This window comes from Serinus canaria, chromosome 12 (genome assembly GCF_022539315.1).
Source record: "Serinus canaria isolate serCan28SL12 chromosome 12, serCan2020, whole genome shotgun sequence".
Lineage (NCBI taxonomy): Eukaryota > Metazoa > Chordata > Aves > Passeriformes > Fringillidae > Serinus > Serinus canaria.
Window position 1 is genome coordinate 14,360,910 of NC_066326.1, and position 140,149 is coordinate 14,501,058.

The 140,149-nt window shown below is 46.8% G+C and overlaps 4 protein-coding genes and 1 long non-coding RNA gene across 8 annotated transcripts; all 5 read left to right on the top strand.

Annotated features, from left to right (window-relative positions):
• Nucleotides 1-2,974: 2,974 nt before the first annotated feature.
• On the top strand, nucleotides 2,975-5,228 carry LOC108963559 (heat shock transcription factor, Y-linked-like). The gene is made up of 3 exons (XM_018924620.3): nucleotides 2,975-3,110; nucleotides 3,927-4,354; nucleotides 4,983-5,228. The coding sequence occupies exons 2-3, from the start codon at nucleotides 3,968-3,970 to the stop codon at nucleotides 5,226-5,228; spliced, it is 633 nt and encodes a 210-aa protein (XP_018780165.2). The 5' UTR covers nucleotides 2,975-3,110; nucleotides 3,927-3,967.
• A 5,003-nt stretch (nucleotides 5,229-10,231) lies between these two features.
• LOC127060073 (heat shock transcription factor, Y-linked-like) lies at nucleotides 10,232-12,416 on the top strand. The gene is made up of 2 exons (XM_050979312.1): nucleotides 10,232-10,945; nucleotides 11,893-12,416. The coding sequence occupies exons 1-2, from the start codon at nucleotides 10,640-10,642 to the stop codon at nucleotides 12,016-12,018; spliced, it is 432 nt and encodes a 143-aa protein (XP_050835269.1). The 5' UTR covers nucleotides 10,232-10,639; the 3' UTR covers nucleotides 12,019-12,416.
• Nucleotides 12,417-12,648: 232 nt separating this feature from the next.
• On the top strand, nucleotides 12,649-57,076 carry POC1A (POC1 centriolar protein A). 3 transcript variants are annotated; one of them, XM_009099520.4, is made up of 11 exons: nucleotides 12,649-12,734; nucleotides 13,900-13,984; nucleotides 14,645-14,816; nucleotides 15,681-15,860; nucleotides 16,970-17,077; nucleotides 18,331-18,446; nucleotides 22,699-22,832; nucleotides 30,634-30,702; nucleotides 31,940-32,035; nucleotides 44,867-45,007; nucleotides 56,798-57,076. In XM_009099520.4, exons 1-11 carry the CDS (start codon nucleotides 12,717-12,719, stop codon nucleotides 56,894-56,896), a joined length of 1,218 nt encoding a protein of 405 aa, XP_009097768.1. In that variant the 5' UTR covers nucleotides 12,649-12,716; the 3' UTR covers nucleotides 56,897-57,076. The 3 variants fall into 3 exon arrangements, with proteins under 3 accessions (XP_009097768.1, XP_018780163.1, XP_050835321.1); XM_018924618.3 differs by having other exon boundaries at nucleotides 44,870-45,007; XM_050979364.1 differs by lacking the exons at nucleotides 44,867-45,007; nucleotides 56,798-57,076 and adding an exon at nucleotides 35,984-36,283.
• Nucleotides 57,077-81,669: 24,593 nt separating this feature from the next.
• LOC108963560 (uncharacterized) lies at nucleotides 81,670-100,278 on the top strand. Of its 2 annotated transcripts, XR_007778660.1 has the most exons (5): nucleotides 81,670-82,149; nucleotides 87,388-87,731; nucleotides 88,658-88,840; nucleotides 89,624-89,794; nucleotides 98,922-100,278. It is a non-coding gene; the product is annotated as an uncharacterized LOC108963560 (long non-coding RNA). The 2 variants fall into 2 exon arrangements; XR_001992272.3 differs by having other exon boundaries at nucleotides 88,658-89,794.
• Nucleotides 100,279-101,350: 1,072 nt separating this feature from the next.
• DUSP7 (dual specificity phosphatase 7) lies at nucleotides 101,351-109,539 on the top strand. The gene is made up of 3 exons (XM_009099521.4): nucleotides 101,351-101,943; nucleotides 104,239-104,667; nucleotides 107,148-109,539. Exons 1-3 carry the CDS (start codon nucleotides 101,532-101,534, stop codon nucleotides 107,453-107,455), a joined length of 1,149 nt encoding a protein of 382 aa, XP_009097769.1. The 5' UTR covers nucleotides 101,351-101,531; the 3' UTR covers nucleotides 107,456-109,539.
• The last annotated feature ends 30,610 nt before the right edge of the window (nucleotides 109,540-140,149 follow it).

The following is a 140,149-nucleotide window of genomic DNA, read 5'->3' on the forward strand; positions in this document are numbered from 1 at the left end:
GGACCATTACGCTAATTGGGAAAACAAAACTGGATGTCCTTAGCATAAAGTTCTCTACCCCCTGAAATTGGACACCCTCTCTCTTCCTAACTGAACATACGTCAGGTTAATACAAACTACTGAAAATAATAAAAATAATAGGAATTAGAAACAACAGGTCTAGCACCTCAGCTCTAATTATAATAGTGTTCAGCCAGTGCCTGCATTTGGCAGAGGTACTGGCTTCTGTGATCAAATCAGCCAGCTTGAACAGGAGCTTGGCCATTCTCCAGCTTTAGTGGCACTTTGCTGGGCAGGCAATGCCTTTCTCATGCTGTTCTCTGGGGAAGTCCCTCACACAGAACAAGTTTCAGTGGATCACTTCCTCATTCTGCTCCTCAGCTTCTGCTTAGCACAGGCTAGAAGTTGCCAGGAGCTTGACAACTGGGCAGTAGCCATACAGCCCTTGAACTGGATCCAGCATGAATGCAGCTGTGGCAGAGGCTGTGGGGTCTGCTCCCAGCAGCTGAGGTCTGGTCCTTCTGTGCAGTTGTGGTTATTCAAGGGACTAAGCAATCCCTGAGGAGCAGCTGAGGGTGACATTCCCCCTGTTCTCCTCCTGGTTGCTTGGAGCATCCTGAAGCCCAGCAGGTGTTTTTTGTTCAGCTGTGGTCGCAGGCTGTACTAGATAAATATCTACATACTCAGCAGGCTCAGGAGGGTTTGTGGGTGTCTCTGTTTAGGCTGGTCTGGACTTTGTCATGTTTTGCTGCCCTTCCCAGATGCTTCCTTCTGCACTTAATAAAGTAGGGTATGGCGTCACTTTTGGTTTTGTCTTTGGAAGAATAAACAAAACAGAGACCAAAAGCCAACTACTTAAAACATATTCCTCTGCTGTAACTGGGGAAAATCTTTCCTTCAGATACAGGCATCCACTGTTTGCATTGCTCATCCTCCTGGCAGGGGTTACAGCTTTGTCTGCCTCACTTGGTTCAAGCCTAACCTTTATGATCTTTCTATTTTTGAAATGCCTGAAATTCTATTGCTTCCTCCCACGGATTCTGGCTCTAGCTGTTTCCTACATCTCCAGGAAATGATGAAAAAAGAACTCATCAGTGGGTCAAGGTATGGTGCTAGCCAAGAATGTGCTTGGTTTTGCCAGGGCTTTGTTTATCTATCAGACACATTGCAGGCCTGGCATTGAGCTGAAAGGCAGGGGCAGAGGAATGAGCCTGGTCTCCAAAAGGGAGTAAGCCTGACCAAGAAATGCAGAGCTGGGTGACTTGCAGTGGGAAATAAATTCTTCTGAGAAAGTCTGAGGTGTTGCAGGAGACTCCTACACCTACAGGCTTTTCCTATACCTCAGGATAATTCAAAGCAGCACATCTCAAACTCACTGCAGCTGTAGCACCTTCCTTTTTTTTTTTTTGACTTGTCCATCTTCCTGTGAGATTCAGCATCTTTCTTCACCTTTCTGCTTTCACAAGAAAAAACACAACTACTTACTTCCTAAGGCTGACTTGGGAGAGGTAGTGCTGTGATCACTGGATGCTGGCTCTTCACCCCAGAGGTTTTGCCCTGCTGCCAACAGCTGCATGTTGCTGTTCCTTGACTTCTGTGAATGCTTGGTGAGCTTTGCCCTTGGAGTAAGCTTAAATTGCTGAGGATTTTCTGGAGGTAAAGCTGAAGCCAAAAGCTGAATATGGATACTTTGTAAGGGTCAGAACCTGTTAAGAACTGGCTTGTTGAATCTGTTTTGAATGGGGGATTCACATTCATTCACAAAAGACTGGAGCTAGACAGTGAAATTTCCTCTGACTCTCCAATTTTCCAGCCCTTAATACAGTATTAAAGCTCTGTAGCAGCAGTTTGAAGGATTCACAGCTAGATATAAACTGTTCTATAGAGGAAATATAATCATATTTATACTTCTCCCTTGTGCTGCTGGTGACTCTCTCTCTGTTGACAAGCTCTTAGTTCATTGGCATGACCATGACAAGCCTGCTTTTAGCACTGTTTCCAAACTTAGCCAATGTTTAGAACAGATTGTCAGAGAACAGCAACCTGGCAGTGCTAACAAGGTGAGCTCAGGGGTTGTTCTGGGCTCTCAGCCGTCTGCTGGGTCTCTGTCACCTCAGAAATAGCCTCCCCTCTTACAGAGATCACAGAATGCTGCAGCCAAACTGCCTCACACTGGGCTGCAAGAGAGAGACAAGCAGCAGCTCAGAACTGGGTACCAAGACAGGTTGTTTGTATTAATCCTGCTATTTGTATTGTTTGTATTTGTATTTGGTTGTTTGTATTAATCTTCCTGGTATGAAGAGTGTTTACTCCACACAAAGACTTGCTGCAATGTTTTTCAACAAGGAAAACCCTTTTCCCTTGCTTGGCAGAATTTTTCCTAGCCAATTAAAAGGCTAGTTTGTTACCAAGGAGCTTTGTAAGGTGTTTCTCCAGTTAATCACAAAAGGTGCAGACTGTCAGGGTGTTTCTGCAGGTGTCAGAGAGGTGCAGCTGGACAGGTTTTCAAACGGGGCACTGGGATGTCCCAGGCTGCAGCTGTCCCTGCTGCTCTTTGGGGAACTACTTCTGGGTGCAGCTGAACATGGCCCAGGCCTCTCCTTGCCCACAGCCCTTCAGGACAGCTCTGTGGACTTGCTCAGGTAAAAACCCAGGGCTGGTTATCACTTAATAGAACCAACCATATTGTAACATCTAAGCCAGCCCAAGCTTGAGGTTTCAAACTCCCCTGTCTTCCTCAATACCCAGGTTTGGATTTTGGCCAAGACTAAAGTCTTAGTTCTTATGTATTTTTGTTTTTCAGGCTTGAACTGGTTACAACTAATTCTCCTTCTCTGCACTTTCTAGCTTCTATGATTCTGTTATAGCCCAGGTTTAAGATGGACCATCCCAAGGTGCTGGAAGGCTACATGCCAAGAGTGAGCCACAAAAAAAGAACCCCAGCTGCATTGTGCCTGGATGAGGAGCTGGAGCAAAGCTGCCCCTCAGGAAGCTGCCAAGATCTTTGGCCTGTCCAGGGAACCACTGCTTGCATGGAGAAGGAGGTGCTCACAGCAGCTCCTGCACAGGACACACATGTGTCTGCTCACAGAAAGCTTGTACTTGCCAAGGTAACACAGCTTATCTCTAAAACATGTCCCTACATATGCAGACCCTGTACACCTTGACAAGCAGCTGTTCCCCCACTTCCCAGCTGTGCTGGAGAGTGCCTGGAATGCCTCATCTCTGTCACCACCACCCAGCAGCAGGCCCTGGCTGGCCTCCACCTTTGTCATCAGGGCTGGGCTTTCCCACATTTCCCCTGTGCAGTCTGGTGCAGTCCCTTGGGCTGGTTCCCTGGGCTGGCCTCTCTCCCTGATATCCACAAGGACACTTCTGCAGGTGTCAGAGGGGCCCAGCCAGAAAGCTCCCCAAACAGAGCCCTGGGATGCCCAAGGCTGCAGCCATCCCAGCTCCTCCCTGGGGCAAGGCTTCTCCTTGCCCACAGCCAGGCTTCTCCTTGCCCACAGCCCCTCAGGACAGCTCTGTGGGCACTGCTGGGCTCTGGACTCCCACCAGACAGTGAAGCAACAAGCTCCCTACAGCAGTTTCTGCTTGGGCTCCTCCCCCTGCCAGGGCACCACTGAGATCAGTGGTGAGATCAGTGGCAACCATCACTGAGATGTCACCTGCAATGTCCCCACAGCCCAGGCACCACAGTGATATGCCAGAACATTCCACTGGAAACCACAGTTAGCCATGGCCAGTTGGCTTTTGCCCACTGACTGGGAGAACGAGGTATGGCTGTGCAGGGCGATGGCCAATGAGGGAAGCTTCAGCCCACCTGTGAGAATAGAAAAGCAAGCTGATTCCCCCAGAAACACCACCCCTTCCTGCTCCAAATGCACTGGGGCAGTGGGCTGACATGGCTGCTCCTGGCCTTCCAGGACAGGGGGAAATTGTGCCCTGTGACACTGCCTTACAAGCGATGGAGGACGAGTGGGACATCTGGAATGGCAGTGACAGACACAAGACCAAACGAGCTCCTGCTGTTTCCAGTGAGAGCACAGGCAAAGACAATCGATTCTTCCCCCTCTGCTTTCCAGAGAAGCTTTGGAAAATGCTGGAAAGTGACCAGTTTCGGTCCATTTGGTGGAGTGAGGGTGGAAAATGTGTGGCCATCAACAAAGATCTCTTTGAAGTGGAGGTGCTGGGCAGGGGAGTTTGCCAGCGGGTTTTTAACACGCAGCACATCAGGAGTGTTATTCGCCAGCTGAACCTCTATGGATTCACCAAAGTGCAGCGGGATTTCCAAAGATCTGCCTCTCTGCCTGAATTCCTGGCAGAGGAAGCAGCAGCTTCTGCTCATAGCCAGGTACAGCAGCTGCTCTGCACAGCTACTAATGCTTGTGATAATCTGGGGTGGGGAGAGGGACCTTCACAGCAAATAAGGCCTTGCCATAGAAGAGGTGGGGATGGGAGTGTGGTCTGGTTTTCACTCCTTTCTCAGCTTGTGCTCAGGCAGATTTGAGTGAGTCTTTCTGACTAGTAGAAATGCAGATAAGATACATTTCAGAGAGAGCTACTGAGTTTGAACCTGTTTAAGGGACAGACCGACTCTGTGTAATCTGATTTCTTTGAATGACTTTGCTCTATGTCTGGCTGTACCAAATCTGAAACCTTCCTGTGGCACCTGCCCAAAGCCAAGCAGATGCATCCAAGGATCATGCGATTACCTGCACTGAAGCTGCTGAGAAATAGTGATATTTAGCTTTTGAAAGTAGTTGTTCTGCTTTGGCCCCCAGGAGGAAAAAAACCTCAGTTGTGATTGCTGAACACCATGGTCACATAATGCTTTAGCCTTAATGCTTTAAGTTCTATATTTAAGTTCAAAGTCCTTTTCCCTAACCATGCTCCTCTTTTGCAATTCAGAGTTCTAGTTCTTGTAGCTTGGGTTTTTCCAGTCTTGGAACAGTAGCAACTAACTCTTCTCCTTGTTTTAGATCCTCTACTACTATAACCCCAGCTTCAACAGAGCGCATCCCTGGCTGTTGGGAACATGCAAAAGGAGAGCTGCCCTCAAACAGAGAGCCCTGTGTGCAGCAGGGTTGGATGAAAGGCCTCTCCAAAAGCCCACATGGTCAGTGTGGAGGGACACGCAGGAGTCAGCTGAAGCCCATCCATCTCCACTGACAGCTGCTCCCATGCTTCTAGAGCCTTCTGGAGCACTGTATGGATATGAAATCTAATGGGCACAGCCTAATAGAGTTCATAATAAACTGTTTGAACAGTAAACCTTACTGGTTGTCCTGTCCTATTTGATCAGTGGAAAACTCTCTTATATAGTTCTGTGTCTTTACTGTCCCACTTGTCCTTTAGTGGCCTCAGCAAAACAGATGTCCCAGCACAAATGTGGCCATATCCTGCTAGAACAAAAAGGTGCAGCAAAGGCTGAGCTCCTGTTGGCACTGGACAGAAAGGAAGCCAGGAGCTTCTTTCTCTCTCTGAGGATAAGATGTTGGAAGGGCAAATGATCTGTGCAAGGAAGCAATTAGTTTGGGTGGTAGGCAGTGGGCCCACCACTATCTAGTTCTGCCTGCTTCAACTGGCTTGGAAATACAAAGAACCACTACCCCCTCACACAGCTCAGTTCACAGCAGGAATGTCTAGCTTTAGTAATTATGGTCTGTTCAGAGGGGAAAGTGCTGCAGGGGAGATGCTCAGGTGGGTGCCATAGAGTTTATGCTCATTGGAACAAGGGCTGCTCTGACACTGCAAACAGGTGCATCCTTCCCTGCAGCATGTAAAGGCAGCAAGTGTAACAGATATTTGGGGTTGTTCTGTGGTCTGCTCTGGTCACACTTACCTGCCATTCCTTTCTGCAGTGTGCAGGAATGATGTGTGGGAAGCAGAGAAGCCAGCTCCGGGTCTTCAGGAGGTACAAGGCTCCTGAGAGCGTTGAGCTTTAGAAGGAGGACTGGGCAGTTCTATGCTGACCAAACTCTCCTGTTAGCAGGAGTTTCTCTGGGAAGGTTTATGTTGCCCTGCCCACTCTGCTCTCAGCATGGCTGAGTCTTAGTTTTTTCCATGTGACACATTCCATGGACACTTGATACTCTTCAGCAGGGTCTGACTGATACCCTCCTCTATCTGCAGAGTGGGGACCAGATTTGTGAAATTCTGGGACAAAGAACTGTTCGATAAGATTAGAGGCTTAAAAGTCAAGGCCAAATGTGATCCAGCCCAGTGATCAGTGCTGTTTGGAAAGCAGCCTCATGGGGAGAGGTAAATTCTGGAACATGCTTCCATGGTGCTGGCAATACCAACCTGCTTTGTAGGTGGGTGGTGCTGGACTGTGCAGCGTTACCTGTCCTGGCCAGGCCAGCCCCAGGGTCTGTGTGGCAATGAACCCTGCTGAGTGTGGGTGCTGGACATGTGCCCCATGAGCGAGGAATTCCATGTCCCAAAGGTTTCAGCTTCACTCCTGTGAACTCAGCTAGCATTTTCCTAGCACCAGTTTTTGTGCACTTTGGGCTCTGCATTGATGCAATTGTGAGTTCAGCGAAGCCTGAACTCTGCTCACCCCTGCAGACACCAGCAGAGAAAGTTCAGGGACAGAAAGCAGCCACCTGCCCTTGGTCAGCAAGATCAGCACAGCTGAGCCACCTGTGCTGGAGACATTTTAAAGCCAGCTTTTATCTACATTCCTGTAATAGATTTTAAGATCTCATAGTGGCTTAAGACACTAGAACCAATGTAAGTGGTCAGAGACAACTTTGTAGATGGCAAGAGTCTGTTGATGGTATTCTTGCTGGATCCAGCTTGAGATTTTCTCAGTCCTGAATCCTTCTCCTCCTTTGGCTAGTTCTGGAAACTGCAGGCATGTACAAGCTCCCTTTACTTGCTCTCTCTCTGACAGCTTAAGAACGGTGTAGCTCCAGAGGGAGTAGCAGTGTATTCCTCTGGTGCTTCTGCATCGGTCCCCTTGCCACCCTTCCCCTCAGCCATTCACAGGAGCAGTGAGTAGTACAAATCCACTGCAAAGACAAGGCAGCAAATAAAACAGGATATTGCAATTAACAGGGTACTTTCTGACTCTCTGCCTAGCAGATGTTTCAAATCTGAAGCAGAAATATTTTCTCTTAAGTGTCCTGAGCAACTGCAGAGTCCAGGCTTTGCAGCCCCTCTGTCTACTGAGGGGAGGGGCTCCCCCAGCCCTGTCAGCTGTTTCCTGCTGTTGCTGTAATCAGCTGCTGTCACTTTCCTCCCTCTTTTCAAGGTGCTGATAACAAGCACCTGGAGCAGCCAGGTGACCTTTGTCTGAGCTTCCTCTTTAAATTCCCTTGGCTTTTGCTTCATTGCCTGATTGTTATGAAGCAGTAAAGATCTGTTCTGATAGCAGTAGAGGCTGCTCCCTTCCCTTTCTCTTCTTATGCAGCATCAAAGCTCTCTGAATTTGCTTGAACAGATTTGCATTTAGGTCAGGACTTACTTGACTAAAAGGCTGGTATTTTTTTTCCTCCTGTCTTTCTCTTAACTCTGTAAGGAAAGGTAATAAGCACAAAGGCAGGGGGAAAAAAGAAATGTGGGCTATAAATAAACAGGTTTGGCACACAGGGGAGGACAAAGTCATTAGTAAAAGAAAACATAACTGATGTGGCAGTAAGCTACATCTTCAGCTGATGTAAAGGCGCCTCTCCCTATGGAAGCAATGGGACATTGCCATTGTCACTGTCATCAGCTGAGCTGTCTTGGTGGGTCTGCTCCCTTCTACAGTCTAATCTGTCTGTAGATGCCCCCTTCCACAGAGCAGCAAAAGAGGTTGGACAACAACTCTCTGTGCTATGAATCTTCATCTACATTCTTTGGCTCCTTGTAGCTGTGTGCTAGGGCTACCTAAGTCCCTCTTGTGCTCTCTGGATGCAAAGTGCCAATACCAAGGTGGCTGTCACACCCCAGATGGCCATTTCAACCTATGCCATTGCATTGTAGGGTTGGTTGCCCAGTGCCACTGCCTCCATCTCCAGGATATATTGGGATGGGACACAAAACAGCAGTGATGGAGCCATGCTGGGATCGTGGAGATCATGGGGACAGGATGACCTTGTTGTGAGATTGCTGCTAGCAACTGGAGACCTGGGTGTAGATGCTGGTTCCATTTTAGTGTGTGTGCATTGCATTCACCAACTCTGTGTCTCTTGGAGCTTCCTTTGTAGATAGCAAAGTACTTCTTCCCGTCACTGGTCTCATTGAGAATTCTTTTTCAGAAAAACTCTCGTGGTGGCTTTCTGAAGCTTTGCATTCTGTCCTTTGGAATATTCTTAGAACTGCAAAGGTACAAGTAGAGACTGGTATGTCCAGCAGTTTAAGTATTAACAGGACACGTGAGAACTGGAGTTTGCTGTATAGTATTGGTAAACATTAAATTTAGTTGCTAAACTTAGACCCACACACTCTAGAGAGAAATCCAGGCTTTTATGAACTGGGCTTGAAGTCAAAGGTTACCTGTAATTTCATGCAAGAAAAACTCACCTGAATTCTGGGTGTGTCTCATGCTCTGCAGTAGCTTTTGCAGCATGCAGAAATCACAGCTTTGGCAGGGTTGCCAGTGCAAGGCTCTGTCGAAGTGACAGAGGGAGCAGATCCTGGGGCTTCTGGTTTCTTTCTGATTTACTGTGACACAAATAAGCCCAGGGAAGGACTTGCTGAGAATTACTAGGTAATGCCTAAAGGTGCCAAGCTGGGAAGTGGCATTTAAAAGAGGCACGCTCAGAGCTTTTATCACCCAGAGTTACGGTATTCTTCCCAAAGAAGCTGCCTAGATGGGCCTGATTTATCTCTAATGAAGCCGTGCTGCATTTCATCCCGTTTTCCAGCTGGCTTTTCCCTCTCTCTCCAGGCGAGGCTGCTGCGGCCCCCGCCTGCCCCCCGGTGGCCACCTGAGGGACGGCAGGAGTCGCTCCGGGGACACCGGGGTGACAGCGCGGGGCCTGAGTCCCCCCGCCCTGGCCGGCTCCAGGGACACCGTGTCTGAGGGACTGCAAAAACCCCATCCGGGGCAGATAATGCCACAAGGATGTCTGAATGGCTGAACTGGGCTATTCAAGACCATCAACTTCACTGCTGGACCCAATGTGTGCTTGTTTCTCCCGAGGGCCCCTGTTTCCCTCTTGAATTTTCTTTAATTCTTAATGAATTAATGAATTTTCTTTAATTCTTTCTCTTTTGACATTTGCTCTGAACTCCCACAGGTGAGAGTGTCACGCCAATGATCTGCTGTCACCTCTGGCTGTTGGTGTACCGTGGCACCCCAGGGCTGAAGTAAGCAAAGTAACCATCCATGGCCACCATGGATGCTGCTTGTGTATTACCTAGAAGGTAACTTGGGATTTTTTTTTTTTTGGGTGGTGGAATCCTTTAATTAAAGCAGATGTTCCCATTTCCTGCTTTTATATAAGTGGGAGTGCAATTACAATGTTTCCGGTTTTTTATTTCTCTAAAATGGATTCTTTCAGACCTCAGACATATTTAGCATCATGTATATCTTCTTTCTTTTTTCAGTACAGAAAAAGAGAAGCTAATACTGAAATGCCAAAGAATTTAATGAGGAACAGGACAGGCCATGCTAGAAACCACTTCAGACTTCCAGATTCAAAATCCATGGCTATGTGGGCAGAAGGGCCATGTCTGAGGGAGGAATGTATCTCTTCAGATGCAGTACCTCAAATGGCAGGCGGAATGCAGAGCTTTTCAGGCACACAAACACCCCTGAACCAGCAGACTGTCTGCTGCAGAAAGGCAGTGCATCAGGGAGAAGGAGGGATGGCTTCCCTGAGAAGACCCATTCATGTAATTGTGTTCATGGATCTGCATTTATGAACAAAGCAGGAGTAATTCAGACAAAGTAAACCAGAACATCTCTTGACCAGATGGCTTGGGCTTTGTTCCCCCAGCCTGATTGCTGGGACATTCATGGATGGAAAGGAAACTACTGCTTTTGGGTCTCATGCCAGATATGAAGCAAGTGTGTCCCCTGGTCCATCTCTCCCAGCTAGTTTTAAACCCACTAGATAAAAAAGTGCAATCCTATTCAAGAAGTCTGCAAGGAGAATGGGTTGACATCAGCTAATCCTTGCTGCTTTGAGGTAGGAGATGTCAAGAAAATTATTCTCCATGCTATCACTGCTGTTTCTGCATTGCAGGGATCCAGGGAGCCCCATTTCTGCAGGTGTCAGAGGGGCCCAGCCAGAAAGCTCCCCAAACAGAGCCCTGGAATGCCCAAGGCTGCAGCCATCCCAGCTCCTCCCTGGTGAGGACCCACTCCTGGTGCAGCCAGACATGGCCCAGGCCTCTCCTTGCCCACAGCCCCTCAGGACAACTCTGTGGGCACTGCTGGCTCTGGACTCTTACCACTTGCTGCTTCTCTATCCCAGAACCACCAAAAGAGATTACCCTTTACAGTTCCCTGCAGCAGTTTCTGCTTGGGCTGCTCCCCCTGCCAGGGCACCACTGTCGCCATCACTGAGATGACACCTGCAAAGTCCCCAGAGCAGAGGCACCACAGTGATATGCCAGAACATTCCATTGGAACCTGCTGTCTGTTGGTGCCAGTTGGTCTTTGCCTGCCAGCTGGTGGGACACAGCCAAGCTGTCCAGGGCGATGGCCATGGAGCGAGAGTTCTTGTCCCTGCGCTTTCCACAGAAGCTTTGGGAAATGCTGGAAAGTAGCAAGTTTCAGTCAATTTGGTGGACTGAAGGAGGAAAATGTGTGGCCATCAACAAAGATCTCTTTGAAGTGGAGGTGCTGGGCAGGGAAGGACAGCAGGTCTTCCACACAAAGAAAATTAAAAGTTTCATGCGACAGCTGAATGCATATGGATTCACCAAAATGCAGCGGAATTTCCAAAGATCTGCCTCCCTGCCCGAATTCCTGGCAGAGGAAGCAGCAGCTTCTGCTCATAGCCAGGTACAGCAGCTGCTCTGCACAGCTACTAATGCTTGTGATAATCTGGGGTGGGGAGAGGGACATTCACATCAAGTAAGGCCTCCTCATAGAAGGCCATTTGCAGGTTGAAAAGAAGCCACTTTTCATAAGGGGGATCATAAAAATGAGGGAGAGGGACTTTTAGTGCAGGCAGAGAGTGACAGGACAAGAAACAGAGGTTGTGTAGTGAAAGAGGCCAGGTTTAGATTAGCTCTTAGGAAGAAATCCTTCCCAGGGTGAGGCCCTGGCACAGGATGCCCAGAGAGCTTGTGGATGCCCCAGCCCTCAAAGTAGTCCAGGCCAGGCTGGATGGGGCTCTGAGAACGTGGGATAGTGAGTGGCATCCCTGCCAAAGGCAGCGGGGTTGGGACCTGATGATCTTTAAGATCCCTTCCAACCCAAGACAGTGTGTGATTCTGTGATGGAGGGGATGGGGATAGGAGCAAGTGGTCTGGTTTTCATTTCCTTCTCAGGCATGTTTGAGTGAGTCTTTCTGACTAGTAGAAATGTGGGTAAGATACATTTTGGTGAAATCTACTGAGTTTGAACCCATTAAAGGCACAGACAGGCTCAGCATAACCTGATTTCTTTGAATGCCTTTGCTCTGTGTCTTGCTGTATTAAATCTGAAACCTTCCTGTGGCACCTGCCGAATACCAAGCAGATGCATCAAAGGACCAACAAGATTACCTGCCTGCTCACATCTGCGCTGAAGCTGCTGAAAAATAGTGGTATTTTCAAAAACAGTTGTTCTGCTTTTGAAAATCCTTCATTGCTCTGCTCTCAGGAGGCAAAACCCCAGGGGTGGTGATGCCTGAACACAACCATCACAAGCTTTAGCCTCTGCCCTCAGGGTACATGATCCTCTGCTGCAGTTTGGAGTAACTGGGGAGATGGTGACAACTAACTCTTCTCCTTTGCCTGTTTTAGATCCTCTACTACTATAACCCCAGCTTCAACAGAGCGCATCCCTGGCTGTCAGAAACATGCAAGAGGAGAGGTGTCCTTAAAGGAAGGGGCCTATATGCAGAAGAGATGGAGGAAAGGCCCCTTTAGAAGCTCACATGGTCAACCCAAGCTTCATGGAGAGGCAGACCTGGCCTCCACACAGGCGCCTGCTAGAGAGCAGTCAGTGTCCAGTCTGTAGTCTCTGATTAACAGCGCTGTTCCTAGATAGAGATGAGTAGAGTTGGAAGAAATAGATTTGAGTTGGTATTAAACCACTGAAAGAATAAGCCTTTCTCGGTTGTCCTGTGCTCTTTGCACAACCCCAGCGTGAGTTCCTATTTGGAACATTCACAGACCAAGCAGAAGCAACTATGTCCCACCAGCTGAACCACTTCTTGGAAGTGAGCAGCCCAGCTTCGTAGCCCTAGAGAGCACGGCTTTGTGTTGCTCCCCTGGCTGCGATCCGGAGACCGCCTCACCAGGCTCGGGAGCCATTCGGCCCCAGGGCAGCAGTGACACAAGGAGTATGGCGGTGAGCACTGACAGGGAGCGGCACCAAGACTGCGAGGATAACGGCTGTAACAGCGCCGGAGGGGGCTTCCCCCAACGCCCGGAGCCCCCCGACGGGGCCGGCCGCGCCCAGAGGAGGCCGCACCCACACACGGCCCTGAGGAGCTCCGGGGCTCTCGCCCTGGGCCCGCCACGGCGCCCTCAGGCCGGGCCCGCCCCTGCCCGCCCCTCGCAGGGCGGGGCCGTTGCTACGGGGCGCGCGCGGCGCGGGAACCGAACGGCGGCCGTGGGGCGTCATGGCCGCCCTGTGCGAGGTGAGGGCCGGAACGGAACGGCCCGTGTGGGGCTGCTGCGGCGGACCGGGGCATCATCGGGGACTGCCGCCGAGCGGGGGGGCGGCGGTGGCAGCCCTTGGGCCGTTGTGTCCGAGCCGGGAGGGATGTGACTGTGCCGGGAAGAGGGAAAGGGGAAGGCAGGGCTGGTGCCGGCCTGGGGCTGTCTGGTGCTGTGGGGGGCTCTGAGGCCGCGGTGGTGGTGGGAGGCAGTGCTGGGCTCGGGGGGGTTTAGCGCTGCTGTGGGGTGGCATCATGCAGGTGAGCCTGGGACAGAGGGGCTCGAGGAGCTTAATGCTGGGGTAGGCCTGGATGTGGGGTGCTTTGCAACCGGGGTTGGTCTGTGTTGGTGGAGAGCGGCACCTCCAGGCTGTTGGAGGGGCTCTGGATCTCCGGGGGGGGCGGTGCTGAGGGGGGGAGCGCTGCCCTGCTCGGGGGCTGGGTGCTGGTCTGGGCTCTGGTCAAACCCTGAGTGGGAAACGGCTGTGGTGGGGATTGCCAGGGAGGCAGTGGCAATGTGTGTGAGACCAAGGACTGAAGGCTGATCAGCCTATCCTGAACAATTTTCAAATATTAAAACTTCTTGCAATAGTTCTCTCAGGTCTTTGTGGTTTATTTGCCTGACCTTTGTTGGCCTTTGCTCCAAGGTGCTGTGGGAAGGGTTAGGTGTCAGTCTGTTTTGCTGCAGTTCTCATTTGTCCTGCCTGTTTCAACAGGTGTGTTAAATCTTGTGAGTTTGCCTCTTCTGTGTAAGTAGTGGCCTCTTGGCTACCTGAGCTGAGCAGCTGTCAAAGCAAAGCTGAGCTTGGCTGCCTGCTCAGGTGATCACGGACATGGCTTATCTGTTCTACAGTCAGCTTTAGAGCCTCTGTGCCAGCAGCATGTTGTAAAAGTGCATGAGGGATTTGTGCAGTCACTCAAGATCTGAGCTAATAACAGCTTGGATAATTTGCTTCTTTTAAATTTTATGGTACATGTGAAATTTGTGTTTTGTGTTGTGCAATTGCCTGCACAACAGTTCTTGCCTCTACCTGTTTTTTGTGGGGTGTGAATATGTGGCTTGGTTCACTTCTTCTAGAAATGAAATGATTTTATTGTACAAAGATGGTTCTTAAATCTGTAGTGTCTGAACATTCTTCTCTTCTAGGAAGATCCATCCCTGGAGAGGCACTTCAAAGGCCACAGAGATGCTGTCACTAGTGTGGACTTCAGTCGTGCTAAGAAACAATTGGGTAAATTGTCTTTGTTTTGATGGCCAGAGGATAAAGAAAGAGCTGTTCTGCTTCAGATGGGCAAGCAATGGATGTAACTGAGCTCTGCAGCAGCAAAAGGTCCTGCTGTTGCTTCCTTCTAGCAGCAAGTTGAGCTCCGCTCCACTCACCTTGTTTGTTTTTAGTATGTTGTGAAGAGCTGCTGAGCTGACTTTGGTCAATATTTTGCCAACAGGGAGAGGTGTTGGAGAGTGGTGTAGCCAGGATGCTTTTAAGTCACCAGCTCCCTGGTCTTCTGTGCTTAATCTGAAGTAACATTTAACCTGCTTTAGCTGATGCCTCTGCCAATAAGAAAGGGAAGAGATAACCTTCATTTTCTGAGTGTGTGGAAGATTTGCAGCCTGTGGCTGTTGCATGACTGGACACTTGGAATTAAATTGTCAGTCCAAAGTAATGCATGGCTGGCCTTGTTTTGTTTGAATTACTAATGAAATGATACATGACATGACTATAATGAAATACACTGCTTGCAATAGACTGGTGAAGCTTCAAGGGCAATGTATTGAGACTGCTGGAAGCTATGATGGGGAGCTGAGTGTGAAATGTAGTTTTAGTGTTATTGGAGGAGAGCTAATGCAAGTTTGGTTTTGTGTGGTTTTGTTTTTCCTTTTTTTATTTCAGTAAGTGGCTCAATGGATTCGTGCCTGATGATCTGGAGTATGAAGCCTCAGATGAGAGCCTATCGCTTCTTGGGCCACAAAGATGCAGTGTTGTGTGTCCAGTTCTCACCTTCTGGTCACCTTGTGGCTTCAGGCTCTAGAGACAAAACAGTTCGTTTGTGGATCCCTAGCGTGTGAGTACCTATTCCCTTCTGCCTCTCTTTGTGTTTAACTATGACCTGGAATTTCTCCTTACTGCTTTGTAGCAGTTCTCTGGCTATGGGACAGGCATATCTTTGAGGGAGAGAAGAACCACTGAGTCTTTGTCTTCTCTTTAGTCTGTGGATATGGAGCTCCTCGTGGTACATGACATGCTGGAGACAGATTTTGGAGTTCCATGAACCTGTTGGATCTCTCAATATGCCTGTGTTTATTTGGCAGAAAAATGCATCTTCCACTTATTTGGAAATGATGTGTGAAGAAAAATGAACCCATGTGAATTGTCTTGCCTGGCTGAGTTAATGGCAGATTGCTCACAGCTGTACCGCATCAGGTGTGCTGAATTCTTGTGTGATGTGGCACTGGAATGGCCAGCTGCAGCATGGGCCATTGTAGGAGCAGTTGTGAGGTCGTTGCCTGCTTGGCTCTTGTTTCAATGAGTTGTGAAAACACCTCTCTCTTTGCCTGCCTTGCAGCAAAGGACCTGGCAAGAGTACAGAACCAAAGTGTCTTCTTTTCCATTGATCTTTTTGTAAGTGTTTAAATGGTTGCACAAATTAGCTGTAGCATTTTTTCCCCTTTATAGGAAACACGGGTTGTTTCCTGTTCGATTGGCATCCAGTATGGAACTGGAACTGGTTTTAGCTGTGTATTCTGTACTGCTCATGAAGCATGAGCGAGTTTGAGGTTGATCAATGTTTTTATCCTAATGTGGTCACATGCAGTTCCCATAGAAGTGGTGGTTACTAGCATACAGCAGCTCTGTGTTTTCAGGTACAGAAAACAAATGCCTTTGCTGCCCTTTGTGCAGTTTTAAAGAGCTCTTCCCTTTTGTGTAGCAAAGGAGACTCGACTGTGTTCAAGGCTCACACAGGAACCGTGAGAAGTGTTCATTTCTCCAGCGATGGCCAGTCCTTAGTTACAGCTTCTGATGACAAAACTATCAAAGTGTGGACAGTTCACAGGCAGAAGTTTCTGTTCTCACTGAGTCAGCACATCAACTGGGTTCGCTGTGCCAGGTGAGTATAGCCCTCTGACAGACAGAGATGGAGATTTATCCCTCAAAGCAGAGGCTCAATGTCATGGTCTGGTGCAACACATTTCTGTGTGGGATGATTCAGGTGTGTCTGGTGGCTGAAATACATTGCTGACCTGCAGAGACATCCTTTGAGTAATAGTCTGCCCCCACTTTGTGTTTCTCCAGTAATCGCTGTCAATCAGAGGCTTTCCTGCTTTATGATTTGTTCTGTTTTGTTTTTACCTGGTAAGGAGAATTGTGTGTCTTGAAGTTGCTAATAGGAAAAAAGGAGAGGTTTCTGCTGTTATTTCAGTTTAGTTTCTTTAGACTTGCCGTGCCCCTTGTTAAAATGATCACCAGTGCTACTTCTAAAATGTTTTAAATGCTGACATGATAAGAACATTATTTCCTGATAATGGTTTCAGATTTGGATTTTAGGAGTTATTTATGCATACATGTATCTAGGCTAAAGCCATGGTTCCTCTGTAGGTGAAAAGTTCATTACAGTTCTGGAATGTGGTGGTGGCAGTGGCTAGTAGCACTGTAGGTGCCCACAGAAGAGCAGAAAGGATGTTTTTCCAGTATGTCTGATGATCTGTAGTTAGGGACTCAAGTCCTGATTCTATAATGTATATTCTTCTGAAGAGAGATCTGGATCTGTCATGTATAGGATATTTTGAGATGGGAACTTAATATATTCTCCTAAGGCACTGAAATGGTGAAGGCTCTGCTGCAGCTGTGTTTTTGTGAGTGGCTGTGTTGCTGCTCTGAACTCTTGTGGCAAAGGCAGGAAATGTTTTGAATCAGGGCAGAGAAACAATTTGAGGTACAGTTAAATTTAAACAAGTAAGACACAAGATCTTAAGTCAGACTCAGGACTTTCCTGAGGGTTATTTTATGTGCTCATGGAGCTAGGGATAGTTTGAGTAATTAGGACTTGCTTTCTTTTCCCTCAAATTAGTGATTGGATTTTCAGACTCACTGATGCCTCTGTGACTTCTTGGAAAGTAGATGTGTTTACCAACATGTCAAAACACCTGGCCAAATTCAGTTGACCCTGTACTCCTTTCATTTGAGGGCTTTTGTTAATTGCTGTCACTCTTGCCTTAGATTCTCTCCTGATGGACGATTGATAGTGTCATCCAGTGATGATAAAACTGTCAAGCTGTGGGACAAAACCAGCAGAGAATGCATCCACTCCTTCTGTGAGCATGGAGGGTAAGTACCTGCTGGTGATGTCTGAAGTGGGATTACCTGGGGACTTTACACCTGGTTTGTGAGGTTCAGAGGTCCCTGTCCCGGCAATTATAAACCTGTTTTAAAAACCATTAGCACCTCTTAGAAAAGTAGCCAGTGTGAGGGCCCAGTCCAGAATTGCCCTGGCCCCTTTGACTGCTCAAGGTTAGAACTGTGAGTGTTATGTTTCAGTAACTGTCCAGAACATCAAGCCTCAGTTTCTTGGTGCTTATTTATTTTTGGAGATGCTTAAATTCCTTATTTCTTCTTTTATTTTGCTCTGAGTTGACATAAATTAAACATGCAAAAGTCTGCTGACAGAATGGCACTTGGATGCTTTGATTCATCTTCAAGTTTTTAAATAAAGAGTTTATTCAAATCCCCCACTTTGCGTTCAGAAAAATAGCTGTTAAATTTGGAATGTAGCAAAAGATAATTTACCCAGAAACATAAAACAAGTCCTCAGAGGACTGAGACTGGAATCTCCCTAATTCATTGCTGCTCTGAATTTCTAGTGCAGTATTTTGCTCTTTCTAGGTAATAATGATAATAAGACAAATTCAGACATTGTTTTTTCAATGCTCTTAAGTATGTGTCTTGTCCAAACAACCTATTGAAATAGATCAATTTTTTTCAGTACTTGCTACAAGAATAGTCAAAAGATAATTAATTTTATCCAATTTGTTTGGTGAGGGGTTATCTCTTCCTGAAGGGTCTGAAGCTTTTATTGTACTTATGCATTCAAACTAAAAATTGATTGGATTCAGGTCCAGAAAGAAATTTGGCCTCAGCCTTGCTACTTTCCAACGGGCAACAGATGATTTCAGGCACAAATTCACTAAGTTCCATCTTAAATTTAATTAACAGAAGAAAAATTTCTGTTCAGTCTTGTACACATCACTCTGGAAATAATGTTAATGTAGTAGAAGACGTATATTATGCAAACACTAAATGAAGACTTGAAAATGTTGTTGTGACAGTTGGATCCATCAGATTTCAGGAGGTTTGTGTCTACAGCTCCTACACCTGTAATGTGACTACTGCTTAGGTAGGAGCCTGCAGTCTGGCTGGGGTTAGAAACCAGGTCTTAGGAGAAATTCAGCAAAATCAATTTTCATGTTATCTCCTCCTTTCCTCAACATTCACTGAGTCATGATGTAGCTTCCCTTGTGGAAAAGGCTTTTGATGTGCAGCGGGAGTTACAGGTAAGCAGTTGGGTTTGGTGCCGTTGGCAGGTTTGTGAACCACGTGGATTTCCATCCCAGCGGTAACTGCATTGCCGCGGGCAGTACGGACAGCACGGTGAAGCTGTGGGATGTCCGGATGAACAGACTGCTTCAACATTACCAAGGCAAGTCAACAGCTTACAAAAGTTGAGCCTTTCCATGTATGGATGCCAATTGCTCTGAGGTCCAAGGATTGTTTCTCCATCAGCTGCTGCTTTTCTAAAAAGGCACTGGGTTAGGACTGCCAGCAGGAGCCTTCTTCACCAGATGTCATGCTTTGCTTTGTGTTTAGCTCCAGAGCTAATCCTGAAGCTGTCTCATGTTGCAGGTGGGCATGGGTCTTACCGGTGATGCCATTTGGCTCATATTCACTGTTACTGAGAAAGTGGTGTGCAGTAAAAAGGGTGTGGCCTTTGCCTCTCAGTAAGCCTATAGGAGGAGTCAGAATTGTATTCCAGCAATTCAGAATGTTAGGCTCTTTTATGAGAAAATTAGGAAAAGTTAACAAAGAAGGAAAATCAAAATCAATCAATTGCAATTCTATACTATGATCCATGTTTATGGTTCCTTTTCCAAACTCTGTTTTTCAGCTTCCATAATTAGCTTTGATGATGCCAAATGGCGTCTCTTCCCATTACATGTTCTTGTCCCACTGATTAGTGCTGCTGTTTGGTAGATATGGATGGGAAAAGGGTGCTTTCCCATCCCTGCCAGCTTCTGTGAGATTGATTGACCTATTCTGTGCATTAGTTTCTTCAGCCAAAATGTGGCTTTTCTTTGATAATAACAGCTTTTAAGGCTGCTGTGATGTTTTAAAATGAATATATTCTCCAGCACTGTTTTCAGTGTTGATAGCTTATTAAACTTAATTTTGCTAATGTTCCTTGAGGAACTGCTTCTGGCGTGCTCGTAAAGCGGATCAAAGACATGGGAATGGAGCTTGGTGTGTTCTTTCTGCCCTCAACATAAACTGTACATTCCTGCTGTGTCAGCCTCCCAGCTTCAGTCATTCTTTTGGATCACAGTCACTCCCAGCTCTCTGATAGTTAACAAAATCTAATAGATATCAAACTTTTTGGTGACTGTTGTTCCAATTTGTCAGTATTGAGCGTGCAGTTTGTGTTATAAGTATTGTTAACTTGTGGCCCATATCAAAACTTGGAAACGCCTTCATGAAGTCTTGTTGCTAAAATCAGTAGTGTTTTTAAATACTTGGGCAGTGTCATGTTGTCCTTTAACCTGCTTTATCAGCTTTTCAATGGTGGCAAGATCTGCAGTGCATGTTTCCAGCCACAGTATAACTTGGCTCAAAAGTTGTCTCTTCCTGCTTTCCACTTACTGCTATTAAATTGTCCAAATCTAACGTGGTTTAGGCTTGGCTGCCAAGTTTATTTTTTGTCTTGAAATTACATATTTCCCTGGTATCCCACCCTTTCTGAATGGCATTTTAGTGTGACACCCTTGCTACTGAAGTGATCTTTTTCCTGGAGGTGAGTGTTATTTTTAACAGCCACTGTGTAAATCCTAACTGTGTATTAAACCTTTAACTAAAAATAGTAATAATAGCTGAAGAAACCTTAAATTGCAATGGTGGTTTTTTGTGGTCACTTCATGCACCTGTGGCCACAAACTGATGTGTTTGTAACATGTTCTAGGGATGTTTATAAGTCCTGCCCTTTTGAGGGTTTATACATACCTCCTTTTGGCTAAATCTGATTTAGTTTTGTGGCTCCCCTGTGAGGCTGAAAGTCCTGTCCCACTAGATGGCATCTGTGCCTTCAGAATGTGCTGATGCTGCCTGATTTCCAGGGAATCCATTTTAAACATGGACTTGCATGGAGGAGTTAATAGATGAGTAGCCCTGCCTCGGGCTCTTGCGTCTTAAGGTTGGGCTGGTTTCCAGCACTGATTAGTCTTTTAGTAGTGTTGCTCTTGTTGCCAGCACTTTTTCCAACTGTGACATTTGTAAATGAAAGTTGGAAGTAGAGAGCAAGCTGCAAAACCTTTTGTATGGTGTGTTTTTCTTTGAGCCAAGCAGAGTATGCTCTGGTCACGTTTACTGTACAGGAGAACACACAGATGCTTTGTTTGGTTCTCTGCTTGGCACTGACTCTTCTGTACAGCAAATTTTGTACAGTGCCTACAAAAATGGCCAGTGTTTATTGCCTGACATTTTTTCCCTGTCCAAAGCTGTGTGTGGGACACCTCTGTAGCAGCTCTATGGAAACAACTCTAACCTGTTTTTTTATTCCTGCTTAAAAAGAATAATTGGTACTTCTGTTCAGTTTGGATGGGACTGGTGGTGGTGACCTGTTCAGTAGAGACTGTGGCTGTTTCAAATTCATCCTAATTTATCTTCTCCCTGGTGATACTAAGGGTTGCATTACATGAAAGTCATCTTGTGGGGCTTGGGACAGTTTTGTGCAGGCTGAGAGGACTCAATTTTAGGTGTTAACTCCCAGTATAAGTCCCCTAAGAGGCTCTTACTTTGCTAGGGCTTGGCTGGCAGGAGGGTGGGCTTGTAGCTACAAGTCACTGGGAGATGCCACCTGCTGCTGTACTGGATTTCTTGTTCACAGCATGAAATCAAGTGAGGTGGCAGGATGTGTTGGCACTTTTTTTGGAGAGGTGTTGTGAATGGTCTTGTGGGAGGTATGAGCTGCTTTGACAGTAGAGATGAACTTTTCTCTGAGTTTACAAGAACCAGTAACTCCTTGGACACAGAAACTGTGACTGCTTATGCAGCTACTGTATGTGTGACTTTTTTCCATTATGGAAAGGATTTTTTTTTGTGAAGCTGGAAATACTTTATTTACCTTCTGGAACTTGGAAATGTGATACATTACTAACCTTGTCTATTTCTGATGTGATTCCTTTCAGGACTTTCCTTAGTTGATAAGATACATTTACAATTATCTGAATATAGAACTAAGGGGGTGAGGAATTTTACAAATCACTCAGAATAAGATTTTCAAGGGAGAAAGATATTTATCACTCATAAGAAAAAAGTCTACACAGACCTTTTTCTCCTTTAATACATAGCATGATACACGGTTGGGGGTAGAGGAAGATCTAGCTGTGTGACAGAGACAGTATTCACCAACAAGAATAACAGTTTAGAAGGTACCTGTGTTAAGATTTTCTTCTGTTTTGTAACAGTCTGGGTCAAGAGGAGTTGTTTTCAGAACTTAGCTGAGGTATTTAGTGTTCCTGAGAATTTCAAAAGTAGAGGCATTCTGTTTTACAGCAAGGTTATTTCAGCTATCTGCCTTAAGTCCACGTATGCAAAAAATAATATTTGCTTCTAATGTACTTAAAATGGCATTTTAAGGGGGTTCTTAACATGCAGTGTGGATTCAAAATGCACAGTAGACTCTCAACAGAATATAAATTTAGTTGGGTGTGATGTATCAGAAGTAGTGGATTTGAGATACCAGAACATTTGGAGGGCATATAGTATAATTAGGAATAATTGGATGGTTAAATCCCTCCTTAGGCATATTAATATTCTGTAATGTCACATACGCTCAGGAAGCTGGGCATATGTGAAGTACTGCGTGTTCTCATAAATAAATATGTTCAATAGCCTGTTCTGTAAAAGTTTGGGGAGGGAAAAAAGTCATATATTAAATGTTTAATGTTACGCTGAACTTCAGTAAAGTTTGACTTTTTTCCTAGAACATTTTCTTTAGCTTTTTTCAGAATAAATCTTGGGCTTCATCTTCATGCAGGGAAAATGGCTTTATTGCAAGTTTGCACTCTTGATAGTTTGTCTTTTTCTTTTAAATTTTTGGCGAAACAAATGGGATGTCTGAGGAAATCATGCTTATACTGGACCATTTTCAAGTTGCTCTTATTTCCTAGTTTCTCTTAACCCCAGTGTTGGCTAGGGTCAGATAGTAAACCAAAAGAAGTTGTGCAGTGTCAACTCTGAGTGTCTTCCATTGTAATTTCAGTCTTCTCAGTGTCCTGAGATGCAGATTTTAATCTAGAATGACTTGAGAGTGAGGCCAGCAGCTCCACAGTAGTAAAGTACATCAATGTCCAGCACTCTCACAGAATCCTGTAGTTCACTTGCACATACAGTACATTTTGGGGCTATACTGGAAGCTTTTGTAGAATTAAGTCTCCCAGAATAATTGGCAAAGCTTCCTTTTTCCTTTCAGTAAATTAGTGCCTATTTTTACAAGAATTGAGTTACTGTTATTGTTCTCCAGCGCTTTGAAGAGCTTTTGTGGAATGTTTCCCCCATGATAATTTTCCTGTTAAATTTTATAACAGAAAATTGCAATGTGCTCGTGCTTTATTTTATTCTTTTGCCTTGGTCTTATGTAACCTGGTCTTGGTGACTACTATGCTTTTTTTCCCCATCCTTAGTGCACAGCTCTGTGGTCAACAGCCTTTCCTTTCATCCCTCTGGAAACTATCTGGTTACTGCTTCCAGTGATTCAACTCTTAAGATTCTGGACTTGTTAGAAGGAAGACTTCTCTATACTCTGCATGGTCACCAGGTGAGGCAAAGCCTTTTTTACAGTAATGTACAGACTCACAATAAACTGAGCAAATGCATGCTTGAGGCTTTCATTCTTCATGACCAGAAATTGTTTGAAATCTTCCTTGTGTAAAATCATGATTATAATGCTAATAATCTTTGAGATCATCACTGTTTTGAAGGGAAGGAGGTAAGGCAGGAATGGAGAGAATGAGAAAGCAAGACTAAAAGTGAGCTCCAATATTGAGGATTCAAGTTTAATGCAGAAGGAACTCAGAGCGGCACCCTTGACTCTGACTGACCCTGTCAGCCTCTAGTGCAGCTCTGTCTCCCTCCCTCTAGAGAGCTGCAAATAACACTTGGCTCCCTGACACAGGTGTTTTGAAGATAAATGCTGTTCACCTGGCAGGAGACTCAAGAACAGTAACAGTAAAATAGAGGTTATCTATTTTGGGATTTGATTTGGGAACATCTTGTTAATGGACTGAATCATACAATTGAAGGTGATAAATGGTGCTGGTTGGTTAAGTTTAACTGATTAGCCTATTAGTATTATGCTGCTGGATGTGTTGCTTGTAAGGTTAATTTTATAAATGCTTGGAGCTCTATTTCTAAATCTTAAATGAAAATAAATAGACTAATTTCATTGTCCATGCAGAGTGGGGTGTGAAAAAGCAGGATTGCCTTAAGGGATCCCTTTCCAAAGGCACAAAGAGAACAGAAATTGTTAACCCACTTGTGTCTCTTTTAAAGTGGGGGCTGAGTTTTAAAGCATAAAAACTGTCAGGGGAGAATCACAGCCTGAAGCTTTTTGGAGATGACGGGGATTGTTGTGGGCAATAATGGTTTCTGTGTAAGCTGTAAATCTGATAATTCTGTCTTCTTGTGGCTTTGTTTAGTGACTGCCTTATTTGATGTCTAAAAAGATCAAGTTTCTTCTGTAACTTCTCTTTTGCTGTATATTAATAAAAATTTCTTCTTTTTTTTTTGTAATATTAATGGAAAAAATAGGAAAACCTTATGCTTAAATCTCTCATGAAGCAGAGCTTTAAAATTGACCAAAGAGTTCAACTGTTAAAAGAATGGGGAGTAGATAACAAATGCTGGTTATCCTAACACGTCAGCCTGTATAAAACTGTTCTTGGAAGACTGGACTAAGTGGATACTCCTATCAGATAGGGGCTGCAAAGCTTCTGTTGCTTTAATCTTGTTTTCATATTTATCTGTTGTGTTAATCTGCCAAGTGAGTTCTTGGGAAGAAGCTTCCTGGAAAATGGTAAATGTTAGAAGCATAGGAAATCTTTACACTTCCCCCCTTCTCTCAGAAAGGGATGTGCCTGGTTATGGTTCAGCAGGAGGCTGAACCTGCTTTCCATTTTTCTCCCATTTCAGCTGCTAGCTGTGCCTCACTGACTGCAGTAGCACAAAAAAAAAAAAAAAACCAAAAAAAAATCCCCAAAAAAACCCAGAGTTTAGCATTGAATGAGAGTCCAAAACTGATTATGGTGATGGAGATCTTCAGAATGAGCAGTAGAATGTCCCTTTAGGCTAATGTTGTACTTAACTCGAGGCTTTAAAAGAACAGTTTGTGGGTCATCTATTCAAAAGTAGAAGTAAAGCTCTCTGTTCTTCCTCCCTGCTACTTCAGATCAGTAAAACAGTGTCTGCCTCTTTCTCCTGGGCATCTGACTGGGATTGGAAAAGCTTTGCCTTTGGCACAGCTGAAGAGTAGCTGCTGTTGTGGCATTTACAGCTTCTTCAGTTTGGAAACAAGTGCAAGTATTGAAGTGGCTGGTAGAGCTTTCTGGTTGCCTGTAAGGGTATTGCACTGAGATATGTGTGGAACCAGTCCTGGCACAGTCCTGCCTGGCATTCCCTGTCTGGCATGTGCTGTATTGTTGTGGGTTGGTTCTTTTACTGCCTGATTGAACTGATACCTTGCTTTTCCACCAAAAGCATATGGCAACCTGTGCTTCATTCCCAGTTAGCCACTGTCAGTGGCTACAGGCTGTGCTGTGACCAGGGGTGGATTTCTGCACTGGCTGCTTCTCCAGCTAGTTCTGCTCATAGATAAAATCCACGTTACTTGAAAATGAGGGACTTTTTTGTCCCCTCTGTTATTACTGTGGTTTGTGCCAGTATCCCCAAGGAGCTAAAAACAAAGTGGTGTGGACTTTTTGGTCATTAAATTGATTTGCCTTTTTAAGTGAGTGCTGCAGGTTAGTCACCAGATGGACAGCCTGTTCTGAAGCTGTTCTGGAGTTGTGACTTTTTGAGGTTGAACGTTCTGGTTGACACTTTGTTCCTGCTTTGACAGCTGGCTGCTGGTACATTGTTCTGGGAAGGCTGCATGCAAGTGGACACTTAAAGGAAAAAAACCCTATGGTCCTTTAGTCATACTTTGACGCAACTGCTGGAGTGCCAGAAATTTGTTAGCAGCTGATTAGCTGTAGTTTGCATGGGGAGGTTGGCCAAGTTTACATTGCTGTCTTTAATTGAAATGGAATTGGCCCCTTGTAGCAGAAGGATCATGAGAGGCAGAAGTTTGCAGCTTGGAGCTGACATCTTGCAGCTGCAAAATATCATTCTGTATTGTGCTGCATATTTTGGTTCTGGAGTGCTTCAAGCTGTGAAGTGCTCTTATCTAATTCCATACAGATGAGACACTGGCTTGGTATGTAAATCCACCTCTAGTACTGAATCATTGTAGAAGAACAGAATGTTTTGAGGCCTCTAAGCCACCCCCAGAGAGTTGCTAGAGGAGAGCAGGTATGTACATGGTACTTGTCTGCCCTTTGGAGTGGTTTAATTAGAGCATTTCCAGACTGACTTCCTCAGTGGAATGGAAGTTCTCAGTAAATATTTAGAAAACATCTCATGGTTATGTTCATAAATAGGAAGACAGAAAATGCAAAGTTACAATTCTTCATGCAACCTTGACTTGAACTGTGAAGTTAGCTACATTTTACCTACTTGGGCAACATCAATGCTCCCTGCCTTGCTCCCTGATGAGTGAGGTCTCCTGAGCAGGTGCACCGGAAACAAATGTGCTTCTTTACTGTCAGCTGCCAGCCCTGCCTAGGTGGCATTAAACATCTGTGCAGGCCTGTCCTCTTTGAAGAGAGTGGGGACATCTCCGCGCTACGCGGAAGTCAAACAAAAAAGAAAGAAATGTGTGTTGCAAACAACAAGCAATTGACTTAGGCTAGCATTTCTGAGTCTTGAAAGGAAATATGAGTTCTCTGTCCCTGCCTTGTGTTTTTATAGACTGAAACTTTCAGGAGATAAAGCTGCTGAAGATTCAGCTATGAGATATCAGTATAAATTTTCCCTATGTTTTTTGTAGCTCTTACTCCCTGGTGAAGGAGGATGAAACATGTCAGTCTTGCTCAGGAATTTTTCAAAGCCCAGTGTACTGAGAATCCCTGGGTCTTGCCAGAGGTATTTCACCTGAAAACATCCTTGTTGTCATTGCCGCCTCTGTTTTCTGTGCTTTTCTCCTTGCTTCCCTTCCCTTCTTCCTTTCCTGTGTGGCTTGCCCTCTCCTCATATGCTGAAAAGCACTGTCAACAGTGATAATGACTGCTCTGTTTCTTCTTAGTTCTTTTATGCCTAGAACTAAGGCATAAAATGCCAATGCCAGGGCTGAGATCCCAGAGTGCTGGTTGTTGTTGGATTTGCTTCTCAGTCCTTGTCTCCTCTCATGTCTCCTCTTTCTCTTTGCACTAGTTAGTCTGTTCCTGGACAGTTTGGCTGAATGTACTGGCTCCCACTTTTACTTCTCCTTTCCTTTTGTGGCAGTGGAAGAGGAAGCTCTCCTTTATTTCAACTATTTGCATCCTCTAGGTATGCCTTATTCCAACTCTTAGCATTTTCATTGCTCTCTTACCTGGCTTTTCTCTGCTATGCGTTGGTTTCTTGCAGAACCAAAACAAAAAAAGTAAAAATCTACTAGCATCCTTGACCCCACTTGTCTCTCTACCTTCCTTCCACACTGCCTCTCCTTTCATAGTGCAGACAGTGCATCATTAAATGACTCTTCTCTGGTTTATTCCTGGACCCTCTCCAACCTGGCTCTTGTTTTCTTCTCTTATGCTGAAGCTGCAATGTTAGCTCTGATCCTAGCTGAAGCCTGAAAGTCTGGCCTCTCTTGACTTGCTTGTTGGTGTTGGCCCTGTTGTTGTTGAAGTGTTGTGCCTTCTGTGCCCAGCAGCTCTGGGAGAAGAAGAGGGTGTTCAAGAGGAATTTCTCTGTGATTGTCCACTCATTTATGGATGGTACACATTCATCTGCTGCCTGTGTGCAGGTGTGACTCTGGGCTCCAGTCATATTTCTCCAGACTAACCTCTTGGCCTTTCTCTTAAGTATTTCTTTCAGAGATATCTATTTTTAGCTCTACCCTTGAAAGCTTTATGTTCAGGGATGCTATTCTTGTTGTCTTATGTCACCCATGTGTCAGTTGTTACTGATGGTATTAGCATCCTGCCAGTCAATTCGTGGTGTAATCTGTGTCCTGGCTTCAGATCCCGCCCCTCTTGGTGATAAATGCATTCAAGTCATTCAGAATAGTCTCACCATCTATTTTGAAGGCCAAACATAATGTTTTATGTAAGCTGATCAACCTGGGAAATGCTGGGGCAATAAAGGCCTTGCAGTCACTAACCTCCTTTGTAGAAAGTGGGAAAATAGGCAGAAGGTGTAATCTCTATCTCTGCCCATAAATTATGTAATTTGCTGGGCCTCACCTTTCTCATCTGTGCAAGCAGCTGGGAATGGGCTGTCACCTGGTGTTTCAGCTGCCATGCCATGCATATCTGACCTTGCCTGAGTTGTGTTCACTGGGAATGCTGCAGCAATGAGGCTTGATGCTGTTATCATTCCTTCTCTATGGCTTCCTTTTTCTTTATGGCTGCTTTGCTCTATCCAGTGTTTGAGCTATTTGTCCTTTTCAAGGCTTTTTGGTACTTGCCTCTACATTACCTGGTACTCTTTCATTAGAGGAGATGAATGTCAGTTAGTGGTCATGTTCTTCTCACTCAGCTATTTCAGTGGGTAACTTGTTGCTTTCTTCTGTATTTTCTTCAAAATTCCTGCAGCTCTCCCAGTATCACTAAAGCTGCTGTTATAATTTCAAACTCTACTGGACATGCAAAAAGCTTGACAGTCCTGACGTTTACCTGCTGAGGATTAAACAGAAATGTTCCTTACCACTGACTTGCTGTATGTCATTGCCCAACCACTTCTTCCTGCAGCTTGCTGTCTAGTCTGAGGCAAGAAGCTGCTGGAGTTTGGGGATTGGTGCTAGCAGCTTGTGTGGAGCACCTTGGGCAATGGGGGTTCAGACTGGAAATTCTGAACCTCCAGAAAATTCTAATAGAGGGCCATTTGATCCTGTTACAGTTGCATATTCTTCTACAACTTCTGTAGAAGAATATGCAACTGCTACTTATTGATACTTTTAATGCAAGCAGTAAGTTAAAAAAGGGGGGGGAAAATGGTTCAAATTCTTCATTCTCCAATCTCATGTCTGTTACCCAGATCTTCATCAGAAATCTGTTGGATTTCTGCTGTGCTTTCCTGGGACAAATGAAGTTAGGCTGTGTCTAATAACTGTCAAATGTAGCTTTTTATTTTTGTTTGGTGCGTCAGTATTAAATTGCAAAGCATTTGGCAAACTGTTGCTATAGCAAACCTGTTGTATCTTGGAAGAGTTCTGGGAGTGTATGGAGCAGGAATACTTTTTCACTTAACTTATGTCAACAAATCTGTAGAGGATGTTGCGTCTGTAGACGTGTTTGTTCCCTTTCTTTCAATTTATAAAGGCACATTCAGTCTTTGATATAATTTTCTATTTTGGGAAGAATATGTTCTGTTGAACTTTTTTTCCCTTCAGAATGCCATGACTTTGGAGTCAGTTCATTGCCTGTTTTGATGTGATTTGTGTTGTACTAGATTTTGTCTAAATACACTGAAATATTTAGACTGATAAAAATATTTTTAGGAAACACTGCTCCTTTCCAGTGTTCCTCGCTTATGCTTGTTCCTGAACACTTTGTCTTAAATTTGTTTCTGCCCTCCTAACTCTGACTGGTTTATTATAGTCCAAGAGCAGCTTCTGTACTCAACTTCTGTTATCTTGCAATATTCACCACTGCAGTTTTCTGGCTGTGGGGTTGGTTCTGCTCTTTCTTACTGCTTGTCTTTCACTTTTACATTTTTTTAGAGCCTCCATTCCTGACACGTGATTAGAGAGCTGAACACTGGGGTAAGTGGGTGGGAATAAAGGCAGAGGCACAGTTTGTCTCAGCTGATTGATGGCAGTGTCTTTGGTCTGAAACATCTACTCTAGTTATTGCTGTGTCAGGTGAGTGAGCTTAGTCACACCAGGGACTGCGCCTGCGCTTTGGAGTTGCTGCTACTGGAGCATTCCTGGCAAGTCCTCTCTAGTGAGGTGTTGCTATGGGAGGCCTCAAAACATTTTGAAATCACTGCATGTTAAATGATAATATGGAAACACCTTTATGTGTTTTAAGGAAGCTAAAACTGTTCACACTGGGATTGAGCACAGCAAGGCTCTGGTTTTGCTGCCATAACCTTGTGCCAGCATGTTTGGAAGCCCACAGGACTGTGGGGCACAGGTTGCAGTGGGAGCTGGGTGCTTATCTCATATGCAATCTTTGGGTATTTGTCTATCTTCAGGATTTATTATATTGAATTCACTTTTACAAAGAAGGCAAAGAAAGGGTGTGAGGTTTTCATGCAATGTCCACTGGAAGGATGTGGACTCAGAATTGTGTTCTTCCAACAGGGAAGGAAGAAGGAGAACCTTCTTAATTGCCTCCTGAGATACATGGTCTTACTTGAAAGGGGGTAACTGCCTCTGTCAGGAGGTGGATGATCACGTGGTGGAAGTTTCTGGTGGTTGTTGTGGCTTTTCTGGTAGTTTTTGTGTTTGTTTTTGGTGTTTTCTCAAACCCTCTCCAGCCAGTCAGCTCCATAGGCAGCCTCTGGAAGTTCTCATTCTGACCTCTGCCCCTGCTGCTGAACAGTCTGCAGAGGAATGTGTTTAGCAGCTGACATAAAACTCCAGGATCTGGGTTCCCAGCTGTTTACTCTGAGCAGAACAGTTTGTCTATTGTGCCTGGGCTCAAACACACGTAGCAATTCCTCAGCTCTGTTTGACTGCAGCTCAGAGCTCCTGCCTCAGCCTGCCATGTGCATCCTCCTGTGTGCTTGCTGGAAGGTGGAAAACACATTGAAATAGGTGTGTGGTGTGGAAGGTGAGCTGTAGCACTCAGCAGCATTTAAAGTCTCTCAGAACTGAGTGTTTTAAGCATGAGGCTTCTTCAAAATGTAAGTCCTGTGCAGAGGTGATCCTGGATACATTAACTCTGGCATCTCTCCTATCAGACTACTAAGAGAAAAGCAGTTTAAGCTATACAAAAACCTAATTGTTTCAACACTTTTAATAAATGAGCAGGAGTTTTAGAAATTTCTAATTCTTAAGTGAAGAGGGAATGTTTGAGGGGAAGAAGAAAAAGCCTGGTGATATAAAAATTGGTTTGTTCCTGTCTCTGCCATGGATATTAAAAAGTGGGTGTCTTAAACTGGGGTCAAAAATGTGGGAAATGGTAAGTGCCAGCAAGCTGAGCATCTTAATTATGGCCCATTTACCTGACAGGTATGAGCTTTTCAAATTTTGCCTTAAGATTGCTGATGTCAAATGATAAATAGCTTTTAAAGCTGTAATGAATGGAACATTGTAACAATTCATTTTCTTTTATCTTTTTTTTAAACCTGTGTTTTAAATGTGTTTGCAGGGACCAGCTACCTGTGTAGCATTTTCAAGAGATGGAGACTTATTTGCCTCTGGAGGTTCTGATGAACAGGTACCTGATTTATTTCTGAGTTATAATCCAGATTCGCATTTCCTTAAAAGCTGCTGCTTTTTGTTGTCTCTTGAACAATGGGGAAAGCAAAAGTGTAACCTTTATCAAGTATGTCTGGAACAGGCTGAAGCAAATTGCTATTTTATGAATAAAAATCTGGAGGTCAAACCCAATTTTTTTGCTGGTAATATAAGACATGTAGTCCAAGAAACCCATACACAATTGCCAAACTGCAAACAGGCTTAGCCTGTGCTGAAAATATGTCCTGGTTTTAGCACAGTGAGTTTCCCGGGTGAAGACACAGACTTCAACCCAAAGTAGTGGTCTGAGTAAGAATCATCAGTCTTCAAAGAGCTGTGTTGCATTGCTGCTAATCCCCAGGCTGGACCAGGTGGCAATGCCCATCTTTAACAGCACCTTTGTGAAGAGACAGATTTGTCTATTCATTAAGAACATCAGGGTTTTTTTCCCTGTTGCACACTGGAATGGCCTTGTTGGTTAACCATGCAACAGTGAAAGAAAATTGCTTTTATTTTATGCAAAGCAGTGATGCAGATTTGTAAATGAAGAATAAGTGCTCTTTCTGATAACCAAATGAGCTGTCTGGATTCTTGGGTGTCTTTCAGACCTCTGAAATTGTTGATTGATTGCTCTTTAACTTTTTTAGACTTGTAAAGTCACTGCTGAGAGGTTTACTCCATGGATTTCCTCTTGATATGTTGAAGTAATTTATGTGTCAGAGGCCTCTTTTCTGAAATCAGTACTGTGTTATGGAAAGCAGAGGCCTATAAGTGGGATTGAAGTTTGGTGTCTAGCTTAAGATCTTTAATGCTGCTGTTGGTACTAACTCTCCTTTTCCTCTGAGTTTCATGATAAATGAGTGACTGAGTTGGAGTGTGGTTGATAAATGTTATAATGCTGAGCATGGTGTTTAAAAATATTTGTGGTTTTAATGCTGTATTCTTCATGTTGCTTTGAAGTTCTCTTGGTCCATCATAGTTTAATGATGTTCTTGACGCAAAGAATGTTGAAAGAGGTCACTTAGCCATTGAGAACTCAGTTAAACTGTCTGTATTTAGTAGTATATTTACAAACAACATCTTTATTTTAATCAGTGACAAAGCTCTTCTAGGGAAGCTTCTTGTAGATTTGCTGATTCTTCTCTGAAGGGTTGAAAAAAATGACCTATAAGCAAACTTAGATGGGAAATTTTAATGGAGTTAATTTTCTTCTGCAGGTGATGGTGTGGAAGACCAACTTTGATGCTGATTATGGTGAGGTAGTGAAGCCCCAGAAATATAGCAGCAGTGTGGAGGGGACCCATGGCACTGGGGTAGGTCAGCAACCAGTAATTGTGGAGAGTTCCTTTCCAGTACACTTGGTGCAGCCTTAGCGTGTGTGACTCAGGTGGTTGAACTGTAGAATCATCTTTCCGTGCTGTTTATTTGAGCTGCAAGACACCTGTTTTTAACTAACCTTGTATTGTTTGTTTTTAACTTTACTTATTTCATAGGGCAATTATATGTAATGATCTTAAAAGGAAGATAAACTTAGTGCATGTATAGATGTGTTTTTTAGTAACAGCCACTGTTTAGGAATGTGTGGTTCATAATGACATGAATGATAATTCACCGAAAAAGCAGATGTAAGCAACAACTGAAGTTGGCTTTGCTAGCTGACATGAATCCTTCAGGCTGGTGTCAGTCCTGAAAATAGAATTCACGATATCTTTTCACTGACAATCAGCAAAGACAAAAAAAGTTGCCTCGCGTAGGTGTCGCACATGACAAATAGGTGACATATTGTACTGGAGCTTCTTTCCTGAATACCTGGAGACATTAGTTCATATCTGTTCCCTGAATCATGTGTTGAGACCTCTGAGTTCTGACTGTACCTGAGGATAAATCCAGCAGCTGAGCAATTCAGTGATGCACTGCTCTGAGTGGAACTTAGATCAGTGCATCAGATGCTGGCTGTTATGAAAGTGACCCTTGAAAGCTGCTGCCCGTAAAAGCTGTGATTTTTGCACATGGTGGTGATTCATTTAAAGGTCTTTATTTTGTCTTGTCAATCTCTGGATATTTTTGATACATTTGGGTATACTTAGAGGATTCTGCTGTATGTTATTACCATGGCTGATTTTTAGTTAATGTTGCTCAGCATGAGCTGTAAGCTGAAAGGCTTTCTGTGAACCAGGGGTCTGTGCATATGTGGCATTGCCCCAGCCGAAGGACAAACTTTAGGCAATGTCTGTTGCTCTCTGGCAGTCTCTTTGACCATATCAATTTAGATCTTTACTGGGGCACCAAAGTTATCTCTCAAGCACATTGGTGTTTTTATTTAATATGGCTTGAGTCCATTGCTGGAGATACTGGAATAGCCACAGTATTTTGGGATGAACAAGATTCTAGTTTGCAGCTCTAAGCCTGATGCCCTACTGTCAGGAGTGCTGTGTGGAGAAAGCAAACAAAACCTGAGGTTGGTTAATGGAGGTTAGTGGGAGAGCATTGGAGGAAGCAGTCACATAAGGAAGGAGGTGAAAGTGTTTATTGATCCTTGGCTGGTTTTGGCTAAATCTGGCTTCTTCCTGTTCCTTCCCTCCTGTTCTAACTCTAAAGTTATGCAGGCTATGAAACTATCAGTCCAATGACCTCTTTGTTTATTAGCCTGTTGAACTGGTCTAGCTTTGAACTCCATCTGCTTTAATTTAAAATATGGCATAGTCTAATATTGGGCTGAAATACAGCATAGATAGATCCTTTCTGGGGAAAAAAATAGCACTTTTGGTTTGTAGCATGCTTAATGGCTTAAAAAAATGCAGACACGGTATCAGCTAATGGAAAAGGTGATAAATTTGCCCTCTCCTGTGCTGCTGTTATTGCCAGAGCATCTTATCCAGTAGTCTTTTAAAGAAAGGAAGAAAATGCCTGAGTTCTTCTAAAACTTAGTTTTTCATTATAAAACCTCTTAAGATGTCCATTGAAGGGAGCTGCTGAACAAATCCCTTGAACAATGCCTAACTACCTTGAACATCTGTCCCTCCAACACAAGTGTTCCCCTGTGGAGGAGAGTTTACCTGGCCAATCATCCAGTAGATGCTGCTGGGACCAGCTGTTTGTGTGCCACTGGCAGGCATCTGTGTCATGTGGTGGTGGCTGACAGGGTTTGCTCTAGTGAAGCTCTGAGCCTGTAGGAAACAAGGCTCTCTGTATTTTAAGAAGCTCTGTGTTGGTTTGGCCTAGGTTCTGTGTATTTGCAGAGGCAGAACTGAATCCATGCTCAATCTTGTAGCATAAAGATATTTTGATTTGGAGTCCTAAATTACTTCAAAGGAGTTTTCTTCAACTGCCATCCAATTGCAAGCTTTGGCTTGGGCATGCAGCATGGGAGGTGCAAAATATAGCTAGTACTATATCCTTGGATTAAGGCAGTTAAAATTGCTAAAGTTAGGAGGGGAAGAATAAATAATGTCCTCTGAGACATTTGAATACCCTAGGTTAAGATTAAATTTAGAATTGATCTGAAATGTTCTTTGCTGTTAAAAAGAAACTGATATATGAAAATGGCTTCATTCTCTATTTTAAGTATAACCTGAGCATGAAGATCTTGGCTCCATAGTAACTTACACACTCATGTCAATCTCCTTTTTTAAGTGAAAGTCATGTCTTGTATCTTTTAGAAATAGATTGTGCTGGGCTCTTTAAGAGTACTAGCTCTCCTACCACTCACTGCAAGACTTAAATTTCACTGTATTTTAATTTATTTCTTATTTTGAGCCAAATGCTTGCTTTTTTAATACTGAATTGCTTATTTTGGTGGGTTTGGGGTAGGTGAAATAGTTATTTTCTGTCAAATTCAGACATGAAGCTGCCACCTGCAGATCTTGATTTCATGCCAAGGTCACCTTTTCCTTCAATGAAAAGTGAACCTACTCCTTCTTTCTCTACTGCTCTGTTAGTGTGCCAGGATTCTGCCTATTGAATAATCCTGACATTTTGCAGACATTTCAGGATGTAATTACATTTAAAATAGGCATATGGGTTATTATTTAGTTTTGATACCCATAAAATACATGAACACTATTCTTGACACATCTTGAATCTGTTTTCACCCTTAAGTCCATGAGAATATTTTTCCAAGGAAAGCTTAATTTTTTTTTTTTTTTTTGTTAGGCATTGTGAAGGCATAGATATTAATGAAAACAGTGACTGTGTAAAACCACTCAGTGCAGTATCTGGTTTCTCATGGAGAGAGGCTGACTAACATGCAAGAAAGAATAACTAAATACAGACAACAAAACTAGTTTGTCATCAAGTTGAATAGGAAGGAAAACCAATCCTAAATAAGCTGTGGGATAAGAGTCATGAAATATTGTTAAGGTTGGTGAGCTTAAAAACAAACTTGCTCCAAACCAATTTTCACTTCCCTAAGCAGAGGGAGACTGGAGCCTTTAGAATATTCTTGTTTCTCAGGCAGTTGATGTAAGTTCAGGATGAATCAGGTTATTGGACATGTTTGTAACAATGGACAGAAACTTCAAAGTTGCTCTGCTCACCTGCTTGTGTTTTCTGTAAATATAGAGGCTTGGGAGATGCAGCTTGCTTTGGAAGTAGAACTGATCTGTGCAAGGACTAATGCAAATGAAAGAGAAGGGGACAGCATGGGCAGAATTGCAGTCATAGCTGGTGTGAAAGCAGAGATGTGAAAGCGTGATAAACAACTGAAGCTGTCAGAAGTGAGTTCTAAGTGTGTTAGCATAGATGTGAGACTGTAAATGTTAGATCAGAAGTAGTAGCTCTGCAATAAATGCTTGCTCTTAAATTACAGGCTAACAATTGTTGCTTTAAAATGTTGCATAATCACCTTGAAACCCAAGGTTCAGGGCAAGCACTCCTGGTGTGTGCAGTGGGAAGCAGATGGGAAGAAAGGAAGTCTTGCAGTCCTGTGCCTTGATCCTGTGAGTGTGCTTGCTTTGATCTAGAATCTAAAGGGTAAATTCATGCTTTATGCTACAATACTGAGTGGTGAGGACCTAAAGTCAGAATGAGAGAATGGATTTTGCAACTGATTTCAAAAATATAAGCTTTTATACTTGTCTGGGGTCAGGAACTAAACATTTAAGTCTGTCCAGGTGAAAGTTGTGTAGGATCTGATCAGAGGAGGTGTTTACTGTTCTGATAAGTTATGAAAACATTGAACATAAATTTATTTTTTTCCAGAGAGGGCAGTTAATATGTTTTATTTTGGGGATTTGGTGGTGGGCTTTTTCGTTTTTTTACAGGCACAAGGAAATCTTTGCATGTGTGGCTGCAGCTGATGTGAGTGTGCAAGAACACTTGTTTCATTATGGGACAGATTTGCTGCTGTTACCAATTCCAGGAAGGCTATGTATGGTAAAGTGTCACAGCAAATGCTGAATGGTTGATGTCACATGGACAGTTAGACATTGCTTGGGTGTTTATCTAAACACTGAAAACGGTGAATAAAAGCATTGTAGTATAAGCTAAGTAGGTAGACAGTTTTTTTATGAAATATTATGGAAAATAGGTAATATGCATTGATACATAGATTTTTTGCTCAGATTTAAACATAAACCTTCTGGCATGTTGTAACTCTGTGCAGTGTTACTTTGCAAAGGAGGAAGTTTATGAGGAGATTTTAGCCTCAGCATCCATATATAACTTTCTAATGAAAAATTCCTTAAAACTTGCTTGTGCTGAGGTACCTCAGACAGACTCAGAAAGAGGTAATCCCTTGGTAGGGCAATTTGGGAGACATGGCCAGAAGTAGGATCTGTCCTCTGACATTCTCTTGCCAAAAAAACCGTCCTCCTGACATTCTCTTCTGAAATTCAGGAACTCAAATGTTTTAAATATCTTAGCTCTTCTGGAGTTAAATAGCACTTAGTTGTGAAAATATGAAATTTCTAGGCATAGCTGACCTTCACAAAAGAAAGCTTGGTAAGAGCAGCATTTCAGCAGAAAGGACTTAGAAACAAGCAGCCTGTGCCTCTTCAAATGTGTCTTCCAGCTAATACAGACATTTAGGCTCTTTTGATGCTGCTGGGTTTAGAGCTTTCTTCAGGCCTTGGACTGTGCTTATTTCTTCAATGGTAAATTATCCCAAATGGTCCTGTTGGATAGGATTGGAGGCAAATTTCAGAAAATGTGATCTGATCGTGAAGTTGTCTGAAGTCCATAACTGAATGTCCAGAGCTGACTCCACCTCTCTCCTTTGCTGGTTGGGTTTGTTTGGTGACCTCGGGTGCCTCCAGTGCTCAGCCCATGGTCTCGTGCTGACTGCAGCAGTTCATCCTGTCAGCTTGTTCTTATGTAAACAAATTCCTTCTGAATTACTCATAGGCCAGATGTGCCTCTTTTTCTGACCTTTTGGCTTCCAAATTGGTAACTGTATCTAATTTTGGCATTTGTTAATGCTTATGAATCCTGTTGTACCTTTTCTTTTTTACTTCCTGTGAAATTCCTTCCTGGGAATCAGTTTCATTGCATAGAGCTGTAGCTCTATGCAATGGGGTGTGAATGTGGGTTTTTGTTTACACCTTCTCTACCCCCTTCTGTTTATGTAATTTTAAGCATTATAAGGGAGGGATCCTGTGTTCCAGAGCAGGGATTCAATCTTCAGTCTGTGGCAAAGATGTGGTCTGCAAAATGATGATTTTTCCCCATCTGCTATCACCTTACTTTTCTGAGGATTCCCACCCCAGGAGGCTTTAGTCTGGTGCACAGTTGCCTTCCTCCTGGAATAGGTAGGTAGATTGCTTACTTAAAAGAAAAACAGTGTGATGAGTACTGGAGGTGTTTCAACTGTTCTCTATCCTACTTGGCTGTGCAAGCAGAAACTCTGTAGGGTTGAGCAGGAACCTTGCTGTCATTGATCACAGGAGCTCTTCCCTACATCCTTCTCAAGCAGGATAGTTGCAGAGGGTTACCCATAACTGCCTCTCCTTTTATTAAAGGAAACACACTTATCTAAGCCTGTTTGGAGATGTGGCCTTGTAATTGGTTTGTGGGGGAAAAGATTTTAAACAGGACCAGAGAAGAAGATATTGAGAGCAGCCCTGAAGAGAAAGACTTGAGTATGTTGGTTGACAAGGAGCTTGACTTGACCCAGCAATGTGCACTTGCAGCCCAGAAAGCCAAATATGTCTCGGGCTGCATGCAAAGCCCCATGGGCAGCAGGCTGAGGGAGCTAATCCTGCCCCTCTGCTGTGCTCAGGTGAGACCCCACCTGCAGTGCTGCCTTCCGTTCTGGGGCCTCAACATGAGAAAAATGTGTTGGGGTGGGTCCAGAGGAGGCCATGGGGATGATCAGAGGGCTGGAGTACCTCTTCTGTGGAGACAGGCTGAGAGAGTTGGGATGATTAGTCTGGAGAAGACTCCAGGGAGACCTTAGAGCCCTTTCTGGTACCTGAGGGGGAACTACAAGAAGAGCTGGAGAGGGTCTTTGGACAAGGGCATGGAGTGACAGGAGGAGTGTCTTGGTGAAAAATGTGGGAGAGAGGAAAAGGCTGCACCCTCAGCTTGGCTTTCCAAGGGGCCTGAATGACTGAATGACTGCAGCAACCTGCAGCCAGCTTTGCCTGGTAGTGGATGGAGCAGCTGTGCTGCTACAACTGTTTTCCCTTGTGCTCTGGTTTGACAAGATTTCTTCCAGAAATAAGAGGATCGGCTTTTAATTTCTGTCATCTTACAGTGAATAGATTTGTTCTTAGACTCTGGAACAATAAGGCAAGTCCTGACAAGTCATTATTGGTCAGAATAAAAATTGCCTTTTAAGTTCAGCATCTCAGGCTAATTAATGTAAATTCTCCCACTTAGGTTGCTGCTGTATGTGGCTTGTTTTAATGCTTGAGTCATAATTCAAAGAAGTGAGATGGAGGCAAGATTTTAAAGTTTTTTTTCAAGCTGCAGTTCTGTGCCAGCTCGGAGATGGATGAAGTTAGCCTAAGCTTTAAAAGTTCCTAAGATCTCAAACTTTTCTGCTAAAATTCATATTTCAAGAAGGAGTAAGAACAAGTGCATGTGTTGTAGTGTGTCTGTGTCTTCATTTACATATACGTGGCATGCATTTTTATACAGGTATATAAGTAACAAAATAGGTTTGTATGTTACACAGTGTGTATATACCTAATTCAGTGGAAGAAGGCAAATTGTTCTGATGAAGGGAATGAGCTGGAAACTGTTGTTCCCACTTCAGGAGATCACTGTGTGTCTTGCCTTGGAGGCTGATGCTTTTGGTGTAAAAAAACCTGTAGCTGGACAACCCGAGGCTGAGAATAAACACTTTTTTTCAATGTTTGGCTGCATTTTCTTGGGAGTTTTTCTTCAAAAATCAGGATCAGAAAGAAGCAGTTCAAATCTTGGTGACATTTCTTAAAAGTGATTTTCATTCTTAGGTTTTTGTTCCTATCATGGCTTGTTTCAACACAAAACTGTTCTGTTGAAATTTTTGCTGTTGTTATTCTCCAGGAGCAGTGTTAGACAGTTTAGCACCACCTATGCAGCAAAGCTTAATTATTCCATACTGAATTCTGGAGGACCTCTTCCTATTTCCTAAAGAAAGTCTAGGACTGATGGGAGGGGAATATTGGTTAAGGGAGATAAAATGCAGGAAACATAAATCTAAAATGTTGAAGTCCATCCTTAGCTTTTCCTTCTCAAGAAATGCAGGCTTGTGTTTTTTTTGGGTTTTTTTTTTTTTTTTTTAGCAGTTGGTAGTCATTAAGTTTTATCTGTCACTGGGGTTCAGTGTCTGGCATTACTATTTCTCATTTCACTTTTCACATGAATACTTTTTGTGCTTTTGGAAATACAATATGTGCCAAACTCTAATTTGTCTTCAGTGTTACCTTGAAGCTGATGGTACTACTGTCTGTCCTGATTAAAAAGTGACACTTACAGACTACAGGGTAAGTAAACTGGACCCATAGACACTGAACCATAGAGCAAGGTCACACTGAAATGTGGAAACAGCTTTTCTCTTCTGGTGAGGACCTGTTCTTGGATGGAGATTGCCAGAGAGGGTCACTTACACAGATAGAATGCTGATATTTCTGCAAGCAAATCCAAATTTCAGTCCAAGTGCAGCCTTCTCTGTATGGACAGGCTGTTTTGTACATTTTTGAGTCCCTTAGCTGGCCACTAGCTCTTCCCCTGTTTCTGTCCTTCCGGGCATTCTGGTCAGCAGAGCTGGATGCTCTGATGCTGTTTCACTTAAAATACATGAGCCTGCTTCATCTGCCTCCTCCTGCCAATGCCTCACTTAGGCTTTGGCACAGGAGTGCCTTGGGATTTAAATGGCTTTGAGATGTCCCTATTAACTCTTATTTCTTCCTGAGTTTATCAAGAACTTAATATTTACTGGCCTATGGTGAAATATGGCTGTTACAGCAGAGGTGCCAAATTTTAGTGGCTTTTTAGTAACACCAGTAGGGAGGAGGGTTTTGCGTAAATAATTGCATCAAACCCAAGGTACCGTTTGTCTGAAGCAAAAATAAAAGGTAGGCAATGTTCTTTTCACCTACATTCTCTTTTCTCTCTCTCACTCCCAAATTCCCTGCATTGTTGCAACTTGAATTCTGACATAAGAGTTGAGCATAAATTGGTCATATAAATTGTTTCACAAAGCTAATTTAACTTGTGTCCTAAACTGAGTTGTTACCCTATGCTGGTCTGGACAGTAGATGGGGAGTAATGCAAATCTTGAAGAATGTGATAGCTTCAGAAATTTCAGTGCTGCCTTGAAAAGGGGATGCCTTTCCAGGCCAGAGAAATGTGCCTGTGCTCAGTCAATGGTACTTTGTTTGCAGCAGGGAGGACTGAGGTACTTCTTGGCTTTTCATGAGCCCTTCTATCTAGCACGGTGTACTCCATCTGACCTTCCTATGGAGCTTACCTTGAAGCTGATGTGCTTCCACTGGATGTCACTGTTGCTCTTTGAGAACACATTTAAAGTATTTTACCTGTAGTGAAAATGACACCTCAAAATAGACTTTTAAAGGTATTTCTCTCTCTTTTGGATTAGTAGAATTGGGGTTCAGATGAACTGCATACAGCACCTTTGAGGGTTTGCTGCTGCTCTCTTTTTAGGGGAATTTTTTCAGCTAAGATAATGAATTTGATTGCATTGGGGAATTACATACATTGAAGGTCTGTGTTGAATTGAACACGTTGGATGTATGTGTTGTTTAAGGGGTGCTCTGTGTTTCTAGATACTTGAAAATTAATTCCAGGCAACATCACACTGTCTTAAAAAAAAACATACCAAAACACAAAACCCTCAAAAGAGTAAATACACTGTGTTAATTAATTACAAAGGACTTAAAGGTAGAGTTGAACCCACCCCCTTCACACCACTCGATTCTTCCCATCCAGTACAGAGAGGTGAGGAAAAGGGAGAAGAAATATTTCTTCTGGGCTGAATTATAAGAATCCTACATTTTATTAGTAGGTGTAAAACTGAGGTGGGTGGTTATTGTATCAATATGTCTTCTGAGGATCACCATTTAAGAAGCAAAATGGCATTTTTTTAGTTGTCTCCTGCAGTTTGCTACAGATGCACATGTGTTGTTTAGTTCATACCTGCCCCCCAACCCCTGATCAGCCCTGTAACTGCTGGCCAGGATGCTGTTTAGCCAGAACAATTTTCATAAGAGGCTCAGTAAGAGACCTCTGGAATGAAGACTGATTAATTTTACCCTTCCCCCAAGTAGTTGCCTTGTGCTGTCTTTAAGTGGTTGCTATAAATAAATCACTTCTGTTTTTCCTTTGTCACTGAGATCTCTACTGTATTCTGAAACTGCTCATCTCTTCTTCCTTTAATGTTCAGCTGCTCCTTGCTCTACTCCCAGGGTGTAATACACAGATGTTGTAATAAGATATTTAATGGCAGAGACATTTGTTTGGTTGTGCCAAATAGATTGTACACTTGAACTCTGACTGAAATGAATTAAACCTCTGCAGCAGTGCCATTGTTTCTGGTGCCTGTCCCCAGCATTCAGCTGGCACTTCACCCACAGGTGAGTCAGATGAGAGCACAGATGTCACTGCCTGTAATCATAATGGTCATTGGTACTGACACAATTTTGTATTTTTGCAATGTTTTTCTTAATCTTTTAGAATTTAAATTCCTGAGGGCTGGCTCAGATGGAATAAATTGTCATTAGAAGGGCTCCTGGAGTCTAAGGCTGTATGTTTCTAAGGGTTTTCTTGTTCATTCTTGGGAACAGCAGCTGATTTAGTCTGCTTTTACAAAATTTGAAAATGTTTCAGTCTGGAGGCAATTTGGTTCTTCCTCAGCTAGGTGCACACTTCCCAGAACTGCATGGTGAAAGACCTTGGTCAGCTGGAAGCCTCCTCTTTGGAAGTGGCTGCTGTGACCCAGTGGTTATTTGCTGGGTGGCTGTGTCCCTGCTTTAGACACAGGCACTAACTCAGAACCTCATTGCTGAAGGCTGCAGCTGTGGGATTTCTTGATGGGCAGTGAGGACCCTTTCAAGCAGCTGTGGTGTTTGAATTGGGACAGTATGCCATGTTGTCATGTTTCTGTTTTTAAATGTAGATATATTTCTGTTCTTGGGGCTGTTGCCTTGAGGAGCCCCCATGGCCTTTCTGGAGGTGCCTTTTCGTGGGAGTGGTATGCAGCTTGTGAGGTGAGCAGCAGAATATGGCATCTGACAGCTCTGGCTTCAACCTGCCATGATGAGGGACCACCTGACCCCTAAAGCATCAGTGTGGGAACATCTCTGCAGTGTTGTCTTTGCCAGACTCTTACACTTTGTGAACTGTAACAAAGAGAATATAGACTCCCAGTTCAACCCTGAAGCTTTTTATGAAAAGCTGTCTGACATATGCTATAAAGATAGATGGAGAAAATCTGTTGCTACAGTCATTTTTCTGCTCTGTGAGTCAGCTTGTTCTAATGGGTTTTGAAGAGGATAGCTCATCATCATTTGGGGTTTTTAAGTGCAGGTTGTATGCAGCGTTAGCTCACTAAAATTTCTGCTGTGCCATGATTGACTGGCCTGAAGTTACATCATCAGCATAAGGTAGTCAGCCTTAAAATAGAAAGAAAATGGGTTCTTTTTATGCTAGTTACCTATTGAAAAGCAGTGGTTTGTGGTTTTTGTTTGTTTTCACTTTTAAATTTAAGCAGCAAATAGCAGGTTTTTAAGACTGGATTGAACTCATCTCTGCAAAAAGATATTTCAGTTGAGTAAATCAATGCATCAGTGAGCAATGTGTGGCTCTTTGGCTTCCTGCAGCACAGGAGTAGCCGGAGTGTGGCTCCCATGCTGTGTGACCTGGAGTGTGGGCTGTGTTGGCCAGGGGCCTGTAGACAATCCCAATTATTCAAGCAGGTGGGAGGAAGGAAATTAGCAGAGGCTGGTGTGGCTGGTACCACCTGATACCCAGCTGCACCCCTGGCCTGTGGTGGAGCACAGTGATCCCTGTGGAGCACCTGTCACTTAAACCTTCCCCTTCTTTCCTGCTCCTTATGCAGAACTGGCCATGTGAGGCTTAGCTGTAGGAGGATGGTTTGGTGGGCAGGGTCTGGAAGAATGGTCAGCTCCTACTGACTAGCAGTTGGTGGCCAGCAGCAAGGCTTACTCCTGTCAAAGCTGCTACTGCTGCACCCTCTTATTTCTTCTTCTCTTGCTCACCCCCTCCAGTCTCCACCTTCCCTAGGTACTCACATTTCTGCTCCTTGTACTATTTATTGCATATTTTGCCTGTGTTGTTGAGCTGGATCTCAGCCTTGGGAGCCTTGATAAGGCCTCAGTCAGTGGCTCCCAGCAGCACAGGGGGTTTTACGTATATTTTTTAAATATATGAAATTTTTTGTATGCATGTAAGTATCTTCATGATGTACTGAACAGTTTGGTGGTTAAAGTTATGTCAGCTGGTCTTGTTGCAGTTTATTTGCACATCTGCACACATCTGGCATCAAAAACAGAAAGGAGCATGTAAATCAGTACTGTGCTGGTGAGAAATGCATGCCTGCTGTTGCATAGGAGAGAAGACACAGAGGCAAATCTTCATTTCAACTTAAAAAAAAGTACATGTGGAAGAACTTTTGGAGACTGTTTTTCAATCTGTTAGAATTCCTTGCTTTGTTGATTTGTAAACTTTGTGAGAGTAATAAGTGTAGGGGATGGAGCTGCACTTGGGATTGGGCTATGGAGAAGTGTTTTGAGAGCTGTGATCTTGGCTTTCAATTCAAATTTTGTCCATTGGTGTAAATTGAGAAACTGAAGTCTGCAGTTGCTTAACCAGTTGGCTGCCTCCTTTAGTTAAACTTCTTTGTACTGCTTCTATGGCAATATTGCAGATAAACAGTGCAAATAGTGTTTGTTCTACAAGAAAGATACCATTTTGAAAGAAAAGGAAAGAAGAATAGGTTCTTTAGTAGAGATCTATTTGTGTTTTTCAAACTTAATTTATTCAGAATGAAATATTCAAGCTTGCATAACTAAAACAGTTGAAACTTCAAAGTAAACTTGTTCTTAATCTCGTTGAGGAGGAAAACCAGTTCAAGATATAAACAAAATTAAAATTACTTAATCAAAACAGTTCCAATGCATATTGGGACATCTTGCTTCTGCTGAACTTAACTATGGTACAATGTCTTTGCCTGCTTTCAACTACCAAACATGGAGAGAGGCTTTAACTTCACTGTTGGAGTGAAACAATCAGACTCCTCTGGGGTAACTTACTTAATTCCTGTCGTTGGGATGCAGTGCTTCCCTGAGCAGCTCCAGTGAGTCTTCACTTACCTGTAGTCTGTGCCTGTGTGCCACAAGAGCACACCAAAATTCTTTGCACATAGAAAACTTGAACCTTGCAGGATTGCTTCAAGATTTTTATCTAAGGTTTGCCTTTCCCGGTGGTAGTTTAAAAAACAAACAAAAGCACACACAAAACCCCCCCAGAAAACAACAAAACCACCCTCCACCTGGAGCAGGCAGACAAGTCAGCAGAAGCTTTTCCTTTTCCAGCTGTGGCAAGAACAATTCCTTTCCTCCTCTGCCTGTTTTTAATAGCCTAGACTGTCCCAGCATAAACTGTCCTTTACTGTTTACCCTCCATGGAACAGAAATCCCTGTGCTATTGCAATAGCAGATCATGTCTGTTTATTTTTCTAGCAGTCAGAAATGGATGGTGGCATTCATCATAAGAAAACAAAAACTCAGGATTCTGTTAGGACCCATGAGCAGCAAGAGGAGGAGACCAGTCTTGCAAATACCCTGGAGCATATTATGGGACAACTGGATGTTCTGACTCAGGTATGGTTTGCTTTTTTGTTATTGACAAAGGTACTTGTGACTGGAAGAATTGGGAATGTTTTGCAATAGGTTCACAGAATAATAATATGGCTGTTTCAAAAACTCTGCTTTTTAGTAGTACTTTGATAAGTGTTTCATCATCTGCTTCTCAGCTTCTCTCTATCAGTTCCCTCACACTGACTTCCACCTTAGGCCCTGCTCTACCCCAGTTTCTTTGTGCTGCAGCGTGGTAGAGGCTGCTGGAGCCACCTCTGATAGACTGTGCTATTAGCCAGGGTTTATCTAAGGTGATGCCTAAAGGAGTGGTTGGCAGAACAACTCTGTTTTGATGAATAATCTGTGTCTCTTTTCCCTCCTCCGTTATACCACAGCCCATAGGTGAACTCTGTTCAGATCCTGCTCCTTTCCCCCACCCAGCATTCACTTACACAGTCCAATCTGCAGAATCCTCCTCCCATCAACAAGTCTGGGCCCTTCTGTGCCTCCTTGCTGGAACATGTTTTTCACCCACAGCTACAAACAACTAATCCCTTGCTAAAACATTAACAAACAGTTCTTTCTTGGAGTCAATAAGCAATGTTTGAAGAAACCAGCCATGAATGGTGATCATCACAGAATGTGTTTACTTAATAAGAATTTGGGGATGGAAGTGTTTTTTGATTCACTAAACTGCTCCTTGCTCATTGTGGAGAAATACGGTTTCTGTTCAGGGCTGCACCTGAATTTCATTGTGTTTTTTTGAGGTATGTGAAAAACAGGGAGGAAAGTATGGAATGGGAAACACTGGAGGTTTCCTGTAGCTGAGACTATGATGGTAAGATGAAAAAATCTGTTGGGAGGTTTTTTCTGTGAGTTTAAGTACTGTTTCTGAGGAAGAGCAAGTAGGTCTTAAACTCTTGGTGTTCAACATATTGATTAGTAGTCTGAGTTAGTTCTCTGCTCTTGAGAGAGTTAACTTGCCAAAGTACTTGTCAAAGAGTGTAAGATGATGGGTTGGAGGGCCCATCAGGAGATGGAAGGCTGTTTTAAGGATTAAAAACATGCCACAACTACAAGCAGTCTAAAATAGTGTAGGATGAAACCCAAAAGGTATTTAAGTTCACTTGGCAGAAATGCAAAAAAGCACTTTTGCTGTGATCTTTAAAACACTGAGCACTGGAGGAGGGGAGGGAAATCTTGTGTGACACTGGGCCCTTATACTTCTGAGTAAAAAGCAAGCCAGTGTATACACAAAATATTTTAATACTGTTTTTACGTCTCCCTAGTAAGCCTGGAATGTGATTGTTATCTTTCATTACATTAATCACATCCACATTTCTGATGATGGATGTGTAATGGCTCCTTTTCAACTTCATAGGTGTTTAGAGGAGGCAAATATTGCAGTAAACAGTACGTGTGGGATTTAACCTAAATATAAGCAACGCAGATATCTCTGTCGAAGATATTGTGTAACTGTAGAAAATTCTAAATGTTGTTTTAAAACTAGCAGAAAGAGAAATTGAGATCAGTGGGGGAGGAATAAATTAGTAAGTTATAGGATAAAATTGGAAGTAGCCCTGAAATAGTAAAAGACCAAAAAGCTGCCTTGAGTAACTGTGTTCTTCAACCTTTTACCTTTTTTGTAGCATTTTTACCATCTTTGAGGTACTTAATTTCCCCTTGGTTCTACACTGTGTATGTTGTATTAACACCATTTTAATGCCTTTGTATAGAGGTAGGTGTTCCTGACACGCTGCTTTCATGCCAAGGTTTTGGTATGTAGCAGTGACACAGACACCAAAGAAACTTTAGCAAATGAGCCTGGAAGAATTCCTCATTCCTGGGCTAAGGCAGAAGGCACCTCAGAGAGGAGGGATGTGGGCAGTAGCAAGGCAGATGTGGAGGGCAATGACTTGCATGTCTGAACTTTGGCTTTTCCAGCTTGGGTTGGTAGGAGAAAGGAATGCAGCTCCAGCAGAGCCACTGTTACCCCTCTTTGATGCTGTTGGATGTACTCTGGTAGGAGCTGTGGTGTGCAGAGATCCAAGTGAACTGGAAGCAGTTCTGGTGGTGTGGGGCTGCTTGTCCTTCCGAGGCATTTCTGCCAAAGCACAAATGGGTGCTGCTCCCTGCAGGCAACAGATTCAAACCAGCATGTGTGTCAGCTTTGGGCCTGCTGACTTCTTTGTGAAAGGAAGACACCACTGCTTCTTCAAGACAACAGAAAGCTTTCATAAACACCACTTAACAGGTGTCACTATTTTCTCTTCTTGGAGAAGGGCTGAAGATGCTCCTAATGCTCTGTTAAAATCATAATTCCTGAGTATTGCATGTTTCAGGAGAACTCTAAGGGCATAAGCAGGGCCATCCACTTGAAGGGAAAGAGCATGTGACATTTCCAGAAACCCCCTATTGATATAGCCATCCATGGGCTTCTCAGGAATTGAATCTCTTAGCTCCATGGGAGCTTGGATTAATTTCTGATGTGATATCTTGAGTTCCTGTGTTCATTGTTCTTGTTGTAGAGGCAAGGCTGTGTTGCCATCGTGTAAAGTACCAGTGGGGGAAGGTTAAAGTTGTGATAAACTACTTGGGGAAATTATGCAGATCTAAGCCCAGTTTATTTTCCTAATATTTTTTTCTGTAGCTGTCATTTCAAGGTTTAAACCTGGTATCACGTGGAAGTGGGAAGGAAAGAAAATGCTTCCAATTTCTGCTGAAAGAGGTGATAGTAAGACATCAGCTGTGGGCTGTCATCTCTTGCCAGCACACAGCTTTGTTCTGAGCTGCATACTTGAAGCTGCATCACCAATTATTAGTACCTTCCTTCTGCTGGCAGTAGATTTCCAGATGAAATGAGGAGTCATGTGCTTTGATTGAGTGAGATTGTTTTTGTTCAATTCAGAGGTCTCTTCCAGCCAGTCGCCAATCACTGAGGGTGTGGAGGTGTTGTGCCCTGCTCAGGAGGATACACTGAAGCAGGGCACTTCAGCTCGTATCAGAGAGAGATTGAAAGAATCCAGTGGCTGTTGTGTATCACAACTAGTAGTAACCATGAGAGTATAGAAGCTTTGCTAAGCTTCATTCTTATGTTGTTGATATGATTCAGTTATTTAAAGTTTTGACAACTTTCTTTCAATTGGTCTTTAATTCAATGAAACCTTTTTTCCTCCCCCCAAAGCTCTGTCAGGATCTCTTTCATTTTACTTGTGAGAAACTGGGCTAATGTGACTTGAAAGGGTCTTCATATTTTTTGCTAACAGCAGTTTATGTTTGGCCTTACATGGCTCTTTTTCAGGAGAGTTGCATATGCTTAATAATTCTGCTGCCTTGAAGAGTGAAGTTGAGACCTGGACATAAGCCAGTTGTTCCCAGTAGTTTTGGATTACTGAGATGCCCTGGTTCCCCTCTGTAGGAAAGCAGGCAATTCACATCTGGCAAAGGAATGAGGAAGATGAGAATAATAAATGTATGATACTGATGCTTTGCTCGTCGCTTTCCTGCAGCTTATTCTCTTGTCGGTGTCTCAGTGTTTAAAAATCCCCTACTGGCATTTCAGAGATGGAAAGGATGAAAATGCAAACTGTTTATCAATTTATTTGTTTTTATTGAGGACTGGATTTCAGTATCTCAGTGCCTATATGAAGAGTTAGGGTGAATATTTAAGATCAAGGGGAAAACAAGGTGATTTTCTCTCTTGGATAGCCTGGCACAGAAACGTGTATTTTGGCTGAAACAAAAATGTAGCAGATATCAAAGATTTGCTTGGTTCAGGTGCATTTCCTGCATTTACAGCTGAGCTGCCCTTCTGAAAAGATCATCTCTGAGTAACTGTCTTGGCTGCATTTGCAGTGATCATCTTCAAACCGTTTAATGTACTCTTGTCCTCACTCCAAACACCTCCAGCTGCTGTGTTCACTCTGTTCATCTGTGGGCAGCAGGCACTGAGGCAAAAGCTGCTGGTTTTATGTGGGAAGGAAGATGTCTTCTCCAAAGAAAGAGTTCAGAACCAGGTTAGCATAAAAATTCATAAATAGCTGCGATAATCCACCCACAGGAAATGGCTTTATATGCTTCCCCAAACTAATCTTGCATTGAAGCTGGGAGAAAACAACACAGTGAAATGGAGAAGACTTGATAAATCTGTAAAATAATCCAAAGCCTGAATTGAAGGACAGTCTAGCTCATGTGAGATTTAAAGGATTATTTCACTCCAGAAAAGATTGCAGGCGGAGAAGGAATTTTTTTAAATTATTTTTTTAGCACAAAAAAAGATTTGGACACAAGTAACTTGCTTTTTCATTAAAGCTGAAAATATTTGTGTCTCCAGTGCTTAGTAATCAAAGTGAGTAAAATCAAATTTTTGCTTCCTTTTTGAGATGTGGTCTCAAGCCTGTGTTGGTGGGGGATGAATGTGGTCTCTCTTTTGAGAGGTGCTGAATGTGAATTAGTAAAATATATGCTTTATGACTTCAGGTAGCTTTAAGTCAAGAAGAAATATTTGGCAGTGGTGGGGGGATCATGTCCCAAGTGCTTCTGCCTTGCTGTGCACAAATATCTTGGTTTCTGTGGTGCTCTCAAGACCTGAAGACCAGTGGACTCAATATACAGGAGAAAACTGCAAGTAATTTTTACTCCAAGAGAAATAGTTTGAAATCTGAAACACTAATAAAAAAGTTCTCATCTGAAAGTCTGTGGTGTGTCAGATGAGCTTGGTTTTTAAATCTGAATTTAAAAGACATAGAGGCTATTTCTTGTGAATCAGACCCATCCCTTAGAGATTCAGTAGCTTTGATCTCTCACTCAAAACAAATTAAGTACCCTGGTTATTGCCTCTGTGTCATTGAGCAGAGCAACTTTTTTTTTGCCCCTGAAATTTACTTCCAAAATACACTTTTTATAAAATCTTGATGCAAATACATTTTTCTCCTTTCTAAGATTGCTTAAATTAAATGCACTCTGAGGGATGTTGCTGTGTTAGCAGGGCACCCTCTGAAGGCTGGCTCTTCAGAAGTGCTGATCCTCTCCCTGGATGTTCACAGGACCTTCACCTTCCATTTTCCTTCAATGGGAAGGAATATTAAACACCTCCCACAATTTGTTTTCATAAGCAGACTTTGAAGATTAATATAAGTTGTTATTCAGCTATTGGATACCAGCAGCTGAGTTCATTTAGGTGAGTGATTTGCATCCTCTCAGAGGCAGGGGACGGATATGGGAAGGCTTTGAAGTCCTTATGGTTGGGGAAGACCTCTGGTCATTCAGGGTTCTAACCTCTGTACTGTGCAGTTGCTGTCGTGGTGCATGTTTGGACATTGTTGTAGCTCATATTGACTAGCTGTGGTTTTTTTTTTTGAAACTGGGAGTCTTTTGACTCCTTTTGCTGTGCTGGCCCAGCCCCAGAGGTCTGGGAGCTCTGCAGCAAGGAAGCTGCACTGAAGCCATCAGCCATTCCCTTGTAGAAATGTGCAGGATTTGATGTAAGTGCCATCAGTTTAGCTTTGGCTGATCAGCTGTCAAGACTAAAGCAACAGCAACGTGTGAGGAAACATTTCTAGTCAGAGGGCTGTAAAGGGAAAGACTCAGTTGCAAGGGGCTTGTGTGCCTTGTGTCTCCACCCTGTGTGGATGAGACTGGCAGAGTCTGTGGCTCATTTTTGTAGCTAGGATTGATGTAATACAAAAGATGATAACCTTTCTGTACTCCAGGGTCCCTTTGGTCACTGTGATAACTGGTACTGGTCGTGCTGCTTGCTCTGGCAAACTGGATGGAACTGGAATTTTTGTGTATGCTTGTGTGGTTTTCCTACTGTTAAAAGCACAGTGAGCATTGCAAGTCATCACTTGTTGCTGTGCTGAGAACCACAGGAGGAGATTTGTACATTACACCAAAGTTGCTCCTATAATTTAGTGAAAGGGTTGATAAACTGTAATTCAGGTAATTCTGCAGAAAGTGAGGTGTGCTGGGAGGGTGGAAGGAGAGATGGCAGCTGAGAATGATAGAATGATTTGTTTGGAAGGGACCTTGAAGTTGATCTAGTTCCATCCCTGCTGCCAGCCCAGGTTGCTCACAGCCCCATCCAGCCTGGCCTTGAACACTGCCAGGGATGGGGCAGCCACAGCTTCCCTGGACAGCCTGGGCCAGGGCCTCACCACCTTCATTTTAATACTAAGGTGAGGGTAGCTGAGCACTGGCTTTGTGTTTTCTCAGTAACCATTTCCTTCTTGTAGTGCTTCAGGCTGCTAAACAGAGAAAATTCTTTACTTTTGAAGTGTCCTCAGTAATGGATGTCTGAATGGTGGATGAAGAGAGCTGGTGGGACTATGAACTCTAATGCCCTGCACTGGAGAACAGACAAGGAGGTTGTTTAGCAACACAACTTAAGCAGATCCTGATGAGGCCAGGCTAGTGCTGGTATTTGTCCTGCAGGCATTGTCATGTGTTCCTAATCCATGTCACTCCACAGTGAACCTTGGATGGATGTGCAAAACCTGCATTGAGGGCTCTGTGGGACTTCCTGACTCAAATCTGTGCAGCAGCACTGACCAAGATGTTCCTGTCCAGCCACATTGGAGCTAAGTGTGTTGTAGGAACAACAATAAAAGTTTGTAGAATTTGAAGCAAGTTACAAAGTGAACCCAGGAAAATTCATGGTGCTGAATTAGAGAATGGGATAATGCTGAGTCTGCACTCACTAACTCAGCCTGGTGTGAAATATTCCATGCAAATAGGCTTTGTGAGAGTTCACATTAGAGTTTGCCTTCAAAGCCATTGAGATGGTGAGGAGCTACAGACCTGATTTTAAGTGTTTGGGGTAGCACATCTTGTTTTAGTCTGAGCACTGAGGAACTATAATTTCTGTTAGAAATAACCCACGTTTTATTTTAAACCAAAACTCACTCTGAGGTTAAGGCTTTGACCACTGGAGTAAGGTTGGTCCTTGCAGGCATTTGTTTGCTACATAAAGTGTTAATTCTGTGAAAGCTTCATGCCTTGTTCTGCTGTGAGATGAGTCTTCGCTCCTCACTCACTCTGAACCGCCAGCCCTTCTGAGAATGCTTCAGAGGTGCAGAAGGTGTGTAGCTGGCTTGGGTGCCATCTCAGAGCTGTTAAATTCTGATTTGCATGTGAGGAGAGCAGCCCAGCTCTCTTTAGGTGTGCTTGGTAAGAGCAGGGATCTGCTCTGGGGGTCTGGGTGCAGCTGCTGAGGTGGAGGGGCACTGGCTGCATGTTGGGGCAAAACCCAGCATGGTATGGAAGGATGAGAAGCTGTTCTTGCCAGACAGGTTCGTGCTTGAACTCTCTGCGTGAGTTCTCCCATGAGCCTTTCAATCTTGCAGCTGCAGTTTGGAGTTGTAAACTGTGATTAGTGGTGGGAGTTAAGGTTTTTTTTCCTGCTGTAAAAGGTAGGTAGGGCTACCCCAGTGTAAAGCCTTCCCATGGCAGTTTGTTTCACTCATTTCATTAGTTTAGAGAAAGGACTCCCAAGCTTAATTTACCTGGCTGCCGCTCGGATGCTAAGGCAGCATTTTTATGATGCAATTCACATCTTGGCCATGTTTGGGAGTAAAGTGGGCTCTGAAATTGCTAATTTTAGGGACAATCACCTGAAGTTACAGCAGGGCATCTTTGAAAACACACCTGCACTGGCCATGCTTGTTACAGAGGGCAGAGCTCTCTAACCTGCAACTCCAGGTAAAACATGACTAGTCCCATTCTGTAAATCTATGGGCAATCTGTAGTCTTCAATGGACCTCTTAAAAACCATCAATCCCTAAATTCTTCCTTGTACCCACACAGTGGGGTGGAGAAAGTGTGGGTGCAGAAACTTACAAACTTCTGCATTTGTTGTGTGCTTATTGTGGGTGATTTTTTTTTTAACAAATTGAAAAGAAAATGCTGTCTTCATAAATTACCATGTCACATAGGGAAGAAAAATCTGAAGAGGCAGAAGTAATGTTTTTTCTTTGAGCTGTTTGATATGTTAGTGCTCTGCAAAATGTTTTAGCAGATGCTTAGAAAAAACAGTGGAGGAAACTTTTGAGGATCTTTTTAAGTAAAGCTAGAAAACTACTTCTGCTTCCTTTGAGATCAATGGAGAGAGGGATTTTCTGCTATGAAGAAACAGGAATAGAAATGCAAGTGTCCTATTTTTCCTGCACAGAGCCAAGAACACGTCTGTGGTGCGGTCACTGTGCAGGATCATATCCCTTGAAGGTTCAGCTAAGCTGTTGTTACTTATCTGAGGAATGCTGTGTCCGTACTTTTTGGGAGGGTTCCCTGATTATTGGTGATCAGTCAGGCAGTTCTCTGTCCCCTGTGCTATTCCATGGCTAACTCAGAGTGCAGCTACTGTGGCTGCATACCGGAAAGGCCCTGTGCTGCACCTTTGGCCTTGCAGAGAGTGTCCCTGAGCAGGGTGAGCATTAGTTATTCCACCCTTCTGTGCCCTTGTCCCCAGCTCCCGGCTAAGTCCTGCTTTAGCCCATAGCAGGCTGGATCTCTCCTGCCAGGGGCTCCACTGCTGATCCAGAGCCTTGTTGGTGACCTCTGCTCCCTGGCTCTGGATTCCTGTTCAGGTTTCTTTCTATGCTGGTGGAACTGGTTTCTTTTGGCATTCAATTAGCACCCGGTTCCCCTTATCTGTCCTCCTCAAAAGCCCCTCCAGGGCTGCTGCAGAAGCTTCAGCCCTAAGGCCTGTGGCTTTTGAGCTGTCTCTGCTGCTTAATCAAACATGTTTAAGAGGGGCTGAGGAAAAGATACCAATGAGAGCATATTGGAACAGCATCCCAAATCACTCTTATTTGGGTTGTAAAAATAACATGGAGAAATGGCATAAGGGGCTTGTCATCAGGTAAGCAAGCATGACTACTGGGTGTCTCAGTTCAGGTGTCCTGGGGGAGGATGGGAGTGAGTATTCCCTAGAATTTTTAAATAAATTGAGGCCACTTTTTATTTCTCCATAATTTCTCATTAATGCTTCCAAAGAGAAGATTGGTTTTTTTTCAATGTTGAGTCTGTGAAAATAAATGAAGACAAATGTTGCCAGAAGTGTTGGTAGAAGTGATTTAAGTTTTCTGTGAAAAATTCCTGTGTTCTGTTCTGGTGCCCATAGTAATGTTCACTATATTACTGCAATGTCAAAAAATACTCCTTAAAAAATAAATAGCTTGTTTTTTTTTTCTTGTTTAAGCCTAAGCTGTTGTCCTTTTGCCAGTTTGAGCCAGGACTTCAATAAATTATCCAGCATTTACTCCCTGGTGCGTAATGGAGACGTGTGCTGAATTCCTGACACACCAGGAAGCCCAGATCCTGCCACAGAGTGCAAACTGGGCTCTGGTGAATCCTCACTGGATCTGGCTAACAGTGTTCTCCTCCTTGGCTTAACTGCTGGTTTGTTATCTTTGAGAAGCCATAGCAAAAGCATGCAGGAGGTTGAATGGGTGCAGTTTCATTTGCCTCCTGAGAATGACTTGCTTTATAAATAGCAGCATGGAAATATTGTAAAACTTTCAGCTGCTAATAAAGGAGCTTTTCTGTGCAAGTTGCAATATAGCACTTATAGCAGCTGGGCAGTATTTGTGCTTTCCCTTACCTTCCTAGGATATTAGATGCCCTGTCTATTTATATTCATCATACATTCAAGTCTAAATGGACTAGAGTCATTGATTCCTACTTTAGCCTTCCTGAATTTAATTTCTGACTGCTAACTTTTCCACTTTTAGTTTCCAAAAAATACTTACTGCAAGTTTCTGCTTATACTTACGTGCAATTTCCATTCCAATAAACATTTTCCTTACAGCTCTCTCACAAATCCAACACTCGGTGAGATCTGCTTTACTTGTGTCTCATGGTGCTGTGTGTAACAGCTCTTAACTCCTATTGACAGGATCATGGTGACAGTAAATCATGGAACAGAGGAACCACGAGTGATCTGGGCATTGCTTCTGGCAGGGCAGTGTGACTGGGCCTTTAATTCAGCTGATTATCTTTCTAAAGGAAATTTGATGCAATGTTTCATTCTCTCTCTTTTTATTGGAGTGTTGAGTTACCAGTTCATTTTTAAGTTGGAAAAGCCAGGATCCCTACTGCTTTTCATTCTCTGTCTGCTTGCTTAAAGGATAAGACCTTTGCTGTAAACCCTTGGTAGACATTTGGCCTGCTGTGTTCTGCCCTTGGTAGCTTTGTCCTGGTCTCCAAGACAGTCACTAGGCAATGGCATGGCTAGATGTGGAAAAGGTTAAGTCTTCTCCCCTTTGAATAGATGGCAGGGCTCCTGCTGGCTCTGGGGCACCTGGATGTTACCTGCTGGCTCCACAATGTTTCTTCTGGTTCTCTGTGTACTTCAGATCCTGTGCCTCTAAGGGATGGAAGTAGAGGAGGAAAAAACTTAAATGCAGCTGGTGCTGTAGCCTGTGGAAATATTTGGGCGATGTAGGGTTTATTCTTTCAGGTGAAGCTTTCTACAGCTGCAGCAGAGCTCTTTCTCCTTGTCACAGGTCAGAAATAAATATATTAGATATAAGCTTTGAACTGTGTTTAGGGAGGAGAAAAAGGCGCATTATGATGTACTGGACAACCTCAAGCCCTTCCTGACTTCCTTGATACAATCTTGCAAGATGGCTTTGCCTTATGCCTGCTGTTGTTTTTACTATGTCTGTTTTCTCTTCTCCCCCACGACTTCTCATTCCCTAAATCATTTTACAGCAGACTTTTCTTAGTCTCAAGTGGCCTTAGCCAAGCTATTTCCTCTCTTTGTGCTTTCGTTTCCCCAGCTGTAAAATGGGGATAATGAGACCTGCTTGCTTTTGTCAGGCACTTAGAGATGTGCTTACGAAATGTGCTATTAAAAGGCTTTCTATGTATAACTGCTATACAAACAGCGGTTGTCCAAGTTTATTTGAATTACTTTATTAAAGTCCAAGGTTCTGAGCATCCTTTGTTTTTAGCAGAGGATGTTATTTATGCAGTAAAAATGCCCCAAATGTGAAGCTATCGATCGTTGCTGATAAGTTTATGGATATTAAAGCATTAAATCATCACCACCCATTATCAGCCATTCTGGTGTCTCTAGAAGCTGAAAGTGGTTGTGCATAGCTGGGGCCCTTGATTATCTTGGAGTGATCAATAAAAGGTTTTCAGCAAAAGCTTTTATTGCCACGTGGTTAAAATGTTCTTCCTGTGCATCCTGTACATGATGACTTCAGCTCCAGGAGAAAGAGAGCAATCCTTTGCAGGGTAAGTGGATTACACAAAGAAATATAGGCATTATGTTGAGCTAGATATTGCCACTTGGAGTTTTTCCCCTCTATCTCCTGCTGCATTGTCTTGGGCTGGGAAGGTTTTCTTGCCTGTCATGTGCTTGTCCAGCAAGTTTTGAGTGTTTTAATTACAGCAGATCCATTGTGTTGAGGGAAGGGAGGAAATGCTCTGAAGCAGAGACATAAAATCAGAGCCATAACTGAGTAAAATTGTTTAAAATTTGTGTCTCGTTAGCAGAAGCGTGTCTGGTGGCTCTCCAGTGTCTGGTGCCTCATGAACCTGTCCAGGAAAGGAAATGCAGAGCCCAGTCTGAAAGTACCAGTACTGAAATGGGTGCTTGCTGTTGTCTGCAGGAGGGCTTTGTGCCCACTGTCTTCTATTGCTCCTCTCTGAAGTCATGCAGGGCTCTGCCCTGCTGGAATGCTGACACTGGAGTTCCAGCCTAGAAATACCTCAAAGTATTCCTGTGAATTTAGCATTTTATTGAGAGTACAGTGTGCAGTGTGTCCTTGTCAGTAGCTCAACAGCAGCTTTCACTTTGTTTTGCAGACAGTTTCCATCCTGGAGCAGAGGCTGACACTCACTGAAGACAAGCTGAAGGAATGTCTTGAGACTCAGCAGAAAATCATTCAGAACAAAACAAACTGATTTCCTGAGATCAGACAGGAGCTGAAGGAATTGGGAGGTTTGAGGTTGTTTGTGTTCCTAACAGACTGTGTGTGACTTGCTTTAACAATTTTGAGCACAATCTATTTTTCAATTGCAATGTATAGTTACTGTATCTGTAAATAGCTTTGTTACTTCACTAAAATAAAAGCAATATTTTATTCATAAGTGTGGGTAACAATTGTGATCTCTTGTGCTTTCCAGAAGTCCAGCAGCCAGCATGTGGACTGAGTACTAACCAGGAAGGTCACATCTCTCCTGTCTCTGGTCCTACTAAGTTAAAGTGTGTAAGCACCTTGGAGTTGCCAGATGCCTGGTCCAGGCTGTATTAGGCTTGTTGCTGAGGTGTGTGCTGCCTGAAGGTGAGAAGCAAAGTGCTCTCAGGATATTTGGGGCAGTGGTATTTCACCTCTGCTCTAGGACCATATTGAGCAGGTGAGGTCCTGTGCAACTGGCACCTGGAAGAGTTTGTCTCAGCCAAGTCTCACACAGTAAATCTGACACAGCAGCTGAGATCCTGGATGATGTTTGTGCAGAGGTGATTAAATCTGACATATTCAACCTGCTCCCATGTGCAACAGAGGAAAAATGATTGAGGCTGGAACAGAGGCCCCAGTGTGTCCGATGCAGGGTGATTTCCAAGGAGATTTTGCTTCATCTTTGCTTCTTAAAGACGGGCCAAAGGGACAGGAAGGGAACTAAACAGTTGAATGTTTTCTCCATCATGGAACTCCCCTCTTCTCATACTGGACTGCCTTTAATTTTTGGTAATTTTGCAGATGTTTTCACAATTAAATAGCTCATCACTGGCACCTTCCTCCCCTCATCGCTCCTCCTGACTGTTTTGGGGCTTGAGCAGCTGTTCAGTATGTAGCTGCACAAGAATTTGGACTTCTGGGAGATCCTGTCTGCAGCATCTCTTTTGCTAACACCTACTGGTGGTCTCCTTTCTTGCAATAAAACCCACGTTCCTGGAGAAACTTGAGCACCTCAGGGTTACCTTCCTCACCACTGTCTGTCTGACCTCTGCAGACAAGGAGGCTGCCTCAGTCCCTACCCTTGGTGGTGCCTCGTGCCACCAGCACCTGCCAGCCTAGCACAGTTTCCAGGGCCTCCATCTCCACGTGTGATGGGGCACTCTGGATGCTTGCCTGAGGACAGGCTGGCATCCTTACTTCACATGCGGTTTAGCTGGTTTTAAGGCCAGGCCGTGTGGTTTTGACTTGGGGTGGTTTCTGGTGTGGCACCTGTTTTTGTTGCAGGCTGTGTAGGCTGGGACAGTATTTTGGTGGTGTTAAAACTCCTCATCCTACCTGGGGGGAGCTGGTTGTGTTTTCCTGCCAGCCACTAGGAAGCTTCTAGTCTCCTTCCCTCCTGGTCCTTTGTACATCTCTAAGAACCCCTTGCTGGCATGATCACAATATTTCACTCCTTCATTTGTGGGAGGCTGAGAGCTTTCTCATTTCCATGCTTGGTTGATGATGAGTTTCTCTCTGCTCTGCCACAGACTTTGTTTTCTGTTTCCAGGCTCTGAGTCTGATAAATCATTACTTTCCCTTAATGGAATCAATTCAGTGGTGATATTCTGTGCTCTTGCTCTAAGCTTTCAGTGGCTTTTTGCTGAGAGACTGACATAATTTTCATTGAAATGAGCTTGTGTGGTGATGCAGATGGGTGGGGAGGAGGGGACTCAAAGATGCTGTGGCCAATTTGCTGCTAGAAAAACAGCTGTTCCTGCCCTGATCTGCTGCCACTGAAACAATGACAAAAATCAGTTGCAAGAGCCTAAGGTTTCAACTTGATCCTCAGTGTTGTGGACTGGCCTTAGGGATTGGCGTGTGGAGGGGAAAATTGAAACATTCTTATATGAGTTTTTAAGGTCAGTTGGAGCGTGGTGCTAATAATGCCAGAGTTGTGGATTTGATCCCTGTATGGGCTGTTCACTTAAAAGTTGGATTTAATGATCCTTGTGGGTTCCTTCAACTCAGAATATTCTGTGATTTACTTTAAAAATAGCCTTTGCATCCTTTTAATGTGTAGTTTCTAATGTCTTAGAGACACAGAAGCAACGGTATATAGTATTTTAGAGAGGATGGCGGTACAATTGACACCTTTCATGTGTGTCCAGATGTGCCCACATTTGGGCACTTTTGATACAGATGCTTTTCCTTTTCAGATGTTCTGAGTGAATCCATTTGAAAGATGTAATTGTACTTCTAAAACAGGTTAAATGCTCAAGTGCTGAGGACAAGTGGGATGTAGGGTGTTGTGTTTTAACCCCAGTTGGCAGCTAATCCCCACCCAGCCCCTCACTCACCCCAGGTGGGATGGGGAAGAGAATCAGAAGACCAAAGAAAACTTGTGGGTTGAGATAAAGACAGTTGATCAGGTGAAGCAAAATGTGGAATTCATTCACCACTTCCAATGGGCAGGCAGGTGTTCAGTCATCCCCAGGACAGCAGGGCTCCATCACATGTAATGATGACTTGGGAGGACAAATGCCGGCACTGTGAATGCCCTCCCTTTCTCCCTCTTTCCCCAGCTTTATATGCTGAGTATGATGCCACATGGTTGGAATATCCCTTGGGTCAGTTGGGTTCAGCTGTCCTGGTTGTCCCCTCCCAACTGTGTTCCTCAGCCTTGTCTCTTGGGGTGGGGTGAGAAGCAGAAAAGACCTTGGCTCTGTGTAAGCACTGCTCAGCAGCAACTAGAGCATCCCTGAATTACCAACTCTATTACCAGCACCAATGTGAAACAGCCCTATAGGAGCTACTGGGTAAAAACATGAACTCCATCCCAATCAAAAGCAGCAGATTGGGAAAATTGCTTTTCTTACCTTCTTGTTGCATGTTGTTGTAGTGGTAACCCTGGGTGGATGGGAGAGAGGAGTCAAGAGGAGAGGGAATCTTACAACCTCCATATGATTTAGGAGGCAAGAAAAGTAATCTGAAAAGATTCTGACAATACTATCTACATTCTTTGTCCTAAATCTCAGCAACTTCATTTTCCCCCTTAAAACCCTCCTACTTGGAATAGGACTTAAAATGTACCCGCACTTCTGAAGGCTGGCTATTGCTTGAGAGGCAGGCAAGGCTTGGAAACTACAAGACTGACATTTTAATCCTTGTGCTTAAAGATTGAACAACCTAAAAAAAAATCTTGAGGGGCTCAAATGCTGTTGCCTGTCTTGTTCTGAGGCTGTGCTTTATCCACTAAGCACCACAGGTTTTGAGTGCTGAGGAGAGAGTAGCCTCTAGAGTGAGTTAAACCCACTTTTACTCTCATGATCTTTTTTGTTTTTAATGTATGCCCATCTGCAGTGTCCCATATGTGAAGCTGTTAACTCGGGGAGCAGTGGAGCAGCCAAGTGAGGAGCAGCTTGTGGCTTGTCCTTGGGCTGACATGGCCTCTGCACTGCTCGAGGACAAATCCTGCCTTGCAAACCTCACGTGGTGAGCTCTGTGCAGGAGGAGTCCACAAAGAGTTAAGGATTTTGTTTTGGATCTCCAAGGCATGGTGGAAGCCAAGTTCTTAAAAAAGTAGTGTAATTTGTTGCCATTAGATTTGCCAGACGTATGACCTCACTAAACTTTCAGCAAGGGTTCTTTGTGCTGAGATTGGCCCCTGGGGAGCCCGGTGCTGCTGCAAATGGCTTTTTGGCTGCTCTGAGTATGGAGCATGTTAAACATAACTGTGATCTGTGAAAAAGTAAGAATCTTCAAGCTCTGCCCACTTTCCTTCCTGTCTGGGAGCTGAAGTTGGACAGATAGAACAGCAGAGCTCATTACTGAATAGGCAGAAACAGCAGAGCACTGTGGTGCTGACTCTCCTGGCTGGGAAAGGCAATGGCCAGGAGCATCCTCTGCCCGCAGGCTCGTCACTGGACATGGATCCTGCCAGCTAACTAGGAAATAAAGTCCAACTATGATCTAAGTAGCTGGGCTAAAACTAGCCAGCCTTGTGGTACAAATCACTTATTATATAACCTCTTTAAAGAGCTGCTTTTGAACTAAATGTTTTTTGAAACATGAGTGAGTAGGAGGGGAGGGAAGTGAATAGTTTTACAAAGGTTTGTCACTCTGACGTGAGAGCAGGGCTGTGTTTCTTCTCTTGCTTTTAGAAATGGTTGGTTTGCAAGTGCTTCTCAAGTGGCAGGACCTGATCACCTCTAGTTTTGGAAAGGAAATAAGCTGGGAAAGGAGATTCTTGTATTGATACTCCTCTGTGGATTTGGCCTGGATTTAGTGTGCTGTTGGAAGTTCTACATGTGTCTCAGGGAAAGCTGGGATTTGTAGCTCTACAACAGAGCTGTCACTGCAGGCAGACATCACTCTTCAGTCCCCCTGTTCTCCTTGTCAGAGGAGATATCTATAAATTACTTCCTCTCTTGAGGTACAGGTTCTGTGAAAGAAGAGCTTGTCAGAGATTTGAGTGTGGGGTGTCAGTGAAAAGAGTGATGGGCTTGCAGGTCACAGGTCTCTGGCATCCCTTCTTTTCTTCCTGTCTCCTGCTGGTAAAGGTGTGCTGAGAGCCTTTGTGCTGCACTGCACTAGTGGTGGCTGTCACCTCAGGTGGAGTTTGAAGTTATCTGGTATCAATTCCGAGCAAAGGTGAGGGTACGTGGTTAAGCCAGCAAGTTGGGAGAGAGTGCTGGTTTCTGGTGGGGGATGAGCATTGTGAACACCTGGACATGTTCTGGCAGAGGGTCATTTTCTGCTTAGCTGCAGCTGAGACAGGCCAGGTGACCACTGCTCGAGGCCAGGAATTTGCCATCTGCAAGGAAGTCTTTCCCCAGTGACCACCTTTAGATTTCTTTATACTCATTCCAGCCCTTCCTCCCTGATAATGCAATACAGCTAGAAACACACCATTCTGTTGTCACAAAAATGCTAGGCTTGAATCAGTGCCGTGACCCAGTGCCAAAAAACTGTCACCCCTGTTCTCCCTCGCTGTTTCTGCTCCCTGCAGGCATCTTCCATGCAGCTAATAACTCACTGCTGCCTTCCAGAGATGAGGCAAGCTGAGGATACAGTGGTGCTCTGTGTGGCACGAGGGTTTTTCTGCAAATTTCCAGTGCGGAATGTTACTGCAGCTGATCCTGCTTTCTGCAAGAGCTTGTGGCTGTGTGGAGGGTGTGCCACTGGTGGTAGCTGTTCTTGCAGCTGGTGACTGAAAGGGTTAAGCTAAGTAGCTGCCTGGATGGAGCTCCTGCATGGCCTTGCTTCCCTCTGGGGTGGCTGCTCCTGGCAGTGATTCTCTCCTCACGTTTTCACAGCCAGAGCTGAGCTTTGGTGTGCAGATCTTCCAACTGCAGGAAGGACTTCTGCCTGTTTCTCTGAAATGAGCAGATGGAGTGTGCTGGGCACCAGGAGATCCTCCTGGCAGCATGGTATGGGCAGGGAATGAGGGGGGCATTGCTGTTCCCCTTGTGTGAGTCCCCTCTGCATCGAGTAGGTGCTGTAACAGCCACAAAGGCTCTGCCTGTCTCCTGTTACACCTGGTCCGTGTGGTGACCAGGGTTAATTGGGATGGTTTTCATCCTATGAAAGCCTAGGAATATCCTTTTCCTTTTGTTCTTCTAGGCTGTGGTTACTTCAGAAGACACTGTTCTTTTCAGGCTGGGAGCAGTAGATGTTGATTTCTGTGTCAGAGTCCTGTGATGCAGGCCTGTAGCTGGAAAAGTTTCTCATTGCATGTTGGGTTCCCTAGGCAGGGAGCTTTTTGCAGGAGTTAGGGATGAAGATCCTGGTTTTTGGCACTTGTCCCCTGTGGACATCAGTCAGTAGGACCAAGACAGAGGTAGCTGTGGTGTTGCAGAAACTGCTGAGTGCTCCTGGAGTGAGAAAAGCAGGCTTCAAGACTCCTGTTTGTGAAGCAAGATTCCCAAGGTGACCTGTTTGACTCTGGCCCTCTCTATGTGCTGTTAAGTTAATTAACAAATAACTCTAATGCCACTTGATCTCCTGCTTAAAGATCAATGCTTGCCTGCTGGGCTATTTTTTCTTCGTAGCTCCTGTTTGTTTCTTAAGGGATAGATTATTTAACCTGTGTATCTGTGTGATGTGTTTCTTTCTTTTACTCTATTATTTATGAAATCAATAGGTCTTAAAAAGGACCACTTACCACAAAGTGTCTGGAGCAAGGTGTGCTGAGGAGAAAGTGAAAACCTGCCTGCTGGCACAGCCTTTCCCCTCAGCCTTTGCTGGAGAGAAGAGCAAAAAGGGGTGGATTGTCCATGAAAACACCTTAACAGCAGCCCAGGTGATGGGGCAGAAGCAGAAATTCTTGCCTGAGTACCTGCAGGTCACACAGTGAAGCAGGGCCAGAAATAAGGGTGGGCCGTGATATTGGTGTTTTAAATTGGGCAGCCTAGGTGGGAGGTGGCGGGTATGGTCCATGCTCTGTGCTGCAGAGGATGCTGAAAATTCTTGGGATACCTTTGAGAGGAGCTGTTGGTGGTATTGAGCAGGCTCAGAGTGCTCTGAACTGCAGTGCAGTTGTGGTGAGGGAAAGAAACAAAGCTGAGCAAGTTTCTGTGTCTGGTCCCTTTTCCCACCCTTTGACAGCAATGAGCCTGATGCTTTCCCTGTTTCCTGTGCTCCCTCCCCAAGGGTCAGCAGTGCATTTTGGAGGTCATGTTCTTTGCTGCAATTCCCCTGCTCTGCCTCTCCTCAGTGTGTGCTGCTTTCATTGCCAGCTCTCACAGGAGAAGTGAAGATGAAAGAGAGCAGAGATAATTATATTTAATAGCAATGAAAACTGGTGTAGTGATTGAGGGGCTGTTTTCCTTCCTGCCCTCCTACCTGTTGAAGTTGGGAGGCAGCTTTGAAATCTCATGTGGTCATTTGGCCAGCCCTGTACCAGGCTCTACTGTGGCACCAGAGGGGAGGGAAAAACCAGGTGGCAGCTCTGTTGTCTGTATTTTCCAGCCTGGCCCAGGTAGACAAGAAAGTCTTTTTCTCCCCTCACTTGAATAAAAAGCCCCTTTGCCCCTTCTACAAAGTGCCTCTGCCCTAGCCCCAGCAGGTTGGCTCACCTGCCTTTTGGATGCAAATACTTGCTAATTTACAAGTTGGGAAAGGAGCAGCAGAAAGCTAATGAAAGTCAGCTGAAGTCCTTTTTCCTCAATCCACCCCAGCAGTTCACAGTCTGGATCAAAGAGCTGTGGGATCAGCTGCCACTCATCGTGCAACAAGGTGCTCTGGCCCTGTCCTGGGAGGCCAGGCTTTAGGAGAAGCTGCTGCCCGTGGAGATGTGCTGAAATGCCAAATGATAAATTTCCAGCAGACACTGGAAAGGTTTCCCCTGTCTTTGGGACTGGCTGTGGTATCTCAGGTGTTCAGAGAGCTCAAGACTGAGTGACAAAGGGACTGTGACTCCAATGGTTGGAGCCAGTGTGTATGTCTGTCTGTCTGTCTGCAGTGAGTGGCAAGGCAGTGCAGCCACCAAGCCCAGGGGCAAGAGCATGCTGTGGCCTTGGAAGAAACCTCTTTAAAAGCATGCCTGTAATTCTTATCCCAGCATTTATTTAATGTCCTGGGACCCCTTCTTATCCTTCATTAGCTGTAACCTGCCTCCGTCCTCCTGAAACCCTCCTGCCTGCACAGACAAGTGTGACTTTTCTTTCCTGCCCACCAGGGAGATGCTGGATCTGGCTCCACCTCCTCCCCAGGTATTTCTGCTTTTTGATTTTTGTTTGCCTCTACTTTCCTGTAGCCTCTCAAGAAGCCTGGCCTGACTGAGAACTGCGTGCACTGTTTCTCATCCCACCCTGGCAGTCATGGGCCTCTGCAGACTCCGCACCTGAGGTCCCCCCCAGTTGGTGGGTTTTGCAAAACCCCTTTCTAAAGGATTTCAGGGCCAGTCCTGTGAGACAACACAGGGCTGGAGAGAAAAACATGTACCACTTGGATGTAGTTTGACTCACACCAGCACACGCAAGAGTCTGGCACAGTGCTGGAAACAGTCCTTTTCTCCAGCTGATAATCCTTCCTGGAGCCCCACCACATCCCTGCTGGTAGGTTTCTCTGCTCTCCTGTCTCTGGTGGAAGCTGTCACATAGGTGGAATGTCTCGTGATGCCAGCATTGCTCAGACATCCTTGGGATCTTTGCTGGAGACCTGTGAGGTAGGAGAGGCCATACTCCAACCACTCTTCATGGACAGGGATCCTGACTCACTGGAAGGTGGAGTGACTTGATTCAGACTGTGGCACTTGCCTGCAGGTGCTTGTGCTGTGGCCTCCAGCTGGGACATGGTGAGGCAGGTTTGGTTGAAGCTGGCTGGGTGCTGCTGGCAGTGGGAGTGTGGTGTGGCTGGAGCATCCAGCTGTTCTGCCACAGAAAAGCTCTGGCCTCAGCTGGCTTTTGCAGCCTATATGGTGAGGGAAAGAAACAAACTTTGCAGCTGCAGTGGCTGAGCCAAGATCAGCACCTGTGTTTCTGTTTCTTTTGGCTGTCTCGTGGTACACCTGTGGCTTTACCTACTGGAAGGTGCCCCAGAGTTTGGGTGCTGGGTTGGGATGTGGTGTTGCAGCAAAAGTTTGATTTGGCTCTGAACTCCCTGTCCTGAGCTGGAGCTGGAGAGTTGACCCTGGGAGACCTAGGCCTTTTTCTCCATAGAAAGGGATAATATTGCTATGAAAGGGGTGATGTGAAAGTCAAAGCTAAGTGGTACCAGAGTTACTGATGAAAGACCTGCTGGTGTGGAAAGCTACAAGAAAACCCATTGTGGTGATGTTCTCCCCTCTGTTGTTACAGTCCAGGAGATGGAAATGTCAGTCAAAACAGAGGCTGCTGAGGGTGAACCAGTCTCTTTGGAGATTGCAGAACAGCATCCTAAAAACATGTCCTCACAGTTGCCTGCATCCCTCACCTGTGTCTGTGCTTGGCTGAGGAAATAGCTCATGGCTGTGTTGAAATGGGTTTGGTTGGGTGACAGCCCAGGTGCAGAGCTCTGGGTCCTGTTTCATTTCCTGTGCATCTTACGGCTCATCTCTTGAGGGCTTTCTCAGGAGGCTTTCTTGTCTTCCACACCAAACCTCCTCCCTTGTTGACTCTTCACAGGATGGTTTCTACACTTGGTTTTTGTATCTTGCTTCTTCCTCTTTGTCTCCTGAGGGCTTCATGCCTGTTAGGTTCATTGGAGATCTCCAAGGAGGGAGAGATCCTTCTGTCCTTTTTTCTTCCCTGCAGACTGCATCTCTTGATAATAGGCCCTTCTCCCTGTTGTGTTGTGCTGAGTGACCAGAGTGTGTCCCTGCTTCAAGTTCATTTTCTTGGCTCATCCTGAATATGCTCAGAATTTGCTAATAGGATTTGCAGTTCCTGACAACTACATATTTCCTCAAGCACCAGGTGTGGAACAGACTATTGCCACCACTTTGAGACTGGTTCCCCTGCTGGTGGGCTTCAGATGCAAATCCCAAATTTAAGGTTTCCTTCCCTTCCCAGCCTCTCACTGCTCTCCCATTGCTCTGGTCAGCCTGGGCTGGTGGGAATCTGCCACTCTAAGCAGGATGCTGGGATGGGGGCAGGCAGCAGGATTCTCTGCCATCAGTGCTGTGTGGCTCAGTGGCCTGGCTTGCAGAGTACAAGAGAAAGCATCTCCTGTTGTGCAGCAAGTGCCATACATGGTGTGTTCCTGATAACCACAGTGATATCCTGCAGTGTGAACTCACCTCTCAAACCTGACCCACGGAGCTTGTGCTATCAGATAAGCCTGTGCTGGATGGGATCTGCCCTGGTTGGTTGTGTTACACCTGCATTGCACAAAGTGGCTTGCTCAGGCAGTGTTACATCTTTCTCTAATGTGTTTGGGATGATACCTGCACTTTCACCATTGCCCAGGGTGGCTCAGGGCTCTAGAAGAGGCTGCCGCAATAGGCAGGGGAAGGAGCCAGGAGATGAGGCTCCTGCTTCTTAAGCTGGCTGCTATGGAAAAGAAGGATTTCAGAAAAATCCACACAATTTGGATGTGCCCAACACTTCCCCTGAGCCTGTGAGCTTGACCTGCCCCCAGGCAGCTCAGTTCCCTCCACCCCATGCTGTGTGGGGCTGTGCAGCTGAAGGAAGCTGGGGAGGTCGTGTCCTCCCCCAGCCACAGGGGAGGATTAGCTACCTAAACCATGCCAAGACAATAAGCTGCAGATCAAAGGCAGATGAGGTTGGCCAGGCTGTGTGCACTTCATCTGCCCTTCATCACCCAGCACTCCTTGGATCCTGCCTGGGGGTCCGTGGGTCACCCAGCCGTGGGGGAACAGTGCTTTGGTGGTCTCTGTGCAGATTGTGGGGACAGATTAGGCTGCATGGGAGGCATAATCAGGAGATTATCATACCTTCTCTTGTCTTAAATGCCATCTCTTATCTAAATGCCTTCAGTTGTTCCTTCTGCAACCAAAGCTTACAGGTTTGAGTAGAAGTGAGTTTACCAGGTGGTTGCTGTGGTGTGTGGCTGGGTGAGCAGCAGATGCCTGGCTCTGAAGGGAAGCTTGCAATATCTTGTCTTTGTTTCATGATGCTTATGGAAAGCCTCTGGGCTGGCTGACTTGTAGTCTCTGTATTGCTCTAGAGAGTGAGGTTTCATGTTATGGAGCTGAAAATGGCACTCAGGATATGGTGAGTGAAGGCTAGGGAGTGTGGGCCTCCAGCTGCACCCCAGTTTTCTGGAACAGAACATCTGCACTGTTAGGAAACACTTAACTGGCTGCAAGCTTTTTTTGAGGGAGCTGGGTTTTACTGCAGCAAGAATGTCCTCGGTCCAGGGCAGATGCCTGTTCTTCTCAAAGCCCGTCCAGTGTTTCTGCACAAGCCCATTTTGTGTGGGCTCCTTCAGAGGTCTGACAGTTATTGAATCTTACAATCCAGGTCAGTAAAACTCCTGCTTGGCTCCCAAACTGAAGGAGCTGATGTCACTGGAACCAGTGCTGAGTGTGCCATGGTTTTGTACCTTCCATCAGGAACCTAGGTGGGTCTAGAAGAAATGCTGACTGCCTTTCTTGAGGTGCTTGAGAGCTGAGGTAGAGCTGACAGATCTTGGAAATGTGTCATACCTGTTGCAGGTGTTAAGGAAGTGTTTGAAGTACGTGCTGCACATAAAACTGTCCCTCTGCCCAGGACCCAGGTGGGTTGTGAGCTGTGCCAGGGTACACAGTCACTGGGCAAGGATGGACAAGTACCTTGGTGGAAATAGTTACACTATTGCATTCTCTGATGAGTTGTCTTTCCTAATTTCCCACTCCAATTTTGACATGTGTGGATAGAAAAACAACTGTGATTATTTTCCCATAAAAAGTGCCTTTGTTTCCCAGCAGACTCCAGATCTGATTGAAATGTTTTGGGGTGGGAGGTATTAATTGCCCTTAGCACAAACTCATTTTGCAATGCAGGTGTAAAAGGTGTAATGGCACATCCTTTATCAGGAACTTGGAGCCTCATTGCTCTCTTAAAGGGAGTTTTGATTTTTTCTCCTGTTATATAGATCTCATAGATGTTTCCATATACTCAGTCGTGTTGTGGAGGAGGAATCAAGCAGCAATTTTCTGGTTTTCATTCATCCTTAGAGACTTCTGGGGTCCTTGAGGGGGAAAAAAACCTGACAATTTTCTTTTATGACAGAGAGAAAATTTATTGTCCTGCTTGAAATTGCTTGTTTCTTATTGCTTAGTTGTTCTTAGTCTTCCAAAGGACAAGTGGTTATGAGTTCCCTGCTGTTGTTGAAATATGATAGACTTCTCACTGGGTAGCATTGGGGAAAATTTTCTTCACCAGAAGTGGAAATTTTGGGGGACAATTGAGTGTTTCAGCAGGAGTCATTCTGCAACATCAGCAAATGGCATTTGCTGCCAGCCAGCGTATACTGACTTGCTGTGAGTGAGGTTGGGTGAAAGATTCAGCTGAACAGCAATTCTGTAAAAAAATGTCACTTCCTTTACCATGAGCCCATTACAGATTTAGCCTGACTTTGGTCAGGGCAGTGCTGGGATTTTTGCTGCTCCCCTGTGCTCAAAGCACTCCCTTGGAACTGCATCCAGGTGCAACTTCCTCTTGCTTCTGGAAAGATCTGAATCCATTTTTCCCAGTTCCTAAATCCTATCATCTTGTTTTATTCAGCATTTTTTCAGTCAAGTAAGAAGCTGCTCACTTTGTCCTGTGTTGAAGCTCATGAAGATGGGGGAAGGCATTAGGACATCAGAGCTAGTTTCTAAGGTGTCAGGAAGGAAAAGGCTCTCACACACCCTGGCACCCTGATGTTATCTGCTTGGCTAGTGGCACCTGATGCTTCCCCTCTGGCCTTGGATGACAAAATGGCTCGATGTTCATGGTGTCCCCCTTCCAGGTGATGTGGCTCTTCACCACAAACCTTGGAGGGCTGCTGGGACCCTTGGGTTCAAGAGGAAATCAAGGAGAATTCAGGAACTTTTGTGCCCCTGGAAAATCCTTGCAAATATTTGCTCTGGACTGAAGAGCAAGGGAAAAGTGACCAGATAAATTGGAGACCTCCAGAGCAGAAATGTCTCAGGCACAGCAGCTCTTCAGAGCAACAAAGCAATTGAACTGGACTCCCTTTCCTCACACACAGACCTTCTACTTAGACTCTCCAGGGAATAGACCTGAAGTCTAATTCCAGACATCTGGGCTGGAGGACCTGGCACTGGGGACAAGTGCAGCAAGGATGTTGTCTCCCCTTCTGGGTGTTGAGATGTGATGATGCAGCCCTGTGTAGGTGTGAAATGTCAGCAGTGAATGTTTATCCAGGGTGCCTGATGTGATGTGCAAGGGCCTGCCTGTCATTGTGGACCATCTGTTTCTTGCTGTGGAGGTGTCTCTTGCCATTCCTGGTGTCTTCCTCAGCCTGGTTCTTCTCTTTCCAATCATGGTCCCTTACCGCAGGTGCTGCTCTCTCCTTCTTCCTGGTCTTCCATCCTAAGCCTGCTCTGTTGCCTTTCCCACCGACATCCTGGTACCGGGTTTGGGTTTGGATTTTTGTGGCGGATTTGATTCCATGAAGCAGCACCCCTTTTGTGAACTTGTTTTTCCTCATTTGAGTGGTTCCTGCTGTCTTTCCCTCCCCTTGGCGTGGAAGAGACACGCTCAGGCTCTGCCTGCCTGACTTGCTCTTGCTCAAGCCCTGGGGACTGCAGAGCTTGTCCTGACGTGATCCTGCAGCAGTGGAGAACACCTGTAACACAGGGGAGAGAGATTCATTGCTGGAGTAACCAGGGAAATGGGAAATGCCTGTCTGACTGCCTTAGAGCCCTTATGGTGGCTCTCCCAAAAGACTCTGATCAGGGAAGAAGCTCCCCTGGTTGTTTCCCCTCCCTATTCAGGGTTTGGCAGCACTGTGGGGCAGTGTATTTGTGCATCTGTGGGTAATTCTTACCCTGACCACACAGCAGTGCGTCTCTGGTGCAGAGGGAAGGGGCCATGTGCTCACTGCAGCCTCATGTCAAGTGGGATGTGACTGTAGTCAGTTCTGCCTTGTTTTTGGTGTCGGGGAAGGGATCATCCCTTTTTCTCCCACCTCTGAGACAGGAGTTTTGTTTTGCTCTATGGGTGCTTTTCTCTAAGGGAAAAGGGAAAGACCCGGGAGGAACAATGCCGGAAAGATCTGATCCTGTCATTTCCCCCCCAGCCCTGTGAAGTGCTGGGCACTGTCTGCCCCAGCCACCACCACAGCTTTTTGGTAGGCACAGGGTGTCCTGTGCCTTGGCATCTCTCCTCTGGCCATGTGGTTTCTCCTTGCATTGTGGTTTCTCCTCCCAGGGCAGATGATGAATGAAGGAGAGCATTTCCCAGGACATCTCTCCTGGGTAGCCCTCTATGGTGCCATATTTATTTTGCAGGATTGATGCGTTGTGCACTTTTCTTTCTGGCTGATTCAAGCAAACACACACAAATAACTCTGCTTTTATCTGCCCAAGTCCAGACCCTGCTCAAAGCCTGCTCTTGGCATGACTCACTCCTGGGCAATCCCTGGAGAAAATAGATGTGGTAATTCAGTTGCAGATCCCATCCTTTTCTCACGGCCCTGTGGTCAGCTGGCTTTGTCAGATGTGCTCCAGGTGGCTGGCAGGAGAGCAAGGTGCTCTGAGCAGGAGCCTTGCATCAGCCAAGTGTCTTTTCCTGCCTGCTCCAGCCCTCCCAGAGGGTTCCTCCTGGTTGGCAGGGTACTTGTCCCACAGCCACTTTTGGGACACTTTCTGTCAGCTGTGACACTTTGGCTCTGATAGAGATGTTGGTGTAAACTGGGTTCTGATTCCATTGAGGAATTCATATGAAGTAATTCATAAAAAATGTGCACTGTCACTTTTGTTGATGTCCTGGCCTTTGCTGGTTTCTGCGAGGGTAAATTTTGTTCACTGAAAATTTTGTTGTTTTTACAGAATGCCTTTTTTTATCATCTTGTTTTCCTTTCTCCTGTTTTGCCTTTCTGTGTCCTCCTTTTTAATCCTAAAGTAAAACCTCATCATAAACTAAAATCCATGTTTTAGGAAAAACAACACATAAAATTGCAGGGGGAAGCTGGAATCCAATTTGATGAATAATAAATAATCCTGGACTCAGAAAAGCCTCAGCTATTTTTCTCAAAGCATCCAGTGCATTACTGGCTTGATTTGCTGCTATAAATATTGGCCAGGGTCTTTCAACCATTGGGAAGGTAAGTGAGAGGCCAGTGCCAGGTTTGGTTGGTTCTGCATGTCTGGGATGATGAAAGGGCCAGAGGAAGGGGCAGATGTGTAACTGAGCAGGGAGCCCAGCCCCAGTGTGGGCTGGCAGCTCGGGGTGCAGCACAGAGCCCTGTGCTTGATGTGGGATCTCCCTTTGCCATGGCTCCAGCACCAGCCTGGGTGAGAAATTGCACTGGTTCCAGCATGGCAGGGTGCTGGCTCCATCCAGCATGGCAGGGTGTTGGAAGCCTTCCTGCCCACACGAGGAGCTGGACTTCGGTGACAGGCACTGGGTGCACCCTGACATTTCCGTGCTGCTTGAGGCTGAGGGGTTTGGGGTGCTGACACTCCTCACACAGCCTGGAGTGATGGAGCAGTTGGACATCAGTAGGTAGCTTGGTGCTGTGATGTCCTTCCTTCCTTCCTAGGGCCTTAGAGGAGCATATTTCCTTCATCAAGACCCAGTTGTGACAGCTGGAGCTTTGTCCTCTCTCTGTCTAGAGTAAATCAAGTTTTTATTCTACCATCATCATAGGGCCATGGAATGGTTTGGGTTGGAATGGGCCTTAAAGATCATTGAGTTCAACTTCCATGCCTTGGAGATGAGCTTTTCTAGATGGCATCTTTCACTAGAAAGAAAGGCCCTGTGTAATCTGGCCTTGAACACGGAGTCCTTTCTGCTTGACATGCTACTAACTCCTAAACTCACAGGACTCGTCTGCCTCTCATCTTTCCATGCTTACAAAGCCCTTGCTGTTGTTCAGCTCCAGGACAGCTGTCCTCTGTCCTGCCCCCTGGGGCAAGTTGCTGCAGGATTGAGTGTGGTCCTTTCTGGCACAGCCTGAGCCTTGGATTTGGACTTGTCCCCAGCTCTGCCTAGCACAGGGCTTGAGTACAGACCTGAAGGAGGAGATAAGTACAGCCTTTCTGTGTCCAGCTGGAAGCATCTCCTGTTTCCAGCAGCAATTGTGAGGGATGGCAGGAGCTTAGAAGAAAAATCAGGGGCATGTGTAGACCCATCCTTCCCTGGCAGGCAGCCCTTGGCAAGCCATGGTTTAAACTCTGCTTCGCCTGGCAAAGATGGTTTCCATCATGCTAAAGAGAGGATGGCTTCTCCAGGAATTTATAGCCTCTGTTATTATCACAACTGAAGCTTGTCCTCCAGGCTCTGTGGAAGCACCCCCATCACCAAGGCTGCTGTTCCTGTCCTGAGGGGCTGCACCTTGCAAGTTCAAGCCTGAGGAAGGTGCATCAGGCTGGGGTATGTCCTGCTTTTCACTGCAAGGACTTTCTCTCTTCTTGTGATGGCCCATGCCACACCTGCACAGGGCTGACTTGACTGGCCAAATGATTGAAGAGACCAAGTCCTTGAGCACAGCCACCTGAAGAACAAGAAACATTTGGAGATGTTTTCCCCTTGATTTTATAGCTTTCCAGTGGAGCTAATGACAAAGCAAGAGCTGCATTGCTACCACCATAAGTGTCAAGTTGTCCCCAGTGGTCTCTGGTGTACTTGGTGCTACCCTGGGTTTTCTGGTTTGAGGGGGTTCCACTGCTGTTGGTTGGGGCATTTTTTAGCAAGTTGGCCAGGGGGAATTCTCCAGCAGCACTGCCTCAGGATCCTGGCTGTGGTCCCTGCCTGTGCTGGCCGTGCTGCAGTTGGATCCAGTAGCATCGTGTCCATTTCCATGGCAACAGCACGTGCATGACCATAATAAAGTCAGATTACAGCTCCTTCCCTGTGTGTGTGGGCAGGAAAGGAGTTTTGAGGTAAGAGCTCAAATGACTTGCAAAGGAGCATTTTGGCTGGGTAAAGGCAGACTTTCCAGTGGCTAGGGAGGCTGTTTGTGCAATGCTGGAAATGCTAATGAAGATTGAGTGAATTTTCTGGGATTTTTTTTTTTTTTTTGCTCTGCCAAGCAGATTTCATGCACACGTGTAGTAGGAGCTAAATTTAAGGGGTGATTGTCCAGAAAGGGCTACAGAACAGGTCTCTGAAGCCTGCTTGTCCCACAGGGTAATAACATGGGCTGTGTATTTTCTCAGAAGTGGCTTTAATGCTGTGGGATTCAGTCTCAGCTTGGAGCCTGCTGCTGGGATGGCTGTTTGTCATGGGCTGAATACCAACAGCTAGCCTGTGGGGAGAGCTCACACACAGCCCTTGAATTTAATCTCTGAAGAGCAGGAGCTGGGCAGGACAGTGATGAAGATGGTCTCCTCTGGAGATGTGGTGTAGCCCAAAGGGGTCCATTTGGTACCTCTGGAAGTCTCTTCCACATGAAACCATGATAGGACTGTTGGTAGGTCGCTGGTGCTGGTTGATGTTGTTGGGCCTGTTGGTTGGTTGCTCTCCAGCACTGTCAGCACTGTGGCTGAATTTGCATGGGTCTGAAATGATGAGTCCTTTGACCCCAGCACTGCAGTTCCAGCCCTTTGGTTAAAAAAGCAGGAACCCTTTTAATGTGGTCAAACCTGGCTTTCCTTGTCCAGTTTAACTACAGCTAGTAAAGTGAGATTCCTGGGTGGGCTTAGGAGTGTCACTTCTACTTCAGTATTGAGCCATACACAGCACCAACAGGATTTAGGCACCACATGGGTTTTGGAGCACCAGGCATCTGAGCTGTGCTCAGATGGGCATCCTCAGCTGTGCTGGGGATGCTGGTGTGGGAAGGACACCAAGGAACCTTGCTGCATTCTGAGGGTGCCAGATGTATCTTGGTGAGGTTTCTGTGGTGGTTTCTCACTCAGTCTCACAGGTAACATCAAAGGAGGCTGCCAGGGCAAACAGAGACCAAGGTAATGTCTCATCATGGGAGAGCCTTGAAAGCCCTGGCCAAGGGAAACCTGCCTGATTGGCTCCAGTGGGGCTGGCAAAGCTGGCTCTTCCCAGCACAGTGTGTGGGGCTGTGCTGGCCCTTCCCTGGGCTGTGACAACTGTGCGTGGATGGGACTGTTGGACACTGCCCTGGTGGCTGCTTACAGCAGAAAATGGGACAATGCTGGGGCAGGTATTGCAGCCCCAGGAAGCTTCCAGAAGGTTCTAGGGAGGGATTTGGTTGTGGGTTAAAAAAGGTCAGGCCCCAGGTACTGTCAAATGTCACAGAGGTTCAGTACCACAAACATCCTGTGGTTTTGCATTTCCCCTTCCCATTCCTGCCATGGCCTCTGCTGTGGCCCCCAAGATGTGGCTGTGAGCTGACAGTGTGTTCTGGAGGTGGCACCCGGGTAGCACCCACTGACTCACCCAGTGGGTGTGAAAACCAGGGGCTGGCTTTAGCACCAGCCCTGCCAGAGGGATCTCAGCAGTTTCAAAGCATCCTCGCTGCTCAGCCCAGCTTGGCTCACTTTCAGCAGCTTTTTGCTTGAGCACCAAATTCCTCCTCGGGAAGTGCAATATTCATGAAGGAGACACGTTAATTAGCAAGCTGTCTGCTCCCTGCTTTGGCATGTGAGTAGGTGGTGTTACCTCTGGAATTAGGTTGAAATCCGTTTGGTATTTAGGTGCATTTGATTTGCAAGAGCTTGTAGGCCCCTTAAAGAGCACCTCTAAAGCACGTTGAGCTACACACTACTATCATGTGATATGTTTTCTTTCTGTCACTGTGGGACATGCAAGGACACCTCATTCCCAAGCTGGTGTCCCCTGGCCATCTGAACAAACTGTGGGCAGCTGACTGCCAGCATTCAGGACAGATCCACTTGTTCCTGAGTGCATCTTCTCTTACTGGCAGAGCAGCCAGCAGGTCAAGAGATCTGTGATTATCTCAGGCTTGCTCATGGGAGTTGCTCAGAGGAAGCTGCTTCTCAAATTGCACTGTGTTTGGGAGTCAAATGAGCAAACCCCAGCTATGCAGCTTCACAGCAGCTGTGTGTGGCTTTGCTGCTGTCCCCAGCCTGGAAAAATGTTACTGCCTCTGGTCGACAGTTTTGAGCCCCAAAGGGGCTGTGTTGCAGCCTCTTATTGAACCCCAGTGGAATGAAAGGGAACACAAAATGGTAAAAAAAGTATCAAACCAAATTAATTCCAAATCAGTTCCTGGTTATTGCCACCACCATCACTGCTCCAGTGCTAGTATATTGTCTTCAAGTATCAGTAAGTTTTGGCAACTTCTCTTGGGCACAAGAAGCCAGAATCTGTGGAATTGAGCTTTTTTTTTCCTGCGTCTTTTTAAGATATCTCCCTGTTCTGCTGAATTCTAGAAGTAAGAAGGTAGAAAGTGAAGAGGCAAAAAAAGACTAAAAATCTTGCTTGTGTTGTAATTGAGAAATGAGATTTTCTTCCCTTTTGTAAATGATTTTCAGTGGTTTCAATATTCTCTTTTGCTTTCTGTCATAGCAAAAGAATGAGAGGAAAAATGGAAGAAGTCATGAAAAGACCAAATGTTTTTAATTTTCTGGTCAATCTCTTAAGAACTTTAAATAAATGGCTCATGCTAGTTTTTGGAAAAAGGCAGAGAAATTCCAGTTTCTGCCTGTCATTTTTTCCCCCCACTTGAAATAATTCATCCAGCCCTAAATTAAAACATTTGATTTGGAAACTGGGGCAGAAGGTGAGTGTTTGTGGGTGTGTTGGCAGGGGCATTCTGAGCAGAGAAAAGCTTTTGGAAGGGCAGCATGCAGCCCCAGCACTGCAGGGTGAGCTATACTGGGACTGTCTTTGGGTAAAACCATGGCGGGTGCTGCTGGGGTGGACGAGGAGGTGAAGACGCCAGCCCAGAAAATCTTTAAATACTTCCAACACAGGAGCTCAGCCCCCTCTCCTGTTAATTTGGGAGCTACTCCCAGCTGCTCTCTCTGGCTCTGAGGGATGTCCTGCTCCCAGGGTCAGCAGCCTGAGCACCCAGCACCCCCCAGGACAGCTCCTTGCCCTCTCTGCCTGGGTGTTGTAGTGAACACAGAAGAGAGTGGAGGAGAAACCCTTGCTGCAGTGAGGAATGAGTGCCTCCTTTCCTATTGCAGCCCCTCTGGAAGGTGTTCATCAGTAATGCCTTGTGTCTCTCATTTAAATGAAGGTTTCTGCATCCACATGCATTCCTGCTCTGGACCACATGAGTCTCTGCTCCAGGCTCTTGTCCTTGGGGTAGGTAGAGGCTTTGCTGAGCCCTGGTTATCCACAGCATGAGGGTGCTCCCAAGCCAGGTTCAAGACAGACTGAGCTGGGTGAGTTGTTTCCTTTCTGCTTTCCCTGAGCCTTTTCCCAGCAGTGTCACCCAGCTCACTGAACAGGAGTCCTGGGGGCTGCTGCTCCATGGCAGTGCCCTCATTGGGGTGCACCCAGCTGCACTCTGTGAGCAGCCAGGCTTCCTTTTGGGTGCCTCTGGAAGCACAGCCCACAGCAGGGTACCGCTGTTGTGCCTGCTGTGCCCCCTGAGGATGGCAGGGAGGAGAATGACTTCACAGAGCCACTCCGGGAACTGGTCACCCCTCCTCGCAGCGAGGGCTGCTGGAAGGGAGCCCAGGAGAAGCCCTGCCAAGGATGTCTTCATCCTCATACCCCAAAGCAGGCAGTGTTTGCAAATGCTGAGGTGATGCTGCTCCACCAGGGGCCAGTCAGGGATGATAATGTAGCTTTGGGTGGCTCTGCTCAAAGGCCCAAGAGCCTCAAGGTGTGGGGCACAGTGGTGGGTTTGGATGGCCCTGGAGGAGGGCATTGGCTATTTGGCTCTGAACCCAGGACGGCTGTTACTGAACCCCACAGTCCTGTGATGGATTTCTCCTTTTATAGTCATAGTGATGTACCTGAAGCACAAGGGGGGGATCTCCTAATGCAGCACAACTTTTGAGGGCTGAATTGATTGCTGGTGAAAAAACCCAAGCCTCAGTATGCTGTGAGATATCCTGCATCCCACCATCTCTTCAGAAGAGCTCTCCAGAAACACTCCAGTCCTGGTGCAAGGGCTGCATGTGGCCAGAGCCCATCCATTGTGTATTGTCCAGGAAGGACTCTCTTTGCTTTGGCAAGAGTGAGAAGCAGGTTCATTGAAAAGATCTCCACTGGAGTAACAACAATGCTTTAAAATGGTTTGCATTGAGAAGGTGTAGAAATGCAGAATGGATGGTTCTTGTAAGCTGCCCCACCTGAACCACCAAAGGATGGAAGTAATTAATGAATTAATTTCACTGTCCCCATTGGAAAGGTGCTGGCCATGGCCCTGGGAAGCAGTTGATGGGGATGTGGAAGGCAGCTGCCTCCCTTGCTTTGATCCAAACCAGTGTGAGTACCTGTCCAGAAATGTGGGGTCATGCTGGCATCTTGCAGTGCCAGAGCCTGAGATGAGACATGGCTTCTCTTTGAAGTCAGGAACAACAATCTCTGAAAATAATATTAATTAAGCAAAAGCAAAATGAAAAGCAGGACCTACTCCTCTCTACTCCCCCACTGGGAAGATATGACAAAGCCTTTCCTGTGTTTGGGTGTTGCTCAAAAAATAGGAGGGAAGATTTCTAGCAGCCTATCTCCTTGGTAATGGGCCCATTTCAATCCTGTGGTTAATTATATTAAACAGTTATGGTATTTAGCTCACTTACCCTGTGGCTTTTCACACCCTGGGTGACTGTGTGATGGCAAGTACCAGCCAGAGCAGTGAGGGGAGGTGGAGTCCATGCCCAGACTCAGCACTCTGTGCCAGCCCCTCTCCCAGGCTGGTGAGTTCAGGGGTGCCCAGGCTCACATGGGCTGCACGTGGAGCATCTGGAGCAGGGGGTGATGCAGAGGGTGCATCCAGAGCACTCTGGAAGCTCTGGTGCACAGGGCCAGGAGCTGTTCCTTCTTGCTGTGTAATGAGACACTGCCACACCTGTGCAAATTTCCCCATAGCCTGGGGCTTGGGTGGAAACGTGTGGGATCATTAAATCAAGCTACTTAGGAGCTACTTGAAGATGGAAGGTATGAAATCCACATATGAAATGGTGGTCATGTCTAGGCTATCCCCTGAGCTCCTGACCAGTGGCTCTGGCTCTTGGCCCGTGCCCCTGAGGGACAGGCAGAGCTGGCTCATGCAGAAAGCCCAGCTGAGCTTCTGCTCCATGGTGCAGAGTGTTTGGGGCTTGCCTGGCAAGGCCAGGATCTCCCCTGGCATGATGAGCAGCCAGCAAGCTCAGGTGGTGTCTGTAAGGACAGGACCTAAGGGAGATGGAGGAAAGGGTGTGTGGGTCTGGGACTCAGAGCTGGTCCTGCTTTGTTTGGGGCATGGTTCCTGCCACCTTCAGAAAGGTTCTGCTTAACTCCTCTGCATTTGTGCTTTCTTCTTCCCCTGGACTGGGATCCCAAGGAATTTGGAAGGAAGCTGGGAGGGAGAAAAAGGCTCTTGGTTTGAAAGGCCCTGTGTGTTTGGGAGTTCCTTAGTGCTTTGCTGCATGCACCCCCGGAGAGAGCTCCAAGCAGCTCCCTGCTTATGTGGGTCCCCAGGGAATTCTGTCTTCTTCTCCCACCTTCCCTTCCCAGGGCATTAATTCCTGGGAGCTGGGGCTGTGCTCTGGAGTCTAGTAATGTAATATCTGTTCCTTTGGCAGTCAAGACTGCAGGGTAGCAAGCTGATCCCACACCACATCATTCTACAGCTCAGTGATCTATCTCACCTCTGGGCAAGGGGGTGGATCAGAACATGGAAGCCACATTTTTCCCTTGGAGACTTGTGCAGAGCTGGAGCAGCTCCAAGCACGGCTCCCAGGCTTGTTGCCTGCTCCATGCCAAGCTGCAGTGGTACAGGGGCTGACAGGGATCCAGGTTTTGGCTGGAGGAGCAGCAGTTCTGGTTTGAGCTGCAGGCAAATTGTTTTCCTCCTGTTTCACTGCATGTTGCCTTCCACACACGTGCAGTGTGAGGGGTGTTTTCCCCTGCCTTTGCATGGCACCAGGTTGGTCTGCAAATCCCTGTGAATCCTCTGCATGGGGACAAATGCAAATGCTCCATCAGCCATGGCCTCCCCAGGTGACATTCAGCACGTGCTTCCCTGTGCTCTGACTGCCTCTCTGCAGCCTCAGCTCAGAAGCACCACTCAGGCTTTAGCATCTGCTCTCTTGAGCTTTGCAGCCCTGAAATGCAAATTATCTTCATCACATGTTATGTGCTGCTGACTGTGGGATGTGCCTAAATATTGAGTAACTTCCCAAGCTGAGCCTAACTGCAACCAATGGGATCTAGGGCTGTTTCTTTCCATTTGGGTCATGAAGAGAATTTGGATAGGTAATTAAAAGAGGTGCTGCCCTCCCCAAACAGCTGGTGGGAGAGGCAACTGCCTGGAGAGAACTGGGTTGGAGGTTTGCTTGAAGAAAGATAAAGATGGAGATGTCACACGGGTCTGAAGATACCTTAAGTATTTTGGAGAGGACCAAGACTGATGCTAGATGGTAGTAAATTGCTATCAGAGGGGACATTTGGGAACTAAATCCCCAGCTCTAGAGCCTGATTTTGGCTTCCTCTTTCTTACACATGGGACCTGCCTCTCCCAACAGGATGAATAACACACCTGCTGTATCCCCCTTCCCAAAGCAGCCTTGGGCAGCTCCCATTAGATCCCTTTAAACCCACTCTTCTTGACCTTTGTGTCCAGTTGAACAGCATGACCCAATCCTTGCCCATGGGGAAGCCTTGTTTGATTGTGGAGGTAATAAGCTGATTGGAACACAAGAGCTGATAGTTTCAAGTAACTGAAACTTAACCTCACTGCATAAAGCGTCATTGTCCTGCCACAGAAATCCTCTGTCTGGGAGAGCACAGCTGCAGGGGAAATAAATGCTCTTCTTTTTTTCCTTTTTCTTTCTCTTTTTGCTGTTTGTTTGTTTAAACCCAGGGCCCTTGGGTCGGTTTGCTCTCGTTGGCTGCAGCAGAGTGGTGGTGGGGTGTGGGTGCTGAGCTCTGCCCAGGGGGCTGGGGCTCCCTGAGTGACTGCAGAGCAAATTCCCTTTAATCCAGGGAGTTAAACCCCAAGCAAATCCATTGATGGTCATGGGTTTAGTTGAGATCCAGGCCAAATCCTGTTTCCATTGAAGCTAAATGGGAGCTTTAGCTGCTGGTTTCAGAGGGATCAGGGCTAGGACCTGCTGCCAGGTGTTGAGCACATCTGCCCTACTGACCTCAGCAGGATGGGCTGCTCTGCCCAGGGATGGGTTCTGGCTTCCTATGTGCTGCAGTGATCTCAGAGTACTTAGGGTGGCAGTGGATGTTCAAGCTGTGCTTTGCCTCCCCTGCACAGGTCCTGAGGCCAAAACAACCTTGACAGGTTGACAAAGTCCTGACAACCTTGCTCCATTTGAGGCATCACCAGACACCAGCTGCTGATTCATCATTTGCCTTCTCAAACCCATCAGCTGATGTGGAAACAGTTCATCACTGCCTGAAACCAGCAGGAACACCACATCCTGGACATCAAGGCAAGTGGGCCTGGGACAGCTTTATCTGGGGTAGAGCATCACTATTGGTGTTGTACTAGAACTACTGCTTGCCTGCTGCTGCCATGCAGTGAGGCCAGGAGAAGCACTCCCAGACAGGCTTTCCTTCCAAGGTGTGTTAGAAATGGAGAGAAAACCAAGGTATTTTTGAATACATGTATATGAGTGGTTTTGGACAGAAACTGCTGGTTCTGGATGCTGGGAGCTGCAGGAGCAACCACCTCCATCAGTGCTGCATCTCCAGTTCAGGACTGGAGAGAGCTGGCTCATGGCTGTGTTGCCCAACACACAGAACCATGTTGTTCTTCCAGCAGTTCAGACTGTGTGAAGGTAAGAGGCAGAGGGGTTATTTTGTTTATTTAGTTTTATTTTTTAAAAGCTTCCTATATTTTTTAAATTCCTCACCCACACAAATCCACGGGGTGAACAAACAAGGTCTTAGTCCAGCTGGTTTTGGGCGCACTTAGAAATCCCCATGGGGATTTTTATCTGGCAGGGCTGGGATCCTCTCTTCCCAGTCACAGCTAACATAAAAACATTTCTACTTATTAGTTGCACTTATTTATTTGTCCAAACACACAGCAGCCCAAGCCTGTGTTTGTGTGTGTACTCAAATGTCTTCCAAAAGCCACTCCTACCACCCCTGCAAAATAGTTGGAGGGTGACACAAGAATGATAAACATCTGGCCATGGGAATGCTCTGGAGTGAATGGAGCTGTGAATGGGGACCAGTGGCACTGAAGTGGTGGTGATTTCACTCCACATGAGACAAAAATAACCCAGGCTTTGATGCCCCTGTGTCCCAAGGGACAGGCAGTGACCCTGAGCACCCAGCTCAGTAAAGTCCCTCGCTTGAGGAAGAGGCTTCAGTAGATGCTTCATCCAAACTTTTCTGCTGGCATGAATCAAGGCTGGATTTGTGATTTCAGTGTTCACACTGAAATCTGTGCTAAGTGTTGACTCACAGGGGGAAGCAGAGGTTTGTGATCTGTGGCAGGAATCAGCTGTCTTGTTGGTCAAAGCTTCCAGCTTGATGATGGGGTATTTGTTGGAAGATGTAAGAAATTCTACTGCTTGGAACTGAAATAATGAAATAATAATTGCTAAGACACTGGGAAAGCCTCAGAGACTGAGTCCATACCAACTGCTGGTTCACATGCTGGTGAAATCCTCCTGTTGTAAGTATATTCTTAGACAAATGTGATTTTTGTGCTCTGTAAAAGCAAAGTTTTATTATTTTTTTATTATTTTTCAAACATTGCCTCTAGAAGTTACTCACACTTTTCCAAGAAAATATCTTTGCCATTACTACTAAGTAGGTGCTTTTTAGAAACTTTGGAAAAATGAACTCTGAAATGAAATCCAGAAATAATTAAATCATCCAGTTCTGAAACCTTTTTAACCATAAGTTATTTTCTCTGGTTTATGGGTGTCTTCCCCATTCTCTTTTGGAATGCTTTGGGTTTTGCTTAAAAACATTGCAGTAGTGGGAAATGGTTTTGACAGAAGATTCAGCCCTTTTTTTTTTTGCGTGTCCTCAGCACAGAGGCAGCAACTATTAGAAGAAAACCCCAAATATTTTCTGCCTGACGTGTTTCTCATCTGTTGTGGGCACTGGGAAATGCAGGAACACTCTGCCCAGCTGCTGGCAGTGCCCTGGACCTGCCACTTGCTCTTCTTTCCCAGGGCAGCACAATCTGACCCTCCAAGCTCACCAGAAGTTTCATGGTCCAGCTTTTTAGGCCCACACATGCCACAAGCCACACTGCAAAGAGCCCAGCCTGGCTCTGAGCCCTTGGAGGGCTGATGGGATGGGGCTCCATGGACCACCTGGTCCTGCACCTTGCATCTCTCCTAGCCCTCATCCACAGGACATTTGCAGCTCTCTTAGGAATTGCTGGAGTCCCAGCACCCCACCACTTTTTGACCTAAGTCTCTAGCTCTTCTGTGCTTCCCTTCTTCTCTCTGCTGCCCATAATTAGGGGCAAATCTGGGACAACATGAATAAGTAGGGGTGGGAATGTTGATGTGGCTCAGGCTGGCTGAGGAGGAGCTCAGTGATGAAGCTGGGCAGCAAGGGCTGGGGTGGCTGTGCTCTGGGATGGCTATGATCTCCCTGAAGACTTTCCCTTCTGGACCTGGGGTTCTTCAGCATGTACCAGGCTCAGATCCCAAGAAGCTCCAAGCCATGTGTGGCTTGGCCTGCTCATCTCAAGCTGGAGGTGTCTGATGAAGCTCCTGTTACCTTCCACCATGGCCCAGAGCAGGGACCTGGCTCTGCTTGCATCTCCTTGGGCATAGGTATTTCCAGCTGCCAGCATAACATCACTTTTCTCCTCCAGCACAGATGCACAAGCAGGGAAGCTCTGTCAAATCACAGGGGCTTTGGCCCTGGAGAAATCTATTTCTCTTCCTTTTTTTGGTGACCTGAGCCTTATCCCAGCTGGTGAAGAGCTGGTTTATGATTCATGGCTGGAAAGAGAGGCTGAATCAGAGAGTTTTGGCAGCAGCCAGGCTGAAGGTGGGGTTTGAGGATGGTACTGGCTGCAGGAGCTGTGAAGGCTCAAACAGCCCCCCAGGAGGATCCCCAGCCGTTCCCAAGCCACCTGCACCTCTCCTAGAGACAACCCCTTGCTGGCATTGAGATTTCTCTGCATGGTGCCTGGGTCCTAGGAGGGCTTTTTTTCTCATAGGGAATAACCTGATGTGGGAATCTGCTCTTTGCATTGAGGGGTTAAAAGTCTGCTCCCTCCTTCCAGGCTGACCATGGAAAATGCTGCTCATGCCAGGGACTGTGCAGGACAGAAAGGAGGGCTCCTAGGATACAGTGATACAAATAACACAGCTTGTTCCACGAGCAGCGGAAGGCAGCACAGCCTGGTTTCCAATGGGTTTGTCTTGTGGAGTAAAGGACATGCAGGAGCTCTCACTGGCCAGTAACAGCTAAACACACTCCATCACCTCCTCATCAGCCACCCACGTTCACAAAACTTATATTCCCATAATAACTGGGAGTCCCATGTGGCTGAAAGTGTCCAAAAAGCAGGAGAGTTGGAGAGGAGGGGTGCAGGGATGGTGTGGCTGTGAGAACCTTATTTCTGTAGAAAATCAGGCTGTGAAAATGAGGATGCAGGCAGACAAACTCCGGACTAGTTTAATGATGTTTCCATCATTTTCTGCCTCAAACTGTGCATCCACTTTGTGATGATGATCATTTTTCCAGGGCCAAAGGCACTCAAAGGGAGAGGTTTTACATGAATGTAATGTGGTGTGACATGGGGTACTTTGGGCCCACAGGGACAAGTGTCATTCTGTTTGGCAGTCTGGCTTTTGGCCTTCTAAATGGAGAAACTTGTGTCCCACTTCCCGTTTCAGCCCATTTTTGCTTTGATTGCCCCTGCATCTCAGACCTTGGGATATCTGGTGGTCAATGTGTGCTAAAAGCAGAGCCCTGCCCCTGTCCTCTGCACCAGGTGTGAGTGACCCCTGAGCTGTATCTGACACTGGGAAGATGCAGCTGTCACATATCCAGCTTCTGGTGACCACTTAAAAAACCCAGCAGTTCAGTTTTCTACTTTTTTCCTGCTGAGATCACATCACATTTGATTTCTAGGAGACAATACAGGTGTGATGATGTTCAGCAGATGCATGCTGGAGCCTCACAGGAGCCAGACCTTCATCTGTTTGTCACAAGCCCCTTGTTAGGAGCAGCACCAGGTCATGTCACCCTTTGAGGGACAGAGGAGCAGTGGAGAAGAGGAAGAGGTTTCTAACAAACCCAACAAAGATGTGCTTGATGATTTTTGTCAGGATGTGGTGAAGGCTCCTTGGTGGCGCACTAGTGGGGAGGAGGGGGAGTTACTGTGTCATTTTCATGAGAGTGGCAGTGGGGGCACTGGTGTCCCTTGACCCTGAGCCACCCTCCCCTGGGGAGAGGCCCCAGCAGAACTTGATGACCTATGAGTGAGTGGAGGCTGGGAGAGCCCTGCTCTTGTTCCCACTCACCTGGGTGGGAAGCAGTGTGGTCCATACCCTGCCCCACTCTCCCGAGCCAGCCATGGGAGCTGTGACTCTGGTGTGCTCCTTGACAATTTGTCTCTGGGTTTGAGGGATGAGCATAAAAGCTGTGCCCAGCCAGGTGGGGCTCTGTCCCGCTGGGAGCACAGCCCGGGGCCATGGCATTGGCAGGAGGTGACACAGCTGAGGTGACTGGTTACTGCCAGCACTGCTGGGTGCTCATTAACAGGGGGAGGAGAGGGTCTCGAGGTAAACAGAGCAAGGCTGGCAGATGACTGTGCCATCTCTGCGCAACCTCGTCTAAGCCTATTTATATAAATCATGTGAAACCCAAATTAGAATTTTATCCATCTGCTGTGCTGTAAGTCGCTCTTCCACCAGCACAGCAAGCCAAGAAAATGCTCTTAACTCCCTAAGATCTGCCTCCAGTGTGAGCAAGTTTTGTATACAAGGCCCATGGCTGGTGTGGGGGTGCTATGTTGCACATCCTGCCAGGCTGCAGGACAGGCTGTCACCAGGCCCTCCAGCAGACAGCAGTGTCTTGACATCAAAGGCGAGCCAGACAGAGGTGTGGATGTTCAGAGAGAAGTCTCCAAGGCTCCTCACTGTCTGTGGGAGGACAAGGGCTCACCTCTGCCTCGTGTGTGACACAACCATGGCTGAAAGTGTGGAGCGAGACCATCTCTGCCTGACTCCTGTCCTGGTGCTGAGGGCCAGACACTGGGGTGAACTTGCCATGGTTTGGCACAATGAGGAAAGTCAGGAAATGCTCTCTGCTCTTTCCTATGTGTCCTACTTGTAACAAAGCTGTACTTTCAGCCTTTTCCTCAGGGAGGCTGTTACCCCTTTGCTTTGCAGATGCCTGGTGCTCAGCACAGGGCAGCTCCTTGGAGGAGTCACGCCCAGGTAACCCCAGTGTGGCCATAGCTCTGTGCCTGCCTTCATGTGTGGTCACTGAACCTGCCACTCCTGTGGGAGCATCCCAGGGCCACTCCTGTGGGAGCACACACTTGTGGGAACACCCCAGGGCCACTCATTTCTAGGAAACATGCCTGCCTCCTCACACTGGAGGTCCCTGATGGAGATGATAACTCACCAAGGGATCTTTTGACCTCTTTACCCACCACTGTTATGATCTGCCTTTCTGGGCATTTAGTGCTTTTCCTGTCATTAAAAATAAAACCTTTTTAAAAATTAATATTATTATTATTTTCCCTTCGCCAAATTGAAGATTTCAGTGAACAGTTTGGGGGTAAACAAGCAGAGATGACACTGTGGAGGAACAGTTGGTCAAGTTTGTGAGAGATGGAGCCAGATCTAAATATGGCACAGCCTCGCTGGTATGGAGCAGAAGGAAGGAGGCATATGTGTCTGAGCAGTTGGATTGCTGCACGCTCTGTTAGATTTCCTTAACATCAAGTGCGTATCTTCCTCTTTTCTTTCCTTTTTAGTATTAAAAAAGGAGAAGAAGCTCACCAAAAATGTCTTTGTGTGGAAATAGGGAAGGGCTAAGAGGAGGTGATGGACCCTCTCTATCCCCACTGGCTCAGTGTACGGGTGCAGGCAGATGTGTCTGCATGCGAGGCTTCTCTGCAAGGACCAAGCCAACAGGCCACCCCCAAAGGCCTTCTCCCAGGTGACCTCCTTGCTGCTTGGCATTGGTGGAGTGACTGCTTTGGGCCATGTATCCCACAGAATGCAAGACCTGCAGAAGGGAGAAGGTCACCAGTGTTCATCTGGAGGTGCTGCCCACTCTCAGCCTCTCAGCTTGGCCTCTGCCCACCAGGGGCAAGATGGACCAGGTGCTCTGGGCTGTGCCCTCAACCTGGGTGTCTCCTGCAAATCCCAGGCCCCTGTATTAACAGCTGAAAACCCAATTCCCTCTAGCAGTTAGCTCCTCCTGGGAAGTACATCTTCACACCCCTTCTTCACTGGTTGCATCAGCTTTTGAGCCCCTTTGTCTGCTGACAAAAAGCCTGCAGAGAAATCAATGTCCTTAGAGTGTGTTCACTGCTGGAAAGAACTGCACAAGGATTTCACTCTCTGTGGCTGACTGTGGAGACAACCAGAGGTCAGGTTATGCCAGAGAGACAACAGGCTGCTGAATGCACACTGCCACTCCTCATGTGGCTCCTGCCTGTCCTGGTGGGTGGGTGTCCTCACAACCCCTGGGCTGGGGGACTGAGGCTTTCTTGTCTGTGGGATGCTCTTGCTGCATTTTTCCACACCCAGGGAAAGGCAGGGAGCTGGAGAGGAGAAGCCAAAGGTGAGAGTGTTGCAAGCAGCTTTAGTCAGGGCTGTGCAGAACATGACCTGCACTAAAAAGTCAGTATTTGTCAGCAAATTACATATGTTTTTATTTTTGTTTAATTGCCTCCATTTCCCTAATTGCATTTTAGATCAGAGACCCCAAAATCCTTGGCACAGGAGAAAGAGCTACAGAGAGAGAATGGAGCAAGGCAGGCTCCAGAGCACTGGTTGTGCTGCTTGGTGTGTCCCAGAGGTGTGTGCTGCCTTGGAGCAGCACCTCAGCTGCTTCTCCTGCCCTCTGAAGACTTGTGTGAAAATGACCAAGATCCAAAGGGCCCAGGCTGCTCCTGGAAGAGGAAAAGCCTGTTGGTGTTACTTGAATGAAAGGGCTGAGGACAGTGCCTGAGTGTCTGCATTCACATCCTGGGAAAGCAGTGGGAGATTGATCCTGGTTTGGTCACCCACTGATGAGCTAATTTTTAACACCAACCATGTGAGTATAAAAAGGATTAACCCTAAGTTTTAGAGCTCTGATGACATAATAAAACATGGTCAAAGCGTTTGTGTAAGGAGATGTTTCAAATGCCCTTTTGTGAATGCAGAGGTTCATCTTAATTGAAGAGGTAGAAATAGGAACACAGAAACAATCTTCTGCAATGTAGCACTGCTGCTTGTTTCACAATTTTGCTTAATTCATTTTTATGAACAGGCTCTTAATTCAAGTCTGTTTTTTTCCTCTGCTCCCCCTGTGCAATGCAATCCCATTTGTGTCTAGGTTACTGGCAACCAGTATATCAAGCTCTAGCCAAGCATGTATTAAAATAAAACTGCAATCTGCTGAAAAACAGGTTTTAAGATGGAAACAAATAATTAGAAACACACCAATTAGTGTCTGTCTGACAACAGGTTGAGCTCTGCATGGATTTAAACAAAGCTGTAAAGGCAGGATGTGAGCGATTCAAACTGGAGGCAGTGGCTGAGTGTTGATTTTAATGGGTCAACTGGAAAAGATGTGGGGAAGGAACAAACCTGGTTGGTTTTGGCTGGGGCTGAGCACCCAGAATTGTGAGATAAAAGAGAAACACGTGGGGGCCTTGTAAGGACTGAGGACTGAGGCCTGGGGTGGAGCAGGAGCTTTGGTTGATGTCAGCTGGGTTCTGCCCCTCTTTGGGTGCCTGCACTGGTGTGTGTTTGCTGGGCACTGCTGACACACCAGCCAAAGGTGTGGAAGCATTTTCTGTGGTTTTGTACCTTTGCTGTGGGTGTTTTTGTGCCTGCAGACTCTGGCAATGCCCTGGGGCAAGGCAGAGAGCCCTGCCCATGCCCCCTGGCCAGGCAATGGACAGCAGGGCCACTGGGGAGCTTTCCAGCAGCTGCTGAGAGCAATTCAGTCAAAAACTCTTTTTCTCACATTGACAGGAACATCTCACCGCTGGAACTGCAGTGTGCCCAGTCCTCAGCAAGCTGTGAGAGAGCAAATCACTCCAGCAGCGTGGATCGTTCTTCTGCACCCATTGTTATGGAAATCGCCTTAGAGACTGTTGCTCCAGCAAACATTTTTAGAAGCACGAGTGAGTTGCGCAACAGGAAAAGTGCTCGGAGGTGAGGAAAACCCCCCTCGAGGCTCTCAGCACTGCCCCTTCCCCCAGTGGCACTGTGGAGCCTTGCCGGCTCTCCTAGTGGGGATGGGATTTAGGGTGGGGATGGGATTTAGGATGTTCCTTTGCCTGCTAAGGCAGGGAGAAAGTGCTCCTGGAGGAGAAGCCCCTTGTGCGTCAGTCTCCAAGGAAACCCTTGGTGCTGCGTGGCTCAGCCTTCGTTGCACGCCTGGGCTGCGGCTCACACATCCCAGACTTGTGCCTGAATCACACATCCACACTTTGATCTGCCAGTGGCGTTTTATGGGTGCAAATTTTAGGCAAATTGTGGGGTTTTCCTACCCCTATATGCTACTTTATCTCAGAGAGCCTCATGGTTGGCTTTGGTGTGCAGCACAAGTGAAACCAGCCCTATCTCTGTTTCGAATGCACATTCCTCACCGTTGAGTCTGGAAGGAGAAGCCTTCTAATGCTCCCACACCTCCCAGCTCCTCCAGACCAAGCCTGGGAGCCTGGTGGTTACAGGGAGGCTTGGGCAGCAGGTGCTTCCAGGTGTGCTGTCACCAGCCTGGGTGCAGTGCCTGAAACCAGGGCAGGTCACCCCTCTGCTCCCTGCTTGGTGACTGCCCCAAAAGCTTCCAAACCCCCACAGGTTAGGGCTGCCCAGCCACAGGGCAGTTTCACTGCTCATCCCCCATTTGTACTAACACCTAGCCCTCAGTTTTAATTAAATAAAAAAATCATCTCTTCTTGTCTCAATTAACTACAAACAATTGTGTCTCTTGAGTTTGCTTCTCATGCTCCTCATCACTGCCTGCTGTGGAGCAGCACCAGCTCTCCAGCCTGTGCCCAGGAGCTTCCTGCAGCCTCAGCTGATGAAAGGGGAAAAGCACAGATCCAGTGACCTTTGTTTGCCTCACTGCTGTCCACAGTCCCTGCCTGACATTTGAGGAGTGCTGTAAGTGCTGGAGGGGCCATGGGGATGGGGTATTGGGCAAAGCACGTCAACCTCATTCTTGCTGGTAGAATACAGGCTGAGCTGTGACCCTTCCATTCCCTCTCTGGAAGTCACAGTTGACTTTCATGGTGGTGTCTTACCAGGAACAGGACACTTCCTCCAGCTCCCTGCTGGCCAGGCAGAGGGACTGACCACAGTTTGTCTGTTCCCAGAACTGTTTAACTGCCCACAGCAGTGGAGCTGGAGCAGGGTGGGATGTCTGGCTCTGTGGGATGTTGTGTTGCTTGCTGCCAGTGCTATGGGATAAGATAAGAGGGAGCTGATAGGCTGGATCTGGGAGGGGACCTTGTCATCCCAGAGGAGATGCTGGAGATGCTGAAGTGGTGGCAAGGTGCCACTGAACAGCCTGGCTGTTAAACACTGACCTGTCAGGTCCCCAGCTTCAGCCTGGCTGCTCCCTGGCATCCCCCAGCACTGCTTGGGGTGGGGAAGGACAGCTCCATCCCATCCCATGCCTGCCTCCTTTGGCTTTTGCAGGCTGGCTGGTCTTAATTTCTCCAGGCACTTCCTGCAGGACCACAGTGCTGGGTGCTGCAGATGTGCTTGAAGACACTGAACACCCTGACCCTTGTCCTGGTAAATTGTCCAGCTTTGCAGCCAGTGCAGTTGAAAGGGTATTTTTCTCCCTGAACCTGGCAAACTCTTTATCCCAAGGATTCTTGGTGGTGTTAACCCCCAAACTTCAACAGCCAGAAGCACGAGATTAGCATAAGCCCCCAGCTTTCTTTTGATAAAGAAAATTTGAGGGGAGGGTGAGAAAGGATAATTGGATTCTTTGGATTTTGCATTCTGAGCCACTTGTGCTTATTTTACCTCCCTTGGTACTTTATCTGCTGCACTTGTGCAGGCTGGAAGCTCCCTTTTATTTTGTTTTGTTTGCTTTTGATGTGAAAACTGAGCTTTTTAGGGCTAGTAGCTGAAGCTTGGTCACAGGAACTGAGCCCTGAGCCGTGCCTGACTATGAAAGTCAGATGCCTTTGCTGGACATCTGGCTGCTTTAGTGCCAGATAGCAGGGAAGAGCACTTTAATATTTATCCTGAGCTAAAAAAACAAGTAGAATGGAGAAAAATATACAAAGTAGGCCATGAAAACAGGGTTTGGGAACATCTGAGATCCGCTCCTAATTAATAGCAGTTCCCATCCCAGAAATCATACCATTCAGCAAAAGTTAATCATCTTTGCTCATACATACAATACCCTTCAAGAGAGAATGAGTCACCCTCATTGAAATGTCTGATGTTATGAAATCCAGTGTGACTGATGTAACAGACCCAGCTAAGCTCTCCAAGTTGGCCGGCAGCACCCGTGGTGAAGCTGCTGTGTGTGAGCTGACTTCATTGAGTTTTGCTCGTTTGCACCCAGGATGGATTTTCCCTTTAGTTTCTGGAACAGACTCACAGCAAAGAGCCCAGGAAGGCTGTGGGAGGGCAGGTGAGTGTGGCAGGAGGGGTTGGCATCACCAAGCCCCCGTGGTCCTCACTTCCCAGCATGAAACTGCTTGTCCCCACCTCTGGAAGCCCACAAAACTACAGCAGCCCCTATCCTGAAAATGTTTGGACACCCACATAATTCACAGCTCTTTGGGGTGTCTGGGACCAGCACTTCAGTCACACCACACTACATCTTTAACCATTCGCTGGCCTGGGTCTTTATTCTTCCCTGCTTGGTTGAGAGAGAAATGTAGGTTGAATTCAGCATTAAGATTCTGCCTTGATATCAGCTGTTCCCTTTTAAATTAAATATTATTACCTGCAAACATTTCCTTTTAGCACTGGGAGCCGTTTGCTTGGTGTACTTTGTTTAAATGTCACCATATGAATTACTGAAAGTAATTTAAATATTTAAAGACATATACTGCAAGTCTAATTTTATTTTGAAATCCCGAGCCAGGCTCGCAGCTGATGCAGCAGATAACAGCTCAGCCTGGCACCCCGGTTCCTGGCCCCGTTCTTTAAATTAATGATTTGCATTTCCAACACCTTTCACCCAACAAGTCTGGGCTCTGAGATTTTTTTTTCCAGACATATTTTCTTCTCTCTTTGAGGCATTGCAGCCCCTCTAGGATGGGTGTGAGTCCCTTGGCAGCTTCTCTGCCATCCACCCGTCCACTTGGGTGTCCTTCTGGGGCATCTGCTCCAAGGGCAAACCCTTGGAGCAGGAAGATCAGAAATGCCAGGGCCTCAGCAGAAGAGACAGCAGTGCGCTAGTATTTCATGCTTTCCAGCTAGAGAAGATCCCCCTCTTGACACAACCTTTTCATCTCTTGTTATCTTTATGAGCAGCTTAAAAAAAAAAGTACCATTTCTGGCACACTGACCCTGCTGCTGAAGAGCTGTTCCTCTTCCACCTCCTTCACCTTCTGGGATTAAAAGCTACAGGTAATGCTGGGGAGTAAATAAAAGGCTTTCCACCAGGAAATAAGCTAAAACAGTAAACAAAACGCTGATTCTTAGAAGAGAAACAACTGAAGCTGTCGCCAGGAAAACATGGTGATGAAGCACTCTGGTCCTCGGAAGTTGCCTTACATGTGTTGGAAATTACCTTCTGACTCGACCAGCTCAGTGTGTCTGGAGCCACTGTGCTAAAAGCTTTTAGCTGACCTGAATACCCGAGGTTTTCAAGGAAATAACATTTCCCATGAGAAATGTCACCACCAGAGCCAAGCCTTTCCTGAGAAAAGCCTGCGTTAGGTGGGTCATTTCTCCTGCTCTGGGAGCAGCCTCTCTGAGGAGCTGGGCTCCCACTGCTGTGTCCCCATGGGCAGCAGCTGCTCTATGGGCACGCCCAGAGCTCTGCTCTCACTCCTCTGCTGCCACAGCAGGGGGTTCTCCAATGCAAGGTTCAGGTAAAAGCCTTTTAATCATCCTTCAGCCATCTCCCGGGAATGTTCCTCCTTCCTGCTGCCCTTCTCCCTCCAGAGCCTGGCTGCTTACGCAGAGCCGGTGACTCATTCCCTGGGATGTCTTTGCTGAATTTGCCTGGTCACCTCTTTCCCTGAGCACTGCTTCCTTGCTTGTCAGATGGTGAGTGAAGGAGCACAGGCAGAGTGTGTGCTGGGATGGCACCAGCTGCTGGCAGGATCCCCCTTTCCTCTTGCCCTGGCTGTCCCTGGGCTGGTGCCCCCCTCTGTTGTGGGTCAGAAGGGAAGCAATGTCTGTCTCCAATTCCATCCTTTTCTCCAAGATCCACCACCTGAGCTATGGAATGCTGTGAGCTCTCCCTGCTCACCTGGCTTTGCACGTTCCAGGTTTGCCATTCACAAGGACCTCAGTGTGCAAAGAGGAACTTTGTGAAGTCCAGCAAAGGGAGTGGGAACTCCTGCCCCCAAGGAGGAACGACTCCACTCACCAGTATAAACTGGGGAGCAGCTGGCTGGAAAACAGCTTTGCAGGTAGAGACCTGGGAGGTCTTGGTGGATAACAAAATGACCATGGTACCGTCTCACAATCAGCAACATCATGAGCTGGATTAAGAAGAGCATTGCCAGCAGGCCAAGGGGGAAGGAGGAAGGAGGTTTTGATTGATCCTTTTTGACCAAGCGCTGCTGCCACTGGCAGAAACTGGGTTGGCACCTTGTGAGTATTTCAGATACTTCTTGCCAAATCTGAGGTCCAGCAGAGTCCTGCATGAAGGATCCTAAACCCCAGTTCAAGGCTTGGAAGGCAGGACACAGACAGAGGGAAGGAACCTGCCTGACATCACACAATTAAGCCAGTGGTGGGTTGGGAAGTGACTGGACTCTTCCCTGAGAGCTGGTTCAGTTCCCTCCATGCTCAGTCCTGTTCTTGTAGTTGATATATGTGTATTCAAAAGTTGTGAGTGTACCAAAGAGCATCAGGCTGGCCAAAGAGATGCTTTGTGTTCAAAATAGTCCTGTTTCCTGGAAACTAAACTTTTTTTAGGGAAAAAAGAGCAGGGCTCAGCTGAACATTGCTAACACTGTGAGGAAAATGGAAGTTGTTTTTTGATGCTCTGAAACAGGAACCAGCCCCTTGCTCCTGAAATGCTTCACGGAAATGGATTCTTGGGTGTTGTTTAGTTTATTTTAACTGCAGTGAGAGGTTGCAAAACCAAAAAATTTGATGCAAGGAAAAAACCCCTGGAACTAGAGCATCTTCATAGATGTCCAGCAGAACTTCTCCATGGGAGAGCAGTGCTGCCACAGCAGCACTGAGAGAGAGCTCAAAGCAGGGCACGAGTCTGGGCTGCCTGTCCATCCATAGCCGCAATATACACTCAAACCAGAGCAACTGCAGGAAGAAGAGCTGATTGGAATAAAAGGATATGAACAATGATTGACTTTAACACCACCCATGGTGAGAAGCAGCAGCACAGTGCAACTTGCTGTCCCAGTGTCTGTGTTGGCTGAGGGTTTTAACTGGTGCATTTTGGGGTTTCACTGATAGCCAGGGCCGTGGGGCACTGCCACGGTGCTGGGGCTGCCTCTGTGCTCTGGTGTAAATCCCAGGCAGCGCTGCCAAAGCCTCTGGGACTGCCCTGGCTCTACCACAGCAGAGCTGAGCTGAGTGGCCCCACTCTTGCAGCAGTAAGAGAAGCCCTGGCAGGGTTTGCATTTCAGAGGAGCACCTAGAAACCCAGATGCCTTCCAGAACCAGGCTGACACCCAGCTCTGTGTGGGGAGAAGCCTGTCCTGGTAGCTGGTGGCCCTGCTTGAAATCAGACCCGGCAGCACAGTGAAGAGGGAAAATGCAAAGGCTGGAGAGCCAAAGTATGGTGAAGTCTTTGTCTCCTCTCAGCTTCTCCCACACCTTCTCCCACCAGAGGGACAGGCCATGTAGAACCTTCCCTGGGAGGCTCGGCATTGCCTGCATCCAGTCCTGATCTGCACCATCTGTCCACTTCCCCTGCCACAAATCAGCATCCCAGCAGCAGCTTGGGCAGATGAGTGAGGGTCACAAAACTCACCCCCTGGGCATGAACTGGGAAGCTGGGCTGGGGACACAGAGCGGGGTGCAGCCTGCTCAGTGACAGCCCTTCCTGGTGGGTGGTGAAGCTGCTCTCACAATGGTTTCCCATGAAAAGCCTGCACCAGGAAGTTCCCCACTTAGGCTCCTTGGAAAAAAAATCTTCCTCTGCAGGAAATTGCTTCTTGAAAACAGCCTGGCTGTCTGGAGGAACTGCCGAGGAACTGACGTGCGTGGGGCGGGTGAGGTGCTGGATCTGCAGAGCCGGGGAGGGATGGAGCCCAGCAGAGCCAAGGGCCAAGGCTCAGCACCAACAGGTCCTTCACTCCATGTGTTGGGCCATTTCTCTCTTGCTTCACTCTTTTCTAAGGAGGAAGGGTTTTTCTGGCATACAAAAGGAGGAATAAATGGGATATGGAGGCCTGTATTCAACTCCAGGCTGTGCAGGCTGTGTCCAACATGTGCCCAGGCCAGGCTTGAGGGTAGATGTTATTGGCTTCTTAAGTCCCATAAATATCCTGTCCTATTCCATCATTGCAGTGACAGACTCTGGAGGGTCTCATGCCAAAGGGAGCATTGGAGCTTTCCCTTCCTCTGGTCTTCTGCAGCGGAGGATTTTCTAAGGATGGTGAGACACAGCTCCTAGACCTCCTCATTTAAAACTCACTGCTAAAAGGATAGAATCTTAATCTTAAATATTCTCCAGTTCTTCCTCTGGAAGGAGCCTGGAGCTCAGGAAGTGAAGCAGGGTAGAAGGGAAATGGTGTTGCTTAAGGATGTTTTCTCAGTTTAATTAGATTGGAGCTGCCCTCCCTTGCTGGTGGAGCCTCTGGGCTCTTAGCTCCTGCTTAAACATGAGCCCCTTTCTCTCCCAGATTTCACAGAAAACACACCCATTTCCATAGAAGTTCAGGGCTTTCCTCAAACCCTGAACCTGGAGCCAGACTTTTCCTGGGTGGCCAGTGAGGGCAACAGGAACAAACTGAAGCACAGGACATGTCAGTTCTCCTTTTCACTGTGAGGATGGTGAAATACTGCACCAACTTGCCTGGGGAAGGTGTGGAGCCTCCATCCTTGGAGATATTGGGATACCCAATAGTAGCTGCAATACTTGCCCTGAGAGATGCTGCTGTGAGACAGGAGCTGGACTGGACACTCATCAGGGGGACCTCCAGCCTCAGCCCCTCTGGGCTGCTGTGCCCCCTGTGAGATGGTAATGACCCCACTACCAGGAGGGGATGGTTTGCTTCTTCTGCAGGAACCTGCCAGAGAACAATTTTGTTGTCTTTGGAGCAGAGTTCATTGACACATTGACAAGAAAGTCTCCAGCTGTGCAGCAAAAGGGCATCTTGGAGAGCCAAATGTTATGTCCATTTAATAGAAGAAAAATGGCATTATCCCAGCACCTCCAATGCCAGTTCCACATGCTTCTGGCTGCCTTGTGTTTCATGAGATGCTCCACAAAGGTTTCTCCTTGTGGTGCTTCTTCCCCAGCCTCCATCCATCTGCCTTGCCATGTGGAAGATGCTTCCAGGGCTCAGCATCCCCACAGGATGGAGCCCAGCACCAGAGACTTTGCCCCGAGGCAGGGCTGTGTTAGGAAGGGTGAATCTGTTCCCGTGGCTGAGCTGGATGCCTGCAGTGCCAGAGCTGATGCTCCACGGGGATTGTTTGCTGCAGACAGGAGACTTGGACCCTCCTGCTGAGTGTTTGTGGGTGAAAGGCTTCGCCAGGCCAAAGTCATCTGACATTTTTCTCGGGGGCGGGTGAAGTTAATGAGTCCGGATTAGGCAGTGCGGAGGCTGGGGAGCTGGATTTCTGCTGAATATATATGAAGACAAATGTAAATTCTAAACTTTCTAGGGAGTATTTTTACCCTGGCTCAGTGCTAACATTGATAAAAATAGTCACAAATTAGTGCAAGAGTAGAAAGTAAAATTGGGGATTTTTTTTTTCCCTGTTAAAACCATGCATCTGCTACCATAACTACCAGGACTTAACCTCTTCCATGCATTAATGAAACATGGGGTAAACCACCAACAAGTGCCCTCTCCTGACAAAATAACTCCTACTACATTAAATAATTAGGAAGCAAAGCTGAAATTAAATAAAACGTCTTTTTTAAAAATTTATTTTTAAAGATAGAAAAAAGTGATTCAGTCCTAGAAATTCAGCACTGCAAGAGGATGTTAACATCACACCAGCCCACCTGCCTGGTTCCTTAGCACCCAAACGCTTGCAAAGGTGATGGGAGGTATCAGCCCCATTCTACAGATGGGAAGTACACAAACTGTGGATTCACTCAACGTCACAGAGCAAATCAGAAGCGGGCCTGGGGGCCCAGGTTACCTGAGCAACTTCCCAGCTGAAATCTTGCTCACAAAACATAGCTTTGAGCAGCCAGTCCAGCATTAAGCTGCCAGGAAGGTGCTTCCTGTCTTGGTACTGATGGATATTTGATCACAGGCACCTGAGCCAGGTGGAGACTCCTTCTAGAAGGAGTTTAATAGCTTTATGGGCAGGTATCTGGGCCACCAATCATACCTAATACCTCTTATTAGATGTAGCAAACAGCTGATGAGCTGTGAAAAGGTAAGTCCTATGAAGGTTTAGCTGCTACAGCCCAGGTCTGTTGGAGAGAGGCTTGAAAGAAAATCCTTTGGGGGTGAAGTGTTGTAGAGAAAGTGCATGTTACCAAAAAAACTTTTCAGAGGTTCATTTTTAAGAAGATATATGTTAACTTCTGACCAGTTTCTAATTTACTTTACTCTGTAAATCCTTAGGAGCTCCTGCCTCACCTAAGCTGTAGGTAGTACCATGCTTCCCCTAGGGGTGTGACACCTTCTGCCCTTTACTCACATCTTGCCTCTCCCCTTGGCTCAAAGTAGGGTCTGTCACATCCTTGGGAGTGATGCCTCTGCAGGGGCTGCCAGGGCCTGGAGTGGGTTTTGGGCAGACATCTGCTAATGATGCACTTACCTTTCGTTCTGCCATGACTCATGGTCTTTGTTTCTAAAACATCAAAACAGCCTGTGGGCTCTGCAGTCAGAGAATCTGGGAAAAGAGAGGTGATGGTGATGGAAATGAGGAAGCTGGCATCTGCACCAGCATCATGGGAGATGGGGACAGATGAAGACTCTGTAGCACTCTGAAGCCAAGCCAGCAAGATGGGGCTGTGGACAAGGGGAAGTTACCTGGTCACTGCACTGGGCATTAAGCAGAAGGACTGTTGGAGAAGAGAGCCTTTCCACAGCAGAAAAACAGACAGATGCACACAACCTGTATTAGAAACTTGGGTCAGGTCTGGTATTATGGTATGGGGATGATAGCAATCCCTGGGCTCCCCAGGGCAGTGGTCACCAAAACTGCTGGAGTTCAAGAAGGGTTTGGACAATGCTCTCAGGCACGTGGTGGCACTCTTGGGATGGTCTTGTGCAGAATTAGAAGCTGGGCTCAATGATCCTTGTGGGTCCCTTCCAGCTCAGGATATTCTACAATTTCATGAATCCATGTGGTTATCACTTTGTGCAGTCCTTGTCACGAGCACTTGGGGCTTTTGGGACCTGAGCTGGAAGCTGCCCATTTCTGGACATGTGTTGTGGTTCTGCCCATCAGCAAAGCCTTGTGCATGGGGAGACAAACACCACCAACACCCCTGAGCCCTGCCAGCCGCGCTGGGCTGAAGGAGGTGCTGGCACACCATGTCCTACCCCCAGCCTGCAAGCCACGTCTCAGGAAACCTTGCGGGGTCGAGATGCCGCCTCCATGGGAGGGGATTTCGGGGAATGCCCACAGCTCTCGGCAGAGCTGGGATTTCTCTCTGACGGGAGAACCCCCCGCGGGTGGCAGTCCCCGATCGCGGCAGGACGGTGCCTTAGGCTGAGGCGCACTGTGGAGCCGCTGACTCCAGAGGGCAGCACGGCCACGGGCTGGCCCCGAGCGCCGCCGCTGCCCGCCGGCTGGCGCGGGCACCCAGCAGCGCGACCCCTACTCTGCGAGCCCGGAGCAGCCAGAAGCGAGGGGAAGCTCTTCCAATGTCCCTCAGGTCCTGGCTGGGCAGGTGGAGGATGTCACCATTCTGTTATGTGACATTATTTTGCTTTGGCCCTTCTCAGAATGAAATCTGCACTTGTCTCCGCAGGTGACGCGTCTGGAGCCTGTCCCGAAACTGATGTGGTTGCTGATGCGACCGCAGAATGGAGGTGAAACATTTCTGTTCTGGTTTCACAGGACCACACACTGGCGGCTACACCTGCCTCCCTCGCACCACCAAAAAGGATCCCTGTAAGATTTCTGGGCTGTTTTCAGCACAACAGGGACTTTAGACACAGATTTTGGTTCTCTGCATAAGCCACTGCTTCTCCCCTTGTGAACTGAAGGTGCTTCGATAAACATTTTGAAAGGTCAGCTATTTTCACTGTGTCTGTGGCTTGCATAAGAACCTCAACATCCTCTGCTGCAAAGAGCAGTGTTAGGAACTTCCTACTGCCACGCTGAATCACAATAGCTTCCCACAGCAACCAGTGGTAAAAATAAACTGGGCAAGGGGAAGTGGACAGCTTCTGCTCTTCCGCTTTCTTGGGCACACTTGAGTCACAAAAAAAGCGATGTAGAACAAGACATTTATTTTGCTGATGCCAATGAAATCCATGAATGGTTCAGAGCATGGTCCTGCTGAAATCACAGTGTTTTGCAATGAGACTCTCGCTCAAAGTTAAGCATGTGCTCAATTGCTATCTTAAGTCAGTATTTTCATTAGGATCCAGCCTTAGGAATTAGACTAAAAGGAGGCAGGGACCCCTGCACATCCAAGTGCTGCTTTTGTTATAAAGGCACAGGAATACAGCCCTCTTGGTATATTTCTTCTGTTAAGGGTCTATAAAAGACCACAGAGGAGACAATGGCTCTGAAATGCTTTCAGTAGTAGATTTTAGCTTTGAGAAAAGCAGATTTTGACCAGAAGAAAAGTGTCTTCAGATTCAAATCAATTTGAAGTTCTGCCTAGAGACAATGCCATTTGAACAGCACAGTTCTCAACAACATTACAACTAAGACTCTGTGTGTGCACGTGTTTGTTTGCGTGTGGGGGAGTGTTTTAAGAGCAATATTTTTCCTCTTACACAAGGTACAGCCCAGTTCTGGCTGAAATTCAGCCAGCTGGGGAAAAAACTTGAGGAGTCCTAGTCAGGTTGCTGAGCCTGGGAATCTTCTGGTGAAACAGACCTGCCTCTTCCCTTCAAACAGTGTGTGCTGACAAAGTTTAAATTAAGAGGCTAAAGAGATGAAAAGTTAGGGAGAAAAAAATGGAATGGCTTATCTGTCCCATACTGGGGAGAAGGAATGGTTCCCACTCATGCTTACAAGAATTTGGAGAGCAGGGGCTTGTAGGATAACCCAGGAGAGAAGAGACCACAGCAGAGCTCCAGTCTGGCTGAAAGCTGGGTCAGCCCTGGGGGCAGGCCAGGTTACCTGGGGATGTGTTGAGTTGAATCTTGAAATCAATCGAGGATGGAGATTGCACAACCTCTCTGAGCAATCCACCAATGTTTGACTGCCTGCATGGTGAAAATAGACTGCAGTAGAAGTGGCTCATACAGAACCACATTTTTAATGTCATCCTGCTCATTAAAAAGAGAAAGATCAAATCTATTTTGTAACAGGAACAGTTTGCGTGAGGCACGGAAAACTTCTGGTACCAGAGGACTGATTCACATGAGAAGGAATGTAAAAGATGGAAGGAAACCAAAGGGTGCCTCCAGTTACATTCCTGTCTCGAAATGTTAGTGTTGCAGCACAAAAGGTTTGTATTTATAGTAGTGGATACCAACAGGGAAGATATTCTAAAAATATACAAGGATGCACAGATAAAAACATGTATGTTGTAGCTCATTCTGAGAACGAAAGGCAATGCGGAGGCTTAATGAGCTTCAGTCGATTTTAGTTTGGAACTGTGAGTTCCTGTCAAAGACCAAACAGGGCTGGGCACGACCCACTCAGAAGCCACGCGGGCCTGCGCACCCTCCGGCCCGTAGGCTGGGTCACTTCACAACCTGACCTTTTTATTAAGCCCACGCTCGGGTGAAGGGCCCGAGGTCAGCCCCGGCGGGCCGTGCCGTGCCCGGTGCCCGGTTCCCAGTGTCGTGCCGTGCCGTGCCCGGTGCGGTTCCGTGCCCCGTGCCGTGCAGTGCCCGGTTCCCAGTTCCCTGCCCGGTTCCCGGTTCCCGGTTCCGTGCCCGTGCCGTGCCCGGTGCGGTTCCGTGCCCGGTTCCCGGTTCCGTGCCGTGCCGTGCCGTGCCCGGCGCCCCGCGGGCCCGCCGCCCTTCCCGCGCTCTGTCCCTGCCGTGGCCCCGCCCCTGCCCATATTGGGCTGCCCCGCTCCCCTCGCCGCGCCTCATTGGCTGTGGGGGCGCGGGGGGCGGGGCCCCATGGGGGCGGGGCCGGCGTGTACGCGGTGCGGCGCCGGGCGGGGCTGAGTTGCGGAGCCCCGCCGCCGCCCCGCCTCCCGAGGCATGACTCGCCGAGCCGCCGGCCAAGCGCCGCTTTAATTGAGGCCGCCGGCATGGGGCGCAGCGCGTAGGGCAAAACGGGGGCCGCCGCGCTCCGGGCCGCAGACACCGCGCACCCGCGGCCGTGCTGAGCGGAGCCGCGTCCGGCGCAGCGCAAGACCGACCCAGCAGAGCGGGGCCGCGTCCGGACGCCGCGTGGGGGTGGCCGGCGGGCCGGGCGCTGGCGGCCGCCGCTGCCGAGCCCCATGAAAACGCAGGTCTGGGGGAGCTCCCCGCGGGCGCCCATGGCTGCGGCGATGCCGTGCAAGAGCGCGGAGTGGCTGCAGGAGGAGCTGGAGTCGGGCGGCGGCCGCTCGCTGCTGCTGCTCGACTGCCGCCCCCACGAGCTCTTCGAGAGCTCGCACATCGAGACGGCCATCAACCTGGCCATCCCCGGGCTCATGCTGCGCCGCCTCAAGAAGGGCAACTTGCCCATCCGCTCCATCATCCCCAACCACGAGGATAAGGAGCGCTTCGTTAAGCGCTGCAAGGCCGACACGGTGCTGCTCTACGACGAGGCCACCGCCGACTGGCAGGACAGCGGTGCTGCCACCTCCGTGCTGGGGCTCCTGCTCCAGAAGCTGCGCGATGACGGCTGCAAAGCCTATTACCTGAAAGGTGAGGTGCCCCTCGCCCTCTCTCCAGCCCCGTCCCGCTCCCGCAGCCCTTGTCCGTGTCCCCTTGCGCAGCCCTTGGCCGGCCGCTGCATCCCTAGGGTGCCCATCCCCTTGTCGGACGGAGGTGGCTGACTCGTTTTGCTTCCTTCCCTTATCCGTTCTGCCTGATTTATTTCTGTTTTTCTCTATGGTTTTTTTTTTTCCACCTTCTCTGCATCCCGCTTTAATCCCCCGCACAAAATGGTCGCAGGCTGGAAGCGGCCGGGAGCGCCCCGCTTCTTCCTGCGTCGCCTCCCCTGTAAGGGCGGGAGGAGCCCCCCAGCCCTGCCGCCGGCGCGGCCCCTCCAGCGCTGCCCCGTCCCAAGCCGATCCCGGCTGGGCAGCGCCGGGCGCCCCTCGCCTCCGCTCCCCGGAGGGAGCCTTTCGGGGCTTCTCCGCGCCGGCACCAGGCTCCTCTCCAGCCCTCCGGGAGAAATGGCCGGATTTTGGGGGGAGAGCGAGAGAGCCCTTCTGCTATTTTTATCATACCTCCCCACATAACGTAAAAGCCCGGGCTTGGGTTTTCCTCCCCCTTTGCCAGGCAGTGCCGCCGGCCTGGGAGAGGGCAGCCCGGCTGTTCCCTCGGGACAGGGCGATGGGGAGCGGGGAGCTGCGCTGCAGGGGAGCCGAACCCGCACACGCCCCTCCGCCAGAACTAGGGGCGCTTTCGGAGCTTTGGTTTTTTGAGGTTTTTTTTGGCCATTTTGAAAGATCGCAGCGGGCTGAGCAGAGCCCGCAGCTGGGCTGCTGAGACCCTTCCCATCCTCCCAGTACTCGCAGTCCGGTCGCTGGGTGGCGGCTTTGAGGCAGGAATAACAGGAGAGCGGGGGAGCGTGCGTGGGGGAGAGTGGTCAAGAAAGTTGCCACTTGCGGCTCTTTAAAAAACACGGCTTTTCCTTGATAGACCCTTTCTGGGGAGCCAGGGAAGCCCCTGGTGGCGGCAGGGGGACAGTCAGGTATTTGGGAACCAGCTCTCGGGGCTGCGCAGCCCGCACACGCCTCCTTCCAAAACATGGTGAGGGGCCAGCACAGGGGTTGATCCCATTTCCTCCTCGACCATCCATCCGATCCCTGCCCGTGGGCGAGTCTCCCATCCTATCATCCCATCCCGGTTTGGGGTTTCCCCACGGGCTCCGTTGCTCCCTCTTCGCTTTGCATTCCCGCTTCTCTCCCCGTCGTCCTCATCCCCAGCAGGAAAGGAGCGGTTTTAAAGTTACTCCTCAGCTCTCCCCGATGGGCAGGGGAGGAGCTGAGCCCCTTTCTCTGCCTTTTTCCGAGAGCCTCGGTGGGAAATGTTTCTAATTAAAATTCCAAAATGGCTTCTCGGCGCTGTCTGGCGGCGCGGGGGGAGGAGGAGGGCGAGGACGAGCCTTTTTCATGAATGGATGTGGCAGGAGCTGTCTGTCCTGCTCAGTGACCCCGCCACAACCGCCGAACCCACTAACGAAGTTTCCAGGAGCCCTTTCTAATTAAACCATTTGTCAGTGTCAGATCCCGATGGCTGAGCTCTGCTTTAATACCGCCTGGAAAGGAGGTAGATCGGTGGGGTTTTTACTTCCCTCCCTCTGCCTTTCTTCCCAAGCAGCTGAGCTGAGGAACCGGAGAAAAAGTCTTAGGGGCAGATGTGAAGGGTCCCATCCCTCTGTGCTCCTGCTGTGGTTTGGGTGAAGAACAAACTTGTGACACTGCTCTGTTGCAAAACCTATTTTGTAGTGATAAAATAATTGTGAGGGTCACTCTGTGGCAAAACTTAGGGTCTTTTTTCCTGCTTGGAGGTGAATAATTTCGTTGAGTTTTAGTGCCTGGGGTGAGTATGTGGTGGTTGTCCCTGATCTGTCTTTTCAGACACGGATACTTTTCTCTCTAAGTGGCAGTAATAGCTCTTGCCTAAACAGCCCCAGACCCTTATTTTTGAGAAGCTGGCAAGGCAAGATTGTGTCTTGGCATTGATTTTATTTGTGGATGTTTCTTTTGTGGTTGAGATTTGGCCCTATTTTTCACAAGCGATATTGAACTTTGTAAGAACCACTCCTTGCTCTCCTGGGACCCGTTTGCTCAGTATCAGTTTGCCCAGGGAAGATAAGGGAGCAGGAAAATTATTTTCTTGCTGTGAAGTTGAAGGGATACCAACTTCTTGCTGGTAAAGACTTTCTGAATAACATGTTCACAGGTAGAAGGATTTCCTATTCTGAAGATTAAAACATCTTTTTCTTTCTCTCTGCCTCTCCCCTTCCCTCTCTCCTTTCCCCCTTCCCAGGTGGCTTTAACAAGTTTCAGACTGAATATTCTGAGCACTGCGAGACAAACCTTGACAGCTCCTCACCCAGCAACTCTCCCCCAGCATCAGTTCTTGGCCTGGGAGGGCTGCGGATAAGTTCCGACTGCTCGGATGGCGAATCTGACAGGGAGCCCAGCAGTGCCACGGAGTCGGATGGGAGCCCCATCCCGAACAATCAGCCTGCCTTTCCAGTCCAGATCTTACCTTACCTGTACCTGGGCTGTGCCAAAGATTCCACCAACCTGGATGTCCTGGGCAAATACGGCATTAAATACATCCTGAATGTGACTCCTAACCTGCCAAACATGTTTGAGCATGACGGAGAGTTCAAGTACAAGCAGATCCCCATCTCAGATCACTGGAGCCAGAACCTCTCACAGTTCTTTCCTGAGGCCATTGCTTTCATTGGTAGGTAGTTGGCAGAACACCTCTTTTCATACTCACCGCTTGGGAATGTGGTGTGCCTGTGGTGTGCCGCTTCCCAGGGCTGCTGCTGTCTGCAGCCTCACCTCTCCAGGGCACAGCATCAGCTTAGCAGCCGAGTGTCACGCTGTGAGGTGGCGCATCTGGTGCATCTCACCCTGGCTCAGTTCAGGGAGGCCTCCCCTTCCAAAATTCAGCCCTTTTGCAGCACCTCAGCTGAACTACCTGCAAGTGGTTGAACGGTCCCTGCTGCTTCTTGCCCCTGTGTGGTGATTTGCACTGCTGTGAAATGGCTGAACCCAGGCAGTGGGGAGCTCCTTTGCCTGCTCTACTTGGGATGGGAGCTGCTTTAGTGTGACTGGTGCCAGCAATTCCTTAGCCCCAAATGTGGTTAAAATCAGGGAGTGCATGTGCGTGTGTTTTCTTTTCCCGAGGGGATTTGCTAGTCTAGTTGGGATCCTGCTGTAAGTCACCCTAGCATAACTAACTCCTTGTATGGATACTTCTCCTAAGGTAAGTGTCAACACAATGAGTTAGTGATTATAATTAAACTGCAGAGTTTGGATGGAAAAACTGCTCTGTAGGCAGCCCCTGCAACAGTTTTGGCTGGTGGTGGTGGGGTTAAGGAAGGAAAATCTCTTCTCTAAGGCCAGCCTTGACTTTGAGAATTGCTTTTGATTCTGTGGGAAGTGTATGTTGGACTGAACAGGGCTGTACATTTCCAGGCTGGCCTGTGTTGTTTTCTCACAATAGTCATTAGCCTAATCAGCTCTGTTTTATGGGGGTGAATGGCACAGGCAGTAATATCACTGTTGAATATTGAAAGCCCCATGGCTCCGTGTCTGATTACAAACACTTGTACAGGTAAAGGAGAGGGGGACCTTTGCCTGCAGACTGAAGCCTGTGCAGCCTATTTCAGACCCCATAGCTTGGGCTTGCTGTGCTGTAAGGCCTGAAATGGGGCAGAGCAGTGGTGGATCCTTGGCTCTTCAGCTGTCAGAAACCCTGATTCCCACACACTCTCCTTTGCCCCCAGCTTCTGCCCTCCAGTAACATGACTGGTCAGAAGGTGCTGCTTCAGTGTGGCAACAGGGACCTGTCAGATGTCCCATCTGCACTTCCTGCATGAGCAGGGTGTTAAACGTCAGGGGTGAGGTACAGTGGCCCTGCTGACATGTGGCATTTGGGATCTGTCTGCTCCAGTCAGCCCGTGTCTCTGTGAACACCGAGCTTGTGCTTTCCAGTTAATGACAGGAAGTGGAGGATTACCTCACTCTAAAACCAAACACCAAGAAATGCTGTGCAGGTCAGATGAAAGGCAAAAATGTCTGGAAAAATGTTGAACAGGAGAGCCTGGGGGGAGGGCTGGGTACTCTGGGCGGTGATTGCCCACCCTACTGGAAATTCTTGCCTGGTTTTGGAGGCTGGGCAGAAAACCTGTTGTGGCTTGGGTCTGGATTTTTGTTTTGCCTGCTTCTTCTTTGCCCTTCCCTGCGCTTACACTGCCAGAGTGTCTCTTACCTCTGGCTTTGCCCGAGGATCTTCTTTCTCCTGCCACTTTTTTGCTCCCCGCCAAGCTCTCAGTCAAATGACTGACTTCAAATAGGGCTGCCCAGAAGTAGAAGCAGCGCTGGGTACTTGCGTGCATTCAGTGCTCTCAGTGGCGTGTCCCTCTTTCAGCACTGAGATGTCAATTCATAAAGGGATCACGCTGTTCCGGCTGTGCGAGAGACAATGAGTGTGTGTGTGCTTTTCAGTTGGTGGCAAGGGAGGGGAAATTTCGCTGCTGTTCTCGCCATTTTTTGGTCCAGCCTGCATTCCTGCTTCCCGCTACCATTCATCCTGAGAGCCTCCTCCAACACAAGCGTTTGTTTGTGGTGAAGTGCATTTCTGTCGATCCTAAAGAACAATTTCACAATAAGGGAAGTTCCTGCACTTCAGACTCCCCTTAAATTGGCATTGGCTGCATTCATGTAACTTTCTAGTGGTAGGAGGACAGGAACAGTGAAAGAGAACAGCTCATGTAGTGCTGGGCTGCAGCCTTGCCCTGGTTTAGTTGGAGTTGAGGTGGGGGTGCTGTGCCCAGCCACCAGCATCTCCCTGGAGCTGCTGTCTCCAGCTTCATCTGCCTCTTGTGGGTTACTCCAACTCTCTTGAGTAGAGGGTGCTGATGTTCCATAGGCAAGAGATGTGTTGCTAGACCTGATTGATAATTCTTAAGCACATGAGGTGCTTGGCCTTGCTGGGGATGTGCAGCTTTGCCATGCAGCAGGAATATCTCAGGAGCCCTGTGGGGGGAGATGTGGGTGTCCAAGGGACGTGGGATGGTGTCACTAGGGGCAGGGGATCTAGTTCTGGCAGTCATCGTGGTGCTGGGAGCTTGCAGCTGCCACCTGGCCCTGCTCCAAAGCCATGTGTTTTTGGTGCAGAATAATAGACTCCCCCTTCCCCTTGTCTTGTTTCAGATGAGGCCCGTTCCAAGAAGTGTGGGATCCTTGTTCACTGCCTCGCTGGCATCAGCCGGTCTGTAACAGTCACTGTCGCCTACTTGATGCAAAAACTCAACTTGTCCCTGAACGATGCCTATGACTTTGTGAAAAGGAAAAAATCCAACATTTCCCCAAACTTTAATTTCATGGGCCAACTCCTGGACTTTGAGAGGACTCTGGGACTCAACAGCCCCTGTGACAACCGCTCGCCCAGTGAACAGCTCTACTTCACCACCCCCACCAACCACAACCTGTTCCAGCTGAACACTCTGGAGTCCACATGAAGAGGATGCTGCCTGGTCGGGAACTTGAGCATCGAATCGCTTCTCTTGAGTATTTCAACTCTTACGAAAATATCTGTCTAGCCAGGCAGCTCTGAGATGAGTAGCTTCTCTGGGCAGAGGTGCCTGGTCGCTGCTTTAGGAAGGCTAATGCCTCTCACTGAGTATCCTGATCCAAGTGGTTTGAAGAGGTAGTGTTTTTACAGGGGGTTATTTACCAGGGGCGATGTTACAGCGTTTCGGACGCCGCTGTCACCGGCAATAACCGCTTTCCTGGGTCCATTGAGACTGTCAGAACACGCACACGTGTGAAGAGCTACCAGGGGTTAGCTTGCTGTGGAAAATGAGGAGATTTATGCACTTGGAAACCTTGAACAAAAGGTGTTGGGCCAAGACTGTTTTAAAACCCAAGTTTACTTTTTTTGATTAAAAAAAAAATAAGAAAAGGTAGATCTTACTCAAGCTTTGGGTTCAAACTCTTTTTAGATATGTAAGTTCTTGACTGTTTGTACAGACCAGGTTGCAAAACCAGTATTTTATTCTGTTTCTTGTTTGATCATTTATTATTTTTTTTAATCAAATGTTTATATTGACCAAATGCATTTTGCACACGTTGTGAAGCCTTGGTATGTCCTGGCATATTACTGGGTACTCCAGAGAGAGATACATGCTGCTGCTGTTGTTGTTAGCATCTGGTAGGAAGCTTTGTTATGTGTGAAGGCCAGTTGGGCTTAAAACGCAACCCCTTCACCACTCCTGCACTCACAATCACAAACTCTGCACTGATTCAGCCAAGGTGACTAAGCCGCAAGCTTTTTTTTAATGCCACCCCTGCCAAAAACACTGTTTGCTATTGCCAGAGGTAAAACTCTCGTAGCCTCCAGAGTTGGTAGAAGCATGTCTGTGCCTGGCTTCATTCTCTGCTGCCTGTTGACTGATTTAACGTCATCCAGCTGGCCCGAAACCATTCCAGCTTCCCGAGTCCAGAAGGTAGTTGCAGTGCTGGCGTTTCTTGTGCACACTGGCTTCTTTCCCACGTGTGCGGGGTGGAGGGGGAATGCAGCGAGCGCCTGGAGCAGAGCGAGGATTGTGTGGCGGGACGGAACTCAGTCGTCACGCACGGAGCGTGTGAGGGGAGTGAAGAGGTGTGGAAATGATGAGGAGAGCATTGTAACAGAGAATTTTTTATATATATATATATATATATATGAATATATATATTAACTGGCAAATTCTGAGATGATTGGAGCTTTCAACAGAGGTTCTGATTTTTTTTCTTCCTCTTTCGAATAACTTTATGCCGTGCCTTCTATTCTGAGAAGACTTGTATGTATTTCTGGCTAGTGTTTGGCAAACTCCTTTTACCAAGCTGGGAGGGGAGGAAGTGGTAATAATTTCTGGGAGGAGGGCAGAACGGATTTAGAGATTTCTTTATTGGCTGCAATGTAGTCCCTCCTTTCTCCCCCCTCCCTGTCCACTTTAACTCTCATGTTAGTGAAAAAAAAAAAAAAGCCACGGATTTTTTTCTAAATATCCAGTTTTTTGTACTTTTTTCAAGAAAAATAAAAAATTATTAAAAAAAATCTCCATCTGGAGGAATGTTTGACGCTGTCACATCCTGAAACTGTTCTTTTTGTTAAAGATGTTATCAGAATGTTGGAATGAGCTTCTGTTTCTTGTTTTCTGGTTGTTTTTTGTTTGTTTGTTGGGTTTTGTTTGCCACAATGTTGGGATTGTGGGTCATTGGAAGGGAGAATGGGCGTACGGTTGTGAGTGAGAAAATTGAGAATATCCTAATTGCATCTTACCTCATGGAGGAATTTATTTTTTCAGGGATTTTTTGACAGTGCATCTCTATTGCATTACAGCTAAGCTGGTTTGTAAAGGCTTCCTGTGCTGTTAGTGGTCTTTATTCTTTAAAGGAAAAAAAAAGATGCATCTTCTGATTAGTACAAATGAGAGCTTGTTAGTGAGGAATGGTTCTGCTTTCTGAGTTATGAAGGAAAATTAGTGACCCTATATATACTGATCCAATATTGGGACTTTGTTTATATTGCAAATAAATATTATTTTTTCTTTAAAAATGATGTTTGTGTCAGATCCTTGTCTAGCCTCTGCCCATATAAGGGCACGCTGCTCTTATCCATTTTTTATGGTCGATTAGGATCCTTCTGTGACCATGGAGAGCATTTGCTGGGCTGTGTTCAAGTGTGGTGTTTGGTTTCATGCACAGCTTAATTTTTAAGACCTGTGGTAAAATGGAGAGGGGGAGGTGGGCGGGCGAGAAGAGGGATAGGGGGTATTGGATAAACTGGAGAACAAAGAACAGCTTGAGAATGGGACTGGCTTTGACCCCAGTCATTCCTCTGTGCCAAAAATAAATAGATAAACTAAAGACACTTTTGTTCACTGTTTAAGCCTGGCCTACAAAGGCATTGCAAGGCCTTGCCTGCAACTGTTGTGTTAGCAGACTTTATTTTGGTAGGAAAGCAAGAAGTCAGGGGCTTGTGGGCAACCACCTGATGGGTTATCCTGGGGCTCTTGGAGAGCTGGTGCCCCTTCCTGCATCCCTGGGAAGGGCGTGCTGTGTGTTACACTTGGGCTGTGCTGTGTCCCACTGTGCTCCCTGCATGGTTTGTGGGAATTCTGGAGAGGCTGACGAGGATGCTTTAGGGTGAAACGTGGCTCTAAACATCTGAGTGCAGCCTATCTAAGGGAGCTGTGGCTCCCTGTGACTATGCCTGTAGCTTGGCAGGAATGAGATCCCCCCAGCATTCCTTGTTTTAACCTGAATGGCAAGAAATTAAATGACTATTCAATTGTGCAGTCCCTCACAGTATGTGTCATCTTTTTCTGATCCAAGGGTCTGAGCACAAAAGGTGGTTTTATTCCAGAAGCAGCTCAGGCTAGTGGATGCAGAGGGGAGGTAGAGGTTGAAGCAGGAGCCAAGCGAGTGTGTGCATGAGTTTGTTTACTCCTGGACTCCATGATGGGAATCTATATATTGATTTGGAGACCTGTTTGTGGCTAAACAAACAAAAATCTACCTGGTTTGCAGGGGAAAGAAGACCTTTAGGTTTTCCCTTGTAATTACATGGTAGAGTAGCTCTTGAGGAAGATAGGAAACTGCTGGAGGCTGGCTGTGCACTGGAGGATTGCAGAACAGCTTGTCAGGTGTGTGGCTGTATTTGCTTCCATCTAATTTCCTCTCAGGTTTTTCTACTAAGGCATGGAGCAGGATATTTGCAGTTAGCATTGTAAGCACATTTGTGTGGTAGCTGAGTTGTGGCTGTCTGCAGCAGCACAGCTGCTGTTTGCTGTGGCCTTGGAGGAAGAGCTGGTGTGCAGGGAGCCACCAGGCAGCTCCTGGGGACCTGATCCCTGATCCTGGGTCATGCTGTGAGTGCCCTGGCACTGTGGCACTCAGAAGCCCTGCTGCCAAACAAAGGAGATTACTTGTCTGAAAATCATCCTGCCACTTGCAAACAGGACGCACTGGAGCTTTTCCCAAGCTGCCTGGCCTCAGCAGCAAGGAGCAGGCAGCCTGGCTGGTCTTCAGCCCATCAGTGTTTTACAAATCTCAGAGGGGTTTCCTTGGAGACCTGATGTCCTGAAATTCAGTGAGGAGAAGAGAACTGACATCAGGCAAAGGGCAGTGCTGGAGAAATAGTTACAGAGGAAAAAAGCGAGCGTGGGGTCTGTCTACACTCCCTTGCAGAGGCAGGCACGAGCACTAGCTGAGCGTAGGAGCACAGGCTGAGTGAGAAAGCTGGTTATGTTCAGAGCAGTGGAATTTGGCAAGGAGATAGAGCTTCCCACACGCAGCAGGGAGAAGCTCCTTGGTTAACCCATTGATTCCAGACGAGCTGTCTGTAAGATGCTCTGTGGTGTTCTACTCTCCAAAACCCAGTAATCTCCTGCCTGGGCAGAGAGATCTCCTGTCCCTTGGTTTTCACACAAGCCCTCAGGTGATATGAGTGTGAATTTGTCTTTTTTTTTTTTCTCCCCCCATGGATGACTTCATCTTAACTCATTTGAACAGTTAGAGCGACCACAGGTCCCAGGTGCTTTCAAAAAGTTCCTCCCTCCATTTCAAGTCATGGCAAAAGCACAAAGCTAAGCTTCTGCAATTCCCCACTGGAAGCCTGGCATCAGGAGCCCTGTGAGCAGGACACAAGCTCAGGGAAGGGTCTTTGTGGTTACTTGTAGTGTTTTTCCTCTTGCTTGTGTCTACCCTTCCCTTGGTGTGGCATCGAACACATCGTGAGCATGATGCAAGTCAACCTTTGCAGCTCTGCACTTGCCTGCTGTTGCGACACTCAGAGTCGCACGTGGAAAAGCAGACGCTTCCTGCTACCATCTGAGTTTGGGTGCTCACATTTCCAAGGTAACCAGGTTATTTGTGGGCTGTTACATTCTTGTATTATCCTTTATGTGAGGAAATCAGGCTATTTGCAGTGTTGTAAAGGCATGCAAGTAGTTCAGCTTATAAACACATCCCTGTATTTACTGGCACAGGTTGTGACAGTCGTGCTCTGGGCTGCTCAGAATGTGTATGAAAATGGGCTTGCTTCTGGATTTTGTGCCACTTGCTCCCATGCTTCCTCAAATCTGTCTCTTCATTGTGGAGTGCTGGGCTGGCTAAAAGTGGTGAGAGGGTGCCTGGGGGATTGTTCACCAGGAACAGCAGCTCCAGGGAGTCCCATCCAGGCTCCATGTCCTGTTCCTACGAGTTCCTTTACTCAAGCTGCACAGTTCCTCTCTAGTGGCGTTGTCCTCTGGCCTCTTGCTGTATCACCAACAGGCCCGGGCTCCCCGCTGCCGCACCTGACAGGCGTGTCGGCCCAAACGTGGCTGTTCTCTGGGGGCCACGCTCAGGTCCCACAGCCGCCTCTGTGGCCTCTGGGTGGGAACTGCCACAAACTGGCTGGAAACCGTGAGAGGGAACTGTGAGGGGGAAACCGTGAAGTGGGAAACCATGAGGGGGGAAACCATGAGGAGGGAAAATGTAAGGCGGGAAACTGTGAGGAGGGAAACCGTGAGGGGGTAAACCATGAGGGGGTAAACCATGATGGCGGGAACCATGAAAGTGGAAATTGTGAGGGGGAAAACAGTGAGGGGGAAACTGTGCGGGGGGAAACAGTGATGGGGGGGAAACCGTGAGGTGGGAAACTGTGAGGGGGCAGACTGTGAGGCGGGAAACCATGAGGCAGGCAGCGGTTGGTGTCCAGCCTCAGGACAGCTGTCCCCAGCATGGGCAGTGGCAGACACTTGGGGTTCTGCCTCCCCACTAGATGCTGTGACATGTCAGGTGCCACCTGAGGGGACCCTGACTGGTGGCCTTGGAAGGCCTGAAAAGCTCATGGCCATTACAGTGGCTGGGTCCTGTGGAGGATGAAGAGCCCAGGGAGGAATGCTCTGAACCAGCCAAATCCCTCAGCCTGCGATGGAAGTGGCACTGCTATGAGAGACTGGGAGCTGCTCATGAAGGAACTGCAAGTTTCTGGAGTCTCTGGGCTCCTCCCTGACGCGTCCGTGGTGCCCTGCTGTGCTGTGCCACCATGTGTTTGGGGTGGGAGCTGGGTCAGGGCCGAAGCTGTGGTTCAGCTTTGGTGGCTTTGTCAAGGGTTGGGGTTTAATTATGGGTTGGGAATGACTCCTGCAGCAGGAGCAGCTGCCTGGGCTGGCTGGCTGGCCCTGGACTGCTGGGACCTGACCTCCATGGGCTGTGTGGACCCCTTGGTGCTGGGGCAGTGCAGATCCCCCTTGTCTGCCTGGTGCAAGGCGAGACCACCAGCACTTTGTTCGCCTTTCTTTCTCCCTCTCCAATTGTGCTCATCACTGAAATTGCTCTTGTTCTGCATTATCCTTACTTCCTATCCCTGGTTTTTCCTTCTGTTTCTTCAGATGGTTGGGAGTTGAGGTGATCTCACATGGCAATGCCTCCTTCAAAGCTGTGGTCGTTCCATACGAGAAGGGAACCCTGGATTCCTCTCAGAGACAGTGGGACGTGTTGGAAATGGAGACCTGCTGTGCTATGGGGAGGTTTGGAGGGGATAAGTGTACCACTTCTGTGCTGCTCAGTGGTACAAGGGATCCAAGAACATGTAGGGCTCTAAGAAATGTCTGGTGAGGGACCCAAGACTGGGGAAAAAGGGGAATCCAGACAGATTTATTTTCCAACTTTCTTTCCCTAGAGAAACATCTGGCTTATGTAAAGCCATTTGCTGGGTTTTTCAAAGCTTTATTTTGAAAGTCTCTGCAATCAGGCATTCTGCTCTTCTCATCTCCCATCACTGCCTCCGGGGCAGATTTTTTCATGATTTGGGGTTTTGCTTTCATGAAATTTACTCTTTGTTTCTGGTCTGTGTTGTCTTTTTCTTCTATTTTATTTCATTTTCTTGTAAAGAACTGCTCCAGTTTGACTTGTGGTTTTGCCTTGCTTTCTTCCAGGAGGTGAATTGTTGTGAAAAGCCCTGCAAAAAATGGGAGAGAGCAGACTGGTGTGTTGGTGAGACTGTGGTCACTGATCTGGCATTAGTGAAAGCACTGTCCCAGGGGAAACTGAGCTCTGAGGTTTGATTGCATCCTAAAAGCACAGCATTTTTCTGTATGGGAGGTTTTGAATTGAATTATGTATGAGGGGGTGCAGTTAGAGGGATTAGCACTCTCCTTCCTTTTGCCAATGTGGCTCTGAATTGAGCCCATCATTTCCCTGTGCATTTATCCTGGCAGTGAAGTGCTCAATACCTGTTGAAAGATTTACAGCCCTGTCCCAGTGATGCAATTTGTTTGGGTCTTACTCTAAATTTGCCATTTCCTCTCCCTGGGTGGCTGATTCCCTGCTGCTTGGAGCAGGCAGCGGTCCAGGCAGGATCCTCTCAGAGCTCTGCCAGGCAAGGTGCTGGAGGAGAGTTTGATGGGATTCAGGGTGCTGAGCCTGCAGAAAGCTGCCCTCTCCTCTGACAGAATAAAGATCAGCTCTGCTGTCAGCTCCATCTCTGTGTCCTCTCTGCCATTCTTTGCCTTCCCTCTGCCCCCATTCCAGCTGTTGTCTTTGAGTGATCCTGTGCTAGAGGTTCAGGCAGGCTCCTGCATGTCTTGGCCTTGCATCCTCTTGGCAGAAAGCTGAGAGCAAGAAATGTTTGGGAAAGTCTTGTGGGTTGTTTTTTCGGTTATTTTTTGGTTTAGGTTTTTGTTCTTTTTTTTTTTTAAACAAGAAGCTTCGCTATTCATTCATTCCCCAAATAGCTTTCCCTCTTATTGGACATCTTCCTGCTAGGACAGTCCAAGCCTGTTCTGACAGGCAGCTTATCTGCCTGGCAGCTCTGACTGCTTCCTCTGTCTCTCCCTTGTGTGGGAGGTGTTTTGTCTTTCCAAACTTCTGCTGACTTCAGTGGGCATTAGCTTGTGCCCAAACATGCACTGATAGTGCAGTTCAGTGCTGAAGTTCACCGCTGGTTTTTATTTATGTCCCTGCGGTGTGATTTTCTTTGCAAGGGGAAGGATTTAAGTGGTTTGGGGAGGGAGATGTTATTGGAAGTTAGTGAGGCTGAGGCTCTCAGCTCACCCTTGCTATTTTCATCCTGTGGGTCCTGCAGCAGGACATGCTGAAGGCACTGGTGTTGAGGAGTGCCACATTGATGGGGGTTAAAATAAGGGGGATCTGCAAAACCCCTGGATCTGAAAAAGCCCACAGCAGCCTTGTTACTTTCCTATGTTGCCAGCTGCTCAGGCAACTTAGAGAAATTTCCAGTCTAGTTTTAAATCTAGTAAAAGTGGAGAGAGGTGCACAAACTGTGTGTGCATGAAGCAAGGTTTAAAAATATTGGTATTTTTAATAAAACAAAGTCAGTCATGTTTGAACCTGCAGTTTGCAAGTGTGCACTCCTGACACAGAATCAATGCTTTCAGTTTCCAGTCAACAAATCTCTGGATGACGGTTCTTGAGTCTCCAGAATTTCTGTAAGCCTGTTCCTTGTGGGGAAGCATTTGGGTTTGTTTATCAAATGCTTAACTTTTCTCCTCAACCTGTGGGATCCTTCCTACTGTCTGTGTGATGCCACCACATAGCCAGTGCTACTGCTTGTGCAGTGGCAGCCCAGGGATGTTTGTAGGTCAGGGATGACAGATACTCGGCAGGGCTCACTGGTGCTATTAATTAATTGCATTCCAACAGCAGCGAAAGCAGCAGCAAGAGTAATAAACAAATTATAATCTACATTATGAAGCTGACAGGTGCCACCCACTCATTACCTGTCTTTAACCACTCTCATTACTGCCCAGTCTTTGTGGGAACTAATCGTGCTGCTCAGTGTCCGACGTGTTCACTTAATGCCATTATCTGAAGCAATCGGCCTCTCCCTGTGAAAGAAGAGGAAGGTGCTTTTCCTGAGGCTTGTTCTCTGGATGCTGGAACACAGGGAGCTCTGGGGTGGAGGAGGCTGAAGGCACCCTTTGCCAAAGAGTGGTGTGGCTGGGAATTGAAGACTGAAATCCACAGGGACAATGTGGGGAGGAGCTGGGGATGGGTGGCAGGATGGGAGGTTGTTACTAGGAGGAAAAAGTCATCTCCATGGGTTATGGAATAATATCCAGTGAGTGGGATAGTAGGAAAACCCACATTTTTTTCTCTCTCTAGATGTTTTCCAGGCTTTGGGAACAAGTTGGGTTGCTGACTAATGACCCTTCTCTTTGTGGCTGCCCCTGGGCATTGCAGGAGGAAGTCCTGGTAGTGCTTCTGTGGGGACCAGTTCAAGCTTCCCCCAGGAAAAAGAAATTGAACTCCATAAATTTCTTGCAGTGGTCTGGCTTAGGCCAGGCTCAGCAGAGGTGAGGATGCTCAGCCAGAGGAGCTCAGCCTCCTTGCCTGGCTGCTCCATTGCCTTGTGTGGGCCCTGGTGTTAAGGGCTGTGCTGTGCCTGGGCTGCAGCTCTTCTCCTTTCCTCCCTGACACAGCTGGGAGCCTTCCTGGAGAACATTACTTCAGCCTGGAAGATGAGGAGTTGGGCTGAGAGACCAGATGAGAAAATAGGTTTTTTTCAGGATACTCCATGGATGGCTGGACCATGGCCAGAGGTCCTGTTGTGCTCTCAGGGTTTTGGGACATCTCATTAGAGGGTCCCTATTGAGCAAATGATAAGCCAAAAGATGAGAAACAAAGACAGAGAGGTGAGTGACCAGCTTTCCCAGTAGAGGATTGACATCAGTCAGACACAACAAGGGCCTGTGAAGAGCCAAAACTGTTGAATGTTCTGCTAATGAAAAATAGGAATAAGTGGCAGATGAAGTTTTCTGTTGACTATTCAGAGTAGCAAAATCCAAAAGCTGCACTGCATAGCTGTAGGAAGTCCTTGCAATATGGAGTGGTGGAGTTGGAGCATATGATGCTGAGAAAAGCAAAGCAATTAATCTCAGAATGGGATAATGTCACAAGGGAGGGACGTCTCAGAAGTGCAATGAACTGTGCTGTGGGAGCAAGGCTTGATTCTAAGTATGGTCAAAAAACCCCAAACAGCCTCTTGAAAAAGAGCTAAGAACAAACTGGATAAATGCATTGTATGAATATGTGGTGAAATAAAGTGTTTGGGGGTTTGGAGGGCATTAGAATAACTAATGCAAGGGAAATCCATTGGGTGCTTTTAAATATCAATACACAGTATCTTCAATATTGTGCATTGATATTTACAATACAACACAGTATCTTTAAAAATCAATCACAGTATACCCACATCCAGCAAAGAGCTGGAGCCTGGGCAAGCATTAGTAATGTAACATAGTTGCATGCTACATAGCTGCATTGCTTGTTCTTACCCTTGGTTCTGCTGTGAAGTACCATAGAAAACAGGACAACAGGGCAGGATGAAGATTGATTCAACAATAGTTTGTGGCTGTTATTCTTCTGCTTTTCAAAAAAATTTCTGTCCTAGAATAAGCTGTGTGGCACCCTGTGATTTTGTGTGTGAAGGGCTTTTGTGGAGCTTGCAGATACTGTGCTCTCTCAGTAAAGAGAGCTGCTGGAGGAGAAGAATCCTGAGGCTGTTGTACATCTGATATCAAATGGACATTGCAGACAGACGGCCCAACAACGAGAAGGTCTTTGTACCAACAGAAGCATCTTGTTCTTCACCGGGACCAGTCACTCTAAAATGGACAGAATCATTAGGTGATGGAAAGCCATTGCCTGGGTCAACAGATCTGCCTCTTGTATCCTCTGAGAAACCTCTGAGCAGAAAACCAGCTCTAAAAGGATATGCTTTCTTAAACCCATCCTCTCCCATCACTCCTGAAGTACTGTGCTTCTGGTAATAGAGAACTGGATGATGTGGAAGTAGCTGGATGGGTCAGGCCGACTCATCCTGCCCTCAAAGCCCTTGTGTGCTACTTTAACACACACCGCAGTGGGGCGAGACACTGTGTGGGAGTGTGAGACAGTTCCTAATGTTCCTGTTGATCAAATGGCTCACTGAGTCTCCTGATCTGCTGTGGTGATAAGTCCTAACAAGGACTCTCTCTTAATCCTCATTATCCTCTGCTGGCGCTTCCTGCCCACATACACTAGATATTTCCTATCAACAGGGAGGAACCTCTGTGGAAGATAGGATCAGATTCCCAGGAGCCAGGCTGTAGTAAGAGTGAAGAAAGAATGAGGAAACTGTCCTAATTTGAGGTTAATCTTATAAATACAGGGTTGAATACAGACAATAGGAAGAGAAATGCCAGGAGAGCTTTAGCATTTAGTTAGGAAAGGAACATCTTTTTCCAGGAGTAGCCTGAATTGTAACTTATGATGTGGTGAAGTTGCTGTTTGATGTCAGCTTCAGCAGAGGGGAAGAGACAGATTCTGCTTTGTGTTACCAGAAGAGGAATAGCCTGAGAAAAAAAAAAAAAAAAAAAAAAAAACCCAAAAAACAACAAACAACCAGGGAAAGGCGTTTTTAAAAGCAATTTTTTATCATTTGTATACTGATTCAAGATGCAGTGCATGGATGGTGTGTTTAATTTCCAGATTTTATTTGAATAAGACACTAAATAAGGAGAAGAAAAGGGCTGTATGATTTTCTTCCCAAAGCAGACATGCTAATAAACCCACTGGGTATTTAAAGTTGCATGGCATTGCTGAAAATGCAGAAGCCCACAGATCTTTTCTTCTAGTGTAAGTGGGTTATTGGGGTGGGGTGTTTCTTTCCCCTACCTAGACCCAGAGTTGGAGCCTGGACCAGTCAGAGGCTTGGCCTGTCCCTCATGCTTACCTTTCATGTGGGCTGGGTGGAGTGTGCTGAAGCTGTTTGTGGTGGGGGAGTTCTCTACAAACAGTTGCTTTTATGAACTTTTTAAACAGCCTGTTAAACTGAAGAGCTGCCTCCTGCCTGTCCTATCCACATCCCAGCACCATGCACAGAACCTATGATGCCTCTGTGTGTTTTGTTGGCAAGCAGGGTGAGAGCTGTTTGTGAGAAGTGAATTGCCTTTGTGGGGGTTGTGAGGGTCCCTAACTGCATATTCATGTGCAGCAGGTGTTCCAGCATGATCCCATGTGAATGAGTACAGTGCAAGGTGTGGACACTGGTTGCTCATCCCCACCCTGAAGGTGGTGTTGCAAGTTCCTGAAAAATGCCGTCATGCCCTTGCGGGTTTGGACTTGTTTGGCTTTTCACTCTCTGTGTCCTGCTCACAGGGTGTGTGGTGATGGTGTTTTCTTTGTTGCCCAACTCTGGGCTGATCACTGCTTCTTCCCTCAGAAGCTTTATAGGCCTCCTTGCCTTGGACCAGGTTTGTGAAGCTACAATGATGTACAAACCCCTGCTGCTTCCTAGAAACTTCCAGTCCCTTTTGGGTAGTCCAGCTTGTACAGAAGATCTTGCAAAGCTTGACCTAAGACAAGTGATACAGTAGTTCCTTGTCCCATGCTTCCTCTATGAGTAAGGACAAGACGTTTTTAGCTATTTATACGCCACCTGTATATCTTAATTTCCCACTTTCTATTGTTAGTGGTCCTCCCAGGAGAACTGATTTTTGCCTGAAATTCAGTAGAACAACCATATTCTGCCATGTGAACTCCCAGTTGTTCCTCAGGTGGCTGGCTATGTTGTTTTCCCTCCACCATGGCAGGTTATTTCATCCAAGGGTTCTACTTCATTACAGACAGTGCACAGTTTGACTCTGATGGCTGGTTTTCTTTTCTGGGCTATGTTTAAGATAAACTCTGTCAGGGAGCAGGGCTGGCTCAGAGGACATACACAGTGATGTGGGCACAGCAGATCATCTTTGTGCTAAGTTTCCTTTCATAAAGGGTTGCTAAGTAGTGCCTACAGGTGATTGATACAGCTGAATAGTGAGCAGAGTATAATTGCTTCTGCTATCTTCTGGGATGTGCTTCCAGCAAGTCACGACACCTGGTAACGTGCTTGTAACATCTATTAACCTTCTAATTATATAAGTGGTGCTTTAATACTGCCTGGTCACCAGTCAAGTCTGGAAACATCAACTGTGGCTCTCCATGGTCACTGCTGAAATGCTGAGCCTGGTCACTGAGTTCACTACTTCTTGCTGTCAGTCCTTGCCAGGTGCTCCGCTCCTTCTCACAGCTCAAAGCCTGCCTTTGTAGTTGGTTTTCTCCCTCAGTCCTTCTGCAGTGTGGTTGTTGGTATGTTGATGCTTTGCTGAGCAGGTGCTGCTTTGTAGTATTTCTCCCCTTACAGGTGACAGCTTGCAGTGAAGAGTTGTGAGACTGAAGGGATCAACATTTCTGCAGAGCCCTGAGTCACCTGGCATGGTACTGGATTTCAGGAAGGTGGAAGAACTGGAGTGAGAGTTGAGGCTTGCTGCAGGAAGAAGATTCAACAATTCTTGTTTTGTGTGTGCTGTTGGGATCTGGTAGGCTGCAGGAAGGGGAGTCCCTGTGCTGCTGGCTGTGGAAGGAGCATACCACCTACAGGGTGCTCAGCCAGGCAGGGGACAGATGGAAAGGGATGTGCTGCACTGACTGTGATCAGGCTGGACCAAGCCACCAGCAGAAAGACTGAACTCTGAGCTTTTAACAAACCATGACCTCATGGTTCAGCCTTCTTCTCCAAGGCCTCCTCTGAGCATAGGAGTAAGGTGTCAGGCCAGAGTACCAAACTGCTGGAGTCCTGATCCTCACCTGGAAAGGTGCTCCCTGGAATAATGCAGACAGAAGCATCCTGCCTTGTGGGAAGCCCTGGAGAAGAGAAGACTTGGCCAGGGGGAGTGGGGAGCACACAGGAGGATCTTGGGATGGGGTTTGAAGACAGGCTGACTTCTAGATCGCGCGCTGGGGCAGCCCTGGTGAATGTTCTTCACTGCACTGGGAGGGACAGGTGTTCAGTGAGCAGGGCGGGGTAGATGTTCTGTGCCAAACTCTCACTTGTCTCCTTTCTCCTTAGGGCACTCTTCATTCACTAAACTTGCTACTAAGGCAGCTTTGGTGGAAGTAATCAGTTTCCTAAAAGTGGAGGCCTTTCCTGGCTGAGCACTCAGTGTTGGGGCTTGGGTGAACTGGTGTTTGGAAGAGCAGAGTGGGAAAAGTGGGAAGTTTTGCTGTGTGCTCCATTACTAGAGACTGTGGACAAGAATACAGATCAACAAACAACACCAAAAAGCAGAGAATCACTTTCAATTGCTTCCATTCAGATGCTCCTTGTGAGCAGAGCAAAGCTTTGAATGGAGAGCAAAGCCTGCCTCCAGTCTGTCTTCCTCCTTCCTGGCTCTGAACAAGACTTCAGGTGCATAGCTCCAGAATAAGCAGTGACAGCCAGTTTAGGGTAGGCACCATCTTTGCCCTCTATTATCTCTAGTGCCTCAGTCAGCAGGCACATGATCCTGGGCAGCACCCCTGTGGCATGGCTGTCAGAAAAAATAAGCTGGCAAGTCCTGACTCCTTATTTATATTTTGGTGAAGGTTTTTATCATGTTTCCTGCAGACACGGATGGAGAGGAACGGGTGGTTCTGCTGTTGGTGTGCCTTTCTGATAAAAGCCAATAGCTTTTCACACACTCTTGAGTTGCTGTTGTGTCTCAGTATATCCCCTTCTGCTTTTTCATGCCACTGCTTCTCCTGTGCCTGCTAGAAGACAGGTGTCTTCTGTGCAAATGATTTTTAAGAAGCTGCTTAGCCTGTTTACTTTTCCTCTTTATAACCCTTATTCTGTTTTTTTTTTTAATTCTTCCTCTGCTCCATAAACCTCCTGTTTACTTTCCCCAAGTAGAGAAAATTTACAGGAATCTGTTATATGTTAATTGAAATTGCTTCTTACTGTGCGTGGAAACAAAAAAGGCAAACTACAACTGCAACACAATGTAAGCATAAACAGGAAAACATACCAAAAAAAGCTTCATTTTGGAGACACAGTTCCTTAAGAATGCAAAACCTTCTCGGCCTGGAAGGTCTGTGAGTCAAGTATCAATTGATGTGATGTACTGGAAAAGGAAATGTTGAACTTTTTATTTATGTCCAGTAAATCTCAATGAAGCCTTCAGGGAAAAAAACAGCTCAGGAGGATTCAAAGGAAAACAGCTTGAAGGGCTTCCGGCTGTGTATGCACCACTTTAAATTTAAGAGCTTCATGGGAATGTTGATAGTTTATTCTCAGCAGTGTCACTGGAATGAGTCTGTAATTTGGAAACCTTTGCAGAACTTTCAATTAAAAAAAAAAAAAGAGAATTCTGGCCTAGATTTTAGAAAATGACCATGGAAGGGTCCCACAAACCAGTGGTTAGACAGCCCATAAACAGTGTCTAGAAAAGCAAGTCCCTTTAGGCTGTCTCCTCTTGGAATCCAAATTTAATACGTGGTCTTATGTTGCGAAGTCACCATGTGATTTGGGCAACCAAAAACTGGTGAATTGTCCATTAGCTGAAATATATTTAAACTGAGTAATTGAACACAATGAGTAGAATCATCAAAACTGAAGTGGTTCCTTTGTTAACTGACAAAGGAGCTCAATCACTTGATGAGCATTTGGCTCCAAGTTTCACACGTAGCTCCAATGTCCAACTGCAAACGGGCAAAATGTTCATTTAAGCTCAGTATTGATAGTTTATGAAAATCATATCTATTCTTATTGTTTTACTGGGAAAAAGCTTGAGAAGTCCTTGGAGTGTCTTTTTTATTTTAATTTTTTTTAAACCCTATGTTGGTAGATAAGAGCTAGGCAATTATCCCCTGTAGTTGGTCAGACAGTGATCAAGGAATTTCTTTGGTCTGGAAGTTGGAAGGGGTCCTTGTCTTTGCTGCACTGGGACCCAGCCAGGCGGGACAGCGCTTCTCCTCTCTGCAACTTTAATTAGGGCAAAGGAAGAACAAACTGTCACTATGAGCTGTTCCAACCAACTCCCTTCTTCTATCAACTGCCAACCATGATTTTATGTTTAATTATTTGCATTACATCATTACTCCTGTGCTAGGTGTTGTGCATGGCTAATGATGCAAAGCCTACCCCAGGTTTGGACGCTGTACAGGCTTTCCTATGGGGCGGATGTGCCAAAGTATTTGAAGTGCTCAAGGAAGGGAAGCTGGCAAAGCCTCCCCTACCTTCTCCCCTTGGAATACTAAGATATTTAACATGTTAATTTAGCTTACTGATTAAAATGGAATCTGCAGAAGTAAAGCTGCACAGGTTAGAAACTCCTTTATGCTTTCTGTGCTGTGTCTGAGCAGGACATTTCTGAGGGAGACGCAGTCCATGGGGCTATTCCTGCTGGCACAAGCCCAGGCTGGGCACTGGGGCAATTGCTCAGAAACCTTGGGTAAAAGCAGAATCCGTCAAGCTCTTGGCTCTGCAGAGCATATAAGTCAAAGTATCTCTTCTGAAGGTGCCTGGTTAACAAGAAGATCTCACCCCTACCAGAGCCTGTGGTCAGGGCTGGCTACTTGTCATTGTCCCAGTGTTATTTTCACATCCTCACAGCTTGTGCATGTGTGCGTATTTCCACTTGCTTTTTTATCATGTTCTCCTTTCTGAGCTTCCCTTTAGACTGTTGATAAACTGTATTGCTTAATATGGGCGAGGGTGTTGGTTTTGGAGGGTCTGGCAGGGTTCCCTGCAGAGGAGCTATCACAGTGTGGTCTCATGGTCTAGCAGCTGGGCAGTGGAGCTTTCTGGGTCCCTCCCAGCAGAAGTGTGCCTGCCAGCTGCTGTGCTGGGGGTGAAACTGGGAAAGGATGTTCTGTGTACTGGTAGTAAATCTCTGAGCAAAGTGAGCTAGAAAGGGAATGGGCAGTGCTGGTGGCAGAGGAGGGTCAGCCTGACTTGCAGAGCCCCTGTGCTACACTCACCAAGTCTGGTCTGAAAGAGTGGAGAGGGAAACTTCTTCTCTGGCCTGTGTTGGTGCCTCTGCCCCGCTGCTCCCATGCAGGGCTGTGTGTGTAGTGTCTGGGAAGCAGAGCAGGGCAAGGCAGCAGATGCCCAAATGTTTTGTTCTTTCTCAGTCCTGTGGCCAGAGTTGAGGCCAGTTGTCTGTCACCTGAATCACACCTGCTTTAACCTGGTGGAAGTGAGGTCAGAGACGGAAGCTGGAATGCATCCTGATATTCTATGGCTAGCTATACACTGGAAAACCCAGGAGCTGATGCTGCTGGCAGGCAATGCCCTTTACCCCTCTCTGGAGTGGTTGAGTCTGTCTGCCCTGAAAAATGCTCTGCCTCCGGAAGAGGAAATGCAGGCCCTGCTTCTCTGAGATGCTGCAGGGTGGCCAAACATCCTCAGCAGATAGAGATCATGTAATTCAGGTGGACCACTAAACTTTTAGGCAGCAATTAGTACTTATACAGTAACTCTGAGTCAGCTAATACATCTGGGTGTTGTCTTGGCATACTTCCGATGGCAAATCCTTCCTGTGTAGGCTTGATGTTCTTACATTCTCTGATGGCCTCTCAAATGCTCCACTTGGAAACTTGATCAAAAACCTGTGCTGGTGCCAAAGGGAGATGTCCCATTAAATTCCTCAGTCTTCCTTTGGTCCTCTAAACCTGCAGATGATCCCAGGCAATTTCTTTGATGCCTTCTTCCCCAGTGGATGAAGTAATTACGACTTCTGTGCAGCAGACTAATAGCTCTGAAGGCTTTAGTCAGGCTGATTAACTACCACTGTGTTTTAATAAAAAATGTTCTGGTAAATCTTTCTGAATTGCAGCCCTAATTACTCTGCAGCCTGATGTGCAGCAATTGCAAAGCTAATAGGATCACCTGAATCCAGTTAATGAATCCTCTGTTATGGCTTGCTGTGACTCATAAAATGTGCAGTGTTTCTTCTGGTCTCCCCTGCCCTGTTCCATTTCCTGGTGAATATTTATGCTCTGTATGGCTGAAGGTAAGGAGGTGTGCACCTAGACTCTGAATGAATTAACTTAAATATATGTGCATCCTTCCTCTCATTATTTCAAGGGACTTGTAAGGATCAAGAGCCTGGGCTTTTTGCTTTGGTCTCAAGGTGAATTCACTCCAGAAGTCACCAACAGCTGTTCTTGCCTGATAGTTCTTTTCAGGCTTACAGGTTTTGATGAGAAATCTGTTCAATCCCGTTCTCTGCTTCCCCCGTAGTACTGCGCATCTATGTTAGAGAGCAGAGTTAGGAGAAACACTCTTCCTCCTTGTTGCTAGCATTTAAAGGTGGTTAGTCCTGCATCAGAAAAGGAAAAAACACTAAAACATTAAACTGAAAGTAATTTGTGTTTTTGGAATTGTTTCTTTAGGATTCAGCCCTTTGTATGTAAACACATTTATGCTCCCTGGCTGCCTCCACTCCCATTTCAAAAGGAGCATTACATATTAACTCCAAATCCATGATTTTTTCATCTTTTACAAGGTTGTAACTGGTGATTTAGTTTTGGAAAGCTTTGGAGTGGGACTCTTGGCAAGAAACACAGACCTACCAGTGCTTTTGGTTTTAAGGTGCCTTTTGCTTTTACAGGTGATTTAGGGCTTGTTGGCAGACTTGTGTTAAAGGTTTGGCCTCAGTCAGGGATAAACAAGGATTGTTTGAAAGTGGCCTTTCAAGACTTCCCTCCTTGCTCACTTCTTGTTCTAAATGTAATGTGCTTCTTACATAGATTTATAGGTTTAACTCCTTGTTTAGGCACTCTATAAAATGTGCCTCTAACCATGTACCTTGTAACTACCATAATAGCAAGGAAGCCTGTCTGACGAATTTAGTGGCAGGAAGCAAAGTCAACATCTAAAGGATGTAATAAAGAGATTCAGGTGGGTAGGACAGAGCAACATACCAGAGGAAAGACTTGACACCAGTTACATTTCTGGTCCCATAGCTCCAGTGCTGTCCTTTACTGGGCATAATCCAATGAACCATTTGTCTGAACTCTCATGGTGCTGGGGCTTGTGTAAAAGTCCAGGTGTGAGGTCTGGGACTGGCTGTCCCCAAGCTGTGAGGGTATTCCTGTAAAGGGGAGGATGCGTGGAGCAAATCTTTCTCTTTTCTGCTGCTCTCATCACAGATGATTTCATACATGGGTCAAGCTGAAAAACTCCAGATCAATACAGGGGTGTTAATAGAGGATACTGGACTGGAGATTTTCAGAGGCTTCATTAAATTTCTGTCTAGGAACTTGAAGCCCTTGGGTAAGAGGGGGAAACTGCTAAATGATTCAAGTTTTGTAGTAGAGACAGATGAATGAAATTACAATGGAACTGTACAAATATTTATTGCATGCTGGCAACAGATTTCAGGTCAGCCCTTTACAGCTGGAAGCAGAGAATGACAATATATTTTTCTTTTAAGCAGAGTTTAGAGCAAAGAAAAAGAAAAGTCCTGGATGATGTTTGGAAAAAAGAACAAATCTGAGCCTGGCAAATCTGCTTGTACACAATACGACAAGGAGGGCAAGAGAGCAGAGGTGGTGCTGAAGGGTTTGTGTTGCTTTCTTGAGCATGAGAAGTGCAGTATCAGCTCTGTAACTGCTTCTGCCTGGCTGGGACTTGCAAAAAATCTGTTGTGAATTATGGGCTCAATGTGGGAGGAAAGGAGTGCAGTTTATCTTAGATTTTTAAATATTATAGTGTCAGACTTCTGCGTGTTGGGCTCTCCCCTAAGAGTTCAGAGCCTTTGGAGACTCCTTTCATTTCTGGTGTACACAAGCATTTATCCTCTGTGCTCTGTGCTTGGCTCGGTAACTGGGATGGGATTAGGAATGCAGGAGCTGTAGCATTGTTAGATAGCAGTTTTGATTGCCTGTGGTGGTTTTCTTGTTGCTGTTTTTGTTTGGTTTTCCTCTTTATGGAAGAAATGGGTAATGTGTGGTTGAAGTTAGCTTGACTCTGAGCTGCTGGATGCTTTGGCAGTGACATTGCTTGGGGAGAGGGGGAATGCTCCACTCCTTGCCTCTCAGAGGTCAGAGAGGTTTTCTCATGGTGGGTGGGAGGAAGTCACTTCTCACTTCCTCCTCAGACAGAGGTCTGCTGTCTCGCTTACATTTCCCTTAGTCCTGCTGATAAATATTTGTAATTTTGATGTTTTGGAAGCTGAGTGCCGGAAGATCAAAACTTACACTTGCTGGCTTTTGTGGAGAGTGAGAACTGGCTGCTTCCCACATGTTGTCTGTGGGATTGCTTCACACGGCTGCTCTGTGCTTGGACAGTGCCTCGCCCTTCCTTAGGAGCTCTCCAGACTGGAGCTGGGCAGGAAGAAGCATGGCTGTGTGCTGGGCAGAAACAGGACCTGGGGACAGGAGGGATGGAGTTCACTCCTGGCATCAGGGTGATGAGCAGACACGACAGAACATGGAGAGCAGAGTCTGCTGGTCAGCAGCAGACTCTGTCCTCCTGTCACATTCCAATGGCTGACCAGACCCTGCCTAACCCACGCTGCCAGATCTGAGCCTCTCCCACTTGATTCCAGCTCACGGCAAGGCTGGAGAGGAAGCTGTCACAGTGGAGCTCCAAGCTCACTCTCTCTGAACTGAATGTGGGAGTTTTTGGCATGTCTTTGAGTGGGACAGAGATTTAAAATCCTTACCCTAACCTATGGGGAAACATTTAGAAGGCTTTCATCTCTGGAAAATGCACTGGGTTCTCTGGATGAAAGAGCTATTATTTACCTATCAACAACATAATCCCCCTCCCTCCTACAGATTGCAGGCAAGCTCCCGGGGCAAACGACAGTGTAATTAAGAACAAATATTTACTATGAAGGACTAGCTGAGGCCTGGCTGGGCAAGCAGCCATGAGCCTTGTCTTAACTTGCCTTCTGTTTGCTCCCCTTTGAAAGCAAGGAGTCAAAGTCTTTTGTCAGAGGAGTGTTTGTGAGGCATAAGATGGTGGGTTGGGCCTCTGAAGCAGCCAGGAGCTATCAGGCTGTTTGTTCCAAGCCTAGGAAATCCCCCACAACAGGAGTTCCTTGCATGCAGAGGCACTTCACTTTGCTGTTAAGGATGGCTCTCAGGTCCATCTGCAAGTAAGGGTTGGTGTGTGCACTGCACCTGGTGCCATGCCACAAGCAAGTCTGTGGAAATACTTGCCTACTCTAAAATCCCAAATTAATTCTGCGTTCGTTTGCATCTTCTTTCCCTTCTGATTTCTATTGCAACTCAAGGTCTTGCTTCCCAGGACTCAAGCCCTGGTAGATACAAGGGAACTTGACTGCTGGAGAAAGCATGAACTTGCAAAATTGCTGGGACTGTTTCACAGCTCAGACTCACAGCCTACTCATCTGCCTTCTGCCACTCTGATCAACAGCAAGGAGGAGTGACATGGTTCTTGCTCATCTCCTGGCAAGGCTGGGCAAGCTGAAATTTATTAAATAAGTCAATTGTGAGTAATAGAAACAATTGCAAGGATGTGGTGTGTGGTTCAACCAGCTATCACTGCTGTGGTAATGCAACAAGGCATATGATTAGACTGGGAAATTGCTGTAGCAATACCAAGATTTACAGCATGAGTCCCACAGAAGGAGTAGTCGTGAGAGACACACACAGACACTCAGAGTCTGCAAAAGGATGTAGCAAAGTGTCTGAACAAGGCCAGCACCCTCTTCCAGAGTGCTGAGGAAGCCATGGAAGCAACTGGAGAGATGCCCTGCCCCATGCTGGGCATGTGCTTTAGAACAGTTACAACTTGTCAGAGTTTTTGAGAAATATGTCACCAGCTGGGCTGATTTAAAAGGTTGTTTTTGGTTTGTTCCCCTTTGTTGTAAGGATGGTCATGTATTATCAGCAGTGTAACAACTGAAAACAGGGTTCACAGAGGCCTGTGCTCCTGGCCTAAGCCTAACATGCCTGGAGCTCTGATCTTTGAAAACTGCTTTATATATTAGATATCTGGTTTGAGTTTTTAAATAAAATCCTTTGCTTCCAGAGAGAAAAGTTTATTTGAGGCTTTCTCTGAATGACACATCTCCTTTTGTTTGGGAGTTTGGACACAACACAAGGGAGAAGGCAGAGGTTATCCAGCACACAGGGTCTGGGAGGCCTGGGGAGAGGAAAGGCTCTCAGCCATGGGCTAGGAAACCACAGAAGAGCAAAGAAATGAGCTAGGGTGGCTGTTGCCCCTTAAGAGGGCAGGAACAGCTTCAGCAGAGCCATTTACTGTGGCTTTATCAGTGCCCACCTCCTTTGGCCCTCGGTGTGTGCTGGGAGGACATGGCTGTGCAGCCACTGCAGCTCAAGTGTGGTGGCCAGTGTGTTAATGCTGGAAAACCCCAACTGAACTCAGAGCCTGAGTGGAACAAAACTTGCTTTCAGTTTTTCCTATTAAACCCATGCCATCCTGGCTTATGAGTATGTGTGTTTTTTGGCTTCACTGTCCAAAAGAAATGCCAAAAAAGTTGTTGGGTCTCTGGTTTGGCTTCTACAAAGGTGTTGTCCATTCTGGTGTGTCTCGTGCATATGGGCTGTAGGAGGAGAGCCCTGCTTTTGTCATCGTTGCCAGTGAGCCAGACATCTACAGTCCCTCTGCCAAGCTTGTTCTGCTGTTCAAGAATTCTGCTTGATTTTCAAAAGGAAGTTGATTTTTAAAGCTGCCTGGAGTATCTGCTGTGCTTTCTGAAAGAGAAGTAGTCAATGAAGCTATGTTCAGAGAAAATATATGTTGGTTCTTTCAGGGAATGTTTCCTGCCTTGTGTTGATTCTCACTGTTGCCATTCTTTCATCGTCACATTTGCTCATTGGCAGGTTGAGGGATACATGTCTTTGGGGTACTGTGCCCTGAAAAGGTGAAAAGGTGCTTGCAAGAATGTCTTGGATGAGACCTCTTGGCTAGTAGAGGATCCTGAAGCCAGATAGGCTGCTACACGGAGTTTGTATCCAGAGATCTGCATCGTCCTAGTGCAGCAAAGCAGTAATCAGGACTAGGGAGACTATATTTTAAAATTGTTTTAGGAGTTTTGTATCAAGGAAAAGTCTGTGTCTGGGACTGTGCATACACTAGAAAATATCCTCATTTCCTTAAACTTAGCATGTTAAATCGGGGGTTGCTGAAATATTCCCTACTTCTGCTCTTCCTCAGTAGTTTAGAGACAAGTTTAATAATTATCATTTGAAAAGCACCTAAGGAAAGAACTCAAGATATTCTTTTCTGTCTGACGTTACAAAGAGACTTTCACACCTTATCTCCAGGCACTACCAACTGTGTTGTGTCTTTTGTGATAGTTATCAGAGTAGGTATTTCCTAGCACTGCAGGTACCCACCAGACATTGAGGTGAAGCACCCAAAGGAACCTGAGAAGACTCAGGATCGACAGAGAGGCAAGTGGGAGCTGCAGCTTGCTGAGGCCTACACATTCCTACGCTGAGCTGGTGAGGAAGAGTTAACTCACTTCTGTCTGAGCTGAGGCTGGAAGCAGAGGTTGATTGACTGAACATTGGAAATCCTCTCTTCATGCCAGGTGTAACAAGGATCATCTGATAAAAATGTGTGTCTGCCTGAGACAGATCTGCCTTAGACATGCATTAGCACGAATGGAGTTTGCTGTCTGCTGGAGGAGCCAGGTCCCCAGTTGAGTGAAGCCTAACGGAAATTGGATCCAGTCCAGAATGTCTGGATGGCATATGATATTTACTGAAATATGGCATTGCTTGTGTAAAAGCAGCACACCCTTCTCCTTCCCTCTGGAAACCATCTGGGCTTCATGTGTGAGTGGTGGAAAACCGGAGCAGGAGAGCATCTGATGCTGTGTGGCTCATGTGATGTGTTTCCCACTCTGGCCCCCCTGCCTGGGTGTCCTTGAATTGCAAGCATGGGAGTCTCAGCCATGCCCCAAGTCCTCTTCACCTACTGAGGGTTTTCCCCTGTGCTCTGTAGTGGTTGTAAATGGAGTACGGTTGTATGAGGAGTTTGCACAGGGCTTTCCTGACAGAGTAGGAAGCAAACTCTCCTGCCTCAGCCAGGGTACAATCACTTTGCTGGCCAAAGCTTTCATTTCTAGCTGGGTCCACAGCCAGTAGCTTTATTGACTCTACTGATTTTTATACAAGCTGGACTAAAAGCTCCCAGGAACAAAAAAGGATTATTTGGCATGTCTGTGCTCTTGCATAGCAAGTGTTTCTTCCGAATGCAGCTGAGCACCCTTAGCAGAGACTTGGGACTGGGCAGAGCCCCCTGTCCTTGACATAGCCAGGCTAAGAAATTATTTGTCCAATTGCTGTGCTGAAAGGGCAGGAGGGGACAGGGGAGTACAAAAAGTAACACAGGTTTGGCTGTGCTTTTCTTTAGCTTTTGGGAGGGGGGGTTAGTTAAAGGTAGGACTTCTGGGGTGGGGTTAGGGTTTCCTCTGCTGTTTTCAAGGCTTTCCTTGTAGCTTCCTCTTTGTCTGTGTATGTACACTCTGTGGGTTTTGTTTCTTAGAGGGAGCATCATATGACAGCCCCAGCATCTCTGATCTTTCTGGCAGACTGATCCTTCTTCCTTCCTGAACTTGATAAACAGTCCAAGAAACTGTGCCTGTGTGTGAGTGCAAGTACGTCTTTCAGAGACCACAGCTTGTTTCTCCATTCTTGGTGTGGTTTTTCTATCCTTCCATCAGAGTTTCTGGTGCTTCTCTGCTTTGCTTTCCCATCTCACCTCCTGCTGTGGTTTACCTGCTGCTGCCTGACTTGAAGATATGGGTGATATGTGAACAATCTGCTTCTGAGAACTCTGCCTTGTGCTCCCTGGCCTTGCACCCTGATGGCACAGCATTTCCGAGGTGGTGGTCAGGGTTTCAGGCCCTCTTGACAAGATTTTGCAGGGCTTTCTGAACTCAGCCTTCTCGTGCACTGCTGGCAGTGTCCTTCTGCCAAGTGGTTGCTGTGGTTTTCAGGTTATCCAGATGGCCAGTGTAGGCAGATGCTGTTGGAAGAGGAGAGCTTTCTCTGTGTGTCTGTGCAAAGCACTGTGGCACAGCAGAGCTCTGGTTCAGAGCAGGACTCTGATGTGGTAGCACAGTGTGAATTGTTCCCAGATTCAGCTGCCTTTGGCCTAATGTGGCTGAAATACAGAGAGCCACTGAAGAATACTTCCCCTGGTATTTTGCTTCCAGCCCCAGTAGCTTGTGCTTTTGTGGCCAAAGGAGCTGGCTCCAGCTATGTTACTGCTGCTGGAAAGTGGAGATGCCCTGTGTGCAGATACCCATCAAGGTCCAGTAAGATCTGGCCTGACTTTTGTACTCTATTCAGAGAGGGTCTTGTGGGCTGGGACTTACTGGATGGCCTTAGAGCTATGCAATTCCTTGGGCTGAGGGGTGCATTTCCCTCAGTTCCTGAAGTAGTGCACATTTGAACCTAATTTTCCTCTCTAGGTCATTGCCACTCTGAGTTGCCAGACCCAGGCTGGACTAGCCTTGTACTGTCTTCTGCTCCTCCAGTTGAGTATGCCCCCTTCCTCGAGTGTAGCTGCTGCTTGAGAAGTGTTGTGTGCTCGTCCCCATCATCCAAGGTAGGAGAAAAGTTCCCAGTTCTGTGTTCTCTTCCTGTCTCTTGGAGCCTTGGAGACATCCAGCAGCTTGGTGTTCAGCAGCAGCATTAAAACAGGTCACTTCACTATGCAGGTACCTTTTCTGCTCCCTCCCTTCCTTTTTCCTGCTTTGGCAGATTGCCTGGTCTGATTGACTGCATTTTGATTCATCTCTGCTATTTAATCTCCTCCCTGGAGAAAGATGGGCAGGAGAGATGCTGTTGCTGCCCTGAGGTAGGAATCAAGAGCTGTGGAGTGTTATTTCATTCAGTCCAAAAAAGCCCTCTAACAGCACAGAGGACATGTTGTGCTGCACTGAAAGGCAGCTTTGAGGGATCATGTAATCTGCCCTCCCCTGGCCTTGTGCTCTCTCTTGCTGTAGGGCTGGAATCAAAATACCATCTCAGATACTGCAGCCCAATTGATTGGAGCTTTTTCAACCAATTCCATCTCTGTGTTCTGGATAAAGACCTTTCTTTCCTCCTTCCCCATCCTGGTCAGATAACATCCAGGAAACTTGCTGTCCAGATGAGAGGTTCATCTTTTGCAGGGAGGTGACCCTGTGAAGGAGACAAACAACTTTCTAGCAAGTAGGGATGGGTGGGCTAAGGATGTTGGAGCAGGAGAGTGATAGGAGGGAGCAGGTGAAATTATGTCCTCCATTTCTTTCAGCCAGAAGGGTTGTCGGGGTCCAAGGGCTGGAATACAGATGAGCAGCTGTGAGGCAGAGGCTGGAAAGAGCTTTTTTTGTTTGTGCTGAATAACACTTGGTGCATTGGTTGCCTGTGTCTAGCTGTATGCTGTCCTACAGGGATGAGAGCTGTGCCCTGTTGTCTCTTCTCATCCTGTTTCCCTGGAACTTTCTACTGGGATGATGCCTCCTTAGGCTGAGCTGCCTCTGGGGTCCCTCTCGAGGGATACTGACTGATGACAGCAATGAGCTTTAAGGCAGTGGGGTTTGACCTCTTCTCTCACCTATAGAAAGGTGGTTTTCTTTCTGGTTTGCCATGGCAAAGAGGGATGAAGGTATCAAAACTTGCTCAGGCCAGCCTTGAGTGAAACAATAGGGCTCAGAGCTCTGATGTTGGTTGAGTACTCCTCCACGTTGTCTGTGTCCCTTGGCAGGAAGGAAATGGGAGAGCTCCCATTGTTAATTTCTCCTGGGCTGTATCTCTCCAAGGTCACTCCCTTGCAATTGCATGCATATGGGGGGTCCCTCTACCGAGCTGAGCTCTTGGAAGCTCACTAGGAGAAAGACCTCACATGACTATGAAATACAGAGCCTTTATACAGCCATCTCCAATGCTATGCTTTACCAGAACACAGCCTCCTGGGGCAAGTCTCTGAAGGGAGCCAAGTTCTACATCCAGCTTAATTTCTTCTGACCACTGCTGTCCTAAACCTAAACCCTGTTGAGAGCAGGATCCCATGATCCTTTTTTGCTCTAAGTTTTTTTTATTGCTGTTGGGAGTGCCTGGTCTCTTCAGGGAATGGTGGAAGGAGGTAATGCCCTCAGCCTTGGCTGTGGCTGTGCTCCCTCCTGATGCTCTGTACAATCTTCAGCATCCCAGTGTTTGGAGGAAGTTGACTACAGCTTTATTTACATGCCATGGGTGGGGATATAATAAAAGGAAGTGAAGAAGCCCACACTAACAGCAATGGCTTTTGTTTGTCACCAGCAATGCTGTGAGTTTGGCCTCACTAAAAAGCAAATGCTGAATGGCCAGCTGCCATCCCATCTTGGGCTCTGGCTGTACTCTCTTGTCTGGAGAGAGGAGCAGAATCAGGCCCATTTGCTCACTGCAGGTCCTGCTGCACAAGGCAGTGGGAATGATGTGAGGTTGCTCCCCAGGAATTAACCCTAGATGAGGCACGTATTTAACCACAGAATGTTGGGCTCTCCAAGAGTTCTCAGAGTAAGACCCCCTTTCCAGATGCTGGAATGTCTCTGAAGAGTTCTCATTCTGGATAGACTTTTTTATTTAACTGCTTGGCCTCTGCCCAAGGGAGTCTGTGTGGCTTTATGGGAATGGAGTTTTAGTTGAGCAGTGAGTGTTGTGCAGGTTTGGACATGTGTACCCAGTGGATCATTCAGCTGGGGATGGAATTGCACTGTTGACCACAAATCTTTATACATATGCATTGATTGCACTTATCTGTAAATTTATAATCTCTGCTTGGTTAAAGCTTCTGGTATTATACATCTGCTTGTTATTCTCTGTGCTCTGTGATGCTCTGCTAAGCCACCTCCTGCCCTGCTGCATGCTTGTCTTTATTCTCTTGTGCCTCCCACCCAGCTGGAAAGTGGCTGTGCCACTGGGTCTTGCTGCCCAGCTGTGTTTTGGGAAAGAAGTGATTTCCTTGGGGTGTCTGAGGCTGGTGGAACAGCAGGACTGAGGACCCAGACTCTCTCCTAGGCATCCAGAAAGGATCATGATTGTTCTGTGGCTCCCTGAAAGAAGGTATATGCTTGTGTCTGCAGGGAGATACACTATATCTGACTTCCAGGAGAACAATTTTGTTATTCCTATTTCTTCTAAATGGATGGGAGGGAGATGGGATCAGGAGAGAGGAAGAACACTGAGAATTAAAAGTTGATATGAGGCTGGTAAAGGCCTGTTATAAATGCAGGGCAACACTTCAGTGTGTTTCTGTCACACAGGGAAGGGAGCATGTAAAAATAGACTGGGTCCAGTTGATGGGTTGTACATGGCCCCTGCTCTGAGAAAGGTGGTGTAAGTTCTATGTGTGAGAGTCTAGAAAAGCATCCTTGTGGTGTAGGATTTATCAAAGCTTCAGGTAATTTTCCAGTCCTACCCTGAACTGCTGTGTGACCTCCTGGAAACTCTCTGTTCCCTCTCCTTGTCTCTCCTTGGCTGGATCTGTTCTCTCCATGGCAGTAGCCTCTCTTGCTCTTAAGGCTTTTTACCTGAGCACAGCTCTGGTTTTGAGGTGGCAAAAACTCACAGCCTTTGTAGTTAAAAGCTAAAGCTTCCAAAGGGTCTGAGCTTCATTTCATGTGTCACAGGGAGGCAAATCTGGGAGGGAAGAGGAAGATGTAGGGGAAAGTTTTGGCTATAAAATGGAGCAGCATGGGGGTTATTTGAGTGCTGCTAGTGTTTCTCTCTGTCAGCTTCTTCCACTGGAAACTCCAGTTCCTTTCTCTTGTCTACCTTGGACAAATAACTGCCTTCCCAAGAACTGCAGGAATGCCAGATGGAAAGTGTTCACTTCTTTTCAGACTGGCTGGGCACTCAGGGCTTATTTACAGCTTGCTGGTGTGTGGTGGTTGTTCAGAGAGCTGACTGGGCACTGCCTCCTCGCATGAACAGAGAGAACAGAACATAAAAGAAGTAAAGGAGAAGGGATTTGTATGGTAGATGAAGGCAGCTAATGTGCCAGTGCTGGCAGTGCAAAGGTGTTCAGTGGATCCCAAGCTGCAGAAAGACAAACTGTTCAGCCTCCTAACTATTCTGGTTTTGTCCAGGTCTCTCCAAACACTCGTTGGGCACCCCTACTTCAGAGCAGTCCTCATAAACAATTACTTCAGGGAGGGAAATTTAACCTGCCATGAGTTTGAGGCTACAAAGTAAATTAGTGGTGTGGTTTGAGATATGACCAGAAGATATTATTTCTCCATCTGTGCTTGGGCACTGCTAGGTACCACTAATTTTCCAGGGACAGACATTAAAGTGAAAACCAACTCTGTTTTTGCATCCCATCCAGCTTCAGCCTTCTCTTCTTCATACAACCTCTTACAGTGCTTTTAGAAGGAATGGGGAACTAGTAGTGGTAGGAATGCCAAAAGGAGAAAAGGCAGGGTGTGAAAACACACTGGTAAACAGGAGGAGTAATAAAGATGGCAACAAGCTTCCCAGGAGGCCACCTGTGTGCTCAAGCCTCTCACTGGGCCACCAGCCGCCTTTGATGGAACTTTGGTAGGAGAAACAAAGTGCAGAGTTGTCCTAAGCTACAGCCCTTGTGAAAGTGGCAGAAAGAGAACTTGTCTATAGCCAAGCTGTTTTCAAGTGACACAGCTTTTAGGTAAGTGTTTCTGGAAACATGACAGGTTTCCCTCTTGCTCTGTGGGATCCCCATACTTGATGATATAATTCAGGTACGTTCTAAATGGCATTGTGGTCAGTCTCACAGTCAGCTGGGCTCCATGCAGGGCCTTCAAAGGGATAGAGAGGTGCCTTTGGACATGAAAGGGCTGACTTTGCAACAACACCTGAGCTTTTGCTCAGCAGTACCCTCTCATCTGAGTCTGGGAGGTGTATGCACATGCTGTGGTGGTGATTGAGGCCAGGTGCTCAGACATAGTTGTTCCCCACCTGCCCTGGCATCAGGGGTTGGGATGTTGGCTTGGTCAAGTCTCTGTGGACTGGTGAGTTTAACACAGGCTGAGACATGGGGGGAAAAGAGCTCACCCATTTCTGCCTCTTCCCAGGGCCCTGCTCTGACAGGCAGTGCTGTGCTGTCCAAGGTCTGGAGTCCTGGGGCTGCTCCAAGGCCGCCAACCTTGCAGAGGAGAAGATGGTTTTGTTTAGCTTGCTTATATGAAGAAAATAAGTCTGTCAAACTAAGGATCTGGAAAAGAGGGGGGAGCAGGAAGTCTTCCTGTTGGCATTTATTAGAAGGGAAATGAATGGTTTATGTTCAGGGGGCCCTGCTGGATGTGGAGTGCTCGGGGACAGTGGTCTGGTGAAAGCCTCCTGATTTCTTGAGTCCGTGGTTAGAATGTGATCTGGAATGAGCAAGAAAGGGCTAAATATAGAAGCTGCTGGCTCCCATCCTGCAATGGTGGCTCTGCCCTCACTGCAGTCCTGGAGGCTGCGAGTTCTGCCTATTGTTCCGGTCACATTCTTGTGTCCCACGATGGGGCCTCTGTGATGGAATAAAATGAAGAGAAGCAGATGGGAAAACAATAACCCAAGGAACGAGCCCTGAGCTTTGCTGGAAGCTTCCAAAAACCCATAAATCCCCAAATGCATTTGTGCTGGATTAGGGAACTGAAGCAAAGCAAGAGCCAAATACTTCCCTTCCTTTATCCATGTACTCTTATTGCCCAGAGAAAACTGTCTAAGGGGTTCTACCTTGCAATAAATTATTGCAGTGGCAACTCTGTTTTCTCAGAATTTTAATTATAGCAACTTCCCTGTCTGCCCTTTCTCTGCACTCCCTGACCATTTTGTCTTGCAGGCTGAGGGATGAAGTGACCCCACCTTTTCATCCTTCTCCTGTACAAGTGAGCTGGCTGCAAACAAAACATGGTGGGAGCCTTGCCAGGCAATGGTGTGGTTCCCCTGAGGTGCTGGTAAGTGCTCTACAGAAAGGAACTGGTGACTGGGAACCTCTTGGAAGGAGAGAGAAAATGGTGAGCACTGGGCAGGGAATATGACCTGCCTGAAACATTGTGTTGGGTAATCATGAAGGTGTCAAAGTGATTGGAACTCCTAAAACAGCTACAATTTCTTTCTGTTTGTATTTGAAGTGCAGATTGTTATCTATAGTATCCCTTCCTCAAGTGTGTGCTCATGCAAATCCTTTTGCAGCAGGCAGGCAGGATGATTCCAGAGGTGTATGAAAGAAGTTTGGTACTTTCTGCAGAACTCTGCTTTACCTTGCAAAAGGCAAACAACTTGTTTACTCACCTGTCTGTGAAATTGCTTTGCTCACACTCAGCCAAAAACTGCAACTTCTTTCCCTGACAGACTATTTGCTGCTGTCTCTTTGAGATGGAGCAGGTCCCCAGAGGGTTACACCAATGTTGCAAGTGGCCCAGGGGAAGAGGGAGGCTCTGCTTCGGGGAGCAGGGGACAGGATACAGAGTGAAGTGAAATGAGGTCTTCTTTTGAACCAACCATCTTGTGAAACCTCATCTTTTGGATCTGAGGCAGGAAGAGCTGCACAGGCTGAATCTGTGCTGTTATAGCATGGCAGTTATTTAAAGCCAGGGGGGATCTATACACCAGGAATATTCATCCTTGTTAAAATTCCACTTCTCTGCTCCTAATCATTTTCCCAAGCATATATTCTTTCAGTCACCTTCCTCCCTGATATTTTTGCTCTTTCCAGCCGCTGCGCATTATTAAACAGCTGCTGCTGCTCTGAATGGACAGACGCAAGGAAAGGAATGATGAAACTTTTCCTGAGCTGGAGTGGCCCAAAGCTACTGAAACCAACATCCAGGCTCACATTGTCTTTAATGGCCTTTAAATTAGGCTTAGTGTTACTCAGGTGGTTTAATTTGCAGGACACAGGTTTTCTGTGTGGCTGGTCACCGTACTGGGGGTATTTTGAACAGAGAGATGTGTACTCTGGGATTGTAATTATATAGTTTGTTAACTTTATTGCTCCTTTCATTTGAGTGGGAGATTTTTTTCATAGAAGTTATAGAGTGTTTATGCCCTTCTGTTCTTTGTGTACCTAAACCACATAGGAACCCCCAAGTTCCTGGTAAAAAGTGAACTTGCCATTGATACAAACCACTGTGTTGTGCACAGGAAAGTGCATTGCTTCCTTTGACTGGGTGCTGTGCGGCCAAATTTGTTTCATGTCCCACGTGTCCTGCTGTGCTGAAGCACTGTGGTGCAGCTGATGTGCTCTTGTGTCTCTGCTTCTACAGCTGGGGACAAGGAGCATACCTGACAAAATGTATTTCAAAGGCAGGGAGAGCCAAATGGAACTGGTTCCTGCTCCAGTTGATGTGTTTACTTGGAAGACTGAGGACAGGGAACTGCTCCTGCCAGCCCAGCGGTGCTACAGGAAATGAATGTTTCTGTTTTGTTACCCATCTTGGTTTTAATTAGGGCAAGCCCTGCTTCCTGCTGAACAAGGGACCAAAGGAGGTGGATTTCATGAGATACATGAAATATGTTCTCCTTTCTTTGAGCTTGGAGCCACTGACAGCCTTTTCATGCCATCTGAATGGGATGTGGGAGGAAGCAAGGGAGGAGGAAAAAGACTCCAGGCTGATTTTCTCTTTTAGAGTCTGACTCCCATTCCTCTTGTCCCAGGGGAGAGTGGTTTAAACCACCAGTCAATGACCTTTTCTCAAATGCAAAGCAAATATTTTCTCAGCAGACAAGCCATTGTGAAAGCAACAGTAGAGGGCAGGGAGGTGGCAGGTTATCTGTGGATAGGTTGGGTGCCAGGGTGGATGACACCAGGAAAGCCAGCAGAGAGACCTCCTGACCACTGAGAGAGGGAACTCTCTGGGCCGCACAGAGTGGGAAGAGCAGAGTGTGGCTCGCACAGTGAGGAAAAACAAAAGGCAGAGTCTTCAGCAGGTGTGAGGTCATCTAGCTCAGAGGTAAAGGAAGGAGAGAATTCTCCAAGTTGCCTTGTCTCACTTCCAAGGCACCAGCCAAAGCCTTTTGTGTGTGTGTAGGTAAGAGTCCTGTTGGTCAAAGGCAGTTACTGTTAAGAGATAAAACCCCTAAAATCCCATACCAGCACATAGTAGGGCATAAATGATTGAATCCTCAATTAAGCTGCACATGTGGAAGCAAAATGGTTGGGTTTGAATGGAGTATCGAATTCCATTTGGGTGGGATGGTGTTCAGTAATGCCTCACTGCAGTGTTTTGTTTTGGAAAAAAGCTGGAGCAATTGAATTCTTTCTTAACTTGAAGCTATTCTGTAATTTGCAATTTGAAAGTGCAGCTTGGGGGAGCTGATTGCATTTCTCAGTGCCTGATCCTGAAAGTGAACTGATTGATTTCATGAGCCAGACTGAGTGTGAACAAAACTACCTTCACATTCAGAGCCCTACAGACCCCTTGTCCCTCAGGAAT

Excerpts from the sequence above, each read along its gene's own strand:
- LOC127060073 (XM_050979312.1), top strand. The coding sequence starts at position 10,640 with ATGGCCATGGAGCGAGAGTTCTTGTCCCTGCGCTTTCCACAGAAGCTT. Across the intron at positions 10,946-11,892 it reads CAGCTTCTGCTCATAGCCAG|ATCCTCTACTACTATAACCC; the intron begins GTACAGCAGCTG and ends TGCCTGTTTTAG.
- POC1A (XM_009099520.4), top strand. Across the intron at positions 15,861-16,969 it reads AACTGGGTTCGCTGTGCCAG|ATTCTCTCCTGATGGACGAT; the intron begins GTGAGTATAGCC and ends CTCTTGCCTTAG. Across the intron at positions 22,833-30,633 it reads ATACTCTGCATGGTCACCAG|GGACCAGCTACCTGTGTAGC; the intron begins GTGAGGCAAAGC and ends ATGTGTTTGCAG.
- LOC108963559 (XM_018924620.3), top strand. The coding sequence starts at position 3,968 with ATGGAGGACGAGTGGGACATCTGGAATGGCAGTGACAGACACAAGACC. Across the intron at positions 4,355-4,982 it reads CAGCTTCTGCTCATAGCCAG|ATCCTCTACTACTATAACCC; the intron begins GTACAGCAGCTG and ends TCCTTGTTTTAG.
- DUSP7 (XM_009099521.4), top strand. The coding sequence starts at position 101,532 with ATGAAAACGCAGGTCTGGGGGAGCTCCCCGCGGGCGCCCATGGCTGCG. Across the intron at positions 101,944-104,238 it reads CAAAGCCTATTACCTGAAAG|GTGGCTTTAACAAGTTTCAG; the intron begins GTGAGGTGCCCC and ends CCCCCTTCCCAG. Across the intron at positions 104,668-107,147 it reads TGAGGCCATTGCTTTCATTG|ATGAGGCCCGTTCCAAGAAG; the intron begins GTAGGTAGTTGG and ends GTCTTGTTTCAG.